At 38.9% G+C, this 144179-nt stretch overlaps 2 protein-coding genes and 1 long non-coding RNA gene across 7 annotated transcripts in view; all 3 read right to left on the reverse strand.

The window, feature by feature from the left end:
- The window catches only part of Faslg (Fas ligand), an 8254-nt gene extending 3578 nt beyond the window's left edge, over positions 1 to 4676 (reverse strand). Inside the window, exons 1-2 of the mRNA XM_021650785.2 lie at positions 3627 to 4676; positions 2783 to 2828 (exon numbers count right to left, since the gene is read on the reverse strand). Coding sequence (XP_021506460.2) covers positions 2783 to 2828; positions 3627 to 4163 — 583 coding nt within the window. The 5' untranslated portion in view covers positions 4164 to 4676. The remainder of the gene's footprint in view (positions 1 to 2782; positions 2829 to 3626) is intronic.
- A 1533-nt stretch (positions 4677 to 6209) lies between these two features.
- On the reverse strand, positions 6210 to 11186 carry LOC132646495 (uncharacterized). Its single transcript, XR_009584791.1, has 4 exons — positions 11078 to 11186; positions 8958 to 9014; positions 7737 to 7923; positions 6210 to 6854 (listed from the first exon to the last, which is right to left on the reverse strand). It is a non-coding gene; the product is annotated as an uncharacterized LOC132646495 (long non-coding RNA).
- A 22831-nt stretch (positions 11187 to 34017) lies between these two features.
- On the reverse strand, positions 34018 to 91648 carry Suco (SUN domain containing ossification factor). Of its 5 annotated transcripts, XR_009584611.1 has the most exons (25): positions 91279 to 91625; positions 79910 to 80021; positions 78201 to 78311; positions 75917 to 76071; positions 74558 to 74695; positions 73942 to 74092; positions 69363 to 69486; positions 68528 to 68652; positions 67990 to 68057; positions 64989 to 65096; positions 63267 to 63372; positions 61563 to 61583; positions 61304 to 61359; positions 60777 to 60868; positions 59823 to 59888; positions 54021 to 54089; positions 52942 to 53032; positions 49218 to 50375; positions 48091 to 48178; positions 45922 to 46026; positions 44813 to 44967; positions 44275 to 44366; positions 43896 to 43991; positions 37186 to 37241; positions 35907 to 35981 (listed from the first exon to the last, which is right to left on the reverse strand). XR_009584611.1 is itself a non-coding variant. In XM_021650779.2 (24 exons), exons 1-24 carry the CDS (start codon positions 91338 to 91340, stop codon positions 35538 to 35540), a joined length of 3753 nt encoding a protein of 1250 aa, XP_021506454.1. In that variant the 5' UTR covers positions 91341 to 91648; the 3' UTR covers positions 34018 to 35537. The 5 variants fall into 5 exon arrangements, 3 of the variants coding, with proteins under 3 accessions (XP_021506454.1, XP_021506453.1, XP_021506456.1); XM_021650779.2 differs by lacking the exon at positions 43896 to 43991 and having other exon boundaries at positions 34018 to 35981; positions 91279 to 91648; XM_021650778.2 differs by lacking the exon at positions 43896 to 43991 and having other exon boundaries at positions 34018 to 35981; positions 37186 to 37238; positions 91279 to 91623.
- Between the last annotated feature and the right edge of the window lie 52531 nt (positions 91649 to 144179).

Genomic DNA, 144179 nt, shown 5'->3' on the forward strand with positions numbered 1-144179 from the left:
AGGAAATGAAGCAGAGAACCACACACTGCTTACCTTTATATTCCTCATACAGTCTAGTGTAACGTTATTCTCATAAAATGTGCTTCTATAAATATGCTGAATAGTTTCTAGAACTATCTAGAAATATGAGGAATGACTTTTTCCTGCCTTGGGCTCTTTGAATGGGCAATGTGGACTGTCCTCCTCAAGAGGGTTCTGATCTATCCCTGTGCAAGAGCAGAAACCACTTTATAAAGGGCTTTCCCAGACCACTCTGCATTGTATCATTCTTAGCACAGTTTGAAACTGTATTGTTGGCTTGTTGGTGTTCATCTTCTCCACTATGTTGTAAGCTCCATGAGAAAAGGCATCTATCTTTATCTCTCATTCTCAATCACCAACCAGCCTTGGCCATAGGAGGTTCTCTAAAAACCTTGTATATAAACAAAATATCCAATTAGCTAACCATGGGGAAGGTAGCAGGATAAGAAGAAATAGGACTGAGTATATGGCTGAGTGAGAAAAGGCACTTTCTGCCAAGTCTGAGGATCTGAGTTTGATCCCCAGAACCCACAGGTAGAAGAAAAGAACCAATTCTCACAAGTTGTTCTCTGACCTATACACACATGCTGTGGCACATACATGTACGTGTGTATGTAAACACACAATAAGATAAATGTTTGAAAAGTATTTTAAATGGAAGAAAAAATCTATAGTATCTCCCCCCCCACACACACAAAATTATTATGTTGGTTTGTTCTTTTCTTAGAAGTTAAAAATATGCATATGTACTTCATAATGAGTATTAAACTAAAAATGGCCTTTGATAACTTATCTGTTTATTTAACAATATAACATACACAATAGTCTTTAAAAGTCCTAGCAGGTGGTTTTAATTGCTGTTCATGATGTTCTTTTACTAATGTGTCACAGTATATGCAACTCATCTCTTTTTCTGAGGATTAGGTTTATTCCAAATTGTTGCTTTATAAGAAAGTGTTGAAATTATATATGTATATGCAATTATATACACATATATTCATATATATGTATATATACAGACATATGTACAGACATGTCTGTATGTATACATATGTATGAATATGTCTGTATATATATTTCCTCCAACTCTTCTACTGAGAGAATCTTCTAGTGATGAGATTGCAAGGTAGACAAATATTTCAAGCCCTTGCTATAAACTTTCCTAGTGTTCTTCATGATGCTTACAGCAATTTCCAAGCATGCTGGATGAAACTTGTGCCAAATATGGTCTTTTTTTTTTCCCTCACATATTGGATAATCTTTGTTTTTTTTTTTTATTTTTGTGAATGTGATAGAAGAAATAAAATGTCCTTTTCTTTAACCCAGCCCCCCTTAACAGTAAGGTTACAAGTTTGACTTTCCTGTGACAATTTATCAATTTCTGGCCATCTTTGTTGAAATAAAGAAGGTAACTACTGGGGTAGGTAGACCTGACTCATCTGTTCATTTGACTTTTATTCACTGAAATGACTCCACAGAGTGGGTGAAGAAGTGTGATAAACATCTGTTTCACAAGCCACACTCCACTGATTTTCAAAGTGATTTAGAAATCCTGAGAGGTTTCGTTTTTCTAACCAGTTATTTCCACTGTCCTTGTGTGATCAGGGCTTCCTGGTACTTAGAGACTTGACTGCAGAGCTGAAAACCAGTGCACACCATGGTGACCCCTGCGAGAGCTTGTACCCTCAGGCCGGAGCTGACTGGTCACTTTCTGAGAGCAGAGCCAGCCCTCCTCTTTATGAATGCCACTGCTGCCTTTAGGCTTCCTTCAGGGTTATTAGGACGAGGCGTCAACTATTGCCTTTGCAAAGGTCACCTGCTTTTCACTCATTTCAGGGCCATTATGTTTCTCAATGAATCAGAAAGCCCTATAGGTAACAAGGCCTCCAGGGGATTGTTCTCCCAGTCCCAGTTTCATACCAGGAGGCTTGGGCATTGAACCTGATTGGTCTAGTATTTTGTATTTCTTCTGAAAAATGGGGTGGATGGACCACAATTTCTACAGGTTCCTTCCCAACTCAAACAAAATCTAAAACCTCATGAACATGACTCCAAGACAAACAAAGCATATCCTGAAATCTCTGTTGAGTCTTCCAAAACACACCCCAAATGTTATGTTCAACATAGTCATCTTCCTCTTATCCTAGATTTTAATATGTGTCTGTGTGGAGAAGGGTGCTGTACCATCAAAAGCATCCTCTGAGGGAAAGGCGTTCAGGTCTGTGAACAAAGGCGAAAGTCCTCCCCAAGCTTCTTATGAACCCAGAAGAAATACATTAATGTAAAAACATTTGTTTACTTCTTCAAATTGTTGTTGTATTTCATAAAATATTTAAAAACTAAAGCTCAATTCTTGAGTAGAAGAGAGGACATCCTCAGAACTATTTGCGTCTGCCTCTACTCCCCTTCTGTTCCAAGAATTCACAGCCACCATAATGTGAGATGGGACCAAGTTACCCAAGGAAGGGGCCAAGAGAAAAGGTCCACGATTATATGTGTGTCTCTTTCCAAAGTCATGACCAAATTCACTTGAGTTATGTGCAGTGTTCATTCAGATACACTGCTGCTGAGCAATAAACCGCACTCAATATTTTCACATTGTTCACAGAACCGGACTGAACAGAGAGTCAAAGTTCTTCCGGACTTCTTGCCTACCAATTTAAGCCCAGGACTGGAACAGAATCCCAGGCATCCTCCTGGGATTGAGGATCACTTAGAGGACTACTTTGGGGAGCTCAAAAGACAACATAAAAGCACTTACCTATTTGCTTTTCGAAAGGTGATACTTTAAGGCTTTGGTTGGTGAACTAGTGAAAGAGAAAAAGAGTCATACAATAAATGGTGACTTCCTTAAGCCAGGAGACAGAAGTCACATCAGTGTGTGCAAAGATTACTCAAGTACTTCAGACCCAGGCCTGACTCAGACTTTGGCCACATAATTGGAGTAGTACTAAGATTTCTAAGTATTTTCAAAGAGATTTAGTTTATACTTTGAAACAAGATTCAAAATTGATTTTCTTCCTCAAATTGCTAAATATGAAACAGTAGGAAGCTCAAACCACACTCTTGACAACAGAGAGTGGAGTAATTATTTGCCTTGCATTCTCTAGAAGATGAAAAATATTCCCTTTGAGCAGTGGTTCTCAACCTTCTTAAAGGCTGTGACCCCTTAAGAGTTCTTCATGTCGCAGTGACCTCCATCTATAGAATTATTTCGTTTTGCTACTTCATAACTGCAACTTTGCTACTGCTACAAATCACAATGTGAATATCTGATGTGCAGGATATTTGACAGGTGACCCCCTGTAAAAAAACCATTTGACACCCCTCCTTCCCACAAGGGGTCGGGACCCACAGGTTGAGAACCACTGCCTTTGAGGGCCTGAGCCTGTGTCTCCAACTGTAAAATAGACTTATAGCAACCCTTTCCCCAAACAGAGGGGATTAAAAGGATTTTTGCCATTAAAAACAAAACAACAACAAAACAGCTCGTTGCAACACAGTGGCCCGCATGGAGCACAGCAGGCCCCGCACCCGTGCAGCGCAGCAGACTCGTGTTGCACGCGGGGACTTGGGGGTTATAAATCCACGTGCCAGGCGCTTACCTCACGGAGTTCTGCCAGCTCCTTCTGCAGATGGAAGAGCTGATACATTCCTAATGCCAATCCAACCAGAGCCACCATAACCATGAAAAAGATCACCGGTAGCCACAGTTCTGTGTTGTGGTTCCTCTTCTTCTGTAGAGGGGTTAGTAGTGGCAGTGGGGGTGGGGGTGGTTGTGATGGAGGTGGTAGTGGTGGCGGAGGTGGTGGTAGTCTCCTTTGGTCTGGCCTTCCAGGCACAGAGGACGGACAGGTTAAAACTGACTCTGGAGGAGCCCAAGGAGAAGTGGCACTGTTGTCCACCCAGTAGATTTGTGGACTTGGGTAATTCACAGGCTGCTGCATGGCGCCCAGCCCCAGGAAAGCCTTTCTGTTTCTCTCAATCCTGTGGAGACTGGAGTGTCGTGTCGAGGACGGGACTCCTGACGCTGACTGCTTCAGAGAAGGCAAGTGGGTCTCTTTTATAAAGTTTCCACAGTCAAGGGAAACACCTCTTTCCTGTGTTCTCTTTCTCTGCTGCTCTGTGAGACACCCACTCATGTTGCATCTGAAGCTGAGAAGCCTCAAAAAGCTCACAGCAGTCCCAGGAAGTTTCCGCCCACAAATTTCTGACGAACGTCTTCGAAGTTCCAATTGGCGTTCCTGTGCTAGGCAACCAGGTTTACCTGCCTGAGGTCTCAGTCACCGAGTTAGCCACTGGATACACCTTGAGGACCTTAGCTATTTTGCAGCTGCAAGGAGCGCCCAGTAGGGTGTGTCCTGCAAGGCCTGTGGGTGCTGAGGCACTGGGAAAGGACCATGGAGTTTGGCTAGGGAACTTACCTCCGAGTCTGAATTTTTGCACGGGGAATCTAATCCCCTGTTGCTGCCCCTTCCTTCTCTACCTACCACAGCCTTGCATATCACCATCATTTCATAACTGAGAGGGTAAATGCCGCCCCACCCATTCCACAGATTAGATCAGAGGTGGCAAATCACGGGCCCTTGTGTCCTGTGGTACCAGAGGATTGTTTTCCTATCAACAATGGCTTTTCTTCCATTAATTGCTCACTTTCAAAACTGAGCTCACACATACTAAAGATACGTCCTTCTTCTATTCGACAACAGAAGATTAGCCATCCCCTGGCCATCTCTGAACTCCAGGCAGCTGCCACCAGGAATGCGCTGCAGGTGTTCCAAGCTGCCTGCCCCCACTGCGCCGTTTTTCCTGAGGAAGAGGCCTTCCTGCTCTATAATCATTTATCTTCGCAATCTCTGTTATGGCCACCAAATGAAACTTGAGGTGCCCAATTCAGAAGAGTTTGAGATGAGCAATTACTATGTTTTTTTTATAGCAAGTGTGCCTTAACCACCACACAGGACACACTAAAACTTTATTCAACATTTGCAGCAGATTTAACTATGTATCTTAGGCCTTTCTAAAACCGGCCACATACACAGCATTTATGTCTAACAACGGCTAAGAATTCATCCTCGGTTCCCATAATTTTCCCATAGAAACCATATAAATTCCAGTCGTTCCTATATTCCACCTGTTTGGCAAACGCTACCTTTTTAAATGTTCTTAGTTTTTATTTCATGCTTTGGGATTTCTAGGATGATCACCCTACCTCTCTCACCTATGGCAAACCAACACCTAAAGTGTTATTTTCCTGCTATTGTCATCCTGCCCCACCCCAGCTGCTAATTCAACCTGTTTCTCCTAACATCACTCTACTGGCATTTTCCTGATCCTCTTTTCTCTTGCCCCCAGTCATCGGGTCTTTTTTTTTTTTCACCTGAGACACATTTCTTATCTTCCCCTTATATTCACTATGACTGCTATCCGTATATCAGATCAGGCTCTCCTTGCTTTTCTACCTCAGACTCCCAGCTTTCTTCAGTAATCACCATTCTGTATTTTCACATCTGTCTTTGCCCTTCTTCTTTTGATTTGTTTTTTGATAGAAGAATTAGAATATCCAACCCCTACTGCCCTCCAATCACACACAGAGAGAGTCTTAGCTGAAAGAGACAAGAGAGAAACTTTCATAACCTGGGTTGGAGTTTGGTAGTGACAACCAGCAGTAATGGCACTATTACTGGAAAGAGTAAGAAAGAATAAACACTCCTATGAACAGTCACAGGGACCCATTGAATTGGTACCAAAACCTTATTAATGAAAAGAAATCATCATTCCAAGCAGAACCTATCTCTGTAGCTACTGAAGGAAAGACTAATGTAAGAGCCGCAGGCTGGTGACTCCCCCATCTTGGAACTTCAAGCTGAGTTCTTTCAACCTCCTACTTCTATGATTCCAGGGAATCAGCAGTAAAGTTGACTCAAGAGACTACAGCCAGAACTCCAGAGGTGACTCAGTGGCTCTAGAGAAGGTGATATATACTTAGCCAAGGAACCTGCTATTTGCCTTAGGGAGCCTAAGGAAGCCCTCTATGGCAAGCTTCAAGCAGACAGATAGATCAGACAGGAAGCTCTCAAACGTGAGCAAAGACCGCAGTACAGGCCAAGTTTGAGTTTCTTTGTTTATTTATAATGAATACTGCTTACTGCAACATAGTAGCTGAATGCTTAGAACTTGCCTGTGCTTTAAACTGGATAGGTTTAGTCTTCAAAAAAGAAAGAGGGTTTGGTAAGTTTTTTTTCCTGATGGGAAGGGGAAATACCAAGCGTAACTTGTTTCTTAACACACCAGACTGAAGGGCGATGTCACCAGGCTGCAGTGACAGCAGCACTGGGTAGAAATTATTCTCCAGCCCTTTATACCACATGCAACTGTATCATTGTGATCTCAGAACTATTTGCTCTCCTTCCACCGCCCATGGATATCAGTCAGGGCTGGTCAGAAAAATGTAAGTAACTAGAAGTATAAGGAGTAATGGAAGACTTAATACAATGAAAGGATTTTTTTTAAGTTACGAAGGCCAATTTTTAAAACATTTAAAGGATAGAACTCTTGTTACAACCAAAAAAAAAAAAAAAAATCCAGTTCCTAACAGCATTGAGACTGGTGATGGTTACGGGGCCCTCAAGACTGTAGGAAAACATCCAAAGGCTTCTGCTGTGCTCACCCGTTGTTCCAGGAGCTTCTGTGAAGAGCAGCTACTTCTCCTTTCCATCTTCTATCCCTTACTCTGGTGGCACTTCCCAGTGAACTCTCAAGAGGATCCTACCCATAATGGAGACTAGGAATAACGGTAATCTCTAGGCTCTGCCTTCCTGGAGGCCGAGGCACTAGAAAGAAGGGGACAGAACTGAGTATTAACAAATTGTGTGTTGTGCTTTGTGTCTACTTATTCATCATTGCTGAATTCATAAGTAGGTCCTGGCTGATGAGTGAAGGCAAGAGAGTCCCAGGTCGGGAACAGGACCTCTCAGTAAGAAATGAGATTCTCCTGCCACCTCAGCTGGGAATGCTATGTGCTCCTCTCGCCAAGGGCACTGCAGATGCTAGGAGCCGGCTAGCAGTCTTACTGTGGGAACATGATTACACTGCATCTCCCTTCCACTAAGGTGGGTCGTGTGAATCTTTATATTGCTAATTTCTGTAAATTTGAATATGGTTTTGTTTCTGCACCATTTCAAAGAGTGTACCAGTGGCTTCCTGTTGGTCTTAGGATAAAATACGAACTCTCTATATTTACTTGAACTTCTTTACTTCCAAGGTCCTGAAGGAACTATGCTGTAGTGACATCACAAGTGGACAGCTGAGCCAAACTTACAGCCTAGAGAGGGTCTAATGTGAGGATGATCATACGAACATTAAGACCAAATCATAAGCAATGAAGAGTCTATAGAGCAGTAAGGAAGAGACCCAGGATGTGAGGCACAGTCACAAATATCTATTAAGGCTGGAAATATGTGGGTCTTGTGGGCACCTGTTTTTGAGACAGTGCCTCATGTACCCCAGGCTGGCCTCAAACTCACTCTGTACATAGACATCAATAACTTGAACTCCCGATGCTCCTACATTCACCTTCCAAGTGTTGGGATGGCTTGCCTGCGCCACCCCACTTGCCTATCTTGAAGGATCGTCTTAGGGGACTCTTCTTGATGTTTGAACTTCTTTGTTACAAAAACACATGCCACGGTGGGTTTGTGGGAAAGCGCACTCACCAAAGGCTGACTTAAATGTCAAGGTCGTTGCTTTTGTCACCCACTGTTTCCTCTGAGTACTTTGCAGATATTGGGTAAGGCATGCAGCTGGATGCTTCGAGAGCTGAGGTGAATCTCACGAGAAGTCACTTTTAAGCACATACTTCCTCAGTCTGTCTCACAGATTTACTTGCTGTCTGTCACAGACCTTGAAAGAAGAGGGACATTCAAGCCTCTTGTAGTAGTTGGTTATTTTATAAATAACTGCATCTCCCATCCAGGAGCCCAATTTGAAAATTATCCCTGCTACTGCTGTGTTAGATATAACAGGGACTTGGTGACTTGAGCAATAGAAACACATTTCCTCCCAGTTGTTCAAGGTCAGAAGTTCAAGACCAGAGTGCCACAGCAGGTGGGTTCTGCATGCTGAGGGCCCTCTTGCCTTGCCCCTTATTTCACAAAGATGGACACTGAGCTTCAGAGACGAGAGGTTTCCCCCCAAGTATCCAAGATCCCACAGGCAGAGAGTGAAAGAACCAGGAAGAGAACATAGCCTGACTCCTGGTGCCTTTCCATCAAGTCAACATGTCTGTAAATGAAAACACATGCATCTGGTCTCTGTTCAAGTCCACCCACATGTGTGTTCTAGTGTATTCAAGACACCACGGAGGGAGCGAGGGCAGGATAGGATAGCCCCAGGGCCTTAAGGAGCTTAGAGTGGCTTGTGATCCTACTGTTATCCTCACTCTCTCTATTTCTGAACATTTGTGGTTTTCATGATCAAATATGAACGCAATGTTCTTAAGGGACAGGTTGAGAAGAAGAGCGGAAAGAAAGAATCATTTATTGTCTACCACATGCCAGGCAGGGTTCTAGGGACAATATTTGACTTTATTTGACTCTTAAGGGGTCTCCTTAGATAAGTATTATTATTCCCCACTCTGAAAACGATTCAGAGAATTTATAGAACACAGGAGGTAGTGGAACTCGGCTTTGAATTCAGATCTTACTAGCAGACCTCTTTGCATCGGTTAGCTTCATTTTCTCCTCATACCCGTCTACTCTCCCCTGCTGATTCTCACACCCTTGGAGGGTGCCTTGTAAAAGTAAGGTTCCCCAAGTGTTGCTTATTCTTCTGAGTGTTACCAGATACTTGACCAGAAGCAATTTAAGGGAAGAAGGATTCCTGTTTTGGTTGGTTGGTTGGTTGGTTGGTTGGTTGGTTGGTTGGTTTGGGCTTACAGTTAGATATAGTCCATCCTGGCAGGTGTGGCACGGCGGCAGTTGGTCATATTACATCTGCAGTCAGAAAAACACAGAATAGACAGAAAGTTGGGCTGGGTTATGAAAGCTCTGCCCCTAGCAAAGCACCCCTTCAACTACCTTTCACTTCAAAATGCACCGCCATGTCATCCATTCAGTAACTGGAAATCTTTCCTATTTTCTAAACCCAAACATCTTCCTGGAGAATGTTTCAAGGTGTGAATTTTAGAATCTGTCATGTCTTAGAGGCTGGTTCATAGGAAATCGTCAACAAGAGTTTACTGAGATCGTTTCTCAGCCTTTGGCCAAGGTCAGACACCTTATCACTCACTGTTGGCATGTACAGACGCCACGAGTAAAGCTAGAACCAGACTGCAAAGGCAGTTCCACTAGACTTGAGAGATGGAAGAAACACAGCTTCTGTCACTGGACACTGTCATAATAATCAAGAAATGACACACGGAGAATGAGCTGCCCTGAGCAGCCCCTTTCCCACACATGCCAAATGCCAGGTAAATTATGGTTTGCCAAGGTCCAGGGCACAGAACTGTACAAAAGGTCTCTGAGATCCCTCCTATCTCCAAAGCCTATGGTTTCAAGTTGAGAGAGAGGTTGAATAAAGGATGAGTAGGAGATGGGATGGGCAGAAGGAAAAGAGGTACAAGAAGGAAAAAAAAATGAGTCCTTGAGGGAAGTTGAAAACTGGAGATTGGAGAGGAGAAAATAGTGGAACAGAAGGCATCACCATCTCCATCCTCCAGATAGGTGCTTACAGGATGTGATTGGTTTCCTGGTCTTTCTAGCCCACAGCACAAAGTCACAGCCGTGAAGCTGGGGTCTGCATGCTGCTGCTACTCCCTGTCAGTCCTAAAGAGATTCACTGCTCACCCCACCCAAACAGAAACCAAAGCCCAGGGAAAATAAGCTACAATGTAGCTCCACAGGAACACCGCCAAATCCCTTCCTAGCCTCCTCCTGTGTGCTGTACCCTGTTCAACCCTAACTGAACCATCCAGAAACATGAAACCTCAGACAACAGAACAACAAGACGGTATAAGCCTCAGTTGTGGTGACCCGCAGGCTGCATACCTATCTCTCTCTCTTCTCAGAACTTACCACAGTGACATTCTGTCACTGTCCTCAGGCACCTCCATGTTGTCTCCTCTGGCTACTGCGGAGGCCAGCATGCTTTGCTTCCTCACCGCCACTGGAAACCCACCTGCACTGTCACTGCAAAGGTGAACCTTGAGACACACCAAGTCTATCCTCCCCATCCGAGCCCTGGTTAACACACACTGAGCCACCTGAATTGAGTCCTCAGGATGACTGACAGCTGGGCGATCTGAAAACACAGGCCATCCCATGCCCGGGGACCAGTCTAAGTCCTCGGCAGGGAAAGAGGAGTCTGCAGAATGATTACCTTTGTTGTTCATCCTGGTCCAGCTTCATCCTCACATGCTTAGTAAGTAGCCACTGATGCCTCCAGGCATGGTGACAAGCTTTTTTTTATTGTTTATTATTATTAGTTACATTTTATTAACTCTGTATCCCAGCTGGATCCCCCTCCCTTATGCCCTCCCAATCCCACCCTCCCTCCCTCAGCTTCTCCCTGCCCCTTTCCAAGTCCACTTTTGTCTGCTAGATACCGAATCCCATCCTTCGTATGGACTATCATGTTAATTTTTTTAAAAAGAATAAACCAGTGCAGTACATACAGCAAATGCCCCACGGGGCAGGTTCCAAACTGCGCAGTAACTTTTACAAAGTTACATAGGCGACTATCAAATGGCCGTGTCTGGACTCAGACCCAGACTGGTGAGCTGACTAAATGGGTAGCGGTCCTTGATGTGGAGTCTGAGAGCCCAGAGTCAATCCCTGGGACCCACATGGTGGAAGGAGAAAACCAACCCCGTCAAGCTGATCTCTGACCTCCGCATGTACACCATGGCTCATGCACCCCTCTCCCTGTACATCCACACAAAATAAAAACGTTTAAATGATTCAATTCCCGGTGTCTTCGTTGGCTTGCTCTTGCTTTAGCTTTAGTAAACACCCTGACCAAAAGCAGAGTGGGGAGGAAAGGGTTTGTTACATCTTACCAGTCAGAGTCCATGGTATAGTGAAGCCAGGGAAGGAGCTCAGGGCAGGAACCTAGAAATACAGACTTGAAGTAGACACCTTGGAGAGGTGCTGCTTACTGGCTTGCTCCATGGCCAGTAAGTTTAGACGGCTTTCTTACGCAACCTATGATCATTTGCCCAGCGATGGCACCACCCACAGTTGGCTGGGCCCTGCTACATCAATCACTAATGAAGAAAATGCCCTACAAACCAATCTGATGGGCGCTTTTTGTTTTTTCAGCTGAGGTTCCCTCTTCTCATGTAACCCTGACTTGTTTCACACTGACAACAACCAGAACACAAAACAAGCTGAATGGCTCCAGTGTCCATACCACTGGCATCCCACTGTTTCTCTGGAGCCTTGTTCACCTGTTCTTTCTTCTGAGACAGAGCCCTACTTCTTCAGTTTTCCAAACACTGGCTGTCCCAGAGTCTCCATCTGTGTCCAGTCTCCACCACCAACCACCTGAGTTTGCTGATGCAACACCCTAAGAGATGCCTCGTCACTGTCTCGAGGCTGTCTTCTGTGGCTGTGTGGAGGTCAGCCTGCTGCACTTTTCTTGCCAGCGTCAGAAACCCACCTGCATTGTCACTACAAGGGTAAACATTTGCAATTTTGTGTCTACATCTGGTCCATCTCTCCTGGATGGAACCTTCTGAAGCATACACTGAGCCACCAGAATTTATTTCCAAGATGCCTGCCAGCAGGATGAGTCAGCCGCCTCATCAAAGATAAACAGCTCTTGAAAACCCACCAACCCAGCAATGCATTTCCTCCTTTGCCCTCGAATTTCTCACATATCAAGGTTATTTGACCATAAAGATGAGGAGACCTCAGCCCTGGACCCCTGCCACTTCTTTGACATATATCTCCCAAGGGATTAGCAGAAAAAGCAACCATGCCAGGGTTTCCTTTTCCTCTGAATTAGCTCCCTTGTAGCACACAACATTCTTCATTCCTACAACACTGTTCTCTGTGTGTGTGTTTCCTTCCTTCTCTCAGTCCTTCTCCCCTCTCTCCTCTCACTCTCCTCTTCTCCCTCCTCTCCATCCTCTCTCTTTCATCTGTTTCCTTGCACACATCCTGAGACCTGCTCTGCTTCAAACTCCTAACCAACACCCGTCACACAGAAGGGCTGGAGAAGAGCAGGAGGCAGAGAATAAAAATATATAAGGAACCAGTTTCACTCCCCCTAACTCTTCCAGATGATTCTCTTTGGGTTCCACCTCCACAGAGTGAAGCAGAGGCAGCCAGCAGTTTGGTGGGTTATTGAGGAAGTGGTCAAAGAGGTGGCAGCAGGCATTTCCTTTGACAGAAGGCTTTGGGGCAGAAGGTATGTGACATTGCCTCTCCATGAAAAATCTCTTCTGCAGTATATTCTTTCCACTTCACAAAATTTGGTCATGTGTTCACTCACTAATTTATTCTTTTACTTATTTGCTATGAGACTAAAATGTGTCGTTGTGCCAAGTGTAGGACCTGCTTCTAGATCTCAACAGTAAGATCACCTACTCTAACTTTCACAGTGTCCAGGAGAAAACCTGAAATGAAGCAACCTTTCTAAACTGTACCCAGCACTATAGCTAGGAGCTTATTGTCCCCAACAGTGAAATGTCTCAGTGCAAACAGGAAAATATTAAACATTAAACATATTAGGGTCTCTGTGTACAGATCTTTCCTTCCCTACTTCCTGATCTCCAAAATGCCAGGATTCAAGAAATAGTGGATTGTTTCTGGTGAGCAGTTGTCTTCATCACTGTTCTGTTGTGAAGAAACAGCATGACCAAGGCAACTCTAAAAGGAGAACATTTAACTGAGGGCTTGCTTACAGTGTCAGAGGCTGAGTCCGTTAGCATCATGGCAGCGGGTATGGCAAAATGCATGGCAGAAATGGTGCTGAGAGCTAGCTACATTCTGATTTGTAGGCAGATGTGGGGTAGCAGCGGGAGACATGCTACTGGGGAGCCAGCCTGAAGCAAGAGTGAGGCCGAGATGTCTAAGCCCCGATAATCTCATCTTGAGATCAGCAGAAATAAGACTGTTCCCTCCCTGCCCTGGGCCTGCATGTTCCAGTAGCTTTACAACCCTCCCTTCTGTGGCCAGGTTTCAGGTTATATTTCCTCTCTCCTTATAAGAGACGTCCAGAAAACATCTGGAATTCCTCTTCACGCAAATAAAGCATTCCCAGCATCTTGACCCCAGCCAATGACGTAGACTCATCCCGAAAACCCCTACTCACTCCCCAAAGTTTCTAGAGCTCTTGTTTCCCCCACTCCCAATAAAGAGATCTGTCTCGCTGAGAACTCTCTCCTGAGGAGGCTGTTTCTCCCACACTCTCGCCAACAGAGATCCTGCTTGCACCCACCTGTCCCAACAAAGCTTGACTTCCTCCAGTCCAGGGCGCTGCACAATGTGCCTGAATACCCTCAGAGAGGACCTCAAGCCTCCAGTCTCCCATCAACGGTCAAGACCGCCTATGGCCCACAGGAATTCCAGGAATCTTGTCTGACTGGAGACAGGCCTCAAACTACATGCAATTTTGCTTTCATTCAGAAAATCTAGGAACTAATTTTGTTCTAATAACTGGCCTTATAAACTCACATACTTTCCTTAGTTAACAAGTAGAGATTACCCTTCGTAATTCTCCAGACTGAAAAGGAATGAAATGGCTTGCCCTACTGGTGATAGCGTCCATCAAGAACATGGCCGTTTTTTTTATTAAACCTGCTACTGTATGGCAAAAGGAAGGGGAAACCCGACTTTAAGAAGCCAGCTTTTAAAGATCAGATGAAGAGAAGTGTTCCCACAGAAACACTGTTAAACTTTACCAAGTGGCTGAATGTGTTCATTGTAATATAAATTTGTCCTGTAACCACAACCCCATTTTTGTCAACAGCCATCCAATTTTCTTTAAAGAACCACTTGTCTTCCCTATCTGTCCTTGTGGTCTGGTTGCTAATGACCTAAGATGGACTCCAGCCTACTCCAGTTGGGGGCACAGGATCCATTGTGTTCCAGTAGCGTCAGGAGCACTAATAATATCAGTCCTTTAAGATGCTCCATTATGGGGCTATTTTGGTAGCTACAGTGAGGATGGACTATCAAACAACATATTTTGCTTCTGAGCTTCTGGGCTTGGACTGATTCTCCTAACCACCTATGTGGGAGAGTCTGAAGCCTGTAGAAGAGAAGACTTGTGGATCTCATCAGGGTATCAGATTCCAGTTTGAGAAGTCTATTCCTCAATTTTATGAATTGTGGAAATCATAAATTTTCTATTTTTTCCCAGCATAATCCAATTTGAGTTGTGTTCCTGTGAGTTTCAAACAAGAAATTCAATACACACCCACAACAAAAACACTGGGGATGCTTGAAAAGATTTCAGTGAAAGGGCAGGGTTGACAATTTTGGCGGGCAGCCAACAGGATAACTGGTAAGTTCCTCAGAAGTTGGCCCCACCCACATAGGGATGTTTGGTTCTAAACAGGAGAGCCCAGTTGCAAAGCAGAGCTCCTCAGGAGATGAGGGCTCCTCTCCACTGACACCCACTTAGTGAATTCCACTGAGTTTTGACGTGATATGAAACTGCTCAATGAGGCTTAGTTTGCCTGACTCCCACAATACTTGCTGGGTCCCAAGAATACAAGTGTTAAGAGGCATTTCAAAAATGCCCAAAGATGTAGTCTATCACCAGGTATATTTTCTGTATCACTGAAACCTCCATTTGTGAGGAAGATCCTGATCTGGAAGTCCTTCTTGTCTTGTGACTGCCTCCCTCCAACTCTCATCTACCCACGAGCAGGGAAGACTCCAGCCCTTCAACAAATGCACAGTATTGGCTCTTTATAACTTATTTTGATGTTATTATTTAATGCTGTGTCCCATCTCCTGGGCGATTTGTGCTAAACATTTAGTCTGCCTCTTCAACCACAGTTGAGGGCTAGAGCTATAACTGATAGACGAGCCTCTGCAGAGTCAAGTTGCTCAACTCAGTCATCTCAGTAACTAGTCCTGAGCACCATGCAGCACTGTGGAAATACAAGGGAATGCAAAACATCCTATCCTTAAGGAATTATCCAGAAAACCATTGCTGAAGTCTCATCTCAAGCTCCTTGACCATATACAGAGTTATAAAGACACCAAGCAGGCAAGACACCACACGTTTCTGAAGTTTGTGTCATACTATGGACTCCATGAAACTGCCTCTGTTTGAAATGTGAAAGGAAGAGCTGCCTGACTTTCCCTTCCCAGCACGTGATGAGCATAGGACACTAGTCCCTGAGGAGGCAAGAAGGTGGCCAGAGGCTGAGTCCCATGGTTCTATCATTGACCATTGAACGCTTCTAAGATAAGCTTTACATTAGCCATGGCCAAATCTTTGGATTCTGGTCCTCCACAGCATTAAATCTGGGAAGTACCCATGTACCAGTAACTTATACTTGTAAAACTAATTGTCAAAAAATACTCTAGGAAACCACCAAGCTAGTATTAGGTTAGAGAGAAAAGAGCATATTTAAACTGAATCCTGGAGGAATGGACAAAGTTGAGAGCTAAGGAGATATTTCATGGAGGAATTCACGTGTGAGATGGTGCTTTAAAAAAAAAAAATCATGATCTCACCAGGCATGGTGGCACATGTGTTTCATTCCAGCGCTTAGAACACAGAGGCAGGATGATCTCTGTGAGTTTGAGGCCAGTCTGGTGTACATAGCAAGTCTCAGGACAGCTAGGATCACAGAGAGAGACCCTGTTTTGTTTTGATTTTTAAAGGAAAATTATAATCTCCATTTAGTTGTTTAAACAACAACAAAATAGTCAATACATTAAAAAGGTTATAGGTAGAAAAAATTAAGGAGAAGTTGTAAATCTGATAAGTAGTTCGAATCCTGACTGCTAAGGTTACTGGGAATATTTGATCATCCCTGCCTGTAATGGAATTTTTGGTTTCTTTGTGAACTCAGTTATGTTGTGTAAATATGATTTTGTTTTAACCCCAAGTATGGGATTTTAGTTGGGCTTTAGTTTGTCCACAGCTGATAATTGCCTCGTGCAGGGCATGGCCTTTGACAGATGGTAATGGCCTGCCTTGTGTGGCGTGAATGGGACGTGGTCTTGGGCTCTGAGGATATAAATATGAGAGCCCATGAAGAAAAAGTGTGGCATCTGCGGTGGTGGCAGGTGGCAGTTTGGAGAGATCGGAGATGATGGTGTGTCAGTTTGGAGCAGACAGACGAGGAGAGAGACCCACAGCAGCTTGGAGGAGACTGCTGCCTGCATTTGCTGTTGACAGAGATTGGGATAGCCCTAAAAGAACCCATCTACTCTAAACATGCAGGAGAATTAAAGGTTTCTGCACCCCCTTCCCCCACCTACCTTCTCTCTCCTACCTAGGGTTGGAGGTTTGGAAGGGAGAGGCTTTAAGAAACTCCAAATAGAATTTAAAAATGAGCGCTACATCTGCCGGCCTGGCTTGGCCCGCTCACTGACTGTCCTGTACTACCTGCAACCCTTCTCTTCCAGGGAAAGGCACCTAAGGACACCTTTCAGCCATCACTTCTTTCTCAGCCACGCTTTCAGGCCACAGACTTCCCAGGCAGCTAGTAGCTTGTGGCCATGAGGTAACTGCTGCCCTTGAACTCTGTTCAACCCTGGCCACTTTCTTTTAGAGAGCTTTAAAGAAGCTTGAAAGTCAAGGTTTCCAGAGGTGAAAGATATCAGAGGCTGATCTGCCCACGGCACTCTGTGGTCTGGTTCAAAAGCGTTCCAGCATACAGTGGAACAAGTGCATACTGCGCAGAACAACAGAAATTTGGCTTCATCTTGTTCCGTGGGGCAGCCACACACAAGGCCACGGAGCCTCAGACCCCAGTCTTCTAGAAAACACAGCTAGTGTCTAAGCATCTCAGATGGTTAGGGAGGCTTCACTAGAGGGAACACAGGCAGCCGGAGTCAGAGCAAACCACAGTGCACAAGCAGACACTGAGCAAAGACAGACCTGTGCTGGGAGAAGGCTTTAGACTTGCCTGCTGTGGTAAAAATGCATCCTGTTTGTCTGAGCCGGTGAGTATATGTGCACATCATGAATTCCCTGTGTTTAGATGTAACATGCTTAACATGCTTTACATGTTGGTGTGCATGGGTACATGGGCATGCATCTGATATCTGACAACCAGGTAATAGGAGCACAGTCTCCATTGATATGTTGGAAATATTTCACTCTCATGAAGAACCTCCCCTAAAATGAGGGGTATACACAATGGCCTTCAAGTTGGTTTTCTAAATTACTAAATAGACAGTTCTGTGTTGAGACAACAGAAGAAAAAATTATCACTTTTTTTGGGGGGGGCTGGAGAAATGAAAGAAGAAAAGAGTTCAACAGAGTTTCTCTCCAAGTAAGCAGCTGCCTCCCTAAACAGCTTCAGAAAGAAGATGTCCTTTAGATGAACAAAAACAGAAAAGGAAATGCAGAAGCCTTCAAATTACACTTGCTTGAATAGGATGTAAGCATTAACTTTAAAAAGTCATGTCCATGGAGAATGAGTAGGAACAGGCACTTGGAAGCAAGAAGAGGGGGTCATCAATTCTGCACTGGCGAGAGGGAGGCAGAAGACAACACATTTCAGTGGAAGGGACAGTCAAGCTAAGGTGCTAAAGAGGAGTAGGAGGCAGCTAAGCCCTAGGGAAAGGAGGGCCACTCAAGGCAAAGAGCATGACAAAGTTGAAAGGAATGTCCTGCTCTTCACCACCCTAGAACCCAGCCAACTTTATTTCTCTCCACAGCACTTGGTTTTATCTGGCACTGTAATTGTGTTTGCTGTCTCCCTAACTAGAATATAAGCTCCCTGAAGGCAGAGACTATTTTATTCTGTGCTGTCTCTACACACCTAGAACGTTGCTTGTCACATAGAAAGCATCGGTAGTCCTTTGCGGAACATGCACACATGGAGAGGACTGAGAAACGAACCTGAATGAGCAGGTGAGATAGCTGCCACAGGTCACGAGGGCTTGTGTTCTGTGCTGAGTGTCAGCATCACCTTGGACATGCAGAGCAGTGTTTCCAAACCGGCAACCCATTGGTCAGTCATGGGAGTGTTTTGCTTGATCAATATCATAATTCCAAACTAGCATATTTTATATAAAAACCTAGATTGATGAATGCTCCTTAAAAAGTTAGAGGATGAGGTACTATGGAGTTGGTAGCCTTGAAGGCAAAGTCCTGTGATGGGTAACAAGCGTCTCTTTAATATGCTCTCCAGGCCACTACAGCCTGCCGTCATCTGGATTCTCTTGCTTCAGGTCCTCCTTACACAAGCACATCACCGTCTCATTCCTGGTGGACATGGAAAGCTTGCAGCTTTGGGTCTGTATTTAGAACCTGAGATTTGAAAATTCCACCATAATTACTAGTCTCTGGAATTATCACCTGCTGAGCCATGCTTCCTGTAAGTGTTTACGGAAGTTGAGGTGTTCCTATGTGACTCAGAGACTGCAAAGAAAGTGCTAAGACCAGCTCATTAGAGTCCAGTCACTGCGGGAGAGTCTTGCTGTGCTGTGGCCTCCACACTGTGAGGAGGCCCGATCAAACATTGAAGAGACCACGCACAAGAAGTCCCTAAGTGTTCTCCTGTTCCACCTGATGAAGCGCGTGTGGGAGTTGTGTTTACACTGGGGTCCATTATTAGTTTCCAAGAGAGCGGCTTTTCCACCTAATTACAATACATAGGAGCATATAAGAACTCTTAGAACTATTTAGCTGTGTCCGTTTGACTTACAGCACCATGATGAATGCTACATCTCCTTGAACCACTTCATTTTGTGTGCCTTGTTACATGGCAATGCACCTACGCTCATATTACCACTCGTTGTTGTATGCCTGTATGTACATTTTTCATACCAACAAGGCTCGATCATAATAGCCCTGACTACAGGGATTAATAAACTTCATATCATATCGTGAATGGAAATATACTTAGCCTTGAAGCTAGACCAAGTAGTGTCAATAAATCATAAGCACGCCATAATTACTATTCTTTTATTTGATTTTCATTATTATGGTTGTTGAAGCTTATCTAGTAGGAAGCATATCTAAATCCAGGATTCAGAAAAGGAAGATAAAGACAGAAGATTCAAGAAGATTGGGATTGGGGAAAGTATTCTTTGCATGGTGTGTACATCTCCATAATTCAAACTCAGGTTCCAGGCAAGCGGATTCTGTACTAAGATGCCCCTACCAAATCATAACTTATTAATCCATAATTTATTTAAAACTGTATGTGAAACACAGATCGACACAGTTTATCATATTCTATGTGCTGGAGATGTAGCAGTAAATAAAGATAGACACCATCTATGAAGCATGCATGAAGTCTAGTGTTAGGAATCAGACAGAAAAGGAAATAAAATGTAGAGTCTGGTCTATGGTGATACATGTGATGGGGTAAAGAAAATAATAGTGGACGTGAGCATGGAGTAGAGGGAACCAGGCTGTCACTGTAAGCAGGTAAGCTGAGGAAGGCTTTCCCTGGTATAATACAAAGAGGAAGGGCACCTGAGTAGACAGAAGACATCAATTATACAAGCTGAAGAACCAAAACGCAAGAAGCTATGTCTTAGATTGTATAATATTATATCATTCACACAATAGGTGTGTTTTCCCCCAATGACTCAGTAAGGCAGTTGTCATTATATATTACCCTTACTCATTTTTATTATTGTCTTTTAAGACCAGGTCTCCCTATGTAACCCAGGCTGGCCTGGATCTTACTGTTGTAACCCAAGATGGCATCAAACTCATGATTCTATGCCCTCCACCTCCCTAGTGCGGGGATAAGAGGTGCAAACACCCTGTCTGGGACCAATTCACTTTTTAGTCCTATTGTTCTATAACTTATCTGAAACATTTTGGGGACAAGGCAAGACAGTATGTTACTAGCGTAAATTAGGTTAAGTGTGAAACAATTGCAAAACCACATTGGCTTACTGCTGTACTTGTGTGCTTTTGTTTCTACAAAGTCTACCGTGTGTAAACGGCAGGGTCTTCCTTAGCGGACCCTGAACAGCTAGTCCCTGCAGAGAGAAGAACAGGTAGAAGCATAGGTTATTGGTTTTTAAGTTCTTCTTCTATGAATCCACGAGGTATCTCTTCTCTTCACGATTCACTAGCGAGAAGGGGTTTACAGGTAAGTGCATGTGTGAGCAACCTATGTGCCTAGAATGAAAATCAAGCAGATGTTGAGAAATGTTTTAACATGTATCATATATTGATAAATAGAGTTGACAGAGAGATGATAATTGACCAAAAAGAGATAGGTAGGTATGTAACTAGGTGGGGGGATGGATGGATGGACAGTTGTACAGATAGACAGATGTATATAGAAAAGAGGGAATTTTAAAAAGCAATTTACCATTCGACTAACCACACCTCAAAAATATTTGAAAACAAAAAATGTCACATGTAGACATTTTTCCTTGACATTTTCCCAAACAATACAGTATAATTCACATGGAACTTACATTGTACTAACATTACAAGTTATCTAGAGGAGACTAAAAGTATGTAGGAGAAAATATAGGTTAAATGAAAATATGCTATTATATACGAGTATGGAGGGTGTAAGGGACCTTGGAACCAAATCTTTTTAGGTATTTAGGGATAATTACTCATATTTACTAGTTTACATATCATAGTGTTATAAAGGATACAGGTTCAGTATCTTTGAAGAGTCCCTAATGAAAAGCCTCTGCTGTAATGGAGGTGAGGACTACCACTTTCAGGGTACCAGTCTAGAGAGTTATGAGTCATACTACTTTGGAATTTTACACAGGTTAACTAATTAGAATGACTGATTATATCATTGCTGAGTGGTGATTAACTCGGTCTGTGAGTCCTACTCTTTCCTTAAGGTCATGTGGTGAAAAAGGTCAGAGGTGAAAATGTAAATGCTCTAACACACCCACTGGTGGCCTTTTTGTTACCAGTTCCCATCCTGAAACTATCTAGGGGTCTCCAGCACCCAGTATCTTTTCCGTATACAAAAGACATGGTTATCCCTCTTCAGGGTCTAAGGATTTGGGGGATTATGTGCCAGAAACCAAGAAAAGATCAAAGATTAATTTTTAATACATCATACTTACCATGCTTAGACTAATTCTAGTCATTAGCGAATTTAGATATCAATACCCAAATAAATTTTAATAGGCAGTATATGAATGGTCTCTATATAATGTTTTATTTGAGTTGTAGAGATCTGTTATATATTTACACACACACATACACACACACCAGACTTTAAATCTGTCTTCCATAAAGTTCAGTGAACTTTTTTCTTCATCACTCATTTGGCAGCAAAACATTATTGAATTCATTTGATACTTAACTTGAGCTTCCAGCAGGTACTGAAACATGAATTATAGAAGCTGCTTTCGCTAAAAAGCACTGGCTTGTCACCCGAGCCCACAGAGTCAACTAAGAACAGAATGAAAGCCTGGCATCTCTGACTTTGTTTTGTACCTGTACTTTGTGTGACAGAACAGAGATAAATTCCTAACTTTAACCTTTCCTCTTGCATCACCTTGGATTCCAATAGGACACTCTTCCAGGAAAGATCATGAGGACAATAGTCACAAAGATGAGGCTGCATAGTCACAACAGATTGATAGCTCAATGATTTATGGACAACTCCACAGGGCAGAGCTGAGTCCACCTTGGGCAGGACCACACCCTGACCAGGATTGCTTATTTAGACATACCTTCCACTCTTTCATCCTCACGCAGTAGCCCCTAAAGACTTGGAGTCATTGGACCCCTTTATTCATTACTCTTTCCAATGTGGCCATATTCAATAAGTCTCCTTTCTTTGCTTTTAACTATTAGTTGTCACTTTAATTGACAGATTGGGAAAGAGCTGCAGACTCTAGCCTGGTGGGGCTGTGGAAGTCCCAGCTTTTATCTTTGAGGCGCTAGTAACAGTGTTTAGAATATTTCACCCACCACTGTAAATATTTATATAATTGTCCAAACTCTGAGAGCACTGATAAAATATTAGTTTGATGAGGTTGAGCTGAACCAGTATATATAAGATATATATTATGTTAGTTATAAGTTAGTTATAAGGAATTGAACGTCTCGGTTTCCTTCGAGATTCCTGATATAAAGCCTATTTAAATCATGAGAGATGCACGCTTGTGAATGGGATCAGACCCTCCTCAGAAGGGGCCCGCTCATTAGCTTGCATTCTACCATGGAAAGACAGTACTCTTATAAACCAAGAATAGTTGGCTGGCAACCCTTATCCCAGATGTTCAGCTAAAACTCTATGAAATATTTTGTTGAAGCCACCTAGTTTATGGCATTTTCTCTTGGTAGTCTTAGCTGAGAAGTCACTGTTGATCAATCTAAACTCAGAAAGTATCAAAGTAAAAAGAACTTTGTTGTAAGTCTTAGTGTCATCAAGATCAAAATTTGGACTCCCCTAAGTTCCCCAGTCCCTGTGATCCCCATCAGAAGAATTCAGCTGAGATACACAAAGTGATGGCATAGAGAACAGCCAATTAAAGTGAATAAATAAATTAAAAAAGAAAATATGCAGAAATTAAATTATAAGTCAGCAGAGCCTATTTTCAAGGGATGGGATAGGCATACAGCCAAAGGGACCACTGTTCTGATCTACATTTTAGGCAAGCTAATTTAGTCTATTTTAAAACTCACTAGAACAAGCAACTTTGCCAAAGGACTTTGTCCTGTCCTGGTGACTGATGGGCCTGTTTGGATTGACTATTACAGAAGGGGGTAATGCTACATATGGATTTATTTCAGAAAGCCTCCTGCTGGACCATTGTCATAGATTTAGGGCTCTTGGAGCTGGGCTTGGTCATCCATTAATGGCCTTCAGGATGTCACATCTTCTCACAGGACCAGAGATATGATCTGGATCCCTTTCCTCAACTAGCAATTAGAACCTTACTCTTACTGTTTGCTTTTCCGGGCTGCAGGCTATGAGGGAAGGATATGGCTACAGTACCAATAAAGTCAGCTCATAACTGATTTATATCACATGAGGATACAGTTCAGAGTATCTTTCAATCACTGTTCCAAAGAAAGGAACTTTTAAAAAACATTGTTTGGATGCTAGAACTTTTAAAAAAGATGTTTTTACTTTCTAAATTAAAATATAATCAGATCATTTTCCCCTTCCCTTTCTTCCAAACCCTTTCATATACCTCACATTCCTCACTCCATTTCAAATTTCTAGTATGTTTTTCTTTGTTGTTGTTACATATATGTATAATTATATATACAAATATTTGAGTCTGTTTAATATTATATATATATATATATATATATATATATATGACTTTAGGGTTGATCAGTTGGAATTGGATAGTCAACCTATAGAAAATGATTTCTTTGTAGGAAACTCTTAATGAAATGTGAACAACAGGGGCAGGAAATTGATAGGTTTAAATCAATGTTATATATACTTGGAAATGTTATAAAACAAGTGTCCAATGACCTCTTGATATAAATCTTGAGCTTCAGGGAAAACTGTAATTGGTTATTCCAGATATCTATGGTCAAAAGTGAAGGCAACCAAAGTTCACATTCCAGGAAGCAGCCGGAGACATGCATAAGGCCTCTCATGGCTCTCTGGTTCCATTTTGAAAAGCTCTTTCAATATTATTTTTATCTCAATTTTTCCCTTTTTATTTTCACAGCCTTTGTAAAAGGAAAACACGAAAGCACATGGGACTGGATGGCATGAGTCAGAAATTGTGACCTAGATCATCATCATCTTTTCCTGCTGACAAATTTTTCCAGATATTTCAGGCACTGAGCCAGCCTGACAGCCATTATCCCACTCCTTGAAATATACTTCTAGAGGAAAGGTTATACCACCACTTCACTAAACCAGCATAATCCCTGACAGCGTTCTAAATTCTTACCTTCATACTCAAAGACAAGGTGGTTCTTATTCTTCATCAAAGAAGTTCCTCTTTGCAGCAGACACAGACAAAAACCTATAACTATTCAACTGCTGAAAAAAAACTGATCTTGGGCCCAAGCTCAGGGAGCACAACAGAAGAGGAGCAGAATGATTATAAGAGCCAGCAGAGCAAAAACTCTACTGTGAGATCATATGTCTTAGAAATGACAGGGGAGCTATACCCATGAGACCCCAACATTACGGCTGTTATTATTGGGGGGGCACCATTAGCCAAAGACCTATAGGCAAGGAATAACTGCTGAGGAAAGGAGAATTAGTTGTGTTCATGGATGAGCCCTTCTGCCCTGCCCCCAATTGACTATCCGATTCCAACTGACCAACCCTAAAGTCATATATATATACAAGTAATATTAAACTGACTCAAAAGTTTGTATTTAGATATTTATACATATCGGTAACAACAACAAAGAAAAACATACTAGAAATCTAAATGGTGTGAGGGGTGTGAGGTATATGAAAGGGTTTGAAGGAAAGGGAAAGGGGAGGTGATCTGACTATATTTTAACTTAGAAAGTAAAAATATATATATATATATTAAAGTTCCACCATCCAAAGAATGTTTTTTAAAAGCTCCTAAGACTCCAGGAAGACTCTTAGGTACAAGTCCTTATGGCATCAAAAAGAACAGTTTGTGTTCCCTAGGTACAAGAGCACAGTACAGATGTCCTTCCCAAAAGGGGAGGAGAATCCATGGAAGGATTAGACCAAAGCAAGATCAAACTCAGCGGTTCATGTCCAGCACTGAAGCACATGTTGATATGCTGTGAACTCTGAAGGGTTCAGACAGCCTCTCTGCTGTGACATTGCCATCTGCAGCCCAAGTGGCCTCTCGCTTATTAGTGCCTACAGTTGTGGGCAGACAGTGCGTGTTCTGGAAGTCCCCATAGGAGACAGGAGCAGGCCCAGACCAAAGCTGGGGAACAGTTAAGTTTCTCTTCTTCTGTGGAACCACCATGAAGGAACATACTATCCAGCATGGCCTGAACCTTCTGGATCCCTTGGCAGGACTCCTCAGAGAGCTGCATTACTGTATTCTGAAGATTAAGCTGACCTATAAGGAAATGTTTTGATGTGGACCAAACAATAAAAGATCTTTCTCTCAAGCTTCTTTTCTGAGCTAATTGATAATTCTTGGCTGTTATTATATACCACAAAGAAATAGCCCCAAGACACATAAAATTGTGGTAAAGGCAGGTTACAAAGTCAAGGAACATTTTCTCACTCAATTACCAGTGGAAATGTGCATGTCTATAACTTGTCTTGAAGTGTATAAAATTATTATACTCCTTAGTGACAATACTAAAGATAATCCATTTCCTCACATTCAATGTAATGGGCTATCTTTTAATTATGCTAACTCCTTTTCCATAAACATTGTAGAACGGTGATGCAGACCCACAGGACTTTTCAAACACAGAATTACTTCTTTTTTAGTGAGAATAGTGTATGAATCAGTTTAAAAGTCACCATATGACCAAATAAAACTGAATGAGCTAGCACCATCTCCACTCCTGGAGAGATCTACTAAATCTTCAGCCAAATAGCAAGAGATGCCTTTAAATTGACGTAGCTCATAAGGAAAAAAGTTAACACTGAAAAGCTCCTAGTTTTCTTTATCTTCTATAACTTCAACTCCCGAGACAACAGTCAGAGCCAGCCTGCCATGGGCAGTACAGCCTTGTAGTTAGCTTGTTCTGATCAGTTGTTCTGGAAAGATATGTGCAGGCCATGTCTGACGAAGCTGGAATGGGGCACATTTGACATGGACTACCAGTGTTCTTGGGTTTTCAGGGGGAGATCAGAGACTTGGAGGGGCTATTGCTATTTAAAGTGGAGCCTCTTTAGATGCATTTTAGGATTTCAGGTTACCTCAAGTCCATATTTTTATGTGGGGACTGAGTTATTTTTGTACTTCATCTTTTTGGTGCTCCATAAACCCCAATAGTAAGAGTCTGATTTCTCACTGTTGACTACATCCACTTCTGGTTACTACCCAATTTCAGAACTTGACAACATGGACTTCCTGGCCTCTTACTGTAAGAGAAATGGTAGTCCCAGCCTTTCAGTTGGGTTCATGAATGTTTTTATCTCATTGAAGAAAAAATGTCTCTTTTAAGGAAGGGCTTATCTCACAATTCAATGTTACAAATTTAATGAACATGCCATTTTCCTCCCTACACAGGATGTTTTAAAGAACACTTTCATGATCCTAATTCACTACACTAAACCAATCTTCACTGTGTGTGAAACAATTATCATTTGTATTTGTACTGCTCATAACCAACTCAAAGAAAAGTATGTTTTTTTCTCCTGAAACTACTGGAAAATGTTTTAAAGCATATTTTTCAGTGCTGTGGGTGGATCTCAGGGAACACACCTCTCAGAAGAATGCTTACCACTGGACTATGCCCCCAAGCCCAGAAATTGATCTGGCTTTTGTTTTTTGTTTTGTTTTTTGAGACAAGTTTGCCTCAAACTCACAATCCTCCTGCCTCCACATCCTAAGTGCTAGGGTTACAGAGCTGAGCCATCATGCCAGGCTATGATCACTGTAGTGTTCACGTTAAGTGCTCCTTGGAGGACAGATAATGTGATTTTCTGTTCTAAGCAGTTATTTGGTATGAAGTTGGTGTATTTCTGAGTGTAAGCCTCATCAGGATATGACTATATATGTATATGATACATACATACATATATATATATATATATATATATATATATATACACACACTAAATGGGGGAAGTTCTGCTGGATTTATGCCAAGGACTGATACTTACAGTGACACCGTCCTTGCCTGGTGAGGAACTCAGTACATCTATCTAAAGTCCTAATACTGCCTAGAACACTAGAGTTTAAAGGCTTGCTGCTAACTATCCTCATAATATGAATGTAAGGTTTGCTACTGTATTGGGCAGCATTCTTAGAGTCTGTGTGCCAAGAATGAACCTTTTCAGGAGAATAAAATGCCAATTCCATGTGAGAGCTTTCCGGTAGCTGAGCTGGACTCTAATTACACTGCCTGAAGGAACAGAGAAAGGCTAGAGGCAGTTGTGTTGGTTGTTTGGCTGCTGACTGGATCTGGCATGACATAAAAGGAAAGCCACTGGGGTTTCCGGATTCCTCATTTCTTGATTAAATTATCTGAAGTAGGAAGACCCACTGTGAATGTGAGTGACACCTTCCAGGGACAAATTAGGTAAGGGAGAGACTGAAGGTTGGACTACCACAGACATCCACCCTTAGGAGTATGCATCCTTGGGTTCTTGGCCTCTCCAGCATTAACTCAGCCATCGATGGACTGCCCAGGCAGTATCCTGTAAGCCAGTCGAACAAATCACATTTTATAGCTGCTCTATTGGTTCTGTTCCCCAAAGGAAGCCTGACTAAAAAGTGATACTAGATCCTTGGAGCTGGACAAGAGTAAGTGGCAGGCACGGTACGTATCATATCTTCCAGAAACAAAGGTGAGAGAAATCTAGCTTGAGCTTCCTCCAAAAACCCAACATGCATGACAACATGCATCTTTAAGTGCATGCCAGACCTAAAAGCCTGTCTTGCCACAGCACCGGGTTAGAAACTTTCTTGTTCTATTTACCTCTTTCCTTCTACTCCAATCTACAGATGTCTGTAACTCAACCAACAAAAAGAGAAAAGGCAAACACATGGTCAAGAGCTGCTTTGAGCCCTGCCACCCGGGTTCTAACCCTTCTCAGCCCTGGCATGGGAAGAGACTAGTTCATTGGGAATAAAATGGTATTTACCTTTTATCTGGGCCTAGAAGATCTACATGGCAGTTTAAGACTGCTTTGGAGCTTGTGGTACCCATAACAACAATGGGTTGTGCTCATACATAATACTGAAACACAGGCAAAACTAGTCCCACCAAGAAGTTAGTGGTTGCATTTCTAGTTCTGCTTGTTAAACATACTACTTAGATCAATAACTTCACAAAAACAACAACAACAACAACAACAACAACAACAACAACAACAAAAACGGCAGTCAAGACCTTTTCTACAGGCCCATACTTGCCTTCAGGTCCTTAAGGAGGTCGGCTCATCATTTCTCCTAGAAAAACTCCAAAACATCCTTTTATGAAAGTTAAGATTTAATTTTTTAAGAGTTATGGAGGTACATGGTTTCCCCAGTGCAGCATTCTCCCATATATCTATAAAACTACAAATATAAAAACTACATATAGATGTATATATATATATATATATATATATATATATATATATATGTATGCACACACACACTATATAAACTACATATACACACATCAAGTTTATATTTGGGTCTAAAATGTCTCCCCCAGACTTATGTGTTTAAAAACCTGGTCTTCAGGTGATGGCACTGTTTAGGAAGCTGTAGAACCCTTATGACATGGATTCTGGCTGATAGAAATGGGTCTCTAGGTGTGGATCTTTGAGGGACATACCCTGCCCAGTTGCTTCCTGTTACCCAGCTGCCATATAAGCAAGCCTCTGCACATGCTCTTCCACAGAACTTCTCTGTGAAACTATAAGCCAAAATAAATTCTTCTTTCCCCAAGTTACCGCTTTGGTCTCATCATTTTATTTTGGTTCATAGCTCAAGGCACAGTCCATCATGGTTGGGAAGTCAAAGCCAACAGGAGCTTAAAGTAGCTGCTCATACTGTATTTACAAGGAGGAAGAGCAGAACAATGGATATCTGATCTCAGCCCTTTCTGGTTCAGGACCCTTGCTAGCAAGCAGGTCTTCCGACCTCATTAACCTAAGATAATCCCCAGAAGGCATTGTTCAGAGTCTCATTTCCCAGGATTCTAGATCTGATTCTAGATCTCATCAACTTGCAAATGGACTTGAAATTAACCTTCATAGTGTGCATATTATATATAAGCCATGATACATATGTAGATATACAGACATGTGTATGCATGCATGTGTACATGTGTAGGTATGTATATATAACTGAGACTTACAAACTGTCAGAATCCAAGGATACACAACACATATATCCACACATATCCATATGTATGTGGAGAGAGAGAGGGGAGGGGAGGAGAGATAGGGTCTTATTGCCATCTAGGTGGATAGGAGCCATGAAACAAGATTATGTAACAGCGAGACAAAGATTAAAATGTGCCTTGTAACTCATACATTATATGCCCCAGGACTCAGATAGAATACTAGTCAGGAGACAGAATAAGCAGGCTGCTTTTTGAGATTTTCAAATATACTTCTATATCCATTAGACAGAGCATATGCCAGGAGATAAGTGGACATGATGTACATGAGATACTACATTCTAGAAAACATAGCTCCTACACAGAGGCCTGCAGCAGTTCCTGAGTAATGGAATTAAAAAAATTACATATTCCATTGGTTCAGAGAAATCAGGTAACATCGGCAGTAAAATAAAGACATGAGTAGTTCGAAGGAAAACACTAGGCAAGAACAGTGGCTAAAGGCCCGAGAGCTAAACTAAGCCAGAATCTTAAGAGAAACAGATCAGAAATGGTAAAGTGAGATGCCAAAGAGATGTAAACAGTCACAAGAACCAGTTCTGAATGCACCTCCTCTACAACACAGAAACAAGAGAAGTGTCCAACAACCCGCAGAGAGGGAAAGAGCACTGTGACGACGCAGCTGCAAGTCATATCTGGGAAAATAATGCCCAGAGCAGTACTCAGCAAATGGTGACACGGGCATCAGCATCAAAGCTTTCTATAGAAATAGGAAGATGAATGTTTGGAAGAATTTCAGAGCCTCCAGCGCAGACAGTTACGGATACCATACTCCCTCCCACTGAATAGAAGAATTCAGTTACATAAACTGTTCAAAATGTTTAAATCAAACCTCTATCTTTACTATTAAAATTAATGATAAACATATTGAGGCGGAGAAAAATAGGAAGATCTCCCAAGTGTGCTTAGTCTAGGGCAATGTCACTTACTTCAACATTGAAGTAAGAATACAAAAAAAACCATTTTATTCCACATTTGAGTTGGTCATTGCTGTCTCTCTGGCCCACTCTTCCCTTTTTGCCTGAGTTTTTGATACTGTGTGTTCTAAACAGTCTTAAGACAACAGAGAAAGGCCATCAGGCTCTATCAGACTTTACATAAGTGACAAATAGATTTCATGTTACATAAGTGACAAATAGATTTCATGTGTTAATTCACTGAGGTTTCAGATTTGATTTGTTATGAAAAATATAGCTTACCCTAGCCAACTAACACTGGACCAATAACAGACTCAAAACCCAAGCCGATTCCTCCAAATAATATGAAGGATAATTTAGTACTGAATAACCTCTCAGTAAATAATTCACTTCACAACAGAGATCACAGGAAAAGTGTTAACTCATTTGTTGCTCAAAATATTTTAATAAAATCCACCGTGCATTCCAAACTAAGAAAAGCTTTAAGCAAAATAGTTAACACGAAGGTTTTTATTGTTTTGCTTTTTGATGGGGGTCTCTCTCTATAGCCCAGACTCACCTCAAACTCACAGAAAATCATCAGCTTATCAAGTGCTACAGTTCTATCATGAGCCACTGGTACCTAACTCACATTATCTAAAACAAATCACTATTATTGTTTATAAATTATTGTAAAATTTCTAATTTCTACAAAGGAAAATGATGCCTGCTAGTACCCCTACTGCTTAGCACTATTTGAGAAGTTCCAGTAAATTCAAAATAAAAGCAAAAATAATAAAGGTATAAAAGATATGAAATGAGATAAATGTGATGTGGGTAGACTGTAAAAGAATCCACTGAGAATAAAAATCAGTGGTATCTAGTAAGGTAAAATGATAAAATGTTTAAATGAAACCTGTTTTTCTTCATATTATCAAAGAGTTATTAGAAAATATATTAGAAGCACCTCATTCATAATAGCAACAATATATAAAAGTATGAGAATTGCAAATTACAGCAACCCTAAGAAGCGAGTTACATAGCTTCAAAAGACAAACATTTTGAAATAAACATCTCTCTATATAGATTTTTATATTTTAATTAAAACAAAAGTTCAAAGGGAAGTCTTAGGAATTTGACAAAGTAGCTCTTACTATAAATGTATTCATTTGGATATACAGACTATCACAAACATTTTTAGTTATACTTATATGTCAGTCATTAAGACAGTGAGCACAGCAGAATTAATTCTGGGTCAGACAGGGACTGGAGAGGTGGCTCAGCAATTAAGAGCATGTGCAGCTCTTCCAAAGTACCCAGGTGTGGTTCTCAGCTCACACACTGCATGGATCACAACTGCTTGAACTAGAGCACCAGAGGATCCAACGCCTCTTTAGCCTCTGCGTCCTTTCACACAATGTGACATTCATACACACACACACCTCATACAATGTGACATAGACACACTCACATACATTCACTCTTACATAATGTGACATTCATTCATACACATCCACACACACACACACATACAAATAAAAGTCTTAAAACCAAAACTAAACCCAATATATCCTATTCCTCCTGATAAAATGATCAAAACAAAACAGAAACCTAGGTGGGATTTTTCTCTGCCAAGAACCCACTTGGTACCTGAACCACACCACACTGGTCACACCAGGCTGTGTCCAGCTGTATCTACTATGTAAGTACATTCATGGATACTATGAAAGCTAGAGAAATGTACTCTAGGCTGTATAAACCAAGAGGTAGAGGAAGGAAGTTACCAACTCCAGCTAAGGCCATATGACCAGATGCAGAAACAAGGCTGACAATTGACATGAGTGTTTGTTATTAAGAATGCATTGCTCTAGATATTTGTGTTTTCTTTCCCATGTGATGTAACATGATTTAAGAGAATACCAATGGTTATCACATTTAAGTTTGAGATACTAAAAAAAAAAAAAAAGCTCCTCAAAAGACACTGCCACCCATTCTAAATTTATAATTCACTTTTACAAGAGAGAGTTCTATCATGTTAGGTAGTTATGACTTGGTTGAATATATAATGCATCTGCGACTGTGCGTGGGATAGTTCTATTATGTTTAACTATAATTATGACCTGGTTATTGTTTTCATTTGGAAATTAATCATGATATAAGGAGGTATGATTATGTGTGAAGTTGACGGTGGGGGGGAGCACGTGAGATATGTTTGGTTGACAACTTGACTACATCTGAAATTAACTAAAATAAAAAAAGAGGGGAACATCTGTGAGGGATTTTTTGCTTAATTTGAAGTAGGAAAATCCACTTCTAATTCAGACTGACTGAGGTAGGAAGACCCACCTTTAATTTGGACCACGCCTTCTCCTGGAAATCTATATGAAGACATGGAAGAAGAAAGCTTTTGCTCTGCCTGTTTGCTTTTGCATGACAAGTCCATTCCTTCACTGGCATTACAGTCTACTTCTTCAGGATTCCAGTGTATACTGAAAATCAGTTGAGAAAGCCATTTTGTGGACTGAACAACTACTGGATTCTTGGACCTTCTGTTCATAGGCAGCCATTGTTAGGATTAGCTGAACCACAGTCTGTAAGTCATGCTAAGAGATTCCTTTTATAGATACTGAGATTCATTGTTAAGTTGTTACTCTAGAGAACTCTAATATAGTCATGTAAAGTTATTATCTTTATTCTAGGAAAATACATAAATTTAAGGTGAAGGGTCATTGTCCCAACATGTTCATCTAACAAATGTGTCTTATGCATACACATACTCGTTGTACCCGCACTATACATTAAATGTATATATGTATACATATGTATATAGCACAGATATAAATAACCATATATAAATAAAGAAAACTATATAACAACTGGTAAATATGGGTAATGGTGCGTGAGTATTCAATTTTTTTCATGGTTTTGAATTTCTCAGATTAGCTGTTGAATAAAACCATGTCAGGGTTTTAATAACTGTTTTTATGAAATATAGAGTTAAAAAACCAGTATTTCTAAGATATCTTATTTAATTTTCTGTGGTTTGGGCTTATTAAGCTAGACAAACAAATACAGGTTTACATATGTTTTATGTCTGTGTTCAAATTGGATACACATCTAAAATAATGTATCAACATAAGGTAGAGGGTAAGCACAGTACTTGAGATACAGAACTGAAAATGGATGCTGCTGGAGAAGAAGATATCCTGTACAGTGAAAGGTAGGTGTGTGTGTGTGTGTGTGTGTGTGCATGAGAATGCTGTATCTGTATACAAGCTCTGTAAAAACTAATTCCTCAAATCATATGCATATATAAACCTCCACTAACACATTAAGAATCCAAAGAACTTGCCTTGCTTGAGTTCAGTGAAGTTTTATTTCATTCTGTTTTACTACCTTACTTAACACGTCACATAAAATGAGGTTAGGTTACCAGGTAATGTTGAAAACCTTTTAGAGTCACATATAGTCAGTTTGAGTATGTCTTATCTGAAACACTTGGGAGAAGTGTCTGAAGAATTTTGGATTGTGTTAATTGGGTAGGCATCCTTAATTCCAAAATCCAAAATCTAAAAATGCTACAAATCTTCCAAAAAAACTGAGCAGTAATTCAAAATTTTAGGAGTTTCACAGTCCATGGATTTTGATTGCTGCTTCTTAACAGACACAAATCTGCTGCTGGCAAGAATCTTCACCCATTAAAGGTTTGGGTTTTTATTGCCCCCCCCCCCCTTTACATGTAGTTATAATCTGAAGGAGAAATAAAACTCAGACTAAAACTTTAATTCTCTAGGTAGATATTCATTTTACTAAATATGAGAACTGTCTTTTTAGTGTTTACTAGAAACCATACTGCTTAGGTAAACGTGTATACTACGGTGCCTGAAATGTGAGCAATGAGCAATGCTAACATATTTAGCCTGAAAGATGGCAAAAACCTTAAATCTATCATCAGAGGTATATAATACATTTGTGCAATCTTTTAAAGTATAGAGGAGCCAGTAAGTAATAAAGACAAGTGTTCAGATTTATTTGGAAATTCACAGTTTCTAATGGTACTACAGCTCTGTAGTTACATATTTAAAACCCTCTTTTCACAACACACAGACAGTGTGACCTCCCACTCTAGCTCTGCTCTCATCTGGACTTCTCAAGGGCCTGCTATACCATCAGGCCCTATTGCTCTGAATGGCTAATTGTGCAGACTGGAAAGAGAAAAAAATTTCATCTCCTAAAACATACTGTTAACCTAAAGCAGCAACTTAAACAAAAAAGACTTTAAATAAATCACATTACAAACAATACCAAGAAAGGTATTAGACAAATTTAAAACAATTATTAACAAAAGTGCTCAATAAGTTATAACTTAAATTTTACAACATAAAATGGTCAATTCTCTCAAAAAACAAGCACATTTCACTTTCACTCATCTCTGTACAATCACACATCATGAAGTCATTTTACTCAGACAGACATTGCCAATTGCTTGGGGGGGGGGGGGAGGATAAATGAAGACAGATGCTGACACCACATACATATACATCTGCACATTATAGCCAACAAAAGCAAACATCAAGGAATCATAATCCTGCTAGACTTAACCAATTAGACTGAATAAGGCCTGACACACTCACTGGCTGGTTCTGTGACTATGTACAAAGGCAGTGACTGGACCATGGGAAACCTGGCCTTGGTGAAGTGAAGATTTGGAGGATTAGTGTTTACTGTGAACATTGAGAATTCAGTGTAAAGAAATCATCACAAATAGTTAAGTGTGTTTAAAGGTGAATTTATAATAAATTTGTTTTCAAATACCTGTCATTTCCAAGAATATATCTTACCATTTCACTGAGTTAGTAACTCAGGAAAAAATAACCCAATCCAACTAAATTAAATGAGACCAAGGTGAAATCATCACCTTTTATCTAAAAGGACTTTAGAAAATTTCAGCAAGTGTTTATTTCCAGTGAGACTGCTGAGCTATTCTAAGTTGGCAAGTCTTTAGGATCATTATGCAACTGACCCACACTGCTGAGCTTCAGGCACAGACCACCTTAAAGCCTTGTAGTGTTCGCAGCTTCAAAACCTAATAAAGTCACAAAACAAATCAAATGACAGGAAAAGCTCTCTCTCCTCTCCCAGTGGCATTATAAATAGACAAAAGGCACATAAATATGGGAAGGTGCAAGAAGTGGGAACCAAGCTGAAGGACGAGGTTTAGGCTTTCATTCCTAGCCACCAAAGAACTGGGCTTCCAAATTAATTTTGTCCCAGTAATTATCTGTGAAAAAGCATCTTTATAAAATATCTATCTTCATCCTTATAGGAAGAGATCAGCCTTGTAAAACTGTAGCTCATCAGCAAAGATTGACACAATCCCGTCTTTTTAAAAAGAAAAAAAAAAAAAGAACAAACCATAATTTCTGAATACTTTCCCCAATATTTTATCCCTCCCCAACCCTTCAAATACCACAGGCTGTTCTTCAAAGAACAAAAAAAATCTTCAGTATAAATGTTCAGTTCCTATTAGATATGTCCCGAGACTGCTGTAACGCCAAATGCTCCCACGGTGATTTCCTTGTTTCCTTTGATTATGTCATGCAGGCTCGGCAATGACCCCGACTTAGTCTGTATAAGAGCTTTTATTAACTTTCCTTGGTCTTGGACTTTAGACCGCCTTCGTTTTAAAGCCCTCTTCTCAGTTTTTGTCTTTTGGGTCTGTCCATTGCACAGACTTGTGCAAGCTGAAATGCCACAAAAATAGGACTCTTCTGACTGTGATGAAGTTTCTGAGCTTCCCTCAGATGGAGGGCCCTTGTAAGAAGAGTGATAAACTTCTCCCACATTAGAAAAATCTCTCTGGTTCGTAAAGGGCTTTCTTCCTTTTATGTCTCCATTGGCTATAGGGTGCAATGGATCTGCAGGCTTTATGGTCTCAATCTTTTCAGTTTTGTACTTGCAACGTTTCTTCTATAACAGAAATAAAAGCATAGAAATTAGCTTCTTATTAGCTATGAGATATAAGAAAAAAAGTAATACTGCTGATGAGAAGTAAAACAGTTACACACACACACACAGTTCTGCTGTGAATAGATAATATCACTGACAACCCACTTTGTAAATGTTCGTCAGCTGAAAGTTTCAATTGCTTATAGCCACTTGGGCCATATATACAGTTTGAAATTCTATCACTACAGATAATAATTGCTAATAAAAATAAATATTAATAATTTGACAGGTAAAAAAGAAAATCAAGACTTTATAGCCAAAAGGGAAAAATCCTAAGAAGGTACTTAGTATTGCCCACTATTTTAATGGGACATGTAAGTAAAGCACAGCCTCTGTTTGTATTCTCATTTTTAAGATAGGGAGATGACCACTGAGAGGTGTGGAGAGGATTATAGATACACTGCTTGCATTGTGCCTGGCACGCAGATGCTCACCAAATTATGACTATCATCCAAGAATCAGCACATTTTTTTTCTTTAAAGGGTTCAATAATAATATTTTAGGCTTTTCAGGCTTCATAAATATCCCTTTAATGTATTCTTGGTTTTTACTTTGTAATCCTTTAAATATGAGAAAATACCTTCTTGGCTCCTATTTCATACAAAATAGCCCACAGTTTGATGACCCCTCTAAACATTTGTACCACTATTACCACTGAAAATGAACATATGGGAACTGGGAATACAATTCAATTAGTAAAGAGCTTTTATAGTAGGCATGAGGCCCCAGGTTTGATCCTGAGTAAAAAACTCCATGTGGTAACACATGCCTGTAATGCTAGCACCTGTACTCAGAAGGTGCAGGATCAAAGTCATTCTCAGGTATGAGGCATACATATGACTTTATCTCAAACAAACAAATATAAACAAGAGGAAAAAAAGAGAAAGAAATTAACATTATGGTTGGGTATGATGGTTCACATCTATTATCCCATCCCTTTAGAGATTTTTGAGTCAGGAGGAATGCAGTGAGTTTGATGCCACTCAGGGCTAGCCTGAGCTACTTTGAGTCTCAAAAGCAAGCAAACAAACAGCAAGGTCAGCAAGGTGGCTTAGCAGGTAAAGGCACTTGGTGACAAGAACTCACATTAACATTTCAATGTTGGTTTTTATTTAGTACCACACAGCTTACAACAGACTGGAAAGACTGGAAAAGAGAGTATTACCTTTTTTTCTGGAGAGAACTTGAGGGGTTCTACGATGTACAAATCATTCGGGTCTACTATAAATAAGCAAAAGGGGTGTAAAATGAAAAAATGGATTATGCTATGACTAGACACCCAAACCAACATTAGTGATTATTTTATTAATAAAATGGATGATAGGTATCGGGATAACCATTCTTTCGACACTGAAAATTAGCAAGCTGGAATGGGCAAGGTGGGCTCTGAATTTGGTCAAAGTTATCTGAAGGTTGGTCACTAACCCCAAAGACAACCGACATTCAAATAAGTACATCATTTCTATTTTACATTGTAAATGAACAGTTACCAATTAATACAGAAAGGATGCTTTTATGGGAACAGACTTATTCTCCACCTGATGAGAAAAATAACATTACTAGGCAACCCAATACCAAGCCTACAGCTAATCCCTAGAAGATGGAGTTAGAAAGGTATATTAATGATGTCTGTTAAGAGCTGGAATCACATATAGATGACAGTTAGAAAAACATAAAGAGAGATATAGGAATGCTTTTTTCTAATCTTTTATAGTTCTGATTAAAACTATTAACTCCAAAATACTGGAACAGTTTGAATATGTAGTACATGTGACCACATACTCATAAAAAAACATTTTGACATGATAAATAAATTAGATCTACAGATTCATTTTTAAGCTGCAAAAATTCTGGTACTCAAATCACATTTGGATGCTTTGACTTTTCCCTCTAATAACAGGCACATATCTCTAAGCAGAGCTATTGAACTTCAGCCCTATGCAACTTGTTAAAACAATTCATAATCTCACACAGACGAATTTATCATAAAACTTACCAGAAACTTATTAATAACATGACCAAATCAATGACAACTTGTATTATTATTCCCAAAAAGCTCTTGAAAAGGTGATTAAATACATACAAGTATACAAAAACATTCTTCTAAATTGGCAGTTCTATCAATCCACTAATTTCCAGATATCTCCACTAATCTAAAGGATTTAATTGCCACTTCTATCAAGCCACTAATTTCTACTAATCTAAAGATTTCATAATGTCTTCTAGCTGCTGTGTTAGTCCACACTGTAGACAAATGTGGCAGAAAAGGAAAAAAGCAAAACTAAAACCACAGAATAGCTGCCAAGGACTCTACAAGCTAACTTTTTAAATCATCCCTACAAATAATTTTCAAAGTGGGAAAGCACACAGAGACATAGCATACCCTGAGCAGGGCACACAGACACAAGTCAATGAACACATTTACTGATACTAAGAATGTTCGCATGATCAAACACAGACTAGCACTGTCTAATGGCTGTACCACTGTGAATGTGCCCGTTCTCAAGCATGAGCAATAAGGACACTATACTTGAGAGTTTAAATACTAAAAAGCTGAAAAATATCAAGAAACACAAACAAAACTTTCAAACAAAATATAAAGATTTCCGAGGAACAGAAAATGTGGTAAAAACATTTAAAACTCAATGGATGAATTTAAGAACAGATTATATATAGCTGTAGACTATGTGGCTTCGAAAAAAACCATCCAACAAAAAATGTATCATAAGGAAGCACCAGGGAACAAGATTAAGAACATATACTGTCCTTGCAGAGGACCTCGGTATCCAGCGCCCATGTCAGGAAGCTCAGAGCTCACGGCTCTGGATGAGCTGGCCTACAAAGGCAGCTCCATTTACATTCACACAGCCACACATACATAATTTTAAAAGAAACATTTTTTTAAGAGACAGAAATTTTAAACAGAGCATACAGAGAAGGATTAATAAATTTATGAAATTTGAGACTTAAGACATTGAGGAATAGGTAATATATCTAGGGGAAAAATCATAGCTTACAACTTTCCATTAATCAAAAGCTATCTATCTAGAAATCTAAAGAGCCTAACATATCTAACACAGGATTAAAGAAAACAAACAACAGTAGTTCAAAAGGCCAGTATGGTACACACACCTCTAATTCCAACAGAGGCAGGTAGATCTCTGTGAATTAGAGACCAGCCCTATCTACACAGTGAGTTCCAGGACAGAAAAAAAAAAAAAAAAAAAGTAATTCAGAAGTTTAGAGATAAAATGACAAATGAAAGTCTTAGAAAAAAGATTTAAGACACACAAAAGAATTCAGTAAATACGAAAGTACATTCAGAGAAACAAATATAAAACGTAACACCTTGAGTTAGAATTAAGCAGAAAAATAGAACTGAGGTAAAACAATATAAAATGAATAGAATATACAAGTAAACGTGGAAAAGTTGTAAATTGAACAGGATAAGCAAGGTTTAATAAGACCATTGTATTGGTTCACAAGGAGGCAAACATGCTTCTTTAGACCAGTAAGTACTTGTATCTTCCTGAAGTGATCAATAAAGACCAATGACTGTATAACTTCTAACCTAAGTATTATATTAGGGAAATAAATATCTAATTCATCCAAATAAAAAGCCTCATATTAAGACAACGAAAGAGAACACACCAGACTGTTATAACATCAAATGCTCAATCTGTAAAAGTTAAGGTGACGGACTAAATATATATTAATACACCCAAGCATTTATGGGAAGATGGGTAGATTCTTGAAATTATAATTTAACATTATCAGAAAACTTCATTCCTACAACTTAAACTAAGGATCCTAAACTACTCTCACAAAGAAAATTCTATACCCATGTAACTTTATTAATTCAAAAGGAAGCCTATGATCCATAACTATGGCATATCTCAACAGGATGAATCATAAACTTAGTAAGAGATTTTTCCTTACACCCATCAGAATGGCTAAGATCAAAAACTCAAGTGACAATACAGGCTAGAGAGGATGTGGAGAAAGGGGAACCCTCCTCCATTGCTGGTGGAAATGTAAATTTGTACAACTACTTTGGAAATCAATCTGGCGCTCTCTCAATTAGGAATACCGCTTCCTCTAGATCCAGTTATACCACTCCTAGCCATATATCCAAAATATGCTCAAGTACACAACAAGGACATTTGTTCAACCATGTTTGTAGCAACTTTATTCGTAATAGCCAGAATCTGGAAACAACCCAGAGGTCCCTCAATGGAGGAACGGATACAGAAATTGTGGTACATTTACACAATGGAATACTACTCAGCAATTAAAAACAAGGAAATCATAATATTTGCAGGCACATGGTGGGATCTAGAAAAGAGCATCCCGAGTGAGATATCCCAGATGCAGAAAGACACACATGGTACATACTTACTTAGAAGTGGATACTAGACCTATAATATAGAATAAACATACTAAACTCTATACACGTTAAGAAGCTAAACAGGAAGGAGGACCCTGGGTAAGATGATCAATCCTCAATTAGAAAGACAAATAGGATGGATACTGGAAGGAGGAGAAAACAAGAAACAGGACAAGAGCCCGACACAGGGGACCTCTGAAAGACTCTACCCAGCAGTGTATCAACGCAGATGCCGAGATTCATAACCCAACTTTGGGCAGAGTGCAGGGAATCATATGAAAGAAGGGGGAGTTAGTAAGACCTGGAGAGGACAGGAGTTCCACAAGGAGAGCAACAGAACCAAAATATCTGGGCACAGGGGTCTTTTCTGGGACTGATACTCCAAGCAAGGTCCATTCATGGATATAACCTAGAACCCCTGCTCAGATATAGCCCATGGCAGCTCAGTATCCAAGTGGGTACCCTAGTAAGGGGAACAAGGACTATCTCTGACATGAACTCAGTGGCTGGCTCTTAGACGCCCCTCCCCCTGAGGGAGGAACAGCCTTGCCAAGGCCACAGAGGAGGACAGTGCAGCCCAGTCCTTATGAGACCTAATAGGCTAGGGTCAGATGGAAGGTGTGGAGGACCTCCCCTATCAGTAGACTTGGAGAGGACCATCGGAGAAAATGAGGGAGGGAAGACTGGGAGGGGACAAGGGAGTGGGCTACTGTTGGGATACAAAACAAATGTAATTAATGTAAAAAATAAAAATTTAATTAGAAAAAGAAGATAAAAGACAAGAAAGAAAAAAACAGAAACAGCATCTGAAACAGTTAAGATGTGAATTTCTTGAAATTCTGGTTTTTGGGGGAGGGAATCAGATGTAATTCTTATCTTGTTTATGAATTCTTCAAAAGAGGAGAAATAAACAAGCAAAACTAGGGAAAATTCTTATCCACAGACCTACCTTGTAAGAAATATTAATAGTTCAGAAAGAAAAAATAAGAAAAGAGAACATAATTGTTTTCTTATCCTTAACTGGTTAACAGGTAATTATGTCCAAATTAATACTAATATGTTTTTATATGTGTGTATAAGCTATACATGTATGTGCATAAGCAGACTGACAGCAATAATTCAAGTGATGGGAGGCAGGATTTAGGATTACTTTGTTGCTGTAACTATACCTATGAAAAGGTATGGCTTTATTTGAAAGTGGAGGTGGGTTAGTTGTCAATGTAGATTGTAAACAAGCAATCATTAGAGTAACTCTATAAAAAAAATTATGTTGGACATGCTAACAAAAAGAATCAGGTAAAATAATCAATTATAACCAAAGAGTAGAAATAAATAATATAGAGGACAAAATGAAAAACAATAATATGGTAATATCTAACTATGTCAAAATCATTTTTAAAATCAGTAGTCTAAATAAATTACTTAAAGGGGACTACCAGTCAATCAGGTAATGAGATCCAACTATACATGAACTAAAAAATCATTTAAATACAAAAGAAAGAGCAGCTATAATCATTTGAGACAAAGCAGACTTTTGACCTAGAAAAAAAATTACATGACTAAGGGGTCAATACTGCAAGAAGACACAATGATCATAAATGCATACACATTTAACAATAGGGCATCACAGTATGCAAGTATTGGTCAAGCAATTTTAGGGTACTTAGACTACTCTCAATGAGAAACGGATAATCTAGCCAACAAACTGTGCAGAGAAAAACAGACCCTTATGTCATATATAAAAATTAACAAGTATAGCAAAGATCTAAACCTATAAAACTAGGGAAATAAAAGTTTTAGGAACCTGGGCTTTACAAAGACTTCCTTCTTAGATAGCACACTAAAAGTACAACAAAAGCAAAATGGATAGTGAAAAAGCTATGTGCAGAAAGGGATAAAATATTTGTAAATCATATATTACATTTATGTTTATTTGCTAGTGTACATGATATGTGTATATATACATATATGAGCATTATATGTATGTGTATATATACACACACACATATATTTACATATATAAATACACAATGAATTAAAGAAATACAAGTAAAAATCACAGTAGGATATCCCACAGATACTAGAATAGCTATTATTAGAAGAAAAAGCAAAATCTAACATGCATTAAGATATGGAAACAATGGAACACTGCTGCTGGAGTTGTAAGGCAGTACAGAAACTATGGAAGATATGGAGATTACTCAAAAAGAAAAACAATACTGTCACACGACCTAGCTACCCCATTTGCAGTTATATACAAGAAGAACCAAAGAATCAAAGATGTGTTTGTATACCTATGTTTACAGCAGCATTACTTAACACAGCAAAGAGGGGACGCTAATTAACTCATCAAAACAGAGGGTTGATAAGATGGCTCCATGGGTAGAGACACCTGAGTTTGATTCCTAGGACCACAGGTCCATGGCAGAAGGAGAGAACTGACTCCCAAAACTGTCCCCTGCCCTCCACATGCAGTTGTTCACATGTGTACACACAAATGAAATAAAACAAAAAGAAAAAAAGTGAAGAAAACATTATGCACAAAAAAAAAAAAAACTATCACTCAACTTTTAAAAGGAAATCTTATGGCCTATTTTAACTTGGATAAACCCCGAAAATATATTATATAAAAGAAACCATGCACCGAAAGACAAAGACTGCACCATTCCATGGATATGGGGTATTTAAAGAAGTTAAATTCAAAGGAACACACAATATACAATAATATTTAGTAGGTGTTAGGTACAAGCCCCAAATTATTAAATGTGAAACAACTGAAAATGCTGGGAGGAAGCTGTCTAAAGCTGATGGGAGGTTATTCACTTCCATTTTTGTTGGCAGATATATGGACATGTTGACTTAAAGATATATAATGGCATCAAAATGAAAATAGTTAAAAGGTAAATGTTAATTTGCAGCATTTGTACAGTATAATACTAACTAGAATTAGAGTAAATGGCATGGTGACATGGTAGCACAATAATTAGGTGTTAAAATACTGGTTACACTGGGAGGGAAAAACATACAAAGTAATTTCTGAGGTGCTAGACTACACTCCAATTTTTAATTAGGATGTGGTCATATCAGCATCTTGATTTTGTAAAAATTTTCTAAGCTTAGTAAAGGCACATGGAGTGAATTAAGTCTACAAAGTTTATACTAATGAAACAGGTATGATTATTTGAAGGATATAACAATGGAAACATTCTACTTAATTACTAAAATCCTAAAGAAAGGCTGAACAGCTAGTTATTTAGAAAGCACCCTTAGATGACTATAAAATTAACTGGTTATTTTACTATTGCTATGAGAATAAATTTCTATGCTTCTTAATAAGCACTAATTACAAAGGAGCTAAAGCAGGAAAATAATCACTCAGTATACATCTGTTTACCCAAATGTTAGCATGTCTTGAATGGAAACAAATTATAAACTCTTGGCTATAAAAGTGCCTCGAAAGTCCTAAACTAGAGACAAAAGGGTCCTACCTGCACAAGGAGGAGGCAGGAAAGCACAGGGTGCTATGGGAGCACAGTGAGCATTCAGGTTCTCCATAGCTGCTCAACTTTCTCAAACAGCCCTTTCTAAAAAGAAATACTTCTAAACAGGAGCATGTGCAAACAAAACTACTCATTGCTAATGAAAACTAAGTCCCCCTCCCAAAACCCTTTGGGCTTTCAAAGGAACAAAGAGGTTTAAAGTATGAAAATGATAAAGTGGCTTTGACTAGCACAAACACAAAGATAACTTCATATTTTGCTTGCAGATAGTCACAAACACAGCATGTACATTATACTTATGTCAGAAGCCAGTTTTCATATATAAAAAATATATGCATATACATTTATTATATGCACAGAAATCTACCTTCTTTGCCAGTAAACTGTAGAGATTTGGATCTGATGAGTGGGAATGATGTTCTTCTTTTCAAATTCATGTCATCATACGAAGAGAAACACCTAATACATTAAGAAAACACCATCGCACACACAATGAGTATATGGTAATCTACTGTATCACCTATGTAAGTGGAGGATATTGAGAACTGCGTAACATGTGGAACAAGCCTAAATTACCAATTACTGCTAACCCAAGTAATAAAACAAATCTTCTCTAAAGATCATATCTTACAATATTGATTCTTTTCCACCTTTGAATGTCAGATTTGAACACCGTTCTCAAACAAAAAAATTCAAAAGGTTTGATGCATGCATTATTAATTTCTCTTGATTATTCAACAGACCTATCTCCATGTATAGTTACCATCCTGCTACCAGAATGTTTTTAATATTTTGATTTCAAGAGGGAAACTACTTAATGTCCCTTTCTCTGCTTTGTACTTCTTTGAGAAAAACAAAACAGTGGTGAAAGAAAGAAGAAAACTGAAATATAATGTTACCCTTACCTTTTAGGGCTTGGATACTGATTACTTTTAGGAAGTTTTGAAATGTAATCTCCATCAAATTGTGAAGCGTTTCGACAACGTTGCATACAGAGCATCAGTCCCAAGACAACACATAAAACCAAAGACATGACAAGGTAACTCTGTCGATCTGAAACCTGAAAAGATAAACAATAACATAAAAACATAAACAATAATTATAAAAATAATGTTAAAGAATATACTAAAATTCAAAGAACAAGTAATTTTAAACAGTCAATGTGCTCTAAAACCACAAAAAGGAGCACACTGCTTGAAAACAAACTACAGACATTTGTTCTTTTACTGTTTTCTCCCCATCTAATTTTCTTGAAAAAAATTTTCAAACCTATGAAATAGGTATAAAAACAGTACAGTAAGCATATTTATGCTTTAGACTTATGCTCATCCCTTAACATTCTGATGACAACTAGTTTGTCTTTCTATCTGCACTATTCCTCAGGGATAAGGTGGTTACACACTACATACAACTGAACCACTACTTAGTTATCAACCCTCCCCCAGACTCGACCTTAATTCCTTATCCTCGCAGACCCGATATTTCATTAAGGCTTATTTTTCTACCTCTTAAATATATACTTACTCAATTAACCTCCTATTATTTTCTACTTCTAAAATCCTAGTTCAAGTTAACTAGTACCAAGTTACTGCAATTGCTTCCTACTAAGTTTCCTTCTTGTTTCTGCTTTTGTCTTTAAAACAGATAATTCTCAGCAGGGCAAAAAATGAGGAACTTCTCAATATGTTAAGCATTATTGAGATGATCCAGGTATTTTCTTTACTTAATAATTTCCAATGATTTTCAATGCTCAGAATAAAAATCACACTAAATTGCTTTTTCTAAAAGGCCTGACAGAATTAACATAATACCTGCCTTATAGGTAAGAGGAAATCATGAAAGCCATACTTTATAAAGACTATCATAACATAGTCCCACACAATGAAATGACACATGTTGATGTTCTGAAATTGTCTGGCTCAAGCTTTGAACCAGCATGTTCATGTTTACAAGCTTGCTCTCATGACACCCTTCCTAGGTATACTGTGTCTTTCACAGGTAGTTGAACAATTACCTCCCGTTTTAATTCTGCTACAGTTGCTGATAAGTTTGAAACAAGATGTGTCATGTTGGTCAGTTGTGCCTGTAGCAAGTGGATAGCTTCAGTTTGCCGCTGATCCTATAACAAAAGATGATCTTTCTTTATATTTAATCTGTACATTAACTACATTATAAATTCAGGTAAAACGTGCATTTTTGCAAAGATGGTAATAGACAAATACAATTCTGATGAAAAGTTTTAAAAAATATAAAACACTTAAGAATCTGGGATTGTGCTCAATACTCCCCTAAAACAGAACTATTCTGTCATTTACTGCAAAATGCCATGTAGTAGGATGCAGAATAACATGTAACAGACGCTAGTGAACTGATAGGCAGGAACTAGTGTATCACCAGCTACATAACTGCTACTTTGACCAAGTGTTTTTTAAAGCAAAGCAGTCAGTAGAAAGACAAGCTGAAATTTTTTTGAAGCTGGTTTCTGGATACAAAGTATTTTTATGTGAAAAAAATGTAATCTTTCTTTTCATAGCAAAATACAACAGAACACAGGATGTCAGATCTACAACTGGTCATCTAGTTGATGCTATACTCCTACCAATGAAAAGAAGGCCAACAAAGTCACCTTTCTGTATTTATTTCAGAAACGTCTATACTTAACATATCTTTATCTAAATTATTATTATAATGCATATTGGGTATCAGGCAAATGCTAGTAAAAATTTGAACCAATTAATAAATCTGGGGAAAAAACAAAAGGCAGGAAGAGTCTAGGAAATTGAAAACACTTAACTTAAGGACCTGATAGAAACTACAAAACCACTTATTTTTCCAGACCTAAGATTTTTTCAAGTTTATATGAAAAACAGTTTTAAGCCTCAACTGTGTTTGAGGGAAGAGGGGTATATAAAACTAACAAAGGGATTTATGACTGTAAACCTTTGGTTGTTTCTAGTATAGTTTACCTTTTAAAAATACTAAGTCAATGATTTATTAAATTATTTCTTTTGAAATCCAACTCACATACCAGACTGATTAGCCTGAGATAGTTAGAAATACCTAAAGACAAGCTTAAACTGGTTAATACTTCTAATCACTACATTTATTAAGATTATAAGAACATGAAAAGCTTTTATAGTGGTGTTTGAAACATAATATACATATACTATATATAAAGCAGGGAAAATAAAGGAGGTATCTGATTAAAGCTCAATATAGTTCTTGATTGTAACAGCACACATATCATATTCTAAAGTATAATACTGAAAATTTTTCCTGTTATTATTATCTACATCTGGCCAAGAGGTAAATAAATAAAAAAGATGGAAGGATCAAAAAGAAAAAATAACTGTAAAACATCATACAGTTTTATTAAATGCAGAAACTATATACACAAAATGTAATATTCAATGTTCAAATTTTTTTCTATATAATGATATCAACAGCTAGATAATTTCTCAATCATGACATCATATCCAAGGTCAATCATTAGCTATCAGAGGAAAATGTAAATAAGCACTACTTTTGCTACTTACATCCTACCAAAGTCAATGGATATTTACATCAAGAGTAATATGTAACCAGAGGAGTCATTATGGAGAACAGTATGAAATTACTCTAATTTCACTGCTGGACATGTAGCCAAAGGAGATAAAAACACTTTCCAGTATTTATGGCAGAATTATTCATAATAAGTAAATTATGTTATCAACTCAGATGCCTTTCAGCGAATGAACAAACAATGAATAGTGACATATTTACACAATGGGATACTATTCACCCATAAAAAAAAGAGTATCATTGCTTATAGCAATGTGGATCAATATGAAGGCTATTACTACAAGTGAAATAACCACACACAGAAAGACATGTCTGATATATTCTCACTCATTTGTGGAAATTATTAAGTCAATCTATGTAGAAGAACACAAGGTGAGGAGATGAAAAATTCAATAAAGAGCACCACAGCAGAGTAAAAGCATTTCTTCTCTAGCATAGTGGAAAACCACTGGCTAAAGTAATTTATGATATATTTGAAACTAGAGAGTACTGACAATGGTTGAAGTGACTTATTACCCTATTACATGCTATACATGCACACTGATTACAATACACACCACAAAAATGTATGAATATCACATTACATTTTTAAAAGTATATATACAATAAAGAAGAAACTAACCTGTTCTTCTGCTATCCTTGAAGTATTTTGAAGCTTTACTATTGTTTTATTAAAAGCCTTTTGCATTTCTTCCATTTGTTTTCGGTACCTACAGAATAAGAACTGCTTTAAATCCACTCTCTGATTCATTAAATACTAGAAAAATAATTCTGATTTTGAGATTGGACAATCAGATTTTCTTAAAATGACCTATTCAGCACCTATCCAATACAATAACACATACAAAAGATATAACCAACAGATCCTGAACATCAAGTCTATTCTTTTCATTGCTCTAAAAAACTTAATGTGATTCCTTTAGGATGGAGTACAGTAGGGAAAGACCAGAAACAAACTCCCTTTCTGATACCTTACTGACATCTCATTAAAAGCATTTCAATTTAAGATGCAGAAGAAAAAGTGTTACATCAAGAACTCTAGACATTTGGGATGGCAAATGTAGGAGGCAAGAAAGTCTAGGATAGATACAGGACATTTATGGAACATGAACAGAGTACAGGTATAAAAACAAGAAGACTGCATGATCATTGCATAAGTGTACTGGCACTCAGTAATAAAAGGATTTAAGTTATGACACAGAACTGAGATCTGTGATCTGTATAAAGGATGCATTGATTATAAACGCTGCACAGCCGTCAAATCTGATTTACTTTAGCCTTTACGTACCTAAGCTCTTAAATACCTGGTCAAGATGCACTACAAGCCTTGAGGTAGTTGCCCCTGTTCTCTCTGGGAATCAGTAAAATTTTAAGAGTCAAGCAATAGAAGGAAAGTGAAGCTGGACATGCTAGCATATGCCTACAATCCCAGTTAATATGCTGATAGGAAGATCACATAAGCACGAGAGTGAATGACTAATCTCAGCAACACAGTAAGAACACAAAAATTATAAAAGGGAAAAGAGACAGAAAATTTCTTAGCCAATAATAATGGCATGTCACTAAGTACTTAGAAAAACAAAAAAAAAATGACAATTCTGGAAAGCTTTGAACACCATCTAAGTGGCTTTCACTTTTTTTTTTTCCAGTTAAAGTCATGCTTACTACATCACCACAATGTCCTTGTAGATCACACTTGGATACTAAACTTATGTACAATGAGTTGTGCAAATGTGTAAAAAAGTTTACCTTTGACTAAGCTCCTCCAGATAGCGACCACTGAGAGACATGTTAACTTCTAAGGCTTTAATACGATTATTTAGTCTCATGAATACTGACTCCTTCTGATTTGATCCATGTACCAGATTTCCATTACCATAGCCCAGATCTGTAGAGTTCTGTAATTCAGCGTAGAAATCTGTAGCTGTCCTCTGTAACCCTCTTAAAAGAGCATCTTCTGGAGATTGTTCATCTTCTTTTACTTCAGGCAATGAAGGATCCATAACTGGAGTCACTATATGCTTTGGCGCATCAGCTATACTCATTTTGGTTTCCCCATCTTCACCCTCTGGCACAGTGGCTGTGTTTGTAGGTGGTGGTACTACTGTTTCAGAGAGCTTGGGGACAACTTCTGTGGAGGATATGTCTTCATTCGCAGTATTGTCCATTACCTCATTAACTTTACTTGTTTCAATAACAGAGGCCTTCTCTACAGAACTAAAGCCCTCAAGCTTTTTTGCCATTTCATCATCAAATTTAACAGAATTCTCTTGGGGCATCACTTGTGATGGTTTATGTCCTCCCTCATATTTAAAAGACTCAGATTCTTCTACTTTAGGCAGTGAATTTATTTCTGGAGTAACATCTAGGAGAAGAGACTGAGAAAGAGTTTGAGGATGGCTTGGTTCAAGTTCAATTGCATCCACTGTGTGATTCATCAAATCGCCCTGCTGCACATTACTTAAGTCATCAAGAACAACAGTTTCAGCTTCCCTTTCCATGTTCTCGGTATCCACATCTCCACTGGGAGGCTGCAGTACTGAAACCTCTACTGATTCTACAGGAAGTAGTAATGATGGCTGAGGTGACACAAAATCTTTTCCTTTACTCATAGCAGTTCTGCTGCGTTGTCGATAAAGAGCAATTCTAACTGAGCACCATTTATATATGTACTCCGAAAAACTAGAAATACAACAAATTGAGGTCAGTTCACTACAAAGTATTTGTGTCTCAGACTCAAACCAGGATGACGACTCATCCTCCTGTTCACCACTTCCCAAAAGGGTGACTGTAGATGGACTCGCTTCCTCTTCTTCCTCCTGAACCAGCTGTACAATTGGGCTCTCTCTCGGAGAATCTGCAGTTGATGGTTCTGTATCATGTGTACGGTCTTCCTTGATTACGTATCTAGAAACATACATACATAATTACAAATCACTTAAATTAGAACCCTACTATTAAAATAAGCTTAGGAAAAAATGTATTAGGCACAACATAAAAGAAGACTGGGATTACAGAAGAAATGATAAATACAAATCTGTACTCAAATATGTTTGATCAGTTTTCTCCATAAAATATTTTCCATTATATTAAAAAATTTATTTAAGTCGGAAATGGCAACACAAAGTTCACTTACCAAGTAACCAAATAGGTAGCTCAGAACACTATTTTAATATCACATTTGCTTCCTTTTAATGTTTTACTCTAAATAAGTGAATATTTCTCTTCCCTGTGTGTACACTGTACCTTTTTTCCATAACATACTAACTCATTAAAAACCTTACCACCATTCTTTACAGATTAGAAATTAAGAAACCCAAGAGCTACAACTAGAACCCAGGATTTCTAATATCATCTGCAGAAGAAGCTGAAGGTCTCAAAGATGGTTCTGTAGATGCTGTGAATAATCCCCACACAGAAGACTATCTGCTTTTAAGGAAATACAATGTCAACACTACCTGTTCTAGTTTTCTTTCTAAAAGACCTGACCACAACTAGTAAAAAATCCTGGCTCATCATAAATCAACAGTGTCATTAAGTCTATCTCACCATTATCTCTAGAGTAGGGCCATGTGGTTGAGCCTAGACTAAAGTGGAATAGTAGAAACTGGGTTATAAATTACAATGCCCACAGTTCTGTCTGAGATAAAGACAATTTCTAAGTACAACCTTAAAGAACAAATGAAAAATCTGAAAAAGTCAGGCAATACAAACACCAAAATTGAATTATCTTTATATTCAAACTTTCAAGTAGAGACTTCCATCACATGACAAAAGCAAAGACAAAGAGCATCTAAGAGGAAGATTTCCATTTTTGCTGAGAGCAAAATAACCAATTAAGATAAAACAATAAGTGATGCTTCTCTTAACAAAAAGTTATCTACAGCCATATAAATCCATTTAGAACCTGAATAGGTTTCCTACGTATTCAAGTGGCACATCACCTATTAGTTATATAACAAACGGTGACAGTAAAAAGGAGCAATGTCTAAAGAAAGGAGAAAATAAAACTCAACTTGGTAAATATTAAGCTACATAATGTTGTACATATTTTAGTCTGTTAAGAGTTAAAATGCACTTAGAAATGAAAGTAACAACTTCCATAAATTTAATAGTAATATTGGGAGTATTTTGTTTTTGTTATCTTACCAAATGACTGCTATATAATCATTTGAAAAGGTTAAGGTACATAAATTAAACTTTAAGTAAAACTTATTCAATGATACATATTAAAAGCCAGTGAGGTGGCATGTGCCTACAAATCCAGTACTTGGAAGAAAGAGACAGGATTACAAGTTTGGAGCCAAGCTGAACTACATGGAGAAATTCTGTCTCAAAGAAGTCCCTATTCGTGTTTGCATGTGTGCAAATCTATGTGTGTATAAATAAAAATAGCTTGCTTAGTTTGTTAAAAAAAAAAAAAAAAAGTATGTTAACTGAAAAAGCCTAGTTATAAAATCAAGAATAGCAATTACACTCCAGACAATTAGGAACACAAAGAATGTCTTTATTACTAATGCATATTTTTAGGTCCTTTTAAGAATCAGTAACATATATGCTATATTTCTCACTTCAACTAGCCAATAAATATCTCCAGTAACTTTCAAAATATAAATATCTTACTACTTTTCAAAGCACAAAATCACTTTTTAATTAGTATGTTATTTGGAAATTACAGTTCAAAATATATTTACTGCAATTGATTTCCTACTATCGTAAAGTGGTTCAAATTCAAATATCCTTTCTACTGGAGTTCCTCAGAGAAAAACATTTTAAAAATCTATATAACAACCATAACCCACTGGCCAAATCACTGAGTTTACTGTCTACTATAGATAATATGTACCTATAATGTAAATGTCTTTGGTAAGAACCTTCACCCCCAAAATGAAGTCATTTTATGTTATGTTACCTATATTCATAACACTGCCCAAAGTTATCAAGAAAAAAAAAAGATATTTGATGTTACAGATATTACACAACACTGCCCAAAGTGCCACTACAAAAAAATCTATACAAATCATTTTGAGAAAGGGAACAAATTACTTTGCTGTATGATGAACAAAATTCAAGAACTACTGCTCTAGATATTTTGGGTAGCCTTTATGGCTTTCTAGGGACATCATATATACATATGCAATGCTTTCAAACTTGAACTTAATAAAAAGCCTTTGAAATTTGTCCTCAAGCCTAGAGTAATACCTTCAGTAAAAAAAATTTTTTTTTCTTAAGATTCAATGTGTGAAAGGAATACATAATACCAAAATGGCAAGTATGTGGTCTGAAATGCAATGTATTTTTAGTACATCTAGACATGAAAAGAAGAAGCAATTGAAAAGTGTTCTAAGCGGCTGCAGGAATGTCCGTCCTACGACTCGGGCTCTCTTATAGATGACTATATATAAACAAGCTCTTTTTGGCATTAATAAACTCAGCTCTGTTTTAATAGAACTAATGTCACAGTATAACTTACTCAGGTGATGGAACAGGAGTTGAAACACGAGTTGATTCAGGCATTTTAGGTGCAGTTGTGGCAGTGGCATTCTCAGATATACTTTTATTTCCTATTTTAAGAAAGATGCCCACATTGAGTTCAATGTTTAAAAGCTGTACCATAAAATATTTTGCTGTAACAAATAAATAGCTTTAGCCTCTCAGGGAAGAATAAAAGGTCAAATATATGAGCTACTTACTGAGGTGTTTTTTTGTTTTTGTTTTTTTTAATCTAAGTTCTCTTAGAAAGACATGACTGAACATGATCACAACTATCAAGAATGAGCATTATTCCTTTACTTAGTTGATATTATAAATTTTGCAGTTTTACATGACCAGAAAGTTATTAGAAAATGAGGAAGTAAAATGGGTAATTTTGAAACTTATACTTGGCTTAGTTGTTTTCAAAAATAAAAGGCAGGTATGTTACTCTCCTAATGACATTATTTGCCATTCTCTAAAGACAAAAAAAAAAAAAAAAAAAAGGCTTACTATATTGATATATTTACTACAAAAAAAGAAAGCTAATATAAAGTACCACTAGTACTTCAAATTCTCAATAATGAGATGAGGGCAGAGAATCATTACAGTCATAGCTAGGAAGAACCAAATAACAATTCAGTTGGGCAGGGCGAGAGGATCCTGGCACCATCCAGATACTAACAAGACTAAAGTAGAAGAAATATTAAGTTCAGGTCAGCCTGGCAACTTCATGAGACCTTGACTCAAAACAAAATAATTTAAAGGCTATGTATAATGCTCAGCTGAAAAGCACTTGTAGAGCAGATGTGATGTCCTGGGTTGAATCAATTCTACCAGGGATCTGCAGGGGCAGGGATCAATTCATGAATTTTATGTAGATGAAGATCTTTCATTTAAAACAAAACAAAACAAAAAACCCTTATGAAATTCAATAAACAATGGCTACTACAAGCTTGCTAAGTTATTTTCAATGGTCTCTCAATTTCTAAATAAAAATTCTGTTATTAATTCCTTTTTCTAACTTAAAGGATCTATGAAGTACCAGCTATTTTAAAGACCCATAAAATGATTAGATACCTTCTGTCAAGTCTTCAGTTTTTGCTCCCAGAATATTAGCAGCAATATTCACCATATTTAGAATGGCATCTAAAACAAAATTCAATCAGAAAATAATACCAATATACCTAAACAGTCTCATTAAAATTTCAAGGTATTAAAAAAAAATAATAAGTCCATAAAGGCCTTTTAGCCTTTTTCTTTTGAAAAGTTACCTTTTATTTTCTATCAAAGTCTAATACAGGACATAGATTTTAGCCAGAGTAAGTTGAAATTTTAATGTTCAGAAGGAATTCTGAATGTAGTTTTCTTTTTAAATAAAAATTTCTCCTATCTTTTACTAAATACTAAATGTGTCTTTAACACATTACAAATTCAATTATAGTTCAACTTATAGCCTGGAATGGAACATGGAGGAAATGAGGTGACCAAAATTCATATTTCAAACTTTTCTTTAAAAAGATTTTATACCTTCAAACAAACAAACAAACAAACAAAAAAACCAACTTATATAGACAAAAATTTCTAAATGAGTAATTATTATCGGTAAAAATAAAATGGGAAGATTATTATCCAAAGAAAAGCAGAAAAATCTATTATTAATTTTATATATTATGATATATCTATTGGGTCACATAAATTGGTAACACACATAATTAAATTTCATTGATGACTTTTAAAACTAATTAGGCAAAACAGTGTTTTGCGGGTTATATATACTGCCCCAAATATCTTTGTGTGGATAAGGCAATTTTTTTTAAAGTCAAAGTTAAAACTAAGATTAATAAAACAGTTTTGCTAAGTTCGTTGTTCTAATTATTATTATTTGCCCCCAGTGAGATATTTAGCGAACAAATAAAAGGTGGTACAAACCTCCATTTCTATATAAAGACCTATATGAATGAATACATGAGAACCGCAGAACGGCAGAAATGCACAAGAAACTGATGATGGGAGTGGCGAGTCTTCTAGTAATACAATTTCATAGAAATGTCCCCATTCTAGCTTGAATTGCCATTTGATGTCAATTTTCAATATCACGCATTTACATTAAAGTACTAAGAGTGGGAAGAAGCTGTACTGTAAGCCTCCCAAGTTATTTCTGTCTTAGTCTCTTCATAGAAGTGATTTAGAATTTGCATTACATTTTCAATGAAAATCAAAAATATGCAAAGAAAATATCTAAGGAAAGGTAAATCAAGAAGGCTGAGAGCCAGCTCCACACAGTCACACAGACCCAGGCCTGTAAACATGTGTGTAGAGTGGGGAAAAGACTTCTGTTTTAAAGGGGAGCCGAAATAGAGTAATTTTGATATGCACATAATTGTGATTTTTATCTGAATATGAAACAAACAGGGTACTTTGTTTATAGTCGTAAGAATACTACAAAGGCTGCCACTTTCAAATGTCATACCCTTAAGATGTAACAAATTCGTCAACGGAGAAGTACAGCCCTGGATTTTTAGTAAATGATGCTTCAGCTGAGGTAATGACTGAGACAGTAACCTCCATTACTTTACAAACCTGCAAGTAGGGAACAGAAACTCCTGCTTCTTTATAAAGCTATTCTGAATGCCAATAATACCACCCTATTGGACATGATACTCTACTTATACTGCCACCTAAAGTTCAGTCAACACTGCCTGCTTTACAAAAATCAAAGTTTTGAATTTATAGTTTATTCTCTTGTATTCGAAGTAAACTTACATCTCAAATTTCCAAATTAGGTCATCATTAAAGAATTCAATGAACAAAAAGCTTTGTTGATTTGTATAAAGAACTGTCTCTTGTGTTATTTTGAATTTAATTACTAGCTCTACAAGAAAAAAAACTCGTCATAGTTTTAGAGGATTGCTTCGTAACAAAAGCAAAATTTGGAAGATTTCTTCTTTCTCAGCTCATCTAACTAAAGGAAACAACTTCATTTTGGTCACAGAACATTCATCCCCCACCACCCTTTGGTCTTTTGAGACAAAGCAACTTTGTGAACAGTTTACTCTGATCATAGGCAAATGTGGGGCAGTTTATTATCATAAGCCACTAAAATTGCTTCATAATGGCTAAAGTAGTAATGTCAAACACAGTCCCACACTGGATTAAATATTCCATTTCTCTCAGTTAGGCCAAGTTATTCATCCCACATTATTCCTTTAGGAATCAAATACTCTTAAGGACCAAACATCTCTACATTATTGCCAAGTCTTCAGTACACCATTGGCACTTTGGCTACAGAAACAAATTCTTGTCTAAGATGCAAAGATGGAGTGAGTAGTTTCTGTTTATGTTTCAATACATCAAGATAAAGCAACCAAAATCCACTATGCACTCAGATCCCTTTGAATAATCATTTCTACTTTCTCTTTATAGGACCAAATATTATATATATATATATATATATATATATATATATATATATATATATATATAATTTTTCTAAGTACATGTTGATTTAAAACTGCATTTTGTCTTAAACATGTTATCTAAGAGAAAAGAGAAAGTTATAAGAATATCAAAGTGGATAACCATCTGGTAAACCCACAAGACAAAGCACAGAGTGAAGCAGAAGAAACATTAGGAAGAATCTGTGTTGATGTAAAAGATGTAAGTGCTTTAGTTCAAAAATGTAAGCAAGAGTCAGAAGACTGTGAACACACACTGCTCTAAGACAGCTATACCTCCCTTTGTAATACTGAAGTTACACAGTAACAAGTATGTCTAGGTATAGAGTGGATATGTATTCTGGTGATGTATATGGCCTGTGAATATTAACTATAGGTTAATGATCCCTATTCCAAATCTCTAAAGCCTGAAAGCCAAAATACTTTAAAATACACTTCTTGAGCACTGACAGTCCCACAAGTAGAAAATTTTAAATATGACCTTATATGATGAATCAAAAGTCAAAATACAAGCACACTACAAATACTTTGTAAAGTTACCTTCAAGCTATGTGCTTAAATATGAAACAAGGAAATTCCAGGTTTAAACTTATATCCCATCCTCAAGATATCTCATTATGCATATCCAAATATTCTGAAAGCCAAACTGGGAAATACTTCTGGCTCCAAGTACCTCAATTAAGGTCCCAATAGGAAAAGTAGTTTCTATTAAGATTAAAGTTACAAAATTCTGGTTTGTAGAGACTACGTACACAATTTTTAAAAGGGAAACCTTTGTGTGTTGGTACAGCTCTAACCCCAACACTTAGGAAGTAGAGGCAGAAGAATGACAAGTCTGAAGCAACCTGTCCTACAAAGATGTTTCCAAAATTCTAAAGAGTGGGAAGAAAACTTAGTAACAGAGTGCTTGCCTAGCATGTGCAAAGCCCTAGGTCTCCTTTCCTGCACCAAAATGCTGCATTCCAAATAAGCCCAATCTCAAACTCATTTACAACTGCTAAACCTGAACATTCTATGGGCAGACATGGGCTCTTTAGATTAATTCTACACGTGCATGTACTCCTTACATTATTAATTATCCTATCTTAGCCAATGTAGCTAAGTCAGGTTCAAAAGCTACCCCTAATTCTTCAGGTCAGATCAATGAATTTCATGACAACAAAGTAATGCTTTGATCTCACCACCTCTCGATTTGAAACTTTAAGATGTATATGTCAAGTAAAAAGCTATTTTCCATACTATAGAGCAAATAACATCTTCTTGTCCCTATCATTTTACTATGCAAATTATTTCAATACCCAGAACACTCAAAGGTAAATGGATTGCCCTTCAAGATCCATAAAAGAAAAAAAGGAAAAAAAAAATGTTACAAGCAACACACTTCTCAAGGCGAAAGAAAAACAAGTTGGACCAAAATAATATTCTATATATAATTAATTAAAATAGTATAGGATTAGAGAAAAGACTACAAGTAGGGAAATCGTTCTATATTTACATATAATTATCTTTTAATGGCATCCACGAACCAACCCCATATGAAGAAAAAAATAAACCCAGAATATTAATAGGGCTTTCCCTTATCTAAACTATAGTAAAAAAAAAAATTACCTCCCTTTTGTTCCCTTTCTTTCTAGTAACCATCAAAAGCTAAAGATTGTTTAGTCTGTATCTAACTCCATGTATAAAAAGAAAAGAAAAAGGTGTTTCCTCAGAATTAGCTCAGTATCATTAAGAATGACCATTACCATAACATATAAGTATACAAGTATACAATAAGAAAATGATAGAAAATTTCAGATATGTAACATATCATCTTATTTTTCACCCCTAAAATTATGCTGTCCCACAGCACTATTTTCATATCAGCAATAAAATAACAACAGATCCTAATTTAGAGTAGCTACTCAAATCTAAAAAACTAAAAACTAAATATTAGCAACAGTGATTAGGTTTGTAGCTGAGTGCTACAGCACTTCCCCAACATATGAAAGAAAACAAAAACAATGAATATAAACAAAGTATAAAGTAGGAGGAGACAAGGAACAGGACAGAAGCTTTCCACAGAGGACCTCTGAAAGACTCTACCCACCAGGGTATCATAGGGGATATTGAAACTCATAGCCAAACTTTGGGCAGAGTACCAGAATCCTTATGGAAGAAGACGGAAGATAGAAAGACCTGGAAGGGACACAAACTCTACAAGAGAACAACAAAGCCAAAATACCTGGGCCTAGGGGAGGCATGCAGAGACCAATACTCCAACTAAGGAGCATGCATGGAAAGGACCCAGACCCCCTGGTTCAATGGAAGTCCAGTGGCTACTCAGTTCCCAAGTGGGTTCCCTAGTAAGGAGTACAGGGGCTGTCTCTGACATCAACTCAGTGGCAGACTCTGATTACCTCCTCCTGAGGGGGTGCACCCTTGCCAGGACATAGAGGAAAATGATGCAGCCAGCCTTGATGATACCTGATAAGCTAGGGTCAGATGATACCTGATAACCTAGTCCTATCAGGGCACTAGGCATGGGGGGTGGGGGACAAGAGGGAGGAAGGGTGGGACTGAGAAGAGACAAGGGAGGGGGCTGCAGTGGGGATACAAAGTGAAAAAAGTGTAATAAGTAAATATATTTTAAAAACAAAGTATAATGAAATAATATGAAATAAACATTACATAAATGGATTCTCCTCTTGCATGTATCTTTAACACTCGTACTCTTATCCCTAGCAGTCTGCTAAAAACTATAATCTTTTATGTAGAAAAAAAAAGAAGGAAAAAAGGGAAGATAAAAAGAAAGAGAAGTGACTTAACTCCATTTTTGGTGACAGAAAATTTATAGTCACACTGGTATGACCTCTAGTTATCTTATTATTAATTACTAAATGCAAAGAAAATGCTTATGTTAAGTTTCATATTACCAGCAAAAATAATCTTTCAGTTGGGCAGAATTTTTCTGTAAGTATCTCTAGGCAGCCAACAACAAACTACACCACCAAGTAGGTATGTTAGGCACTTTTTCACTGACGAGTATATTGTATTATTACTATTAAACTATTACTGCATGCTAGAAATAGCTTTGATATTTTACTGCTAAATAGAAAACTAGGTATATGCACAGATCACCAAGTCTTCATTCACAACAAATTTACTCATGTGCTGCTTCCTTAATAATTTTTCCTCAAGAAACACACAGGCCTGTCTTCACTACAAAGAGATCATACTCCTCAAATCTGATTAAATCCAATGCCTACAATTTCTTCTTTTTTGCCTACAATATTCCATTTCCACATAAATATCTTTCAAAACTAACACAGGTCAATATTGAAAGTAGTAGCATCCTAAACTACACTACAACAAATAACCTGTCAGCAGGAGAGCAAGAAGGGCTCAGACTTTAATGCATAAATAAGGAACCCCAAATACTCACTTGTAGCAGAACCAAGAAGATTTTTTGAAGATTTATCTTCCACAGTATTATAATCCAGGGGATAATCTGTTTTAAGGAAGATAAAAATAATTTTGATTAAAACTAGTTTTAATAACTGTTTAAAAGTTCCTGTATTTTGTAAGTCAACTGACATACAAAAACACTGTATAATAAGTATTAATTATAAACCTAAAACATGTTTACATAAAGAGGTTCAGAAGCCTTTAAAAGGCATAAATCAAGGAAAATGTTAATGCTAACCAAAAATATTAAACGTACCTTTTAGCAAATGCCTTTGTATTTTTTGTAGGAAAATGACAAAATGAAACTTAAATTCTTAAAGTATGGTTTACATCATTTTTATCAAAGCAACCAGAGGATAAAACTTTCCCTTCTGACTCAAAGGGGCTTCTAAAAGACTCAAGACTTCATGGGCTTGCTCCAAGGCTCAAGGCAAGTCAGAGGAATCAACACTTACTTTTTTGGTTTTTATATCTTATGAGTTTAAGAGAGCTCAGGCCCAGAATTGGGATACACTTATAATTTGTAGCACTAGTGTTACAAAAGAGAGCTCCAGTTACAAAGAACTCACAGATGGGTTTGGGAAACAATGTACATTACAAAGTATTCACACAAAAAGATGCATATTTAAGGAAAAGTTTGCTACTAGAGTTAAAAACAATAAAATATAAACTGACCATAATTGTTGATTTAAGCCATCCATGACTCATCCTTTACTCCTAGATTACAAGAAGAAGAAGAAGAAGAAGAAGAAGAAGAAGAAGAAGAAGCAGAAGCAGCAGAAGCAGAAGAAGAAGAAGAAGAAGAAGAAGAAGAAGCAGAAGCAGCAGAAGCAGAAGAAGAAGAAGAAGAAGAAGAAGAAGAAGAAGAAGAAGAAGAAGAAGAAGAAGAAGAAGAAGAAATCCTAAGAGTCACCTGCTTAAAATCACTCACCATAGTCCTCATCAAATAGTTCCTGACGTTCTGACTGATACTGGGAGTCAGCAATTTCTTCATACTCTTCCACCATGCTAGTACCAAAAACCCTAGTGACAATTTCATTACAGGTTTTCATTAAAATAGAAGTTACTAAGGCTCATCTCTTCACAAGAGCAAATCACAAATATTAATTCTGGTATTGTTTTATGATCCACTAGCTTTTGTACTTCAACATAAATATTTTTAACATTTCTTCATCCACTACTTCCATTAAAATATAAAAGTAACTTAAAGCATTTAGAAATATAATGACCGATTTTTCTATCAATCTGTGCTTCTATGTATTATCAATACAATAAAGTAAACCAAAACATTTTAAAAAATGAAGTTTATTTTTCAAACTATCTTGGTATTTTAACACATTCAAATGGAGGCTTAATATCATTAATTTGACATAAGCAAAAATTCTCTCTATACTTTAAAAACATTATGATTTTCTGTATCACTTGTAAAAACACAGAAATTATTTTGTTTTGTATTACCTTATTAGGCTTAAAGGACAGAAGTGCTCTGATCCAAAATGTGACACTAACTCAACCTGAAAAATAAAAGCACATGAACTGGGAAGGCAGCAGGGCACCTGCAAGGTTAATACACTCAGTCTTCTCATTACAGCATTTCTAAAAATACATCCGTTTCTCCCAAAATCAATACTTCTAAAGCTTTGGGATTGGTTTTCTTTGTAATGTATTAATATGCCATGCTCTGTTATTCAATATTGCAAAAGAGAAGGTTGCTAACCTTTATGTACTTGATGAACATCTGAAGCAAGAAAAAGGAAAAGAAAAAGGAATCAGTTGCAAAGTCTGGATCACATGCCACAAGTAACAAGTATCTGCAACCCCCATGTATGAAGTACAGAAGCAACACACAGTGACAGATAACATTGTAGTACTCTTAATTCTTTGCAGAAAAAAAGCCACAATTTCCAGTTTTTACCATAACAACTGAAAAGCACAATCTAAATACTTTTAATGGATTAGCGTTAAGCTAATAACAGTGAAATAATCTTTAAGTTCATTGTTATTGTTTTCTATCTCATAAAAACAGATTCTAAAACCAATGGTTTCTAGAAACCATGTCTTACATTAAATATTACAGCCATGTAAAGTGCATATATCTACAGGTAAATGTATATATTAATAAATTAGTTTACTATTTTGTGGTTGTAAAATATTGGATCCAATGTATTACAGGGAAAGTATAAACTCTGGTATTCTATTATTTCATATAAAACTAACACAACTAAAAGATGTTCCACTTACGAAATGCAAGTTTTAAAAAGTAATTTGCATATTTGTATTTAGTTCCTTTAGGGGAGCAGACATCCAGGTAAGAATTTGTGTGTATATATAGTATTCATCACTGTAAGAATCACAAGCAAATGGCTTTTAGACTTGTCTCTACTAAAAAGGGTTTTTTCAAATAAAGCAATTCATAAACATTCTATAGTTTCTCTCCATTAAACAAATAAGCAGGAAGTTTTACATGGCAATTTTTACACTGAAAATATCAACTGCATTTTCAATATAGAATCTAGCACTTTTGTATTGAAATTAGGAATACTACAAGTTTACCCATCTGTAGAAATCAATTTAATTCATGCTTTAAAAAGAGAGAGTAAAATTCCAGAAGGCAAAATCAAATAGCTGTAAGTTCTTATATTTTAAAGAAGAAAGCACAGAAATTAGAAATTCTGCAATTCCAAAAGGTCTTATTATTAACAGCATGGTACTTTAAGAAATGTCCATTATTTTCTATTAAGGAAAAAAGGGGTCAGGAAAGAGACACAGAAACTTCCATAGATATTTAAATTAAATTCAAGACTGACAGCTGGCAACGTAAAGAATGGGAATATTTAATGTATCTAAATTTTTATCTGAAACTGCTAAATGGGCATAATGTTTCATTTAAATATAAAAGAGGAAGCCATAAACAGATGGATATTAAAATTGAATCAATCATCTAAGACTAAGATTTTAACAAATTAAAAAATAATCAAACCTACTTAAAAGATTCCAATGGCAGCAATATTGTAGGTTTCGAAAAAAACACAATACGGGGTGAATGACAATTTACAGACTCTACAGCATGCTGGGCACAGTGCTGCAGGACTGCACGTCCCACCCAGAGGCGCTGTACCTGGGGAGGTAGGCCAGGGTGGGCCGCATGAGACTCTGCCTTAAAATAAAAAAAAAAAAACCCAAAACAAGACTTGTAACTTGGAATTTTATTAAAGCCATAAATAAATGGTTTAGTCTAGATTACCAAGAATACAAAAATGCCAGAATAATGGTTGTCTATAGAACAAAATAGCCTAGAAAGTATTTCATTAATTAGTATTATGCTATGAATTTCCTCTTAGTTTCCCTAATTTGTAAATGAGCAGGTGAATAACGAGATTATCTTCACTACAGTACACAGTACTATATGTATAAAGATTACCTTCACATATTTTGCATACATCTGTTCATCCAGAGGGAAACTTTGGACGTTCCGCTCATCTCTACCATGGAAAGTACCCAGCTTAATCCATTTATTTGTGGGATATCTAAAAAATATAAAATAATTTTATCATACACTGTTTTTCTTTCCATTTAAACAAAACAGGCCCTTGAGTTCCACTCCACTAGAAAAGATTACTTGGGAAAAAATCACATTAACAAACAGAAGACAAGGAAAGACAAAAGCAGGTGCAAAGCAACTTTGAGGGTATAGGGAACAAAAGTAATCATGAAATACTGGGAGAAAGAAGAAAAAGGCTGTTACATACAAGCAGTGATGGCGGAAGTGATAAGGAAATGCATGAATACAGCACTAGTAGAAAGCAGGCCAGAAAAAATTACTTTATTGTATTTAAACAGACATCTTCATAGCTAATTCCTTTACAAGGAAATCTAGTATTCAAACTCTAATCCTGTTATTGTTTGTAACATTTAAACAGCCCAAATTAATGAGTTCTCTCTTCTCATCTTTAAAAAATGCACACTTTAACTTTCAGAGCCAGATATGACCACCTAAGATACAATACTAGGGGGAGCAATCTGAAAAAAAAAAAAAAAAAAAAAAAGGTTAGTATTCATAATAGCAGGTGGAATTCTCAAGATATTTTGAGAACTGGCTTGAAAAGCTATTACAGATACAGAGATGACTGTGAGGCAGAGGAACACTGGGACTCTGACATCAATGACAGCAGCACAGCCAAGTAACAGTAACTTCTAGGGCAAGATACTGGCATACTAAGCAGCAAAAAAACACCATCATTGTAGGAGAAAATTAAATTCTAATTAAAATTGTAGCCACTCCGGATGTGATCTGGTAGACTAAGATCAGAAAGAAGGAGAGGAGGATCTCCCCTATCAGTGGACTTGGGGAGGGGCATGCATGATGAAGGGGAAGGGAGGGTGGGACTGGGAGGGGAAGAAGGAGGGGCTTATGGAGTGATACAAAGTGAATAAAGTGTAAAAAAAAAATAATAATAAATAAAAAAGAAAAAAATTGCTTTCCTTAAAGGACAAAATATTCTCAGATACAAAAAAATCAAAAGATACTCGTGTTAGTGGAATAAAAAAAAAAAAACTATACATGAAAGGCTAAAAAGAATGTATTAAAATGCTAAAAATGTTAAATTTTGGTTTCCAGGAACAGAAAATAGTTTTCTTCCTAAAAATTTCTTACATTATTACTTCTTCCATAATCATGCAAGTAAAAAGAGTTTTAACAGGTCACCAAAACTGTACCCTGTGATGTAAAATGAAGCACTTATACACGCACACTTTGAGTAAGTTTTAAAGAACTGTCTGAAAGTAGTAAGTGTAATGATTAAAGGAGCTGTGAAGTCACACAGTTCTAGATTGGAATTGTGTTTCTTCCAAATAACAAATCATGGGACTTAAGCAAGCTAATCCCTTATCTATGTCTTCAGTTTATTAGGGAGTAACAGCATAGTTGTGATGTTTAAGCATTTCAAGAGCGAAGTAAAATAACTGATTAACAAGAAACCATAATTAAAATTAAATGTTATCACAATGATAAATGTGATAAATGATAAAATGTTATCACAAACTGATATTCTAAATAAAAACTTAAACAAAGGAAAACAACAAATTGGCTTAATTTTTACTCTGAAATTCTATGGACTCTATAGAAAAAAGTTTAAAAATTTACCTGTCACTGATAGAAACTAGAAAGTCTTTGGGAGTAGAAGAAAATAACTCATAATTTGCAATATCAAACTGTTTCACTTGAATTGGCTCACAAAGTTCAATAACAAACCTTCAGAAAGAAAACAAGACAATTATTTACATAAACCAATAATACCATTCATATTAAACACCTGCAATCAACTGGACATCCACTAGTTACTAAAATGTATCACAGGACTAGGATTAATAACCTAACTTACCCATTGGTGAAAATGTCTTGGTCAGGACAAGCATAATCTAGCGAGAGGGAACATTGATATTCGCTAACTGTCTGTTTTGTTTCACTTGACAGGGTTCCTCTGTGTATGCCTGGCTGTCCTGGACTTGCTTTGTAGAACAGGCTAGCCTCAAACTTAACAGCAGTCCTGCTGTTTTGTTTCTCTGAGGGCTAGGATTAGAGGCACGCAGCACCATGGCCAGCTTGCTATGATATTCTTAAAAGTACCTTCCTTAAAAGAATGATTTTACTACCTTGTTGATTTTTCTCAAAGAACCAGCTCTTGGTGTCATTGATTCTTTACATTGTTTTCTTTATTCTAATTCATTAATTTCAGCTCTGAGTTTGATTATTTCCAATGCACTCCTTTTGGGTGCATCTGCTTCCTTTTTTTTTTTCCTAAGGCTTTTAGGTGTGCAATTAAGTTGCTTGTAGGAGATGTCTCAAGCTTCTTCCTGGAGGCACTTAGTGCTATGAACTTTCCTCTTAGTACTGCTTTCATTGTGTTCCATAAGTTTGGTAAGTTGTGCTATCCTGCCAAAAGCACTCTACAGATTCAAAGCAATTCCCATCAAAATACCAACACAATTCTTTACAGAACTTGAAAGAACAATTCTCAATTTCATATGGAAAAATAAAAAGCCCAGAATGGCTAAAACAATCCTGTAAAACAGTAGATTGTCTGGAGATATCTCCATCCCTGATCTCAAGCTGTATTACAGAACAACAGTAATAAAAACTGCATGGTACTGGCATAGCAACAGGCTGGTGGACCAATGGAGTCGAATAGAAGATCCAGAAATAAACCCACACACCTACAATACTTGATTTTTAACAAAGAAGCCAAAACCATATAAAGGAAGAAAGACAGCATATTCAACAAATGGTGCTGGTCTAACTAGATGTCTACAATAAGGAACATGCAAATACCTCCTATTTTATCACCCTGCACAAAACTAAAGTCCAAGTGGATCAAAGACCTCAAACATAAAACCAGACACACTAAATCTGTTAAAAGAAAAAAGTGGGGAAGAACCTTGAACTCATTGGTATAGGAGACAACTTCCTGAACAGAACACCAACAGCACAGGCTCTAAGAGCAACAATCAATAAATGGGACCTCATGAAACTGAAATCTTCTGTAAAGCAAAGAACACTGTCACCAAAACAACTGCCTATAAACTGGGAAAGGCTCTGCACCAACCCTATATCTGACAGATATCTAATATCCAGTACATATAAAGAACTCAAGAAGTTAAGCAGCAACAAATCAAGTAACCCAATTAAAAAATGGGGTACAGAGCTAAACAGAGAATTCTCAATAGAGGAATATCAAATGGTAAAGAAACAAAGAACTGCTTAACATCCTTAGTCATCAGGTAAATCAAAACAACCCTGAGATTTCACCTTACACCCATCAGAATGGCTAAGATCAAAAACTCAAGTGAAAACACATGCTGGAAAAGGATGTGGGGAAAGGGGAACCCTCCTGTCCTGTTCCCTGTTTTCTCCCTCTTACCCTTTGCCTGAATAGGGATTGAGCATCTTACCCAGAGTCCTCTTTCTTGATTAGCTTCTTTAGGTGTACATATTTTAGTATGCTTATCCTATAATATATGTCTAAAGATCCAGCTATACCACTCCTAGGCATACATCCAAAAGATGTTCAAGTATACAACAATGACATTTGCTCAACCATGTTCATAGCAGCTTTATTTGTGGTAGCCAGAAGCTGGAAACAACCCAGATGCCCCTCAGTTGAAGAATGAATACAGAAATTGTGGTACATTTACACAATGGAATACCACTTAGCAATTAAAAACAAGGAAATCATTTAATCTGCAGGCAAATGGTGGGAACTAGAAAAGAGCATCCTGCGTGAGGTATCCCAGAAGAAAGACATACATGGTATATACTCATAAGTGGATATTACACTTTTTTTTTCAAAGAAAGATATTTTCTTTATTTAAAATAAATGCTAGCCGACCTTTCTTTAAAACAAAGCTTGCTAGGCAAGTTTGAGAATAATTGTTTAGATCCCCAGCACTCAGGTAAAAGTTCAGTGTGAGCAATAGCTTCCAGTAATCCCCCAAAATTTCCCTGGGACCAGGCAGCTAACTAGACTAATGGAATCAGCAAACTTTGGGTTCAACTGAGAGACCCTGCCTCAATATATAAAGTGGAGAGTGATCAAAGAAGACAATTCAGGCCTCCATCCACAAAAGCAAACATGTACACCCACACACAAGCAAATGCGTGTGTGCCTGTGATGAAAGAGATTCATGCACATTGTCAGGCTGAGTACAAACAGCACCAGATGGTTTGATTGTAGCTAGACGAACGCTCTGGCCTCATCATCTCACTATTCTAATTATAACTTTTTGTCACAACTAAATTGCTTCTACATGCCATCCATGCCATATGATCCTTTTAAAGCATAGTGCCTCCATCATCTGCAATTTCATATGTGTCCTTCAAGATTCAGCCCAGAAATTACCTCTTCTATACATTTTTTTCTTTATGTATCTCTTTGTAGAAAACCCCTCCAATATTAGTTTTGACCAGGCCTGTCACTATTAGCATTTCTGTTACCTCCTCAAAAAGAAAAGCATTTTGTTCTCAATTTGGGAGTATTATCAATACTAATCAATCATAACTGTTAATTAAATTACACATATATAATAATCTTACCCCAATAAAGATATACGCACATAAAATATACTTTGTAAAATTTTACATTACTTACCAAATTTTAGTGCTGCATGGATTCAACATATAAAGGTCCATATTTTCTATAAGAATAGCAGATGTGCTCTATTTCAAGAGGCAAAAAAAATAATGAAAAGCAGTTTAATAATATTTCAATTCTAAAATTTTGTGGCATTCCTATAGTTTTAGACTTTTAAAATACACCTCAGATAAAATACTTGTGGAGAAAAATAAACTAAATGGTTAAAATTTACTAGTTAAGCTATCGTATTAAATTAGCCTTGCATCAATCTGTCCTTTTAAAATTTACAATGCTTGTTATATATATTATATATATATAATATAGATATACTTTTCATGAGCTTTTAAAGGCTGCATATAGTTTATTAAATGATTTTTAAAGGTATAATGTTATCAACTAAAAGCTGATACTAAAGTTAAAAGCATAATCTTGTATTAACTGGTAAAGTAAAAAAAAAAAAAAAACTCACATTAAAATAGTTACCATCATACTAATGTTTGCTGTTAACAAAGCCACTAGTTTCTTATATTTTCTTTTAAAACAATTTAAATACCTTGGCTTCTGGATTAGCTGCCAAAATTTTGGCACCACATTCTACTGAGGCATAATTATTTCTATTTTTCTGGACCTTTTTTGTGGCATGTGGACCTCCATTAGAAGATGGATGCAGTGACTGACCTGTAGACAAACATTATTATAAACATATATATGATGATTACGATTGAGAATTCCTGCCACCCCCAGCAACACAATGATCTCAAAAGTAACAGGCTACTTTCCAGAAAGGAACAGGTTTGAACTTTTAAAATTACAGTTTTAACATACATGAGAAATCAAGCAAGGCATAGTGGCCCCTACTTATAATCCCAGTATTTGAAATGCCATGCAAAGAGGAATGCTATGAGTTTGAAGCCAGCCTGTACTCACAGTTAGAATCTATGTAACCTATGTTGGCCTTGAGCTATCTCAAAACTGACAAACTAGAAACAAAGATTTTTTCCATGAGAATACAGCCTTATAGTTTTTATGTTTTATTCTTTCTACTTCTAACTCCAACATCAAATATTCTTAACCCAGAATAATTACACAAAAAGTTTAAAGCTTTCTGACAGAACTTTCCATGTCCAAGATTTTGCTCCATAAATTGGGAATGGTATCATTAGTCTTTCTTATTTTACTATCAGCAGTAAATCTCTAAAAATGAAATTTAAGATTAAAACTATACACTACCAGCAAATGGCAGGTAATCAGCAGTAATGTGGTAAATCTCTCTGATGAAGTTTTTAGAAATTTTATTTTATCATTTAAAAAGAAAAAGCATATTTAAACCACCTCCTCAAATAATTGAAAAAATTTTTAAATTTAATAAAATCTCTATGCTTCCTTACTTTTTTCTTTTTCTACTTCCATAACTTTCTTCTTCCACTCATCAAATGTTGGTATATCTTCTGGATCTTTTGGACCCGTGACAGATGTAGGGTCAGTTTCTCCTGGTTTTGTATAATCAGAACTCTGAAAGATATGCCCCCAAAAAAATTAGACTTTAATCTTTTTAAAAAATTAATAATGAAGGCAAACATAAATATTTCTGTAACACTAAATAAAAGTTTAATTTTAAGATGAAATATTGATTTACTTAAAAATTCAAGCTCACATCAAAGAACTGAAACTTCAAGCACTACAAAATATATTCCTTGACATATTAGTAATATAGATCATCTTATTTTAAAAATAAAACAAGTAGAATACTATATCCTAATCAAATCATTACTCATTCAAAAAGGAAATTATATAATATAGAGAGAACTTGCAATATAACCACCTGAAAATAACTCTAAGATGTACACATCCACTTATCAAAGGAGTAATTTTATATGTACAGTCTTTACAAAATCAGTAACAAGTATCATATGCACAAAAATTTTAAAGTAGATTCTCAAAATGTTCATTTAATATTTCATGCTAGAAAAAGGATTTAACAAAAAAATGGATATATAGAATGCATTTTTGAAACCTTGATATACTGGTATTATAAAAGTTAAAAGCAAAATTAAGACAACAGCTGCATGAAACAAGTTAAGAGTGAAGTATTTACAATACATTCAACCAACGAATGACTGTAAAGAATAATTGAAAATCAATAGGCAGCAGAAGGAATAGAAGCAATAAATTTAACAAAAAGAAGACAGGGAACAGGACAAGAGCCTACCACAGAAGGCCTCTGAAAGACTCTACCCAGCAGGGTATCAAAGTAGATGCTGAGACTCATAGCCAAGCTTTGGGCAGAATGCAGAGAATCTTATGGAAGAAGGGGGAGACAGAAAGACCTGTGGAGGGGACAGGAACTCCACAAGGAGAACAACAGAGCCAAAACACCTGGGCCCAGGGGGGCCTGCAGAAACTGATACTCCAATCAAGGACCATGTATGGAGAGGACCTAGACCCCTGCCCAGATGTAGCCCATAGGAAGCTCAGTGTCCAAGTGGGTTCCCTAGTAAGGGAAACAGGGTCTGTCTCTGACATGAATTCAGTGGCTGGTTCTTTGATCACCTCCCCATGGAAGGGGGGAGGTGCACCCTCACTAGGCCACAGAGGAAGACAATGCAGCCAGTCCTGATGAGACCTGATAGGCTAGAATCAGATGGAAGGGGAAGAGGACCTCCCCTATCAGTGGACTAGGGGAAGAGGATAGGGGTAGAAAAGGGAGGTAGGGTGAAAATAGGAGAAGATGAGAGAAGGACTACAGCTGGGATATAAAGTGAATAAATTGTAATAAATAATAAATTAAAAAAAGAAAATGCAATCATAAAAATAGTCATGAAAAGCGAAGAAAATCAGAGAGACAAATAAACACCAATCTGATGGAGGTTATAGTGTGATATTCTGGGCAAAGGATAGTATATCTAATGTAGCATGGGGAATCTATCAGATTGCTAAGGATAGAATATCTTGCTAAAACACACTATTAGCAAGATGTACATACCCACTAATTTCACACCTATATGCAATGTCAGTAAAAATGCATGTATGTGGTTTTCAAAAATGTGGTTGACGGCATAGTGTGGCACTACTTCCAGTATAAAAAAATCAGAAGCCTGAATACTCAAGTGAATAATTTTAACAGAATAACTATAGCAAGCAATAACAAAGACAAACCTCAACGTCAATACTGAATAAAAGGCTAAATAAAGGCAGAATGTCATTACAGAGTATTTCAAAGTTCTGAAATGAAAATTTTAAAAATCACCAAAAGTACACTAGCACTGTCTGAGAGGAGCTGTATTTGAGAAAGAGCACATTATTTTTTTCTTAAGCATAATAATTTACTTACCTACTCAAATGGTTTAACCATTCGTGCATTACAAAAACAAAACAAAAACTTAATATGTTCATTAATAGTATCTGTTTAGAGAACTGACTCTGGTAAATAGTAATTATAAAAATTCACTTGGCTGAGATAATAAAGACACCCCCCCCCCAAAAAAAAAGATAGTAACATATACACACTCAGAATTCCAGGTAATAAAGTTTCTCTCACCAATTAAGAGCTCTAATAAAAAACAAAATCAAATTGTAATGCACTTTCTACAAATGGAACTACTTTGTAAAGCACTGTGTGTATCATCATGTCAATGTCCTGTAAATCTTTTAAATAACAGATGCTGCAAAGATCTTCTTACAATGGAAAGCAAAGTGGCTTACACGAACTTAACTTGGCAGAATTATTCTGAATTGGATAGTTGTGTTATCTCCAACAACCTTTCTGGGATATTAATTTGTTCAGGAGTTAATTACACATTTAATTAAAATGTCATTCCTTTGACTATTAGCCCAACCTCACAGTCTAAGGCCTTGGGTACTATATTTGGCTAATAGCTGAGAACAAGTAACTTTAGTACAGAACTAGCTGCCACACTTTAATTTCTTATTTTATACTTAAAGAGCGCAAAAGGAGAAATATTTTAATGTTTGCCTACTTTTACTTATGGGTGTGATATTTGACAACCAAACCTTACTCACTCTTGATCTGATTCCATTGCGAAAATTAAAATAAGTTCTTGTAAGATTCCAAACTACGGAACACTGACCTCCTGTGTTTCTAGGAAACACCACAGACAGACATAAGTTGGTCCTACGAATAGTATAAAGCTCTGAAATGTAAGTTAGGAAGTTTAAATGAAAATCTACTAAAAAGAACAGAACATTCCCAAACTAATAGAAATTTTTAAAAATGTGGTTGGTATTTTAAATTGCTCTTTCAATTTATTTCACTTTCACATTGATGAAAGCCATCTTTTTCACTAGTTATTTCTTACCAGAGGGGGAAACCTAAATTGCTGGGTTAACAGTTCCTTAGGAACTTTTTTTACTGGGTTCTTCTATGCAGTTAAAGTAGACTTCAGAAAGAGTAAAGACAGCTGCTTCACTGTGATTAAGTCGTTCTTTATTGTAAGAATAACAGTTTAAGACAGTAGTTTTTTCTTTCTATCTTTTTTAAAATTATTTTTATTTATTAGTTTATTCACTTTGCATTCCCCCCTGCACCTTCCTCCCTCCTCCCCTCCCAATCTCACCCTCCCTCTTCCCTACCTGTGTCCCTCTCCCAGTCCACTGATAAGGGAGGTCCTCCTCCCCTTCCCTTCCATCAGGTCTCATCAGGACTGGCTGCATTGTTTTCCTCTGTGGCCTGGTAAGGTTGCTTCCCCCTCAGGGGGAGGTGATCAAAGAGCAGGCCAATCAGTTCATGTCAGAGACAGTCCCTGTCTCCCTTACTATGGAACCCATTTGGACACTGAACTGCCATGGGCAACCTCTGTGCAGGGGTTCCAGGCCATCTCCATGAGTGGTCCTTGGCTGGAGTATCAGTCTCAGAAAAGATCACTGCCCAGATTTTTTGAATCTGTTCCTTTCCTTGTGGAGCTCCTGTCTCTCCAGGTCTTACTATGTCCCACTTCTTTCATAAGATTTCCTGCATTCTGCCCAAAGTTTGGCTACGAGTCTCAGCATCTGCTTTGATACCCTGCAGGGTAGAGCTTGTCCTGTTGCTTGTTTTCTCTCTTCTCCGATGTCCATCCTCTTTGCCTTTCTGAATGGGGATTGAGTATCTTAACCAGAGTCCTCCTTCCTGATTAGCTTCTCTAGGTGTACAGATTTTAGTATGTTTATATTATATGTCTAATATACACTTATGGGTGAGTATATACTCTATGTATAGTCTTTCTGCTTCTGGGATACCTCACTCAGGATGATCTTTTCTAGTTCCCACCATTTACCTGCAAATATCATGATTTCCTTGTTTTTTATTGCTGAGTAATATTCCACTGTGTAGATGTAGCACAATTTCTGTATCCATTCCTCAATTGAGAGGCATCTGGGCTGTTTCCAGCTTCTGGCTATTACAAATAAAGCTATGGAGAAAGGGAAACCCTCCTCTACTGCTGGTGGGAATGTAAACTTACACAACCACTTTGGAAATCAATCTGGTGCTATCTCAGACTATTAGGAATAGTGCTTCCTCAAGATCCAGCTATACCACTCCTAGGCATATATCCAAAAGACGCTCAAGAATACAACAAGGACATCTGCTCAAGACAGTAGTTTAAAATCTAGTTGTACCTTGAATATAGCTGAGCAGCATATATTTATTCTTATTGAATTAAGTGATATTCTTTAATTTAATGGTTGTGGCAAGGACTTTATTCATATGGCCCCAAATAGCTGATGGTGGGCAGAAAGCCATGTAATTATATATAATACCTAAGAGAACACATAATAGAACACCTTTATATGTGACTACTAGACAGAACATCACAAAGTAACTACTTTGTATATATAGAAACAGCATGTATATCCATTTTATGCATAATATCCCTCATTTTAAAACAAATGTTTAGCAATTTGTTCAAGATTCCACTACTAAAGTACATTACATAACAGAGTGTGAGACAGCCAAAGTTACATACTAACCTCATTTTTTAAAGTATCTGAAACATTCAATGCAGACTTTGGATCATCACCATCTGGTTCACTCACTGAAACTTTTGATTCAAATTCTGAGTTTGTTACTTTTTCTTTGCCATGTGAAGATGATACATTCTCTATATGCTCGCCAACAAGGCTATTTAAAAGCAAAAGATAGATTAAACATTTTACTCAGATGATAAGTTTTATACAAGTTTAACACAAAAATACATGATTACTGCATACAAAGAAAACCTAAAAAGAAGTACAAAGAAATAAAACTCCAGTCATAAAAGTAGAATGAATTTTGTACCAAACACTTTTAAAAATTATGCTGCAGTTATTATAGAATTGTATCACTAATCAGATGTGGGAATGCAGGTCTGTAACCCCAGCATTCCAGCATTTGGAAGGCTGAGGTAGGATCCTGTGTTTGAGGCTGTCCTGGGTTACATATAAAGTTCCAGGCTAGCCCGGGGTGGTCTACACAGAAAGATACCTTGGGTTACATATAAAGTTCCAGGCTAGCCCGGGGTGGTCTACACAGAAAGATACCTTCGTGATTAAAAAAAACAAAATGGTAACAAAAAGATCCACACTAAAAGTAACTGCTCACACCCACCTCTCAGGTGAACTGACAAACGATGGTTGTTCCACTGGAGCACCAGCATCAGAAGCTTCACCAGCATCACAGTCAGCTTCGGGCTGCTCCGTTTCACTTGGCTTGGCTATAGATAAAGTACCAGATTTTTCTATTTCACTAAAAGAGGAAAGGAAAAAAATGATAATCCAGTGATAATTGAACAAACTGACATAAGTTTAAAATGTTAACAGTGACACTGAAACATAACCTAAGCCCCAAACAGAATGCTTGTAGAGCTACAGAATGTTTTCAACAATTATTTTTAAATAGGGCATGCACAGTGGCACATGCTTTTAATCCCAGTACCTAGGAAGCCACACAGTAGGACTGAGAGAGCTAAGCAAGCCTGGGCTATTTATTTTAAATCAAGTACAATCAACTCTTGACTGATCTTGTGAATGTCTCTCCATCTAAAACACTACTTATTTTTAAAACAAAACATTAAACAATTATTAGGTCTGATAAAAATAAGATCTTATTTTTTTCTAAGTGTATATTCTCTAACCTTTGGTTTCTGCTGATGTTGAATATACTAACACAACATGTTACTTACAGCAAAATCCAACAATTATTTCAAGTCATTTCACTGAAGCTTTACCTGCACTTTCACAATTTACTTTTAAAAATGTGCCAATTTCAGTATTTTCCCTGCCTTACTTAAAATTCACCAATCAATAATTTTTAATAGTAGGAAAATAAAAACATACCATTCAGATAAATAGTATTCTGATAAATAGTATTCTGATATTTATAGAACAGGCTGGCCTCAAACTCAAGAGATCCACCTGCCTCTGCCTCCTGAGTGCTGGGACTAAAGGCACGAGAAATCATGGACAGCAATTACTATTAATTCTTAACTAAATACTTAACATAATATTAAGAGAGGGTGTTTGGCATTGCCCTCTGCATTACAACTGAAGGAACTCAGAAGCACAGAACTAATTTGCTAAACTAAGGATAACTTAAGCTTAAATATCCCAAATGTTTTAAGTTACAAAAAGGTAACTATTCACACAAAAACCTTACTATTACTGGAATGCCAGTAACAATGGAAATATATAAACTGACATTTTTTAATAACTACACAGATTATTTTTTTAAAAATAAATAGGCCTTAAGTAGAACCTACACTATGTAGAAATTCATGGCTAGGCTATAATCGATTTTATTAATCTACTCAGGTAAACAAGCTCACTATTACAATTACATTCAACAAACACAAATAAAACACAGATACTATCTAGCCCAAATATCAAACTTGAATATATTAAGGTGTCTTAAGAAATATTTCTAATTTGTTTTGTTTCTACCCCCCCAACGCCATTCACAATGACTTACTCAAGGTTTGAGACTGGAGTGGTTGCTGAGGTAGATGAACTGGAACTATTTTCGATGTTTTCACTGCCCACAACTACATTGGAAGAGCCTTCATGTAAATCAACTGTAGGGAGTGCTTCAACCACAGGTGAACTTAACTTTGCTGTTTCCATATTCTGTTATAAGGATTATATTAAATGTTAAGATTAATAAATCACTTCTTTTGATGGGTAAAAGTTCATAGAAGGCTGAAAAATGACTATATAATGTTCATAATCTAAGGGTACTTAGTCCAAATGGTAACATGCTTAATATACATGAGAATCCTGGGTTTAATTCTCCAGCACTAAAAAACTCTAAAAAATAAAAATAAAAACTTTTTCAGATGCAAAAAAAAAAAACAAATCTTTTTCCAACATTACTACCCCAAGAAATTTATCTCATGTTCTAACACAGAACCTCCACATTTTCACACATTAGCAGATACAGCTTGCTCCATTCTCCTTTCTTACTTCCTATTTTGTATCAGGTATTATAATTCCATTTCTACTCAATTAATGAATTGAGTAGCAACAAAGGAATCTTATGTAAATATATAAAATGGTATGATACAGTTCTTTTATCCTTAAAGAGTTTATGGGAAAATGTGTATCAATAAATAACAATATAATATATGTAACAAGTATTACAAAGCAATAAATAGTTGGCTTTTTTTTAAAGTTCTGAACGTTCTAGGTCATTATCCCCTCCCAAATAGAAATCAACTGAGCACCTACTCATGTCTAAAATCTTTATCAGCTCCCAAAACCAGCTATAATAGAATTAGCCAACTCTCTTCCTTTCTGCTTCCACTATTCCCTATTTAGTCTCATCACAATATCCATAATATCTCAATTGCTATTACTGTCTTCCTTCTCTTTTCAAATACAAGTGTATTAAATAAGGAGAAAGTTCTCTTAATTTTAATATTTTCAATATCTAGCATACAATGTATTAAAAGTTTAACAAAGGATAACATGTAAGAATAATTCACACCAAGTTTAAGGAAACAAAAACTATGAATTACAGACAAGAAGCAGTAGGCCTTGAGAAATAGGTAAGCCAGGTTGGGAGCAAAAAGAAGACACAACACAGTCTTGTGATTCAAAGTGTGATCATTTGGAGAATTAGTAGCAGTGAAATTTCCATAAATAATAATATAGATCATTTTTTAAAGGTAGACAGCCTTTAGGAAAGGACATCATCAAATACTATTATTTCAACATATATCAAAATTTTAAGTGATATTTTACATTCTTTTCTGAACCTAAGTCCTTAAAATTCAACATGTATTTTGTATCTAAGAGTAAATCTCCTTATCAAGAAGTTACATTTCAGATGCTCAATAACCAAAGGATCTAATGACACCTGCAAAATAAAATTTCAAAGCATTTGGAATAAAAGCTTCTAGGCCAGTGGTTCTCAACCTTCCTCCCTTTGGGGATCAAAGCCAAGATTGAGAACTGCTGTTCTAGACTTCAATTACTTGAACTTCAAGATACTCATGTAATTGCAAAGGCAATAGATAACATTTGTTTGTTTTTGTTTTTTGTTGTCTATACATTAATCTTTGGCAAATATTTTCTAAAAACTAATATAATGAACCTCCTTTATTCTGAGATGAACATATTTTTAACCTATGTTTTATTTTTTCTTAATCTTTCTGTCTTCACATCAAATATCCCTAGTTTTTTCAACCACTGTTGGATTAAATGGTTTCCAGATGTATTATTCTAACTAGGCTTACAATATATTTATTCAGGTTTTTAATATCTTCCATAAATTCTGATGCATAAAATAGAAAACAATTCTCAGAATGAAGAAAAAGGGCAAAACATTTTAACCTATTTTTTTCTCTTTTAACTTCATTTCCTAAATAAATTTAAGTATTGATATAAAAAATGCTCTGAGTTTTATATACAACTACTTCTGCTGTTAAAATAAACTGGAAAAACTATGGTACCTAAAAATCAGAAAATATATAATGAGCCAAAAAAATAGAAGTTAGGAAAAAAAACATATTTTCCCTACAATTTTACTTCTAAAAAACAGTCATATTTATTATTAAATCTATAATTTTACATTTTTTTATTATTTTCTCAAAATCAGTACTACTATTAACGGGTGAATAATTTTACATTCTCTTATACGGTATATTACAATGACTAAAATAACATATAACATCTTGACTAAACAAAGACATCCAATCCTGTGCAAAAAGACCATAATGGTATATTTTTAAAAGCAAAGGCAGGATATAGCTTACTTGTACATCCACAGTGTGGTCATCTTTTAATTTATTTTCTTCTGGAGGAATACGTGAATGAAAATTCAATTTTTCTGATAGCTCAGCATTACTAGGTTCCTCTCTTTCACTCTACATTGTGACAAAGAAACAAGTAGTAAAGTTATTTTAAATAAATAAATAAATAAATGAATAAATGCAGTCATCAAAACTATCTCCATCTTTGCTATAAACCAGTCTTATTGCATTTGATGCTCAACTTTATTTACATGCTTATTTTTTATCTTCTTCCATCCCTCTCCTTTCTATCACACTTAAAATATAAAATATGTAAGCTTAAGAATCTCATGTGATTGCTTAATAAACACATCCTATACAAAGCATTATGTAGCATACACAAAGTAAAGCTTCCATAATTACTTAGAATGTATATTTCTGTTTCATCTCTTTTGACACATTTATTAAATTTTTCTGTATCTCTGCCTTTAAATGTGTTTTGTATTATATGTATTTCATAGAAAGGAAAGTTCATATTCACCTTTTTTTAACCTGAGCTTATGTAGCACATACAAAATATTGCTTTTGCTGAAAGAATTTTCTCCCACTTAAAGTTTGCTTAATTCATTTTTATAACATCTGGTATTTAAATATCTCATCAAGGAAGAAGTTAGAGACAAGTTCTATTGACTATGGATAAAAGTCATAAAGTTTTATGTTTTGGTTTTATAGGAACATATAAACAAATGTTTAGAAGTTTACATCTTCCATCGCAGAAAAAAATTCTATAAAACTCAAAAGTTAAATAATCCAGTCCAAATATCATATCCCAAACCTCCAAATATGTAAATAAAACTAAGTCATGGTACAACTATGTTTAACATGTGTATGTAAGTATACATGCACACACAGCTAAACAAAAACACAAAAGTCTACGAAGGGAACAATATGTTCTGCTGTACCTATATAATAAAGTGAAAATGTAGCCATCTCAAGAAACGACCAACACGAAAAGGTCATGTGTACGTATCCTTGGAGAAAGAAGGAAATCACTTTGTGGAACATTTTTTATGTTATTTTAATGGAAATAAAAGTATTAATTTGCGTTCCTATTTTAAGAGTGTGTCTATACCCACAGGAAAACATCTGAACAACTCACAAGAAGCAGTAAGCTATGGTTCCTTTGGAGATGGGAACAGTATATACAAAAATGAGTGTTTATAGTCAGCCAAAGTCACTTCTGTAATTCAAAAATACAGAAAGTTGGAGGCAAAAGATAAATACACATCAACATTTATTTTTATCATTTGAAGCAGTGAAATTATAAATGATTTCAAAACTATCAGGTGTTTTATGTCTATTCACTGTACCTACTTATATCTAAGAAACTACCAAGCCTCCAACTGCAAATTCGCCATGCAATATTAATTGCTGATAGCTTTTAATCTATAAGAGTAGATTTCTTTGCAGCAATAAAAGAGCAATTCTTCTTGAATGTACATCATTTTTATTCGCTACTGTACAACATAGTATGTTACCAAAATTTAAATCACAAGCTGAAAAAACAAAATATCTCTAAGCTATTTTAATGTCAAAATTTCCTCAGTAGCTCCTCATCCTGTAACAATAAAACAGAAATTGCTACCATATTTGTAACCTAGTACTTTTCAAGTTACTTTCATTCTAAATCAAAACAGTCTTAGAAAGCAGACTGTCAATTCCATATAGGGTACCTTTTTCTGGAACTGTGTGTCTTCACTTTCTAATGCACAATTATCATCTTGAGAATAGTATGATGTTGAAGCTGAAGAGCTCTCTTTACAGCATACATGCCAACTGGGAAGCCTGTAGACACCCACCACCATCAGCAACAAACAACAAAGAAGGGACATTAAGTAAACATATACTTTTTTAAGGGCTACAGCCTGAGGCAATAAAAAACAAGTTCTTATACTAATATGCTCAAGAACACAACTTTACTATCAGTATGTTAGGAAGGAAAAAAGTTAATCATTCTATTACTATCAATGCCAAGTAATACATAAATTTCTGGAGAGTACAATAAAAACAACAGAAGCAGTATGTGATAATTATCACAGAAGATATAGAAAGTTGCCAGAGTTAGCCTCCTGAGAAAGTGTCCAGATGCCAATGACATTTACAAATATTTAAAGATAATTCTAAAACCTGCCTAACCTATTTCAAAACATGGAAGTAAAGTTTATAACTATTTATACATAAAGGATAGTGGCAGCCAGAAATAACAGAAAGTGTAAAAGCAAAAATACTACAGGTTGGTAGTACTATGAATTACAATGCAACTCTTCTAAACCAAAAAAAAATTCTCTACAAAATAAGAAAAAATAGAACACCTTATGATTGTTTGATTCAAACAAGCAACAAAAATAAATATACAAATATCTGAGACATCTTAATGTCAAAACTACTTCAGTAGCTCCTCATAATATAATAAAACAATTCTCCACAAATTTGTAGCTTTGTATTTCTCACTTTCACTCTAAATTAAGAGAGTCTTAGAAAGCAGACTGTCAAAACTGGTTTAGATTGAAATATATTTCACTTGTAATGCATACCTAGGATTATTAACATACCCACTAAAAGACTTCTGGATAACCTTACATAGCTATAAAGATTCTACACACACACACTGTGATATGGGGAACATATGCTATATAATCCTAAAAATCTTTTTGCTTTGTTTTTTGTTTGTTTGTTGTTGAGAGAAGAGTTTCTCCTTCTATGTGGCCCTGGATGTCCTGGAACTCACTTTGTAGACCAGCTTAGCTTCAAACTCACAGAGATCCATCTGCCAACTGCCTCCCAAGTGCTGGAATTAAACGTTCTACCACTACCACCCAGTTTAAAAGTCAGTACATTTTAAAAATGAAATGAAAATAATCCATGTAGTTCTGAAACAAGATCAGCATCACTAGTCTGCTGTCACCAGTATCACATGCTATGAGGATTAAAAAAGAAGATCCCTACAACACAACAATGTGCAGAGAGTGGGAGATCTTGGAATACTCAGTCCTAAATGGGATGTCTCCATCAAATCCTTCCCTTCAGAAATCAAGAAACCCTTTGGAAGAGGAGGTGAAAGAATTCTAGGAACCAGAGGAGATTGAAGGACACCAAGGAAACAAAGCATTCTAAACAGCAGCAGGACTGAAGCTCATGTGAACTCAAGAGACTGTGATAGCATGCCCTGGGCCTACATGGGTCTAAGGCAACACGGGTCTAAGGCAACACGGGTGCCAGTACTGAGAGTGGAAGTGAGCACAAGTCCCCATCCCTAACCCAGAAGTTATCTCCAACTGATAACCGCTCGTAAAGGAAAAATTATTTTCTCCAATGGAATCTCACTGGATATACAAACCACATTTAAGGACAGACTCCATGCCCAGCACTAGACAGTCACAACAAAATGACCTCAATGGCATTTCTAGAGGTTTCTCCCTCCCTGTCTTCTGCATATATATTAGTTTCTGATGTTGTATTTTTCAGGTATCTCTCTCTCTCTGTGTACATGTATGTCTCTGCATGTGCTTCTTGTGCTTCTTTTTGACTCTTTTTCTTGTTAATTTGTTTATTTCATCCTATTCTGGTTTCCTTGTTTTTTAATTTTTTCCTAATTATTACTTTTTAGAAACCTATTTGTATTCTAATGAGAAAGAGAAAAAGTATAGATTTGGGTGGGTGGGGAGTTGGAAAGGAGTAGAGGGAAGGTGAAACCATAATTAGAAATAGTGTATGAAAAAATCTATTTTCAATTTTAAAAGGTACCAAAGTGGAAAGTGAAGAATAAAATTATTTTAATTTACAAATAATGGGTTTATCTGTATTACAGATGAGTTTATGTAAGTGTAAAATACAAAGGACTAACTATTATGAATTAGACACAAAAATTACATTCCTAGTTATAAAATGTTATATTAAGTCCTTATTTGCAATAAATAACATGAAAACTATTAAATCAAACTATTTGAGAATGCCAATATTAGACAAGTGCTTTATTTAAAAAAGTCATTTTAACACAATTAAAAATATTGACATGTAAGGAAGATTTGAAAACCACATCCAGAAGCTACAAAAGATGGATTCCTTTCAAAAAATAAAAATAAAAGAACTATAGACTTTTAATTCCAGCAATAGGGAGGCAAGAGTCAGGCAAATCTCTCTGAGCTCAAGGCCAGAGGCGAGCCTGATCTACATACTGAGGTCAGCCAGGGCTACACAGAGAAACCCTGAATGGGGGCGGGGGGGGGGGGGGAAGTAGGCTAGAGACAGCAATGTCTCTATATTCTAATGCATATAGAGACTGATTAGACCTATATAAAGTTACAATTACAGCAGTACTGACATAGGAGGGTCGAAGGGACTCCTTGTCTTGTGTCTAGAAAGAGAATCTTCAAGATGACAGAAACAAGGAACTGACAGGGCAATCATACTAGATGAAGGTTATCAGAAGTCCATGGGCCTGATAGATGTGAAATTTTTAACATAACTGATCAGTCTTTGAAAGTCTGAAGTATATATAACTGGAACAATGTTATGCTTAAAAGAAAACATAAGCGAATTTGTAAAAGCAAGTCAATATTTCTGGGGAAACTAGAGAAAAAGAAACTATTAGATTGTTCAACATCAATCAACTATAAATACTGTTAGCTATAACAAGAGAAGAACTAAATAGCAATCTAAACCAAACTATGACATGACTATATTAGTAGCATGTAAAACAATCTAATCATCTACAGTAAGCAGAAAAATAGGTAGTTAACATTTATATTAAAACTATTTCAGCAATGAAGAATTCCTCTGGTACTAATATATATTAATGCATATCTTAATATATATTCTTATATTACATATTTACATATAATACATTTTATACATGTTTATATATATAGTTTACATATATAAATATATTTCTTAACCTTACAGTTTGGAGCTCTTAAAAGCTGCTTAGCGTCTGCTTGGTCTCTTAGTAGGTAAAAGCAGAATGTATCTTTTCCAGTCTAGTTGAGAAAATTCTGTTCTATTGATTGCTGATAATAGTTCAGATCATTACTAGTCACTCATAGAACTGATCTTGGATTTCTCAGCCATCATTCTCCACATATCAAATTCTATTCAATGACTAATCAATCACAAAGCACTGAGCAATGTAGGCAATGTTTTGCATCTTAATCTACCATTAGTAATTTTGCCAGTAAAATCTGTCCTTAAAGCTGCTAGAAGTAATCATACACTAGTCATACTTAAAATGGCATATTTTAAGAAAGTGTGTAAGATGTATTTTCCTAAAAATCTCAAATCAAAGTGCTTTTTCTATAGTAATTTTCAGTTCAAAATACAAATACAGTTCCCAGATAAATTAGTGCCAGGCTAACAGTACAATCTGGGTCCAACAGAAATCCACATATAAAACAATAAAAAATTTAAGCCTCAGAAGTAGGTTAGGGGCTAAGCCTTCAAATTTTTATCCTTAGGCAAACAAGATCATCTAAAAGAATTTCACTAAGGGGCTGACAGAAATCAAAAGCACAGGGCTGGAGAGCTGGATGGTTAAGGGTACATTCTACTCTTGTAGCACTGGAGTTGGGTAGCTTATGACAGACAGCCTCTAAATCCAAGGGCCCCAACATCCTCTGCTGGCCCCATACACAGCTATGTTCACATGCACATACCCACATACAGGCATGTATAATACACAAAAGTTAAAATAATCATTTTTTAAAAAATTAAAATAAAAAGTTTAAGGCTACTGTGGCCATTAATTTTCTTATTGTAAGTATTCTTTTTCCTCCAGGCTGCCAAACAACCATGCAAACATCTTCTACTTCAACTAGGACATTTTATCAACACTTCCCTCTTAAAAGCATTATTTCTGTTGTCAAACATTTCAACCTTATCAGACTGCTTACATTGCTGACAAAGTAATCTTAAATACCTCTTTCCATCTTTGTTTCCTGTTTCCTCCTTTCTATCTTTTACTGCAGCTCATATAAGTAAGAGTATCCTCTGTGTAGCAGAGGCTGGCCTTGAATTCCTAATCCTCCCCCTCCTTCTGCCAAGTGCTGGGATTACAGGAATGCAGCAGCATACCAGGCCTTCAAAGCTTTCTTTCTTTGTCATCTTTCTTGATTCCTATTATCTGCAGAAACTCAGTGTTGTTTCAAGAGTCAAATATTCTCCTTCAAAAATTATTTCCTTTGTGAAGACAATTCCAGTCTTTTATCTCTCAGGCCTGCATTTTAGTCCTATACAATTCTGAGCTTAGATACTCCATTCCCCTCCAACTAAAAGATCATTTCTCTTTCAATTTTTTATTAACTCTTCCCTTTTTTTGGGTACACTATTAACACACGCTAACACATTTTTCTCTCTTTGAAACTATTTATATACAGGGATTTGTGTTCTCATCCACAGTATCCAAAATAAAGTAGCTTCCTTTGCTTGTTTGGCAGAATCCTACAAGTAATGCAACACATAGCATTAGGTAAAATGAGTAATAAGAGTGTTGAACAAGAGCACATCAGAGACAAATTAAAACAGTTCTTTTGAATCCTAGCCTAATGCTGTATCTTTTGCACTAGAGTTGCACTACAGGGCAAATTCATAATCTATTATAAAACCAAATGTGCATAAAATTTGTGCTCAATGCACTTACTTTATTCTTCATTTCTAAAACCACATTCTTGTGGCAAACTTACTCTGTTTCCATGTATCTGTCCCAGTTAAGTTTCTCATCTCCGAAACACATCTAGCACAACGACGTCAATATAACCTTCTCAGAACAGCTTCCCTTGCTGTATATTTATCACCTAGTTATTGGCTTCACTTATAAAAGTCACCATAATCTCACAAATATATCTGCTACTCTTTCTTACACTTAACTGCTTATTACCACTTCTATCCATTCCTTATTAATTTACTCATACTCTTTCCCCTTGACAATTAAGTGCCATCTGCTCACTACAGGCAGTGAAACACATACATACAGATAAAGCCATCATTCATATTAGCAGCAACAGTGTATCTTATTTCAGCTCATGAAGCACCTGTTCCCACAGCAAAGTTTATGACTGGGCACATACCTTCCTTCAAGCCTTCCTAGCAATTCCAGTCCTATTTTCTTCATTTAATAATTACTACGAAAAAAAAAATAATTACTACGAAACTCAATTTTCTGAATGATTCTTAGTATTGTATTCCTAGAATGTTGGTTGAATAAAATAGTTAAGTTCATAAGTTCACCTAATCCAGTAACACTAAATTGAATACAAAACCAAAAACATCCATAAATATAGTCTCTTCAAGGTAGGAATCTGAGTAAAGTGTACTTTTTAAAAGAGCTTCAGATTGTCAGAGGCAGGAGGATCTCTGTGACTCCAAGACTAGCCTGGTCTACAAAGTGAGTCCAGGACAGCCAAGACTACAGCGAGAAAGCCTGTCTCAAGAAATAATCAATTAATTAATTAAAATAAAAAAATAAAGAGCTTCAGGTTGTTAACTCCTGCTGTTAAATCCTTCCTTGGCTGGTCTAGGGACCACCATTTTCAAAAAAGAAATCTAGCCCAAGGACATCAACTGGCATACAGGCAGAACATAGTGGTTAAGAGAACACAAGCTGCTCACAATTCCAAACTACCTAAGTTATGGATCCATCCCTGTGAGAAAACGTTGCCAACTTGCTTAGTGTCTATGTACCTTCCTTCTTTATCTTTAAATGAAGATGTCTATACTAAAAGGGCTGCATATTTCACAAGTTATAATGATCATAAAAAAGAGTATCGGGCCCTTTCTACTACTCTAATATAGATATATTTCTGTATTATGACAAGCAACTTACACACAAGGCTCAAGTCCCACACTCACGCTCTTTCCCTCTGCACCAAAGCACTGTAGTAACAAAGTAAGATGTGAAGTAAATTTATGAGAAAAATAAAATTTGTAGATTATAAATCCTAATATTATAGCCTTTCCTATTTTACTCAATAAGCTACCAAAGTGAATGAATGAATCAAAACATATATAACAGCATTTAATATATAACATAAAATGAGCTTAGTGCCTAAGAACCATGCCAACACCATAAAACATTGACTAGCAAAGCTAGGTGTCATTTTTACTTTTATGTAAAATACAAAAATCACTCTAACTAGTAATTAATTATAAAAATAAAGTTATGAATCTGAGGTGTAGGTCATGGTAGAGTTACTTGTCTAGCATTTGGGATGCCTTAGGTTCTATATCAACATACAGAAAAGACAAACCTTTCAAAAGTAAGCAAACCTTTAAAAAATTTTTTGAAAAGCACTCCATTTATGAAACAAGTATATCCCAAGGGATTATAGTTTTATTCTGCAAATACTCAAAAGCAATTTTCCATTCCCTTGTGACATGTGGAATTATACTTTGTGAAAACACTCCATAATATGGTCTTGAAAAACAAAACAGATAATGCCGGTAAAAACTGTGTTTGCTCTATGTGTCATATAGCTGGCACTAAAGAAAAATCTGAAATACATAAATCATTGTTTCCTATAGGGTGTTCTATTTATTTCCATATATATACAAACTACAAGGGTATATATAGCATTTATATGTATAATGTTCAGAACAGAAGAGGACCTGAGAGACAAATCAAGTAAATACTTTTCTAAGCTTCTTTCTTTTCATTAAAAGTACAAGAATGTTAGGTATACATGTTTGATTAATTTCTCTGCTGAGATTGAGAAGTGACAGAATAATTAACTGGTCATGAACAACAAAATTATGAGATGATAGTACTCAAAGACAGCCAACTATCAATATCTTTGTTATTTTTTAAATTGTCTTCCAAAGTCTATTTTACTTACATTCTAAAACATCTTCAAATGTTTAATAACCTTAAAGGGCAACATGAGCCACATCTCCCAAAAATAATTCAAAGAATATTATAACGAATCATCTGCCTTTTTTTGGTTTGGACACAGATGCTACAGATTTGCATAACGATGTGCCACCCTTTCACTAATCTCTTTGCACTAGAGCAACCTAAAGCAACCTAGTTCACCCAGTTTGTATGAAGGACTCTAGCACTGTTTATAAGGACCCTACACAAGCAGCAAATGCTATCCTTTGATACACATCTCAGCAAACCTGAGCTTTTCCCAGTCTTTGCATATTAAATTACAACAAAAGTCATCAAATGGTGTGGAGAGGTATTACTTCATTGCTTATTTTGAATATCACTTTATTCAGAAAAATAACCAAAGACTTTTCTTTTAAGTCTCTACAGAAGCAGAAAAAAGTCAAAAAATTTACAGATAAGAGACAGAATAGGAATTTTCAATTTTTCTACAATTAAAAGAAAACAGTTTTTATATAGTTTCTTTTTTATTTTTCTGCTCATATATTAACAAAATAAGAAACAGGAAAAATTATCAGAGGGAAAAAAAAAACAAATAAAGAAATAGAATCATAACCCAAGGGGGAGGACTCTTTCATTCATAAAAACTAGATTGACATATGTCTAAGATCAAAAAAAGTCATCGTGATTTACACAGCTACCAATGCTCTCCTACTGTGTCTCCATTTATGACCTACCACCTCCACAGTCTGTCAGCCAAGCCATTCTATCTTTGATAGTAATCTAGTTAGAGTGTCAATATGGCCTGCCTCTTTTTGTTCTTATTTAACCTATTTCACTTGCTCATCCTGACCTTGTTAAGAGTTCACCGAAGCAATAATCAATTCTCTTAAAACCCTACCTATTCTTTTTAACTCTTCTCCATCCCTACTAAATACTCTAGATAACACCACAAAAATGTTCCCTCTGTTTGTAACATAAGTCTCAAACCTTGAATATCCACCCTGAAAACCTTTAATAGATGAAAAACTGATGTTCACAGAAATAACTAACCCAAAGGCATATGACTGATGATAGAACAGGAAAGATACTCTACAAACTCTTCATCAAACTCTTCATCTGATGCTCCAATGTCCTTTGTACTGTATATCAAATATATCAGTTGTTTAAATGTTAGTCTCTTCTCATTAGTCTAAATATTAGCTCTCCTAAAATCATCCTTTGAGGCACAGAAAGAAGAGATATTAAAAACAAAAAGCCTTTACTAAGATTAATGTTAAGGATTTATGGATCTTAAGAGTTAGCTGGAGACACACCAAAAACTGCAGGAACTATAGCCAGAAATGCAAAGGAAGAGTGGAGGTTTACAAGCAATGGGGTTTACTTCCAGCACACCATGACTCACTATGGTCTACACGTGTGTCCAGCTAAGACTAAGGAACTATTTTGTTGTAACTAAATCCTTACAACATGTATTTTATCAAAAGACAGCCAACAAAGATAAGTTTACAAGCAAAAGACAGTAAGGAATCAGGAAGGCTAAGAAGACTAACCAGAATAAACCAAAATGTAAATCACCTCATTTACATTTGATATAAAATAATCTAGTCAATCATACAGTTCTCACTGGAAATTACTACTATAATGAAAACAAATGGTAATATTAACAAAATGTTTTTATCTTTCTACATTATATGTACTAATATACTGATGTCATATTGGTACATGTATATAAATTACAAATAATTAAGACACATTTTAAAGGCACATGCACAGAGTTTTACAAATTGGGGGCCACATTCGGAATAGCTACTACAGGCCTGGATCATATCTTCCACTTCAGTGTGATGGCCAACTTCCCTTTGCCAATGATGAGAGAGTTCTGTATTTCCAGCATCTGAATATTGTACTTTATATTATAAAAGACCTCAGAAAATTAAGAGTTTTGAGAAATGGAGAGTGACCAAAGGTAAACCCAATATAGTTAAGTCCTTATAGGAGAGAGAGTAAGCCAGGAAGATGAATCATAAGCAGATGTTGACGGCCAAAGAGAGGTTGAAGTGATGTGAGATAGAATCCATCCAACACCTAGAGCTGAAAAAGTCATAGAAACAGTCTTCCCTCAGGGTCTCCAGAATGAGCCAGCCATGCCACCATAACTATTTTGGCCCAGTAAGACTGATTTTGGACTCAAGAGTCACAATGTTCACTATCCAGTGCGCATAAGAAAAACACCTTTGAATGCTTTTGTGATGAAAGCCACAGCATGTTCTTACTGTTTTATGAAGAGTGGCCTATGTGTTACCTCATGATTTCTAATATTGTGATATAAATGGATCAAATTTATCATATTGAGGCTCTAAGGACTAAAGTTCAAAGGAGTTCTACAACCTGACCCAGTGGACATACCTAGTAAGTGATGATACCATTATCTGTCTAATAACATGGGCCTATTTAACCTACAGTCAAAAGACCACTGTAGTGAGGAGCCACTGTTCCAAGCTGCTGAGGTTTGAATCTAAACTCCAGAATGCAGTAGCTGCTTAACCTTAGCCTCTCTACTTGGTCACCTGTAAAACACAGAATGAGGTTAATAATACCTACCTAGGAGGGCCATGCTGACAAAGATGCTAAAATGTACGCATGCCACATGCTTGGCACAGCTGACAATCAATATTAGTTACCACTGCTGTTGTGCAGCTACACTACAATTACACCTAGAATACATTGTACTACTTAACCAAGAATTGTGATTAACAGTGTACAAAAAAAAAAAAAAATAGCAACCAGAATGAATGAGATGGTTAGGATGCATTTTTTTTCTGTTAAGATAAATCCACAGTACCCTAGGCAGAAAAGTCAAGAGCAGAAAGGCTTTATCACAATATATCCAATTACTGCAGTGTAAGACCAAACTAAAATGCCGTAATGTTAGGTACGGTAAGAGGGTAAAAACCATAGAAAGTGATTATAATATGAACAAAGGGCACTCGATCCACAAAACAGGAGTGGGTAACAAAATCTGGAGATAATTTCTGAATGAGAGGATAAAAAAATTGCCAATAAGAGAGGCGCACCAACTCTAAGAAACTGATGTCCAAGTCTGCACTGGTTTCAGATACCCGTTTCTGTTACGGAGTATTTAAAGGGTTCAGAATGACAAACAGAAGACCAAACACTTTGTTCTCCAAGATAGTCCTTCCGGTCAGATTTTCTCAGACAAGTGTTTTCTTTCCCCCTTATCAATACATTATCCTACGTGAGCAACAACGCTACAGCTTCATGGCCTCTGGATTCCATTACATACTCATAAAAACGGAATTACTGTTGGTGTCTTGAAGATAAAACCCAAATACGGAAGTTTGTCCAGATTTAAATACAAGAGAAGAATTCACTTTGTCAGGAAAGCCATCGTTTCAGTCACCATGCCTCTGGATGAGAGAATTACTTCGGAAAGAACAGCCTTTCCAAGCACACCTTTAGCAACCCTTGGCTCACATGCTATTTCTGCTCCTCAAAAACCAAAGACGGGCTGAAAATTAACTTGAACTCCATCAAGTTTCAGAGACAACGAACAGAACAGGTCGCAAAATAGCTTACTCTCACGGTAGCAAAGGACGTGTCCCAAAACTACGACACACACTACATCTGTGATAACTCTCTCCATCAAGCTAACCGAAAAAGGACTTCATAAGGCACGCCCCCCCACCCCCCCACCAAGCCCACACCGCCGTGTTTCAAGAACAGCAGCCCCAAAAGTACTGGTGGTGAAGATTGTGCAAGAGCTGCCCAGAAGAACAACTGTTTATACGTTACTCTTAACCTCATGACGACTCACGTTTTCAAAAATCACAGGTCCGGAACCCATCACACCTGACTCGCCCATGCCCTTACCTCATAAAGAAAGCAAATGACTGACAGTAAAACCGGGTAACTCACTCACCAGCTTTCTGAACACTACACAAACTGCCCCATCTGCGGAGAACGGAGTACCCGAGTACCAAGGCACAACGTGATCCCCAGTATCCCCTTCTCTTCCTGTTGGTCTCTATGCAAAATTCCGAAACACAACTCGAAAATCTCGGGAGGAAGAGCTGTGCCGTGCCCCTTGCTCGGAGGCAACCTTAACAGCCGAAATGACTTGGGGGTGTGACCCGACCGGCTCCCTCTCTCCCTCCACCGCCTCCGACCCCCACGCAAAGTCCCCCCAGGCCACCTCCTACTCACCAGACCAGAGAGCAGAGGGAGAGGCAAGAGACCAGGGCCAAGGCCCGCCGGTACTTCTTCATCTTCTCCTCCTTCTTCCCCCTGCCAGGAGGCGGCACATCCTCCCCGTAGCAGCCACAGCCGAGGCCAAGATGGAGGAGCCGGAGCAGGAGCGCGAGGATGGGATCGAGAGTCCGTAGGGCTGTGGCGCTGGGGAAGCGGTTCGGCAGCGGCTCGGGGCCCGGCCGGCCTCCCCGAGAGTCCCAGGGCAGCGGGAGCAGGGACGCCTCACAGGGGCGCTCCGGGGACCGCCGCCGCCGCTGTGTCCGCCCGCTCGCCCGCGCCCGCCTCCTCCGGCCGTCGCCGCCACTGCCTCCCCATCCCCGCCCCGCCCGCCCGGGCCCTCGCTCCGTGCTGCCAGCGACCAACGGCCGCCGCGTACTCGCCTCTCGGTAGCCAATCGCCGGCCGGGCCCCGACACCTCACCCTCCGCTGAGCTGGAAGGAGACGCGTCACCCACGTCCCTCTCGGCTCGCACTCTACCACTATCAGCGCGGGCCACGCCCCCTCCGCTGACAAAGCTTCAAAACGCCACAACCGCCGCCCGGCCTTCGCAGGTCCCGCCCCCCGGCTGGCGCCGAACAGGAAGTCCTGTGACCCTCGGCCTTCCGCCTTTGAATAGACCGCCCCCTCGGGCTGCGCGCGCCGCCGGCGCGCACGGCCACCTGGGGGTTGTAGTCCTTCTGCACTAAGCTGCTTTTCTTTCTCCTTAAAATCTGCGGGTTTGATTCTAGAATTTTAGAGTTTCGCTTCTCATCTCCAGACCTACTAGCTTTGTCATTGTTACGTCCAGCTTTCTACCTTTGAGCATATTCGTGGAACAGCCTAGAATGACTGGAGAGGGTCAGAAGAAAGCCATACTAATGTAATTTAAAAGTCGGTTTGCCGGTGGTAGTGGGTCGGGCTTATTGAGGTAGATGCTGATTGGAAGGTAGAACGAGGCGTGTCGATGTTTCCTCTCATATGATTGGCTGGCGCTGAGCGACTGAGCTTTTCTTTCACCTAAGTGAGAATTTCTATCTGCCCACCAGGTTCTTGAGATAGAGCTTTGGCGTTTAATTTTGTTCTCAGGCTTTGGGTTCGCTGCTGCGAGGCAGAAAGAACACTGCACACCCTCCGCGTCCTATGGTGCCCCGAAAGCAGGGAAAACGACCTCCTAACACACACTTGCTGTGGACGGGGCGGGGAGAAGAGACTCAGTATCATAGATCCACAGCGTGGAAACCCCAAATCTGTGCAAAGCTGAGGCCCAAGATCCTAATTTAGGGTGCGTTGACGTGCAACTTCAGAATGCTTTGTGGCTACTGCTAGACATCTCCTTCTGATCCTGAAGAGCAGCTGTTTGAAGAGACAGGAAATTTTGGCCTCTTAGTATAATTCTTCATTCGTCCGGTATCTAGTGGCACATTTCTCACAGACTCTGACACAGAAACCAGTCGTTACTGGTGGATATTTCTCTTATTGGATAAAAAATATAAAAGTGCAACTCAGTTGTATTGTTTTTATGGCCTTTTCCTATCGGGAGACTGGAAATAACTTTCTCAAGAACGTTGTTCAATGGGGAGAAAGGGAACGCAAAAGTTACTGTCATTTATCTGTACACAGGACATGACAGTTTTGTGTTTGGGGTCGGGGGAAGAGTAACGTGGCAATACTTATTCATGCCATTGTAGGAAATAAAAGCAAGGAAAATGCCTACTAAATAATGGATTTGAGACGTTGTGTTTTCCTCAAGAACCTAAATGGAATGAGTCGTTACGTTTCCAGGGAACGAAATAACCTACCGAGTAATTCTTGAAAATGATACAATCAAATCTTAGGAACTTAAGGAAGATGCCACTGTTGTCCTCAGAAGAGTTCTCCTTAAACTTTTATCTTCAATTAAGTAGTTAAGCATTCAAATCATCTCATGTCATTCTTTTTTACTTATATGACAATTAAAACCTGTTATCTGTTCCCTACAGCAGACTAGAATTTATTTACTTGAAGAATAGAACCAAATGATTAGTATGCAAGTATTTTTTATGCTTTGGTTTGAGACATGATGTTTGTTATGATGTAGTGCAAGTTGGCCTTGAACTCTATTTTCATCCTGCCTTACCCTGCTGAGTGCTGGGATCCCAGACACGTGCCACCACTTGCTCCTTAGTTTTCTTAATCAAGGAGCTTTGATAGTTAGGATAGGGAATAGGTATGCCTCTGCTAATCCTCAAAAGATTGTTGCCAAAGAGGTTCCTTACTATGTATGATTTCAAGCCTTGGAAAATAACAATTTTACTGCCCTAGCTTCTATCCCTCTCATCCCCAAACAGCAGCAAGTCAGCCCATTTTAAAAATACTTGTATTTGGCACAGAGTAATTATGCATATTTACAGGGTACACTATGATATTTCAATACAACTATAGAATACATAATTATCAGATAGGGTAACTAACATACCTATTACCTAAAAATATATCATTTCTTTGTGTTGAGTAAATTCAAAATCCTCTCTACTTGAAAAAAAATTCAAGTATTTGAAAAAGTCTGGTGCTGGAGAAATGGTTTGGCAGTTAAGAGTGCTTAACTGCTCATCCAGAAGACAAGGGTTCAGTTCCCAGCACCTATGTGGGGCTCACAACAGTCTGTAACTCCAGTTCCAAGGGACCCCACACCCTCATCTGACCTCTGCAAACACTAGGCACATACATGGTGCACATGTTCAAACAAAACACTCATACACATGAAATAAATTTTAAAAAATAAATAAAAGCCAATGGATTGTTGTCAGCTATATTTGTCCATAAATAGAGGTAGTTCCTTTTAGATCTCAAACCTAGAACAAACGACAACTGAGGTGCCTATTTTTTTTTCACTTTTTATTTTTTAAATAAATTTTTTAATTTATTGCAATTTATTCACTTTGTATCCCAGCTGTGGCCCCCTCCCTTATCCCCTCCAAATCCCACTCTCCCTCCCTCCCTCATCATCTCCCATGCCCCTAAATCCACTGATAGGGGAGGTCCTCCTGAGGTGCCTATTTAACATATCAAGAAGAGCTGGCTGCCAGGTTCTCCCAGCATCCCTCAATCCCTAACTTGTTACAGAGTCCTTCTGGCTGGCAAACTTCTCTCCCTACCCTCAATTTCTTCAACCCAAGGGCTAGTCTACCCTCCTGCCAGTTACCCTTCTCTGTATAATCCAGTGATTTTGGTTATCTAAACATTTTGGTCTACCGTTTACCCTCCTGGCCTCTTGATCTGCTGGTCTCCCGCTCTCCCCTCTCCACACCCTGCTGTCCTCATATGGCCCAGCTTAGGGTCATGTTCACTCTGGACTATTCCAGATGTCCCTCCCTCTGGCTATGTTCTCCCTTTTGTCTAAAATAAACCTTGTCTCCATGTCTCCCCCATACTAGGAGCAGTCATGCCTTTCCCTTTTTTTCTTTCTTTTTTTATTCAGTTCCTCGCATCCATCTGTACCCCTGTACCCATTAACCATTCTTTCTCCATTCCTCCCACCCTCAACTCCTGGGATCTGTAAACACTATTTAGTTCTCTGTTTTGAAATTGTCTTAACTTTCATATAGAAGTGAGAATACACAATATTTGTATTTCTGTGCCTGATTTATTTACATAACATTCTTTAATTCCATCTGTGTTGCAACTAATGACTTCATTTGTTTTATGGTTGAATGATATTCTATTGTGTAACTATACTATATTTTCTTTCTTATCAATGGCTGCCTAGGCTGATTCCATATTTTGGCTATCGTGAACACTGCTGCAATAAGCATAGAAATAGTTTTATCTTTCTGACACTCTGATTTCAATTCCTCTTAACATTTACCCAGGCAGTGGGATTGCTAAAGTGTTTGACAATTCTTGTTTTGTTTTGTTTTGTTTGAGAGAACTTCATTCTGTTTTCCATACACCTTAGGTAGAGTTTCTATTGCTATAATAATAAAACACCACAAACAACAGCAATTTGGTGAGGAAACAGTTTATTTGACTTACAAGTCAGTCCGTCATGGAAAGAAGTCAGGGCAGGAGCATCAGCCCTGGAACCCGGAGACACAAGCTGAAGCAGATACTGTGGAAGGACACTGCTTTCTCCCTATAGCTTTCTCGGCTAATTTCTTGTCTAGATGTATCTCTTTTTGCATTTTGTAGGTATGAGTGTTTCCCCTGCATGTATGTCTGTGTGCCAACATGTGTGCCCGGTACTCAGGGAGGTGGTAAACCACACTATCTGGGTGTTGGGAATTGAACCCAAGTTCTTTGCAAGAAGAGCAAATTCTCTTCACCACTGAGACAGTCCTCCAGTCCGTAAGCCAGCTTTCCTACACAAATCAGGACTACCTGCCCAGTAGTTGGACCCCATACAGTGAGCTGAAAACTCCCACATCAATCATAGTTAAGAAAATGCTCTACAGACTTACTTCCAGGCAATCCGATGGGGGTGTTTTCTCCACTGAGCTTCCTCTTCCTAGAAAACTTTAGCTTATGTCAGGCTAACAAAAACAAAAACAACAAAACAAACCTAATCAACCAGGACAATTGATTTCTTGTCAATTTGACACACAAACACATCACTATTAAACTGTAACTTTTCTTGTTTATCCTCAAGATCTCATTTTAAGACCAATATAGCAATATAAAACATTCCAGCTCTCAACAGTTCTGCAGTCTGTCTGTATTAACTTAGATATCCATAAAGAGTATGTGAGTTCCCATTTTTCTCTATACCCTAGGCAGATTATTTGTTGCTGTTGTTTTTATGTCTAACTGGAGTAAGAGTTTGTAATGTTATTTTCTTAATCTGCATTTCCCTAAGAAAGAGTGATGGCAATTCTTCATATAGTTACTGTGTATCTTCTTTTGAGAAATGTCTGTTAGGTCTTCAACTTTCTTTTAATTAGTTTCTTTTTGTTTGTTTGGGTTTGTTTGTTGGTTTTTGAAAGAGAATCTACTATAACAAAATCTCTCAATTCAATAAAGTCTCGACTCCCTAACTACACACCTACACATGGAAAGTGATGCTCTCGGCAAGTCCTTGGGTTATTCTGGAAGTTACAAAGAGCTGTCACACACAGGGAACAAAAGCTCAGCCATTCCTAAAAGGTTAACTACACAGGGACAGCATAGAGCTTGGGCCCCAGCCCTGATAAAGATCAGAAAGTCTTTACTGCTGCTAAGAAAGAGCAGGCAGGTCTCAGAAAGGGAGCCAACACCTTCTGGCCATCTCTTTTGTCCTTTATCTCACATATAAATGATACCTAACAAAACTGTTTGTCTAATTTAAGGAGGTGTTCTTTGATCAGCAAGCTTTGACGTATTTTGATTTACTGGAAATTTTATCTGCTTTTATTGTTAACAAAATGTTCAGAAAGTATATCAACAAGTACAACTAAATTTATTGTTAGTCCCGCTTAATTTTCTTCCTTGTGTGCTTTTTTATTTAGTTACTCTTTTTTATGTAAAAAAAATAAATAAATTACTTTGCCAATATACCTTAGTACCATGTATAATGTGGCTATTTGTGGAGGAAGAGGTAGAATTCAGAAGGGGATAAGACAAGGAATTCTATTTCTAGCCAGCTGGGAACTCATTTCATTTTTCATTAAGTGGGGAAATACCGTCTTGAAGAGTCCTATTTATATCCCAAATAACAAAAGCACTTCTAAATTGAAAAAAAAAATGATCTTGCAATTGTGATTCCTGTCTATAAATTCAGAAACCCAGGAAACTGAGGCAGGAGAATTATGTGTATGCAATCAGCCTGAACCACATAGCAAAACCTTTCCTCAAACATATACTTTTGTTTTACAATGTCAAATTCAGACTTCTATCACAAGTTTAACATGGGAGTGTCTTTTAGATGTCTGGCTTTCATAAGCTCATGGTGGAAACAACCAGAAGACATGTGGGTGATGAAGAAGGAGAAATCAACACCCAACTTCTAGAGGAATGTGGATCATTATATGAATGCCAAAGTCAGACCAGGCTGTCTGCATTAATTTTGTGCTTCTCTAACAGAGTGCTTTAGACCTCAACATATATATACAATATATATATATACATTGTACATATATATGTATATATATACACACACATATATAACAAATCTCTTCAACATATATTCACATATATGTACATGTATATATATGTTGAAGAAATTTGTTTTTTATAGCTCTGGAAGCTGAAAAGTCCAAGATCAATGTATCACTCTAGGGAGGACCCAAGGAGGACTTCCATGCTATGTGATAGCCTGACAGAGAAGGAAGGAGGGAGAAAGGAAAAGGAAGAGGCAGAAAAATGAATCGATTGGGGAGGTAATGGGGTGGAGAGGATGAGAAAAGAGGGACAGGAGGGAGGAAGGGATGGGAGGAGGAGGCAAGTGGATTCACACACACACACACACATACACACACACACACACACACACACACACACGCACACGCATGCACGCGCGCACGTGCACAGAGTCCCTTTATTAGGAACCTGATTTTGCAGTAATGACATGAAACCACTAGTGTGCAAGATCCTCCAGAAAATCGTTGTCGTCTGTTTGCTTATTTGTTTGTTTGTTTGTACGTTGGTTTGGTTTCGGGAGCACCGTGTTAGGTTGAAGGCTCTGGTGGAAATATCTAGCAACAACTTTGAAGGACAAGATTAGGAGTAAGTGGAAGAAAGTAGCAAGTGATAATACCTTGTGTCTGTCCTGTACAACACTGTCAGGTGATTGCTTCCTAAACGTTGCCTCCATCCTGCCCTTGCCTTGATTCCAAAACTCTCCGGTTGGCCTTCACTGCTTCTCTAATAAAGGCCTGCTTCCTTGGCCTGACACTCAAAGCTTTCTATATATAACTCTGCATATCTGATAGTTCAAGACTTATCTCCCATTTCTTTCCTTTCGTGTCTCAATTTTCTCACCAAAGCAAACTGCTTTTCTGAAATACTTGCTCTTATAAGACCATTTTATTTATCGTTCATTTGTTTGTGTTCTGTCTTCACAAACAGTGCATAAATCTTTTATGAGATCATGCATTTTATAATACAATAACTTTTTAAACAAGGGTACAAGAAACTTTTTTGCTTAACTATTCCATTGACCTAATCACACTGAATTATATAAATTCTCTGCTACTGACATTCTTGGAACTAGTAAGATGTTCCTAATCTTCAGAGGCCTTACCTAGGTAACTAGCACTTCTCCTAATGACCATATGAGGCTTTATTTGTATAATATTATTTGATTTGTGTCTGGCTGGATTGCTCTGAGTTCCCATTGCTCTTGTATAACATGGAAAAGATGTTTAAGAAGTATTTATTGATCCTTTCTTATGTAAAAGATACTGAGACACATAGCCACTTATAGAGACGGAGTCTTAACATAGTTCTGGAGAGTAGTCTGGTGACATTGAATCTCAGAAAGTTTGTAAAAACATTAAATGTATAGCTTGACAGAGAAGCCAATTGTGGAATATAATAATCAAATATGAATCCATAATATACTAGTTATGCTTTTAGATAAATGCATAGATAACCGTGTCTATCGGCAGTGTATTTCAGGGTATCTATAATAGTTAATGTGGTGTGAAATTTTCTACTGTTTTTATTGGTGACAAAGTTTTATATCCTGCTAGAATTATCACAGCTTGTCACCTACATTCATGTAATAGAATGAAATTGTAAATTTTAGTAGAGAGTTAGTGAAACTAAAAGTGTATTGTGTTTTAATCCCAGTTTCTAGACTATTAAATGATGTTTGCGTGTGTCCAATTAAGAAGCTTTACAGTAGAGCAATAGGCTGGGTCACAATTCATTCGAAGGTCAAGAGGTCAATTTTGAGGGAGTCTAGCAGCACTTGGCACTTTTTAGAATGTGAAAGATGCCAGGCATGGTGGCATATGTCACAACATGCACTTCCAAAAACGAGGCAGAAGGATCACCCAAGAGTCTGAGGCCACTTAACCTCCATAATGAAGCCTGGCCTAGCTGGAATTACAGAACAAGACGTTTTCTCAAAACACAAACAATAAAAGTTAAAAAAAAAAAAAAAAAAAAACCAAAACAATCATTGGTTCTTCTCTGGTCTGGAGGCTGGGTGCCTCACTCTGGGCTGGAAGCTTTCCTGAATCTGAGAGTCCAACCAAGTACCATGCATGGAGATAACCTAGAACCCCTGCACAGATGTAGCCCATGGCAGTTCAGTGCCCAAGTGGGTTCCATAGTAATGGGAACAGGGACTGCTTCTGACATGAACTGATTGGCCTGCTCTTTGATCACCTCCCCCTAAGGGAGGAGCAGCCTTACCAGGCCACAGAGGAAGACAATGCAGCCACTCCTGATGAGACCTAAAAGACTAGGATCAGAAGGAAGAAAAAGAAACCCTCCCCTACCAGTGGACTTGGGGAAGGGCATACGTGGAGAAGGGGAAGGAAGGGAGAGATTGGGAGGGGAGGAGGGAGGGAACTAGAGTGGGGATACAAAGTAAATAAAGTGTAATTAAAAATAAAAAACAACAAAAAACAAACAAAGAAATAAACAAAAGATAATGCAACTTAAAAAAAACAAAAACAAAATAAAAAAATCATTTGAAAAATATCAGAGTATGTGTCAATAATGGAGATGATTTTTCTTGGTATTCCTATTTCAGTTGTGTGTGTGTGCATGTGTTCTGATATATATATATATATTCATGAAACTGGGTTGCAATGCAAAATGTTTCTAAATATGGGTTGCACTCAAAATAATGTGAAAGTATCTTTAGGAGAAATAAGATGCATAAGACATGTTGAATAAAAGCCAAATGATATTAATAGTGGGTGCCACAAGATTAAGGGGAAAATGAAGTCATTTTCTATTTGAGAGAAAGAGTAGATATATATTTGAGATAGTCCTTAAGAGGTAGGATAAGGCTAGAGACACAGGGAAGTCAGTAAAGTTCTTACCTTCAAGCATGGAGATGAACTTGGCCCCCAAAACCTATGTAAAAGAAAAATAAGAAAGAAATAAAGAAAAAAAGAAAGAAAGAAAGAAAGAAAGAAGAAAGAAAGAAAGAGGAGAGAAGGAAGGAAGGAAGGGAGAGAGAGAGAGAGAGAAAGAAAGAAAGAAACAGAAAGAAAGGGAGGAAGGAAGAAAGGAAGGAAGGAAGGAAGGAAGGAAGGAAGGAAGGAAGGAAGGAAGGAAGGAAGGAAGGAAAGAAGAAAGAAAGAAAGAAAGAAAGAAAGAAAGAAAGAAAGAAAGAAAGAAAAAGAAAGAAAGAAAGAAAGAAAGAAAGAAGAGAGAAGGAAGGAAGAGAGAGAGAGAAAGAAAAGAAAGAGAGAAAGAAAAGAAGGGAGGGAGGAAGGAAGGAAGGAAGGAAGGAAGAAAGAAGGAAAGAAAGAAAGAAAGAAAGAAAGAAAGAAAGAAAGAAAGAAAAAAAGAAAGAAAGAAAGGAACTAGTTGTAAGGGAGGCTTGTGGCTTGTCATCCAGCACTGTGAAAGCAGAGCCAGGTATGTTACTGCAGGCCACTAGCTAGCCAGCCTAGCATACTTTAGAAATTCTATTTATAAACGGGGAGGGGGTGACACCTAATGAAGTATACCACACACTTTGGCATGAATACACACACACACACTCACACACACACAGTGGAAAGGGAGAGGAGGATTTTCAGAGAGATAAGGACACTGTGTCTTTGATACGGGGAACAGTAAACCCTAGAACCTAATACAAAGAAACTTTAATAATCTGTATCACAAGACTTCATTTACTCTCTCTCGTACTTTATGTTTGGGAAAAAAAAGTAGTGCTGGTGAACTGTAATTTATTTATTTATTGTGCACCTTGCATAAAATGTTTTGGGTCACGGGAAGACTTAAAAGATACCATCTTCTATTAGACTAGACAAGAATATTTAAATTAAAAAAATGTGGCCGTTACAAAGAAATCAAAAGTAAATTAAAGGTAATTATGCTTGGAAAAAGAATGCATTGATTTTACTCACAAGCCCCAGAAAATTACAGGAGATGGTTTTAGCTTTTTAATACATGAAGTTTCAAGGCTAGAAGATCAGGTGAGGGAACCATAAGAATAAAACTTTGAAGTGGGAAGGCAACTAGGGAATGAAGTGACCATCTGCTGTCTGCCAAGCCTGCTTTACTCTATTAATAATTCTGGCATATTAAAATAGTGCCGATTTTTTTGTCAGATATGCTCTGGCTTGCACCATAACTAATACAGTCATCTTCAACACAGCAGGCACCAGAAAGCAGAACTCCAAGTTAGCAATAGTACATAATAAAATTTGATCCAATATGTGCCATGAAATATTCACAAAACCAGTTCAGGAAATAGCAAGACTAAATTCAGCACACGGGAAATTAAAGGGTGGGTGTGTGTTGTACATGTTTCATACTAATAACAATGGGAGGGGACCTTAAATTAGTGAAGGGCCTGGGAGATGACTGAGCAGGTAAAGGTATTAGCTATGCAAGCCAGAGGACCTGAGTTTGACCTCCAGAGCCCATAGAAAGGTATAAGGAGAAAAGCTGTCCTCTGACCTCTACATGTTCATCGTGTTCATGGAGACCTCCCTCCATTTTTCATCAGTAGCCAGCCTCATCGCCTATGTTGAGATTTGGAAGAGTCTTATCTGAGAAAGTACGATCAGTTGTTCTGGGGGAAAGGGGGAACGAGAAGAGGGGGCTGGGAGAGGAGAGGTAGAGGGAGTGGGAGAGGACAAAGAGGAAGAAGAACAAGAAGACAATGAAGACCTGGAGATCTGATGTTTTTCAGTCAGTTCGCTCTCCAGGGGAGGTCATAGTCAATTATCACACATTTACTCACAGTGATATCCAGTGAGCATTTTTAGTGGTTCTTAGGTGCACTCGGGCTCTCCCTTCTCAAGCAAATAGAAGCAGGAAGGACTACTGGGAGACACCTTGGACAGCCCAGCTAGCTGCTCACAAGACTTCCAGACAAGCTGAGCTGCCACCAAGAGTCTCAGGCCAGTAGAACTGCTTAGAAAGGACCCTTTCCAGCTGTTGTACTGCCCGCAAATTATGCATCTCTCTCCAAGTTTCTGGGTTTCATAAGCTATTAGCCATGTTGCGATGGACTTCCTGTGACGAAGTTGTCATTAAGTCATTTCTGCTCCTTTAAGTAAGTCCTCACTCCTCCCCTTCTGTAAGTAACCCCAACGAAACTCATTCGTTAAACAAGCTTTACTTTGGTTATAACTTTACTTAGTCATGTCACTGGTTTCTTTATTGGGGTGAAGAGATCTTTGCTCACATCTTCCCTCGAACATTGGCGGCACAACATCATGAAAAGAGATTTATTTTTTTTTTGCCCCAAGGAAACAAACAGACCTAATCACCTTCTAATGAACTGTCTACAAACGCTATTATCTTAAAGACTAGGCTTTCAATATGTAAACACGGGGTGGAAAACAAAACATTCAGACCACCGAAGCAGCTATCTTTGCCTGTGAAAAGCGGTGACATATTCATCACATTACAAATGCTGAAAATTCATCAAAAGTGAGATATAATCACACCAAGAAGGTAGGAAATGGAGAAGAATGTCGGTTACGTGGGATTTATAAGTCCACGAAGGAAAAAGCAAGTCCCGGGCCTCCATTGAGGAGAGTCAGTAGTGCCTACAATTTAAGACAGTAACAGGAAATAGTAAGCATGCTGTTTAAGACATGGAGGAAACAAACAGCAGAGAATTGTTGGCTGTAAGAGATGGAAGCAGTTGAAGAGAGAAGTGGGGGAGAGGAGGGGACTTATTTTTCATAATCTTACTGAAAAGATTTGATTCCTGTGTGTACATATAACTGAATATAGGAAAACGAATACTATCGTAGTCATTGGGTACTTGCTTTTTATGGCAAAATAAGTTCAGACTTTAACATTTTTTTCTCTATCTCTGTATCTCTTCATAGGGAACACATCAGACAAACCACACTATCTGCTAGAGTGTATAGATTTTGCAGTTCTTTTCTTCAGTCAGTAGACCTCAAAATCTGATGAGGATGTAAGAATTATATATATATATATATATATATATATATATATATATATATATATTTTTTTTTTTTTAAAGATAAGTGAAGTACCTGGAGAACATTTCCCTAAGGATTGTTTTGTAGTTTAGGACATAATGGTGGTAGAATTCTCTCTGCTGTGTGTACTTTCAGAACTTTAAAAATGTAACTTTTGCTGACTGCCTTAAGTTTCTTTTCTTGCCTGTTGTCTAACCATAGCAGATAGTCTTTCGAACACTTAAGTATTTAGCTAGCGATGGAGGAAAACTCACTCGCTTTAGTAATTTAGTCATTATCACAGTTTGAGGCCTGCGTTGTGAATATCTTTATATGGATCGAGTCTTTCATCTCTTCTTCTTCCACAGAAAAGATAACGTAGTATTCAAGCATGCCCTCTGTAAATCGTTGAAGTGTCTTGTGAAAGGATATTCAAGGTCAACTGGTATTGAGTTACTTTGCAATTTCCCTCTGCTATACAACCCTCATTTACTTACACATAAATGACTCAAACAACTTAACTGAATCCATTGGGTAGGTCTGTTCCATAGGAAAGTATTAAACATTAATTATCTCTCATTGCTGAATAATTGATGAAGAGGAACAGGGACGCTCCCAAGGAAGGTTAGCAGCTGTTAATAATACAGCATTTTTATAGGATGTATTTGCAAGCCAGCTTGAAGGCCACTTTCTCCAGAAGGTCTCGCCCTCTTGGCAGAGCTCTGCCTTACAATCCCTCTGCTTTGGGAGCTTCCAAAGCATGAGTCATCACATTCTTACACGCTGGTCAGTGTGGCCTCAACTAGACAGACAGGGATTGTACAGCCACTGCTACATCCCCCACAGTGCTTTGCATTATCCCTGGCACAAAGGGGCATTTGATCAAGCCGATCAGGAGCATGCTAAGGATAGCAGTCAAGGAAGTGGAATGTTTCTGTGTCTTAAGCGCACACTATGTAGAGTTAGAGCTTTGCATACACTTAAAACTGAAAGTGAAATACCACAGCTAAGCAATATAATCATTATATTGTTTGTAAGCTGGAACATTAAGATCAGACTTTTCAGAAACATTTGGCTTTTATTCTAATGGCCAGTACTCAGTTTCATCTTCCAAGATAATACTGAAAAGCAAATTACATTCTTAGAAGTGTTAAAGTTCCAAGTACTAAGGAGATGGAGGCAGGAAGATGGCCACAAGTTCCAGCTACATTGTGAGTTCTAGACCAGTGTAAGCAAGAGGGTGAGACTTAACTGTCCAAAAAAAAAAAAAAAAAAAAAAAAAAAGGAAGAAAGAAAAAAAATTGAGAGATTAAATGTTTACTACTGAAGTATAGGAATGAGACTTAATAACACTAACTGAACTTAAAATTTAATTAAATATGTTTAATTACCATACACTGCTAGGTTTCACTGTGACACACTTCCAAGCAAAATTTGCTTTTGTTGCATCTCCTCCATCCCCTCATCTCTTCTTGTTTCCTTCCCCTTCACCTCTTCCTTTCCACTTTCACATCCCTTATGTCCACTCCAACAGCGCCCTGTCTTCCTCAGCACCCTGTCTGTCTTCCCCTTTCATGGTAGTTTCCTTTCTAATCAGAATTTAAAGACTTCTTTTAGTTACATGTATGTATGTGTGTGTCTGTGCGTGTACGTGCCACATGAGTGAGGGGTCTCACAGAAGCCAGAAGAGGGTATCAGATCCTCCTGGAACTGGTTGCACACCCCTCCAGCCATGTGGATGCTTGGAAATAAACTCAGGATCTCTGGAAGCAGAACGGCTCTCAGCCATCTCCAGCCCTCTCTAGTCAGAATTTTATTTTTAGTTATTTTAATTTTATTTACTTCTAGATCATGTTAGTTAATTTTAAACTTTGTGGGTGTTTAATTTCACCACTTTCTGGGACTACTTATATACTGAGAAATTAAATATGATGTATGTATTTGCGTAACTGTAATTCACCGTGTCTGCTTTTAAATCAAACACAGCGGGCTGGAACTATTTTCCCAAACGGGCAGGATACTTGAGGTATTTTAAAATTACGCTTCTCTGCGATGTTGCCAACATAGAGTGAATTGGGAAAGGGACACCAAGCATCTCATCGTCTTTCTCCTCTACACATACCGCTCTCTGTACTTTCCCCTCCCAGTGATCACAAGGCACTTCACCTACATCGACCTTCCCAAAATTTCCCTCAAGATCAAATCCGCCTTCACAGGCAGCTTCTTACTATAACCACAAATGAAAGAGTTCTAAGAGCTGTACCTTATGATAGCTTTTACTGTTGGATATGTTTAGAAAGTGTTTTAGGACATTCTTCCCCAAGTTTTTGATGCATTATTTTTACAAGACTAAATAAAATATTTCTGTTGCACCAATTCAAGATGTGGCTATAAGAAACTTGGTAGAAAAATATTTATATTCTAAATCTAGTTAGTGTTTAAGCTCTGTCACCATCAGATGGACCACTCATATTTCCATTGTAGTGTGGAAAGGTGGAACACAGTATACGTCACTGGGGAGTTATAACATCTGATGTGACCGCAATAATACCTAACATCACGTATACATTCCATATAATTATATATCAGATGCTGTCGTATTATAACATTCATATCATCTAGCTTTCTACTGGGTCACTTTCACCCATCAATCACAGTCCCCTTCCAGATTCTCACTTTCTAGCCCACTTGTGCTTCTCACGGGTGCATAATGCATGTAAACTGCCTGATATTGAGGTTAAACAAATCAAAGTCAAATCAAAGTGTAAATCGCGTAAGCAAGAAGCTAAGGGCTGTGTTGGTATCAACGCCCTTAGCTTCTTGGGTATCGTTCTGTCTTCAGTCTACCAAGATCCATCGCTCATGTTTCTCACTTAGCAGAGGTCAATGGAAGATACCAGGAAACTCTTCCCACCAAGCCTCTCTCCCTATGGACTCACATGTCTTCTTTCTCTGCTCTTATCCTAAGCGCTCTCTCTCCTCTCTCTCTCTCTCTCTCTCTCTCTCTCTCTCTCTCTCTCTCTCTCTCTCTCCTGTCCCTGGTTTGTGTTTCCAACGTTTTGTATGCAAAAGCTTTCTATCTGTGTTTATAATATACAACCTAGAATGTAAACTTCAATGAGGCAGAGAGTCCTGGCACAGCTTTCTGATGCTGGCCAAATGTTAATAAAATAAATAGCAGTCCCTAGGCTATAAACCGATCTATTTCAAAAATAAAGCTGGGACTTCTCTTTAGTAGGAAAGCCATGTATAACACAAACAGCATCACTGAACCTAGGTGCCTTTTTGTGCACCATGAAACAGCTCTGGGACTGAAGATCTGTGGACCACCAGATACTACACAATCAAATACACATGTGCATATACATTATGATTTTTACATGATATTTGTTGAAAGACAAACCAAGGAAGAAAGAAAAAAGTAAGAAGGGAGCAATGAACAGAAGGAAGAAAGGAAAGGAGGGAAGGAAGGAAGGAGGGAAGGAAGGAAGGAAGGAAGGAAGGAAGGAAGGAAGGAAGACTTAACTGCCAATACTTTTTAGGTTTATTCCAAAGTTCTATCACCTAAAACCCACAAGTTATTGGTTGTCATAAGTCTGATGTGTGTCTAGCCACACATTACAAATGTACAAAAATATAAAAGTATAAATATCTTAAGGGTTTTGCTGGAAAGGGTATTGAAAGGCCTACTTTTTGTGATCACAAATATTTCTACTAGAGAAGAAAACTTGAATATTCAAACCTGTGTTTTAGACTCACATTTCATTTATAGGTTGTATTAATACTCTGCTATGAGAAAAAATATATATATATACATGACAAGAAAACAAAGGTTAAATAAGAAATAAGTATATTTGGGGTTTGGTTGGCATTTATGTTGCAATCCACAGAAGTAAATGGGGCTTTCTTGGGTCAGAGATTAGAAAATACTTTCAGGAAAAGACATAAAGAAGAAAAGAAAAGAATAGTCAATAAATGGGACCTCACGACGCTGAGAAGCTTCTGTAAATCAAAGGACACTGTTGTCAGAACAAAACAACAGCCTACATATTGGGTAAGGATCTTCACCAACTCTGTATCTGACAGAGGGCTAATATCCAGAATATGTAAAGAACTTAAGAAGCTAAACATAAAAGTCTGTTTTTTGTTTGGTGTGGTTGAGCCCTATCACACACCTTTAATCCAGGAACTTTTTATTGCAAACAGGTGATTATGGTGTGGTTCACCGGGCCCTAGCACACACTTTTAATCAAAGAGCTTTCTGTACACATGATTTAATAAAGTTAACCCTAGGTCACGAGGTGAAGCAAGAAACTAGCTGACAGGAATTAAAGAGTAGGAGGGACTTTGAGTTGCTGGGTATTTATGACAGCGTGGAGAAGAAGAAAGAACTTTTAGCTTAAGCTCTGGCTTTAGCTTAGGCTTCAGCTCCCAGGCTTTGAGCTAGCAAGCCTTTGGCCTTGAGTGTTTTGGCCTTTTCCTCCTGGGCTGTCAGTTGCGCTAGTAAGCCTTTCATGTTTTTTTCATCTAGCTAAGAAGGAAGGTCAGCTGGGTACTTTCTCTGCCTCCCTGAGTTAGCAGGTTTTTACCCCAGCATCTGGCTCCTGAGTCTTTATTGGCAAAGTTGGGATTTTCATTTAAAACAAAACACTATTCTCTCTGTTTGTCACCTCTTCTCAAGACCTTTTCTGACATCCTGACCATCCATTTCCTGCTTCTTGACCAAGACACATACATGTACTCAAAGACTACTCTTCCAAGCCTGGAGAATTTTATCTTCTGCATCACCTCTGTTTTCACTATGGGGGTTAACTCTTGTCTGGCAGTGTATGTGCTACAAGTTCATAAGAGAAAGAAGGGGATGAAGCAAACTGAACTCAACGGAAAAGGCAGGCCTATAACTGAGTTCTTCCCTCCTTTTATTAAAAACATACTTTTTTTCTCACATAATCTATCCTGATTACAGTTTGCCCTCCCTCTATTCCTCCCAGGTCCTCCCCACTTCTGCTCTCTTCAAGATCTACCCCATTTCTGTCTTTGATACATAGTCTTAATGACTAGGTGCATTTCCCTAACAGAGACAGCATGTGTGTGCATAATAAGTTTAGAAGGACACACGAGCTGAGACTTTAGGACAAAACCCCATTTACTAAAGCGAAAGAAGGAAAATCAATTTACCTTGAGCTATGAATTTGAGAAAAGATTACTCATACGCCAGAGTGTTGTAGAGGGCATGTCTAAGAAAACTATTTGGGGTTATTTTACAAAAGGCCCTCAAAACCAGGCCAGTCTCTTTCCACATCACCACCCTCACTAATTCTGCTCTCCAACTTAATGATGCCCCTGTACTCTAGCAAGGAACCAACTTTAATCTTGCAAAGTATACCTACAACCACCTCCTGACGTCTGATGAATGCTCACTGTGGTAGAGAAGAGCCAGCTTGCCTGACAGATGAACACTTCACTTTGCAGAAGAAACAAATCATCAAAAACCCCAAAGGCATCCTTCTCAGAGGATTGTCAGAATGCTTAGATGTTGTTTCTTAATATTCTTACAACATCAGAAATCTGATGATATGGAAGGATGCAAAGAGAGAGAAGAGAGAAAATATAAACAGGAGATAGAGGAAGACAAGATATGGTGGAGCTGGGAAAATGACTGTGACAAGCCTAGAGGTCTGTGTTCAACAGGGACCCAGGAGCCATTTCTCTCTCCTTTTACATGTACTCAGATGAATGGTCTTTGAAGAAAAGCAGAAGGAAGCTTAATGAACAGTAGAATAGTTACCTATCTTTTTCAGTCGCCATCAATTTGGCAGGCAGTAGTCAATGCACAGTTGTTTATTTTTAAAAGAAGAGTGCTCTGGGAGGAATTGGGGGAGGAAAAACTGTAATTGGAATATATCGTATGAAAAAATCTATTTTCCTGAATAAGATAGAAGCTGAATTGTGAACAGAATAATGAGCAGATAAAAAAACCAAGCAACACATCCTAGGAAATAAAGCCTGGTCTCAGGCCTTCCTATTAGAGTTGCTTGAGAAACTGAAAACACACAGTCAGGAAGCAGATCCTGCCTTCTTCCTTTTGTGCCCAAACTGACTGGGCAGAGCCAGGGCTGGAGGGAAGTGTTTCTTCTGTAGCATGTTTGCCACGTTCTAAGTATGTTTGTTTGAATATTCAAACACTTTTGGGGCTGCATAACAAAATCATGCTACTGAGTGCCACTGTCCTAAAAATGAAGTGGGAGGCCAGGCAGTCCAATCCTTATTATCACTTATACGAAGAGACTTAAATGAGGAACTTCAGGCACTGATGTCCCTGGGAAGGGAATACACAGGAGTGAAACTAGCTTTATTATTAAAGCAATGTGTTCAGGTATAGTTCATTTGTTCTCTTTCACAACCCATATTTATTTTAATTTTGAGTTAACATTCTCATTGTTTTTACGCTTCTTTCAAATGACTTTTGTGTTTGCCAAAAGGGTATTTCCCATGAAGTTAGCAAAAGGCTCTTGGTTTCACCAGCTTTGCAGAGGAATGTTTATCTTTAAGTCCCACATGGATACACGACGGTCTGACGTCACTGGTGTGAGTGCTTCTTCTAAGATAAACCTGCTTTCAGACACATGCCTCATAAGGCTTTTCGTGAGTAAATAAAGTTCCAAGGGCAGGGCGCTAATCTGCCCCTGAACATCCTGCATTTCAAACTGGTGTGTTTTACTGTTCTTGCTTTTCTGCAATGCAATGCAGTGAGCTTGCTTACACTACTAAACACACACACACACACACACACACACACACACTCATACGTCAGAGGGTACAGATGGTTTTATGTCTTGTACATGGCAACTTCAATTATGGATTCCTTATTCTCTGTTATTTCTAGGCACAGCATATAATTTTCCTGTTCATAAAATCAAAACCCTGAAAGAATACTATCCTCTTCACTTTATTGCATTTATTACTACATGCTGGTACAGCTCTTTGAATGACAAGTGGAGAGAGCAGGGTTTGTGGAAGGAACACTGATCATGCTATCAGAAAAGAAAGATGGCCTGCGGGCTGGTGAGATGACTTAGCCAAGAAAAGTACTTGCTAAAAAAGCCTGACAACTGGAGTTTGGTAACCAGACCCACAGAGGAAGCAAAGAACTGACTTCCACAGGTTTTTCTCTAACCTCTGAACACGTGACATGCATGTACACACACACACACACACACACACACACACACATTGAACACATACATTCATGCAATAATAGTAACAACAACAACATTTTAAAATAACAAACTAGAATTTCCAGAACCCTGGCTGGATACTCACCTTTTATGTGACCTGAGGAAAAGTGCTTAGATTCTCTGTAATTCTCTGTAGCCTGTAAAATGAGACTAGTGAGACTTCCTTGGAGTTGAGGCAAGAATGAAGTGAGGGGACAGCAGTATCTAGCAAACAGCACAGCACAGAGCAGACCAATGAACAGAGGCTTATTCTGAATCCATGACAGGAAAAGAACAAAACCACTTGAAAAATGAGCACAAGACTAGTTTTCTCAGTTCTCCTCAATGGAGGGAATGCCTGGTATTCTGGGCCCATTACTCTGGAGTCCAATAGTAAGTTCTCATTTGTTTTTTCTCAACCAGAAATCCTTTCATTATCTTAGGCTAAGATCTGCATACAATTAATTAAACATGTATTATTTTTTATATTTCTTTTCTTCCATCCATACACATACCCAAGACCACCATTTATGATGAAATCCATAATTTTGCTTTATATCTAAGCATTCAGTAATTACTTTTTCAAATTCCATTAACAAAGAGAAAAATGAGCTTAAATTATGGCAACTAGGTGAATATGCTTAGTCTGGTTTTGCTTTGTTATTTTTGAGACACACTCTCACTCTGCAGTCCAGGATGGACTGGAGCCTCAGCCTCCTAGGGATTGGGTTTCCAGATGTCGGCCAACATGCCGTCAGCAAAGCCTTTACAATATTTAAAGCTCAGAGATACAGAGCAAAAGTGAGAAGTCTTTATTTTGAGAGTATCTAGATGTCTGTATTCTTCCTCGGGGCTACAGAGGAAGCAGGCCCTTTGTTTAATCAAGCATGGAAGAGGAAATGATAGAGCAGAGGGTTGTGTCAGCAAATTCCTCCTCTGCTCTCTCATTATGACACTGTAGGTGGGGTGCTCACTGAGATCACCGTGAAGAACCTGTGGCAAGCAGAGTCTTGCTCACCCAAGGTGAATGTGCTATGAGTTTTTCCTATTGCTTTACGTGAGAAGAGGGAAGCTGGCTCTTAAATACATACCCAGAGCTGCCCAGAGGTTTTCTTGAGGATATAATCAGCAATGAACTTGTAATCAGACACCTCTGTTTACAAAGAAGCCAAACTGGAAACCAGTAACTATTACACAGAATCTGTTTTTAATATAGCACCAAGAACAATTTAGGCCTGAAGTTGAAAAAAATAATCCGAGTCTATTGTCAGTTCTGACTCAAAGATTCTTTGAGGTAATTTTCTCTTAAAAAGAGAAAGTCTTTATAGTTATTGATTGCGTGTGTCCGTGTCTGTGTGAACACGTGCAATGACGTGCATCTGAAGGCCAGAGGACAATTTATGAGCATTGGTTCCCACCTTGTGGGTTCTAGAAAGTGGACTGAGGTCATCAGGGTGGGTGGCGAGTGCCTTTACCCCATGGGGCCATCCCACCAGCTTCACGAGTTAATTTTCTAACATCTCTGCGCTTCACTTTCCCCATCTGCAAAACACGTCACTACACTTCTGCAGTAGGTGTCTAGTGTTTGTTTTACCAGTTCTCCCAAGACTACCTACTCCAATCCTGGGCTACTGCCGTGTGTCCCCTTTTGCCTGAGCTAGCTCAGGTTCATATTCTGACCCTTAAACTATTCAGAGATGATCAGTTCCTCATAAAAAAAGAGCACAATGCTCTTTCCCCCTATAACAGAGGCACATAGTCTTTCATTGTTAAATCAGTTTCCATAGGATAATCAGAAGAGACAAGTGGATGCTGCTGACTCTACCTGACAGGGCAAGTAAGTAACTCATGAGAAGAACAATGGAGCATTTGCTAACAACTCACTTCCTTTTCAAACAATATTATGTCTCAACCATCAAGTCCTGTGACCGCTTTCTTCCTCCTCTTGCATTACACTAACGTAATTACACTTACCATGGCGGCAACTGAAGCCCTTTCTGTTCCTTGGGAAATTTTATCTCACCAATCACACGTTTCCATCAACACAGAACTGATCTTTGCGTATCTTCAACCTCCATCGCCACCACTGCTTTCTCCTCCGCTCTCATGTATCCTCTTATCTCCTTTGTATTAATAGAAAAGAAACTTCCTCTAACAACATTCTCCTTATGAAATGAAGATAAAACTATTTCTTTCCTGCTACCCAGATAAGCCTCTTTCAAAAGAATAAGTAATCTAGTGAGGCAGTGAACAGCTCCAACGCTGAATATGAACCTTATCAATCCTAGTTTGCAATGTAGTAAATTAGCTTTTGTAAATTACTGGCTCATCTGTATTGAAATTTGCAAATCTATAAAATAATAATTACCATTACAAAATAGATTATTATTAAATATAAATTGTTATTGTATGTACTTAATAGGGTCCTTATAAAAGAATATGCATGTCAGTGTGTAATGGAATATTCAACAAACTATTCTCAATAAATACCCTCAACCATCATTGTTACTATAATTCTATCTTCACTCTTGGACTGTTTTTTTCTTTCACATGCTATCCTAGCTCTTTTCCTACTCCATTCTTCCCAGATCTCCGATTTTGTCATTAAACCCAATTCTTCTGAGCTATTCAAGTGCAATTGTCATCATCTGGCCTGTAACTCAGAATCAGCTCTATGAATGTCACCATTCCTTTGGCTTCCCTTCTTCTCTTCCTGTCTCTATTGCTCTCTATCTCTTGTCTAGCTCTGCTCTGTCTATTCCTCTGGGAGCACTTGGGTGCCACTGACTCAGTAGAGAGTAGGGCGTGGAAGCAGTTCTATCCAGAGCCCAAGTGAGGATGACAGGAATTGGGCAGGGCCAGTTTGGACCACAGCACCCTCATCAAGGAAGCCAGCTTTTCTTGGTTGCTCAAGGACACATAGAACAAAGACCTAAAAGAAGTTTTTACAAGGACAAGGACAAGTCTTAAATGGATAAGTCTTTATCCATTTAACATTCGATATTATTAGATTTAGTCTAATAATTATAATATAATCTATTTAATTATAATTAGATACTACAAATGAAGATTCACATTTGATAATACATTTACCAGAATTTGACCCACATCTCAATGTTAGCTTTTTACAAGTGTTTGTTAAGGTCACTTTCATATTCTAGTAACTGGTTCTCTTTTTCCACCATATGGATTCCAGGGTTTGGCCTCAGGTCAACAGGCTGGGAGGCAAGTGCCTGTACCATGCAATCAGAGAGGAGCAGTTCCTCATTAAAAAAAAGTACCATAAGCTTTCTATACTAGAGGTAGACAGCTTTTGCAGGAAAGTGAGTTCACAGCTTATTTCTTAGTTTATATGGTGACCCATGATGCCTCTTTGATTATAAACTCTCCTGCGATTTCCCATTTATGTGTTTTTGTTTTTTCTAGTTCTCACTACAATCTCATTTTTATTTATAGCTCACCGTAATTTTGATTATCCACACTTTAAAACTTGAAGTCACAACAAAACCCTCACATCTGAGAAAATTTGGCTCTCTACCACACTGGGTGGTATGTTTTTTTCCATCTCTAGGAAATGCCACTTGATATCTCTTGCTGGGCGTTAGGGTTAGTCTTGGTATCACACATGACTTCTAATGTTCTTGAATTATCTGGTCCTGATACAAGTAACCAATAAAGCTCCCTTTTATCTCATGGTCTGTCTATTCCTTCCTGAAACATCTTACAAAAAGATGCCTTTTTATCTCTGGAGCCCAGCATCTTTCATGAGGCAGACAATGAATGTTTGATATTCTAGGTCAAAGAGGGGAAATGTGCTTTAGAGATTCTGAACAAAACCTGGTCCTGCTCTAACAAGGGTGAGAGAGCCACACAGATTCAGAGGGACTCTAAGCTGATGAATGCAGAGTCAGCTTCCTCTCTCCCTTTCTTCACAGTAGTTCTCCTGAGCAAACAGCCAGCTTCTCGTCACTTCACGCTCTCTGAACATGTGCTCTGTGGAAAGGGATCCTGGTCACGGACCAGTCATGTTGGGGTAGGAGGAAAAGAGTGACTATTTTCAATTCTTGTGATCTCATTTGATGTGTTATACCAGGGCTTCGTAAACTTTGCCCACATGTGACCCCTGAGTCTATGCATGGTTACCTGTACACGGGTATGCGTGCCAATTCACACCAGCATGAGCACAGCAGTGAGAACAACCCTGAGCGTCATTCCTCAAGCACCATCCACCTTGTTTGGAGACTGCTCTGGAGCTTACCAAAAATTCCAGGCCAGCTCCAACACGCCCCCAAAGACCCACTTGTCTCTTCCTCCCAGGTGCTGGGATTAGAAGCATGTGACGGTATACGTGGCTTTTTCTTTAAAATGCGGGTTCTAGCAATGATTATGTCCTTGTTCTGGCAAAGCAAACATTTTATCAATTAAATTATCTCCCCAGCCTTGTAACCTCTTTAGCCCAATGATTTTTTTATACAGTACCAAGTATACAATATAGGTACACAAATAAAAAAATTTCTGAAACTAGATCACAAACAAATTTATTTTAAAATAATTCTTTGGAATACATCTCATTATACAGTCTATTAAAGATGAAAGCAAATCTGTACAGCAATAACATAGAAGTACTTGTTTATTTTTATATGAAGAATTAAATCTTGACTGGATATAGGACACTCTAGAGAACAGCAGTTTTTGGAGTTGATGGATATTTTGATTTTAGAATCAACACCTAGAATGCTATTTTACATAAATGCATGGCAAAAACTTGCAGAGATGATTTTAGGGCTACTTCAGAAATTCTTGGGAATCATATATTAATTTCTATCCAAATTTTACTTATTTTTAATTAAACGTTTCAATAACTCCAACAGAAAATTTAAAAACCTGTACACACAGGACAGCCCAAAGCTTCTGATACTTATATACTGAGAAATAACAGAAATAGTACGTCATGTTTTGTCATTAATAACTTTTATTGGAACTTATATACAATAAAAACATTGTGATTCATAACTATCAGTCCTAAATCTGAGCCAGGACGGCCTAGCTATTATGTAGCAAGACAGCAGCCCAGTGAACAATGCTCATGGTGTGTGTTTGGCACTGAGGCTGGAATGACGTCACTGAAGCAACAGAGGTGAGCGCCGCCAAAGGCACCGAACGTCCGTTACATGTTTGACTTAGTTTTTGGTTTTCTCAGCTTCAGAGGCCTTTTGCTGTTGCCAGATTCTTTGTGATCCCCACCACCTGTCACTTAGCATGTTAAGAGGGTGGGTGTTAGACCACGGGGGGCGGGGGGGTAAGAGGATTAGGTACATCGAAAGAGTGGCTGAAAAAGCAATCAGGGTTCCTGGCACATATTCCGTTACGGATATTTGGAGTTGTCACCATCGTAGTTTTTAGGGTTCTCTTTAAGTCCATGTGTGACAATGGGCGTAAAGGAACTTTCTCATCCACTGTCTCCCTTCAGCACAGAAATGAATCAGCAGGACACCAGCTCTGCCAGTCAGCAATTTTCCGGTAAACTGATATGCTTACCTGACAATATTCACTTTACATCTCAGTAATTGCTGTATAATTTCCTGAAAACCTTAAGTGGGGGTTGGCTTATTAATTTGAAATTCTGTCCAAACCCCACAGCAGCAATTTGATCCCACAGGTAGGCAGCCTCTGTGGTTAGACACTTTCTGATTTAGAATCCCCATTTCAAAACTAAAACTTCTCAGATAGACTGTTACCTTCCTCCTGCTGGACACAGAGACATGCCTTTGGTATCTGTCCTTAGTTCTCCTAAACTCGGCCTAGTCCGTCCTGCAGAGTCAATAAATGCTGAGCGAAAAAGTCAGTGATGTAAGTGTACTACAGACACCTGCTTTCCACAGAGCCAACAGCTACTTTAGTAATGTCAAGCCCAGTGTTACCATTGCCTGTGATCCTGGAGCCCATAGAGAAGACTATTGTAATTTAATGCAGAAAAGCTGAGAGATCCAAGGTCAGGCTTGGCAGTACTGGGTTAGAACACCAAGAAGGGTAAATCTGCAACAAAGATGATGGCTACAAGCACCTCTAGGCCCATTTCTGAAAAGAAAACATGTGAAGTGAGCTGTAGAGAGCCCAGGGAGGTGCATACTGAGAGAGAACAGAAAGAGGATAGACTCTATGGCAGCTGGAGAGCTATGAGCTTAGTGTGTGCTTTTTGCCCTAGAGGAGTGTGCCAATTCTAGCCAGTCACATTCCCTCCTGCTTTTGCAGGGGAGTGGGAAGGGAATGACAATTTCATGAGTTTCACTTGATGTTTATAAAAGTTGGTGTTGAAAATGAGACCCAGGCCTCAGCCATGCAATATAAATTTCATGCAAATCAACATAAGTGTATTTTTTTTTGTAAGAGAAAATTTCCCAAGGAGCAAAAAGAAACATCTCTTATTTGACTTCTCATGAAAGAAGCACAGAGAAGACTCTAGTCCTCATAGTCTGCTCTGTACATTTGAGGAGCTGGCTGATTCTAGCACAGAATGTGCCTTTTTGAGCCTATGGTCCAGGGATGGGTTAACAACGTCTCCCTGGCCTTATCTTTGCCATCAAAAGCAGTCTGTTCTTTCCTCCTACCTCAACAGAGAAACTGTTTCCAGCTTGTCCTGAGTCCAGACCTGCTTCCCAAGCAATACCTACCTGGCAAGGAAGTTCAGCTCACACTGGAATCATTTCTTTACTTTGTAAACAGGTCAACCTATTTGTCTAAACAGACCTCGGTGGAATATTAAACTCCTGTTCAGGCCTTAGTGGGAGTTCCTGGGAGGAAAAACAATTTGTCTAAGTCTATTTTTTTCAGTGGATGCTTGACCTGCTTTTGAACAGCTGTTCTTTGAACAGTGCAGTCATTTAGCCCAATCTAATCATGCATGCTATAGTCACAGTCAAGTTACAGACTATTCTCTTGCTGGCATCTTTGAATTATCTTCCCATGTCAGGATTAATCAGTCCTCGCAAATAGACACCAAATATGCAGTGAGATTCTCATGACCAAGTGAGAATTCATTAGCATTACCTCTTAAGAATAATAATTATTTCAGATGTATTTATTTTACATGTATGAGTGTTTTGCCTGAATATATGCAGAGTACCACATGTGTGCCTGATGCTTCATGAAGGACTTCAGAAGAGAATGTCAGAACCATGGAACTGGAATTATAGATGGTTATGAGATACCATGTGAATGTTGAAATGGAACTCAGGACATTTACAAGAGTAGCAATTGCTTTTAAGCCTGAGGTATCTCTCCAGCTCCATTTATTTACTTCTCATCCCCAAACATAGTGTTGAGTACCTCCTCGAAGCCCATACAGTCCAGTAGTAAAAGGTATCATTCCCATCTTGAGCTGCACACACAGCATAACTGGAGGAAAGTGGAGTTCTATAACAAATCAGCAAGAACCACAGATTTAGAGTCAGATCTGAATGCTAAATTTTGAACCTGATTTTTATTAATTGTAAGCCTAATAGACAAATCCTACCTAAGCTTTGTTCTTCATGTATAAAAAGTGGGAATAATAGTCCTTCTTTACAGGTTGATATGAGAACTAATGTTCTAAGTATCCTACCTGGAATATGGTAAGGATGCATCATCACTGTCATCGTCTGCCATAAGCTGAATGAACTGACTCACAATATAATATGTTGTGTCTGAGGATGGAGAGCGACCTTAAAAGAATATAGTCTGTGATGTTGAAGAGGAAGACAACTTACACAAGAAGAAAATTAATACCCAGCGGAGACCAGCAGGGTAGATAGAAGGAACAGCAAAGGCATTCCAGAAAGATAGAATAACAGCATGTACAGAAGAAATAATGAGCATGCTGAGGGCATTGTGAAGACATCAGCCTGTCTGGATCTTGGGACAGATGTAGGGAAGAGTTGGGAGAAGACAGAGGAATGTGAGTGGTGCTGTGTGGTCATCCTTGCGGTGGTCACAGAGCCCGCCTCACTGTATTTCTACCATGTCCTCTCTTTCTAAGTAACCAGGTGGTCCATGGCCCTTAGAGACCATCTCATCCATTTTCCATTTTTTTCTCATACTGCTGTAGCTATGAAGAGAATAGTACTCTGACAGACAAGTTCAGCATTTCTCCTGAGAAATGTTGCCTAACCTCTACTAGCACACAAGGCTGTAAGATCATTCAGCTTCAGGGAGGAGCCCACAAGGCAAAAAGAGGCTCTTGTGTTTAGGAGGAGCTGAAGGAAGAAAGGGATTAGCCATTAGTAGTCACTAGTAATTATTTTCTGTGGCCAGTGTCTCTTTTTAATAGTCTTGACATAGCTATAGTTTGAAAAAGAAGCATTGAACACACCAATGTGTTCATGAACTCAAAGTTTGTAGGGACTGATTGAACATGTTTTTGTTTTTGTTTTTCTGTTAACAATGAGGAACTCAGATCCAGAACCTATGTTCTTTGTGATACATTATGATGATTATACAACACTAAACGTGGAAAGCTTTGCTCAGAGGTGGTGAGGAATACCACAGCCAGTCATGTCATCACACATTTTGTTGCCTTAATGTGAATGAGCTGGACACAGAAGAGGTCTTTATCCAGTCAACTACAGTAATATTCATTAGCTTTGTGCAGGGTGAAGGTGTGGAGTATGACCAGCTTAGCTGTTCCTCAAGAGGTCAGCAGCTGGTCTGCCCTTCAATAAATGTTCTGGCATGTCAGGAGAAACCAGGACTGAGCCTCGACTCTGTTCTTAGACTAAGCACAGTGGAAGGAGGTCCAGTCTGCCAAGACAGGCTGTGAACTAAAGTCAATAGCTGAGGTGTCCTGTGAGATGTTCAGTTCCCTTCACCAGATTCAAGCAAATGAACAGTGTGTGGAGGTTGGAGGACCACTCTGTGAAATTCTCTCCTTCTACCTTTCCCTGGGTTCCAAGGATTAAACACGGGTTGTGAAGCTTGCAGAGCAAGCACCTTTAATCCCTGAGCCATCTTCCCCAGCTACCTCCATCAGAAGATAATTAGTGTATTCAAAGTCAGAAGACTTCAGTAGGCTAACTGGACCTATAATGTGCATAGAAATCAATTTTACTATTTAGGTAGCATTTGGTTCTCTCTTAGTTCTTAAACATGATGATTTAATTTAGGCACCATGAGAAACACTCGAGACACTAACAAAGAACATATAATCAGTCTGTCTTCCTAAGGGATGAGATAACGATGTGACTTTGACTCTATCACAATTAATTGCCTGGAAGAGATAAACACTTGGAGGTCAACAGGACGCCTCAATGTGCATCTGCCACTAATCTTGGTGATATGAAATCAGTCCCCAGTTCGTCACATGTTGGAAGAGGAGAAGTTGACTCCCACAGTTATCTTCTGACTGCCACACATGAACAATGTCACGTGAGCTATCTTCACATTCAGTAATACTGAATAAGAATTGGAACCCTCTGTCCAAGAATAATGGACTCCAGAAAAGGAAGCCTAAATAGAGCAACTGCATTTCAGACCACGTGCACACGTTGGCTCAATCATGGATATAGAATTAAGAAACTTCTATTAAGAATTAAGAAACTGCCTTCTATTAGGTGAAGATGCTGCTGCCTCTCTGACCCTGTTTCACAGAATGTCTAAGATGAAGAGTATATGACAAAAATATGAGTTAAGGGCCAGGAGAGATGGCTCAGCAGTTAAGGGTACTAGCTGCTCTTGTAGAAGACCAAGGTTCAGTGCCCAGGATGCATACAGTGGTTCATAACTCTCAATAACTCCAGTTCAATAGGATCAAACATCCTCCTTTGAGTTCCAAAGACACAACATGCATGTGGTGAACTTACAAACATGAAGGCAAAATGCTCATACACATAATTTTTTTTTTAAATCTTAAAAAAGAAATGTGGGTTTGAGACTTTTAAAATAAATGAAACAGCTCAGTATCCAAGTGGGTTCCCCAGTAAGGGGAACAGGGTCTGTCTCTGACGTGAACTCAGTGCCTGGCTCTTTGATCACCTCCCGCTGAGGGGAGCGGGCGGGCAGTCTTACCAGGCCACAGAGGAAGATAATGCAGACAGTCCTGATGAGACCTGATAGACTAGGGTCAGTTGGAAGGGAGGAGGACCTCCCCTATCAGTGGACTAGGGAAGAGGGACATGGGAGAAGAGGGAGGAAGGGTGGGATTAGGAAGGGGGCTACAGCTGGGATACAAAGTGAATAAATTGTAATAAATTTTTAAAAATAGAAAAGTAAATGAAACACCCCCTACTATGTAAATATATTATTTTGACATTATTACTTGATAACCTTATCACAGAAAAAAATCATGCTTGGAGAAGCTTGCTGGTTATTTTGACATTAACTTCTGGCCAACATCTCCTTCCTTAATTTCTCTCTGTACTAACAGATTAGGTAATCTAGAGATCCACCAGCTCCATGGAACCTCCAGTTCTGGTCTAAGACCAGAGTACCCTGACCTTTGATTCTGTGGTTATGTCATAGCCCCGGCATGCGCTTCCTCTTTCTCTTCCTCCACTTTTCTAAATGGAATCCTATTCTTAAAGAGAGAGATGACTTTTTCTTTCCTTATTCACCAAACATCATCAACAAATCAATGTTGTGAACCTACATCTAATCAGACACTGCTGGGCTATAGCTCTGCAAAAGAGTACTGCCCATGCTTTTGTTGTTGTTTATTTTGTTTTTTGAGACAAGGTTGTTATAGAAGTTTTGCTTTACAATATGTAAGCATGGTTTTGTTTTAATCCCAGGTATGGGGTATGGGACTGATTCAGATTGTCCACAGCAGCAAACTATTTGCCTCATGTGGGCTCTGAGAGGGGCTCTTTGCCAGCCGCAGATAGTTTAATTCTGGGGACTCTGAGAGGGAATAAAGGCCAGAACCCAGAGAGAGAAGGGGGCTTTAGGAAGGGAGAAAGCTGCTGATGCTTCCCCCTGCTGCTCCTGGCTGCTGTTTGATGCAGTGTGAGGAGAAGCCGGAGATATCCTGAAACAAGGACTGGACTTGCCTCAAAGAACCCAAGAACTCTGAACAGGAGGAAGTAGCTAAAGAAAACTCCGCCCCTGCCCCCACTAACCGTCTTTCTCTTACCTGGCGAGTTGGAAGGAATTGGGGTGGAGAAGGAAGAGGCATAAGAAGCTAGAATAAAATAGAGTTAAAAAGCACACCAACATAGGGTTTCTCTGTGTAGCCCTGGCTGTCCTGGACTCACTTTGTAGACCAGGCTGGCTTCAAACTCACAGAGATCCACCTGCCTCTGCCTCCCCGAGTGCTGGGCTAACAAGGCCTGCGGCACCATGCCCGGCTACTGCCTATGCTTTTAAGAAGTACATGGGCTAATTCTTAATTCTTAAACTTTTGATGGTGGCATAACAAGTACATCTTTACAATATAATGCATTGTCTACACATAACTGCGTGAATGTTTGAAAATATGTACATATAAAAGTTTCATATTACGTACGATACCTTCTGTCTTCTTTTATTTTAAATGAGGCTGTGTGTGACTCACTATTATCGTTTCACAGTCAAATAATGTGCCTTGACTGACAGTTTAAAAAAAAATTGGTCTTGTGGAGATACAAGCAGTCATGTAAATTAGTAATGACATGACACTTTTAGAAGCTTTCTATTGTACTTTCCATTGTTCGCCCCTATATCTGTGGGACTCACATTACCTAGTCAGCCCGAGGCTTTCTGGTGGCAGAAACCACGATCTGTGTTTCTTATTCTTTCTCTCCTCTACCCTCATCCCCAGTGCAGTATCTTGTATAGAAATGTATCATTAGTCCATTATTGTTGATGGTAACCATATATAGTTGTGGTTGAGTATGCAAATCCAGGTGTCTGAGAAGTCCATCTTAGGGTTAGTGTATAAAAGATTTCTTGGACCAGTGAGAGATACAGAGGGATGGAACACAGGAGAAGGTAGAAAGAACATGCAGACTATGATTGCGGGCTTAACAACTGAGAAAGGGCAGAGGAGATAAAGCAGTTAGAATGATCATTGAACTGGACCACAGTTCCTGCAAAGCTTCGGTCTAACTGACAGGCTGCTCTCAAGCCAAACTCACCAAATGGGACGTTTCCTTACATCTTTCTCGGAATGTGTCTGTCTTATTGGTTCCTGCATGGCTCCTCAGTGCCCAGGGGCCACCTGCAGGAAGCATGGCCCCAGCATGTGCACGCTAGGGGATCCCGAGAATAGCAGCCGAGTTACTACCTCTGCAGAGGCCTAAGCGGTGCATGTTGAAGGCCATCACAGCATAGTAGTGATCTTCTCACAGGCTCGGCTTTCTTTCAAGGTTAGAGCAAGTGGTTTAAAGATAAATAAATAAGAAGACATGTAAATACCATGTTCTTGGTTAACCTTGCTCTGGGTTTCCCAAGAGCCCTCTTAGGCTATCGGAATTAAGTCCTCTCAGGCTGTCGTTCTTACGCCTCTAGGTCTCCTGTCCCACGAGGATCTCTAGGATGCTGTGGTTCTGGCTAGTGTCCCTTAGGGATGAGATAAGGGTGGGTGCTCTAGAAAACAGCTAAAGGGTGACCCAGGAGAAGAGCTGCAGACACTGGTGAGTCTCCGTGGAGAATACCGGAGCTTGTGTCTAGAATGCCCACGAAGGCTTGTGTGCTGAAGGTCTGCTTTCCAGAGTGGTAGCAGCTGTGAGACACTGAAACGTGGGGTCTCCTTAGAGGCCTTTAGGTCACTGGGGAATGCGCCCCTGGGCGGGATAAAGGACTCCTGCTTTTTTGCTCTTTTGTATTTGCTTCCCGGCAATGAGGAGAACACTTTTGCTCCAATGTGTGTTCTACTAGCATATCCAATGCTGCTTCACCAGAGGGCCAAGAGCAACGGGGGCCAAGGACCACCAAGATAATTTTCCACAATGATGATTTCAAGCATCTGTTACAGTAGTAAAAACTTGACTGGTATAAGAGTTCAAATCTTAACACTCTGCTACCCAGAGGCTTACAATAAGTGATTCCCTGTTAGTTAGCTCTTTCCTTGCCCTTCTCCACTTTTTAAATTCACTGAAGCCCACAAGGCAGACACTGGCACTTATGAGCCTCAACTCATCCTTTAATCTAAATGCTATAATCAATGAAATAGAAAAGTCCTTATTGTTAACAGTCTGTAAAGTTAATGAAATAAACTGGGGTCTTAGTTATTCCTTGTGATCTTTTTGTCTAATGTCTAAGGGCAGAACTGCCCATTGAGTCATTGCTGGAACATTCTGTGATGGGCGCTCAGGTAGAGAAGGGAGCATCCCAAGACGTCTCCATGAGATCACTGCAGGTGTGCCTGGCTAACTGTAACTGGACGGAGCTATGGCTGTGGATGTGTTTCAGCTGGAGGAGCCACGTTGCCTTTTGTGGGTAGATAGTTCATAGCCCTATCTGTTTCAAGCCTACCTCTCTTCCCCATTCACAGGGAACTGTTAGAAGGACTGTCCATCAGGCTGATGACTACATTCTGTTTGTTCAGCATTTTACTTAGCAGGAACTCAAATCCTACTCAAGCATACCATCAGGGCTCTCGCAGCGGGCATTTGAAAGACTTGCCGGATACATGTTTTGCTGCAGTGGAGGAAGATGTCTGTGGCCGCCAGCTTTCTGTGACTAAATACCCAAGAAACACCTGCTTTAGTATGGGGATACTTCATTTTGGCTCGTGATTTCAGGGTTTTTCAGCCCACAATGACTTGGCCCAGAAGCTCTAAAGTGTCTAAAGTGAAGCAGGCTGCCTTTGCAGAAGCACATAGCAAAGGAAACTTCTCACCTCTACTGGCCAGGAAGTAACGATTTAGACAGGAAGGAGCCAGAGATAAAATGTATCCTTCAATGGCCTACTTCCTCTAAGTGACCCACACCTTCTCTGGTTTCTACCACCTCCTAATTTCCCACAAGTTAAGAATCTATAAATGAATCAAACCATTAATGAGGTCATGATCTAGTTACCTCCCAAAGGCCCCACCGCTGAACACTGCTGTGTTGGGGACCAAGCCTTCAATACATGAGTTGTAGGAGTCACTTACAGTCTCACAACAGCATTACAAATCAGGAACAACTCACACAGTCAGGACGTTTGCCTGTGTTTCAGAGACTGTTCCTACCTCTCCAGTTCCCTAAATGGCAGCAGTCTTTGCTACATTCTCTCCACCCCCAGGAAGGTTGGCCGCTGCCAGCTTTGCCTCAAGTCATCTTGAAGCTTCCAACCCCAAACAGAAGCCAGACTTCCGGTTGATTTTGATAGAGAATGACTAACACTCCCTTGCTACCACAGTTCAAGAGTCAGAACTGAAAGGCGGCAAACCACACACATGCATGACTGACTGCTCTTGCAATGCGGTGGCTTTGTGGACTTCAGAAGGGTTGCTGAGCTTTGGTGTGGAGGTACAGCTCCTTCAGACTGGAAAGATGATCTGATATTAACCCCCCCCCTCTTGAAGTCAGACAGGACCCTGTTACATAGTAACCCAGGAAATCTATAAGGCCTAATCCAACTAAATCTCCCCTAAGATTTATGGAAAATAAAATGAAAGTGATAGTATGTTAAAGGCCTCTATTCTGTGTTCTCTCTCCTAAAGTTAACTTTTCAAGTACTAGCCATTAAATCCTCCCTAAATGTCCCCAGATTTCCACGAGACCCTTTCCATGCCACAGAGATAGAGTCTGCAACAGTTTGCTCCAAAGGTTTTACTTGTGCTCTTTTTCATCACACCATTCTGTGAAGAATTTGTTTTTGGTCTGGTTTCAAGATTTAGGGACACTCTCACTTTTGCAGTCTCTTCTCCTACCTTCTTGCTCATGACTTGGCCTTTACTATCCACATGGAGGGTAATGTGATTTGAGTTTTCTTAGAGAGGATGTATGGTTTTCTTCTTCCTCAGTAAGAAGGGCTATTTTGCTTAGTGCCCAGGGTCTACCTGAGTGTTTCTAGATTCTTGGCATCTTGTTCGAGTATTAAATAAGGACACGTGTGCATAGCAAAGTAACAGGGAAACTTTATTTAGAATGGAATAATAGTACAAATTAGATTGACAGCAGGCTATGTAAGTGAAGGTACTATGATTATAGGTTGGGATTTCCTTTTATGGGGTTCAAGAGAAAGAAGAGTTTGGTTGCAAGAGGTGAGGCAAAGAGTGGGCAGCTCACTATTTTGTTTGGCAGATTGTTACATAATATTTTTACTGTGCGTGTTCCTTTGCATAATTCATGTAATGTTGATCACACGAATGCCCAATTGTGCATAGGGATAATAAGGTAAATGGGGATTTCCCCTAAAATTTTACTATGGGGTCATACTTTGCCTTATTGTGCATAATCTCAAAAGCAGTTTATGGGATGGAGAGATAGCTCCGTGGTTAAGAATACTAACTGCTTTTTCAGAAGACCTGAGTTTGATTCCAACACCCACATGGTAGCTCATGGCCACTGATGGTCATGGTAGCTCATGACCATCGGTAACTAGAGGACCCATTGTCCTCTTCTGGCCTCTGTGAGTACTGTATACATGTGGTACACAGACATACATGTAGGCAAAATACCTATACACATTAAGCAAAAATAAACAGATCTCAAAAAACCAACCAACCAAACAAACAAACAAACACAAAACCACGGTTCAGGCCATTTGGCCTTCCTACTCCCTTACCTTGACATGAATGCAGTATGAATAGACTCTAAGTCTGATGGTTATTAAGAGGAAGAAGAACTTACTCTATTGTTCAGAGTAAGATGTTCATACAGCTGGTACAGGAAGGGGTTTTAGGTTGCTAACAGGTAACTACATTGCTTGGAGTGAGACATATGCACATAGTACATGCAGAAAAGGATCTTGGGCTTCTATGTACATTAAAAGAAGATGGATGCGTGCACAGTTTACTTTGTATCAAGAACACATACAAGTATTACTGTACCACAGAGCATCAAGATGTTGGTAGGGCCTTTTGGGGCCCTATCTTCACTGGTTTTTCTTCTGGCAACTAAGAAATTTCCTTAGAACAAAACCCAGGTACTTGGAAAGATAGATAAATTATTGACCTTATGGAAACAAAATACAGAAGTTTAAGTTTTCTGAAACACTAAGTCAAAGATGGAGAACACAGATTAATTTGGCAACTGGGTTTTGCGAATGCTGATTAAGTCCCCCCGATATACACTGAAAGTACAGTTCAAAGGTCAAAGAAGCTAATTTTTAAAAATCACCAAATGGATCTGGCCCTTAGAAGTGTAACTGTAGGAGGGAGTTGGGCAGTGGCATAGACAAGGCCACTGAAGCTCACCCACTGGGTAGGTAAGGTGGCTGCCATGTTAGAAAACAATTCTGAGATCTCATAAAGATATTTGCCAAAGTGACATAATCTCTTTAAGATGAGAGAAGGAAAAGTTGAGCCATAGATGGGAGTAGGAACCAGAAAAAATAGCTTGCTTCAGCACCTCCCTATTCCATGATGTTTCTTCCTCTTCAGTCTGTGACATCAACCTTCCAGGACTCTTAAGACTGTCATTAGTACTCCTGCATATCTGCCACGCTCCTCCTCCATGCACCATCCCTTTGCCTTAATTAACTGGTTCAATCCCCATAGATTATTTGCATCCATTAAAGATGGATCTAGGGGAACTGAGTCACTGAGAAGTTCAAAGACAAAGTTTTTCCAGAGGATCAAATGCTCTCAAGTGTTGGGGCTGGTTGATGTCCAGGGAAAAGAGTGAGTGGCTGGGAAGAAATGATCAGTAACACAAGGTGATCCTTCATTCATGACCAGACACTTGGCTCCACTGACTCAGCCAAACACTGCCACATCGGTGTTCTGGGTGGAGTTTAGCACCTACTGCTTTCCCATCCGTCAGGTGACAGTGACCCATGCAGTCCTCTGCAAGCGAACATGCAGAGGCAGGTGGCAAAGTCCAGTCTCCTAGCACTGTTATGCCAACCCAGACAGACACCTAAGTGCTCAGGACAGACCTAATAGACTCAGCTATTAATAACAAAAAAAGAAAGAAAAAGAAGAAGAAAGAAAAGGAAAGAGAAAAAAATAAGCTTGAAGCTAGGAGGGAGATGGGGTAAAGCACGAGGAGGATTTGGTGGTAGGGGACAGATACGATTAACGTGCATTATAGGCATGTACAGATTCAGTATTCTTTTTAAAGGCTGTATCCTGTCATTGCAGAGCCTCACTGGTCCTGGGGAGTTGACTCAGGCTCTGGCTGCCTTCCGTCTCAAGAGGAAATGGGCACCAAATGTGACATTCTGGCTTCAGGGTGGGATATTCCATTTTCTGGCTGACATTTCATCAGTGGAGGCTGGGTAGGCAGGTATAACCTGCTCCACCCTTTCCTGGCCTGCCACCAGCAGCTACCCACCAACTCTTTCCTTCTGGGCATTTTACAAAGGGTGGGATGGTTCTGGTTTTTCCTGAGAGAAGGTGTATCCGAGCCATTATGTTTCTCCCTGGGAGACTTGAAGGCAAATGTCAAAGTTCCCAGAAAGCTGCCAGCTCACCTCCCCTGACAAGGGGGAGTACTACTGATTAGAGGCAAATTGCCTAAGAGCAAATTGTTCTTAGGTGACATCAGATCTCCTTGCTTCAGCAGGACCGTGAGTATGAAGAGCAAGCAACAACCCTAATGCCCATTTTACAGAATAAGAGCTTTGCATCGGCCCTTTCCAGAGGGGCTGACTAGTCATATGACCTTGATCTCAGGGTACCTCCTCCTGCAGCAAGGATCCATGACCCATGATCATTCTGGTTGCTTTCTGAATTGTGGAAATACCAATTATGGGTCACTTGTATCACTGGACAACACAATTCCCCCTTATCTCGCAGGACTTAGCCATATTTACAACTAAATATGTGAAGGAAAAAGACATATTTCCCTGTTTGATAGCCTAATAAAACTGGTAGGGATACAAAGGGCTCTTGTAACCTGGATCAATGTCTGAAGATAAGAGCTCCTTACTCAGGATTCAAGTAACTGGTTCCTTTTACCAGGCTGGACACATCCCTGGGAGGAGGTCTTTGGGAAAAAGTTAATAAAAACTGAGTGTTCCTAAGAGCCAATGGCCAGTGGGGCCTCTCAAAGCAAGACTCAGGGCAGTAGAAGTCAGCCTTATAGTCAGTCCTTTTGATACTTTTACCAATACAAAGGAAGGGTATCCAGTAATAAATCAGTGGGAGAAACAAAAACAAGCAAACAAACAAACAAACAAAAAATGGAGAGCCCCATTCACAGTAGGCATGAGGGTATAGAGAGCTGTAACCCTGGCCAGGGCTTCTGGCAATTACTGTTCCCCAGCCAGGCCTGGTGGCTTGCTAATCCAGGGTAGACTTAAACATGGCAGAACCTGGGTGGGGTCCAGGCACAAACATTTCTAATGAGCCCCTGGGATGTTGGGAGAACCGCTGAGCCAGGGGGATTCACGAGCTCGAGGGATTCCCCAGCATCCCTCTAGCAACCCCAACTCATTGGTTCATTGTTCCTGTTTGGTTTCTCTTGTAGAGCAATGCAGGTGTGCATGGGAAGGCTGCTACTAGGAGAGCCTAGATTCTGAGATACCAAACACCTAAGTTCAAACTTGGCCTCGTTTTCCCTGCTCTCCGATCTGGCCAAATTTCTCTCTGTCTCTCCCTCTCTCTCCTCTTTCTTCTTTCTTCTTTCTTTCTTTTGTTTTGTGAGATAGGTTTTCTTTGTGTATTCTGGAACTCAATCTGATTTGTAGACCAGGCTAGCCTTGAACTCAGAGAATTGCCTGCCTGCGCCTCCAGAATGCTGGGATTAAAGGCATGTGCCACCACTGCCTGCTAATTTTTTGTTGTTGTTTTTGCTGTTTGTTTTGTTTTGCTGGCAAAATATCTTAAGCTTTGTGTGGTTCACAGTTTGGGGTAAAAAATTGTAACCTATTCTCACAGCTTAATATGGGCGAGTCATAGTACCTGTGTTTCTTATTTATTTCTTGGTCCCTACATGACTGTTATGTGTTACTATTCCCAATTTATAGAGGACATTTAGAGAGAGAGAGAGAGAGAGAGAGAGAGAGAGAGAGAGAGAGAGAGGAAGAATAACACTATAAGATTATTATGGATTAGATGTTATTATCCATGCTAAATGTTAACTTAAACTTCTAAGAATGTCATTTACTTTCTATGGGCCCAAGGATCTGAAAGACTCCTCTCTTAACATTGTAATTTCCAAGAAATTGCCTAAAATGATGAACTTTTTCCTCCTAAAGCTTATAGGAAAAAGAAATCTACCAGCCCCACTCCCACCCCTACCCCATAGATAGACTCCCTTCTGGCAGACTTTCTGTCTCCAAATTGCTGCACAGCTCTAAGGGCCTCAGGGCATCATGGGTGGGGCGGGGAGAATGTACTGGGGAGGCAGATATGTGAAAGCAGTGGTGTGCTTGCGCTTGGTTAAGCTGGGAATCTGGTATGAGACCTGACATCTCAAGAGAAAGCAGGCAGTGTGCAAATTCACCAGAGCAAAAGAGAAGAGAGCTGGGAGAATGCCCAGCCCAAGAGCTGCCCCAGCACATTCTTTCTGATGGCCACTTGCTGGTGGCCTTTGTTTTTCACCCGAGCTGGAGAGCAGGGGGTTGAGCCTTGGCCTGTACTTTTTCTGACCTTGATACTTTTGAAGCTTTCTTTACATAGACCAGGACAGAGGGCTACTGGTAAACTTCCCTTAAACTAATTGATATTTAGTCACCACCAATAAGTGTGCTGAAAAGCTGATGATTTGACCTTCAGAGCTTTCTGTCTAAAAGTAAAATATTCGATGCAGGAATCATTAATTCCCACTCATTTTTCTCCCTCCCAGCCCTTTTACTTTGGCAGCTGAACCTCCTGCAGGTCCCCATCACTGTGTCTTTGTTTTGGATTGGTAAGCACCTGCCAAGCCCTTGGTATGTTATAGCCCCTAGATAGTACCTAGCTTCCTTTACCTAACCCCATCCCCAGCTAGGATGGATTAGAGGCCCTGAGATTGCTTTCCCAGCCCCCACTTACTCCCACTATTTCCTGGTTGTTTGTTTAGCTGTTTCCCTTCTTCCCCTCAGGAAGAAGCGACATTTATATTCTTTCCTGATTTCCCAGTGTCAACCATAGTGCCTCACTGACAAGCCATCACTAAATCTGATTGGTATTTCATGCACGCCCAACCTGCCTTGGCTATTCTGTTGATTGCTTATGGGTCTTTGCATGTGGAAGAACAGATTTCTGTGACAAAAGAAGACAGGAGACACTGGACCAGTCGGCTTAGTTATGGTAAACACTGGAGTAAGAATATGTTTGACATACTCCCACCTAAACTCAATCTTTATTTCTGGCTGTGTCTTTCCTTCTCTAGATTTCTTTCTTTCTTTCTTTCTTTCTTTCTTTCTTTCTTTCTTTCTTTCTTTCTTTCTTTCTTCTTTCTTTCTTTCTTTCTTTCTTTCTTTCTCTTTCTTTCTTTTTCTTTTTTCTTTTTCTTTCTTTCTTTCCTTAACTTTTTAAATTTAAATTTAAATTTATTTTTTACAATTTATTCACTTTACATCCCGATTGTAGTCCTCTCCTTTGTCTCCTCCCAGTCCCACCCTCACTCCCTCTTCTCCACATCCCCCTTCCCTAGTTCTTAGAAAGGAGGAGACCTCCTCCCTTACCATCTGACCACATCCTATCAAGTCTCATTAGGACCCCCTGCTCAGAGGTAGCAGATAGACAGCTCAGCCTCCGTGTGGACATCCTAGTAAGGGGAGCAGGGGCTGTCTCTGTTGTGGACTTTATGACCTGCTCTTTGATCCCTTCTCCCTGGTGGGGTGGCCTTATTGCCAGGCCACAGAGGAAGCAGATGCAGGCAGTTCTCTAGATTTCTTAAATGCTTCTGAAGCTCATTTTCAGAGAGCCTAAAGCAGAGCCTAAGGCTCGGCTTTGTCTTCTGGTAGATAGGGCAACACATGACTGCATAAGTGGGATATCTATCGTTCCTGGTATCTTGAAAAATTCAAAGTCATTTTTGACCTTGAAGGTAAGCCTAAACCTTTGATCTTGACAAATGTGTTTATCTGCATTCTTAAGAGACATCTAGATGTGAAAAGTCTGGGTGGCTGCCACATTATTTAGGAGTTTGGCTATTTATCTAGCATGCATGGAGAGAAATGAGAAATACGGGGTATTCAAGGATTTCAGACTGATTTTCTATTATAAGATGGGCAAGAGACCACCTTGCCAATCTCTGGATTAGTTCCTTAGAGGGAAAATAAACAGTAAAGCAATTTTATTAACATCGTAATTTTCTATGGCCATTATTTATTTTTAAAGGCCACGCAACTGATAACTAGCAAATATAAATAGAAAAGATGCATATTTCCTATACATAACTTCATGTCACCAATAATAACAAAACATAGTAAGCAGAATTTAAAAAGGCATTGGTGCCAGGCATTGGTGGGGCATGCCTGGAACACTAGCACTGCAGAGACTGAGGCAGGAGGATCATGAATTCCAGATGAGCTGAGACTACATAGAAATAGCCTGTCTCAATCAAGAAAAGAAAACAATCATCAAGGCTTTTCTTAACTAAGTCAAACTTTAGAATATCTCAGGGAACAGGGAAAATTCTTTACTAGTTCTGTTTGCTAGGAAGCAGGTTTAACAACATTTTCTACAGTATCTTGTTATACATTCATGCTTTATTAAGGGACCTTGACTATGGGAGATACAGATAGGCTGGGGCTAGAGTTGTAGGCATCATCCAAGTTCCTATAGATAAACTTGTGCCATGGAGACTCCACTTCTACTGATACCAAAAATAATACCAATGGCAAAAGTGGCATTATAGAAAGTGAAGAGATTAAAGTGCCTATCACAGAGACATTGGCTAAGAATCTGGGAAATGTGTTGTTGTATTCAAATCCTTGCAGGCTAGGCACTCAAAGCAACCCCATTTAGTAGATGCAGAAGGTGAGGCTTAGAGAGGTCGTCGATTTCTTAATGTCATATAGCCAGCAGCAGACGGAATCAAGGCACAAAGGTAAACCATCTGATTTACCAGATGCTGTTGTCAACAGTTACCTTTAACTATGTGAAGCCAATCCAAGGCAGAGAGGGAACCCAGGCAGGGTTGGGAGACTCCAAAGAAGTTTAGAAAATATATAGAGGGGAACCATTAGCAAAGGGAACATTAAGAGAACCAAGGATCAAGGCCCTGTGAAAAGCAGAGTGAGTGGCACAGAACTAAACGTATAAGCAGAAGACTGGGCTTAGACCTGCCTTTCACCACATTCCTGTTGGTGCAGTTGTGTAGGTACTGGCCTAATTACTATCTCCTCCCCCTAGCTCCTCCCTGAGCAAAAGTTCTACCTTTCAGAGATGGAAAGAAGGGAAGGAAGGAAGCATACATGCTTAAGGTGGAATCTGGGCCCAGTGCAGTCTTCTGGTCTGCAAGCCAGCACCCAGCACCCAAGGCAGTCAGGCTCTGGGTATATCCAGGATGTACTGGCAGAAAGGAATCACATTATGCTAAAAGGCGTATCCCAAGAGAACACAGAATGCATTCTTCCTAGACATCCCAGAGCAGGAACCTGATTCCTTTAGCAGCATGATAAACGGATAAGCCTTTGGTTTTGGTTGTTTGTTTTTGTTTTAAACTAATAGATACAAACTGTGGGAGAGTGAAAATAATGATCTTATTATATTAATTGTCCCTACCTCGGCTAAAAAAAGAGATTTGGGCACGGTACAAATAAGTGTTCAGAAAATATAACCCTCTTCATTTTCATGTATCTAGGCACCAGTCTGTGAGTGAGTGCATCTCTCTGTGGGTTCTCATGTGTGTACAAAGGCTAGAAGCTGACACAGTGTTATTATCGTACAGGCCATTCTGCTTGTCTGCCCTTAGGAACCTAGCAATGGCTTGCATCATTACCTGCCATTGCCTGGTGCGTCAGCTGCGTCCTGGATATTAAGAACCCCACCACCCCGCCTTCTCTCTGCTCCCTCTGTCCCAGCTCCCCCACTCTCTGTGTTCTAGGCATCCCCTTTCTCTCCCTCTCTGTCCTCATGGCTCTCTCAATGCTTCTACCCCTTCTCCAGGTCCTCCTTTCCCTTCCCCCAATAAACTTCCTTCTACCAGATCTGTTGCATGGCGTAATTTCTCAGAGGGTCCACCTTGGCCTGGGTCCACCATGGTACACCACCACCGCATCATTATAGATCATAGGAAATGCGTCTTCTCATATCTTTCTCCATTTTTTTTTTTTTTTTTGAAACACAGTTTCTAACTGAATGTGTTGGCTAGGCTGCCTGACCTGCAATTTCCAATGGTTCTATCCACTTGTCTCTACAACCCCAGCCCTAGGACTGCAGGTATATACTTCCTGGCTTTTTATGTGGTTACAGGGATCCAAACTCAGGTCCTTGTGCTTGTGGAGCAGCAGCTGAGTGGCTGAGACACCCTCCTAACACCTCTTTAGAATGTTTTTCTTCCTCTTTTTCTCCAATATTAATTCTGAACTTTTGGAGGGGCTTTCAAATGCCAAAGAAAGAAACAGGGGGATTCCCTTGGGTAACTTGGGGCATCTGTTTGTGCTAAGCGATTGGCACCTTGTAGGAACAGGTTCACAAAGAAGAAGGCCACTCATGACTTGTTCCTTGTAAAATCTTACTCAGATATGTGATTTCTGTCTTTAGCTGGCCTATTGATCCACTTTAATTTTCATCTTGTGATCAGAATGAAAAATACCAAAAAAGCAAAGAAGAAAAGAAGAGAGAAGAGGAGGAGGAGGAGGAAGAGAAAAGAGGAGGAGGAAGAGAGGAGGCAGCAGCAGCGACAGCTCGATAGTGTTCTGTGACCGCAGCATCCCTGTAGGCTGGAGCTTTTGCCTTCCTGCTTCTGCCCCTGAGGTGCAGGCTGACCTTGAACTATCATCTTTCTAATCAGTGTGATGCCTATTGACTGGTGTTTCCATCCATGGAGGTATTTAAAGGCTTACCTGGGGCCCTGTGGGATACTTGGGATGGGAAGACAATGGATATAGTAATCCAGGGCTGCTAGTCTGACAGATAGGCTCTTTATTGTTTCCATGGTGAAAACCCTGGGATCACTTACCTTCAAGAATCCTAAGCCACTTAAAACAGGAAATCTTGTCTACTCAGAATTTCCTGTTGAGAATCAGCTTCAGCCCTGTGAGTGCTCACAGGAAATACAGTGGGATCAGGTAACAGCCTGAAAACCTAGGTCACTGCAGGAAAGCAGTAGACAGGGAGTGCGTCCTTGACCCTCACAATAGGGCTTGGAAGAGCATTCAGGTGTGATGGAAACCCATATTCTTTTTATTTGGGCTTCAGTTGTTTTTTTTTTGTTTGTTTGTTTTTTGTTTTTTTGTTTGTTTTTACTTTAACTGATCCTTATAGAATACTTCATTTTTCAAAAAATTTCTTTTCTTCTTTCTTTTCTCTTTCTTTCTTTTTCTTTCTTCTTTCTTTCTTTCCATCCAGATTGTAGTTTTTTCCCTCCTCTCCTCTCACTCCCATCCTTCCTCCACCCTCTCTTCTCCCCTATTTCTCAGAAAAGGGGAGCCCCCCTACCCACCCACCCCAGCTCATCAAGTCACATGAGAACTGAGTTCATCCACTTCCCCTGTGGCCTGGTAAGGCAGTACCAACAGGGGGAGGTGATCAAAAAGTGGGCAACAGAGTCCATGTCAGAGACAGCCCTGTTTCCCTTACTAGTGAATCCACATGAAGCCTAAGCTGCCCATCAGCTACATATATGTACAAAAGTGGTATGTACTCACCCAAAAGCAGAAATTAGCCATAGAGTACAGGATAAACATATTACAATGCACAGACCTCAAAAAGATAAGTAACAAGGAGGAACCAAGAGAGGATGCTTACCTCCACTCAGAAGGGGAAACAATAGACAGAGGTAGTGGTTGAAGAGAGAGAACAAGGGAGGAGGGGTGCAGGGAGAAATAAGGGTGGAGATCAGATGTGGGGAGAGTAGGGGCAGGCGGATAGAAGGCCTGCAGAGAAAAGCAAAACTGAATGAGGGCATCTCTGTGACAAGCTGGAGACCTAAGTCAGAACAGGCCTTTGGGAGTATATGAGGGGACTCTAGCTGGGGCCATGGAGACGATGAGGACAGCCTCTAAATAGGTAAGACTCCTAGTGGAGGGAGACGAACACCAATCCACCCACAAAACCTTTGATCCAAAACTTACCCTGCCTACAAGACCTACAGCGACAAAGACAGAACAGAGAGAGCGAAGATTGAGAGAATGTCCAACCAATGCCTGGCCCAACCCAAGACCCACCCCCTGAAGAGAGCCAACCCCTGACACTGTTAATGATACTCTGCTATGCTTGAAGACAGGAGCCTATCAGAGTTGTCCTCTGAGAGGATCCACCCAGAAGTGGTTTGAAACAGGTGCTGAGACTCACAGTGAGACATTAGGCAAAGCATAGGGAGTCTGGTGGAAAATTGGGGGGAAGGACAAAAGGACCTAGAGGTGACAAGAGCTCCATACGAAGACCAACAGGACCAACAATCCAGGGTACAGAGGGGCCTGTGGAGTCTGAAGTATGAACCAAGAGCCATGCATGAACTGGACCTAGGATACTTCATTTTTAAGACCCTTTAGTTTGAAATATTATTGTTAAATTTGTGTGTGTGTATGTGGCTTGCATGTGTGCTTATGAGTGCAGGTACGTATGTAGATGACAGAGTTTGTGCTACGTGTGTGCCCATAGGTGTGGAGGCCTGAGATCAACATCCAGCATCTTTGTTGATAGCTCTCTACTTTCTTTACTGAGTCATAGTCTCTCGGTTGAACCCAGAGTTCAGCAACAAGCTGGCCTAGCTAGCCAGCTTGCGTTGGGGACTTCCCCGAGTCCCTTCTCCTGAATGTTGGGCTGCCATGCCTATACAGCTTTTATGTGGGGATCTGAACTTTGATCTTCATGCTTTCCAGGCAAAGGCTTTATCCACTGTTATGAAATATATAACATAGTGAGAGGGTACCATGGCAGGCCCATGCCAACGTGTGTCCCTGAGAAATTACACCATGCAACAGATCTGGTATAAGGAGGTTTATTGGGGGAAGGGAGAGGAGGACCTGGAGAAGGGGTGGAGGCAGACAAGTGGACATGGAGACCGGAAGATGGACAGGAGCAGAGCCATGAAGGCAGAGAAGGGAGGTGGGGGAGCAGAGAAGGACAGAAAGGGTGAGAGAGAGAGTTCCCTGGGAAGGAAGAGAGAGCTGGGGTTGTGGGTGGCCCTTTTACACACCACACACACCAGGCACACACGCCAGGTACATACACCAGATGCACCTGGCAGTGAGACAGGGGCAGGTGATGACTTAAGCCATTGCTTGGTCCCTGAGAGGAGGTCAGTGGAATTGCCTGTACACTGATATCCACTAAGCCATCTCTCCAGCCCCTGACCCCTCATTTTAAAGCCTCCTCATTTTTAAGCCTTCATCTTAGAAGTTTCTAAAAGTCAAGTGTAATTAATAAAGAATTAAAAAAAAAGTTTCTAAAAGTTGAAGTTTTCCTTGTGGAGTTCCTGTCCTCTCCAGCTCTTACTATTTCCCATTTCTTACATAAAATTCCATTCACTCTGCCCGACAGTTGAGGAGAGCAACAGAACAAGAAAATTTGAACACAGGGAACTTCCCAGAGACTCATACTCCAACCAAGGACTATTCATGGAGATAACCTAGAGCCCTGACAATGCAGCCACTTCTGATGAGAACTGATAGACTAAGATCAGAAAGAAGGAGAGGAGGACCTCCCCTATCAGTGGACTTGGGGAGGGGCATGCATGCAGAAAGAGGGGTGAGGGGGGCTGGGAGGGAAGGAGGGAGGGGCTTATGGGGGATACAAAATGAATAAAGTGTAATTAATAAAAGTTAAATAAAAAATTAAAAAAAAAAGTCGAAGTTTTGCAGCACCTCACTTGATACTGAAGATGTATTGAAGAAAAAAAAATGCCCTGGGGGGGGCGGAGAGAAGGAAACCATGTTGGCAGAGTTACATAACGGACACAGTGCAAGGGACATAGCAAATAAGAGCCTATGGGAGGGGTCCCTAAGTCAAGCTGGTCATGTTAGGGGAGACTTTGGGGAGAGATGACATCCGAGCTAATCCATGGACAAGAAGCTCTTGCGCAGGTCAGTGGAAAAAGGATATTTTCCACAGAAGAGGATGTGTACAGTGATGGAAGGGAAGGCACCTCAAAGAGGGTGAGGTGAAGCTGTGGGAGTTTGATCAGTGACAGGGTGAGCAGAGGCCAGCCTGGAATCCCCCTGCATGCTGCGCTTAACTTGAATTTCCTGGGGCTGTAAGTGTAAATGAGGAACTACTGAAGTATTTTAAGCAAATATCAGCCTTGTTAGAACTTGAGAACATTTCAAAATAGCAGTAATTCTAACTTAATTTGGTATTTATTTGGCACTTCTTATTCACCAAGCAATGTTTTAAGCACTTTTAGGAGGCATGTTGGTGTCACAGAATCCTCGCCCTTAACCACATAGTAGTACAGGGTCAAGGTACAGGGTCAAGGTACAAACCACCAACCTTGCTCTCAACCACTAAGCTATAAACATACCCCCACATCTACCTGCATGTCTTCCATTGTTGTTTCTCAGGAACATATGCTAGTTCCCAGCACCTATCTCTTCCTCTTTCAGTTTTCAGCGAGTGTGTTCCAAAGTTCTCATGCCTAAACCAGAGCTGTGACTTTCCAATCCCCTCCTCCCCCAGGCTTCAACTCTGTGAGGTCTGGAGGGCACAGAAAAATCCCATATGAGCTGGATTTCAGTTTCTGCCCTTCAGGGACAGTTGTGTGGTCCCTTGAGGAGGCTAACTCTGCAAGGTGCTTTCCTTTGTTTCACTACTGACCTTTGCTGGAATCTGCCATTGTCCCTAGTTAGGCTCAGTCCCCAGATCTCAGAATAAAACCCTTCTTCCTCTAGAGGTCAAAGAAATGGGAAAATAATTTTATCTCACCTGGAGCTAGTTGTTTTGAAGTAAATTTTCAGTTAATATGGAGCACAACTCAGAAAAATCAAATCAAGGTTAAATGAGAGCTCATTAAAAAGTAAAAAAAGATTTTATTCCTGGAGGGCAAATTCCATGCCATTAGGAAGCACAAAGATATCCTCAGCACCTGGGGTATATTCATGAATTTAAAATATTTTTATTTAATTGCTCAACGATAATTTGCCGAACACCTGCTATATGCCAGGTGCCATACTAGTTAGAGACAGAGGCATGATTAAGTCTTAGGGACTCGCCTTCAGCCAAATGGTGCTTTCATCTCTCAGAACATTTCCATTTTCTCCCAGTTGCCAACCTGCAGGTAATTTTTTGAATAACATTTCATTTAGTGTGTGTGTGTTCGTGCACCCATGCCCGTGAGTGATGTGTGAGTTGGGAGTAGGGCTGTTGGCAGCCACACACGTGGAGAGTACAGGGCAGATTTCAGGAATCTTTCCTTCCACCACGAGGCTCCCAAAGACTGAACTCGGGTCATCAGGCTGAGAGGCAAGCGCCTTTACCAGCTAGGCCATTTTGCCAGTCCAACTTGCAGGTAGGGAATCTAAGAACACCTCTTTTCTTGATTCTCCAGTGTGAGAGACCCAGTCACTTTCATGCAGGGGAAAGAGACGTTCTCAACTTGAGCCACATGGCCAAGGCAATTTGTCACCAGTTTATCACTTCCTCCTACTCCCTTTTTGACTAACAAATGACTAGGCTTTCTCTGGCCCACATTGTTACAGGTCTATCTGGGAATTATTGAACTGTGGTAATTTCATAAGCAAACAGGGAGCATTTTTGCTTCTAATGATCCCCAAAGAATCATTTTACTTAAAGAACCAGGAACAGAAATATTTCTTTAAGAAAAAAAAGTTAGTTTTGTTAGAGAATCTCTGAAAAGTCTAACAGTTTCTCTTGAGACAGTATACATTAAGAGTTCAGAGGAATGTCTGAGGATGAGCTATTGTGGAAATAAAGCTAGGGTTTAAGATGCTCATTCAGTCTGATACCCCTTTCTAATCAGGCTGATATATATATAAAGACTACACTACCAAAATAACGTCTGTAGGAGAGAAAATGAGTGGACGCTGCCAGAGGGAATGGAATAAGCTGTGACCAGTGTCCTAGACCAACGGGTTTTGTTCTTTCTGAATTCCAGAACCTTTCCTTCGCATTCCTAGGTGAGGCAGGATGTGGAGAGCTACAAGGAAGTGGGGTTGGCAGTTAATTGCACATGCACTCCTTTGACTACGTTCTCTGGTCCCTGGTTCCTTTCCTCCTCTTCTTCTGCCTGCTTATGCACTCATCCTGCTTCCTACTTCATTCTGCTCACCTGCAACAGTGTGATACTGACCTCTTTCCACACCCCCAAGAGTTGATAAACCGGTTTCTTGACTCTCACCAGCACCACAGTCATCACTAATACCCCCCACCCCCACCCCCACTCCCCCGACCCGCCAGTGACAGGCCAACCTGAACTGGAAAGACAGGATGTACCTTTTACAAAGAAAAAACGAGGGCAGCCTTTTCAAAGGGAGATGCCAATCTCAGTAGCTCTTCAACTAGCCTCATTCAGAATTTCTGAAGATGCCGTTTATAACATTTTTGCACAGGACAGCAGTGATGACGCCTTTGTTTTACAGGACAAAGCTTTTGTCATCTTTGCCTCATCAGTTTCCAACACAGTGCCAGGCCATAATAAGCACTGTAGTATTGACTGCTCAGCCATGCAAAGTAACATCCAAAACTGTATGTCCCCCTGCCCACTACTTCACTCCTCAGAACTTTGGCCAGGCCATAATAAACACTGTAGTATTGACTGCTCAGACATGCACAGTTACATCCAAAACTGTATGTCTCCCTGCCCACTACTTCACCCCTCAGAGCTTTGGAAGGTTATAGCTGATCACTTGGTGATAGGTACATTTTCATGTCATAGCAGGTGTCTTCTGGTGTTTAAGGTTTGGTACCACAAGTGTCCCCAGACTTAGAGTGTACCCATAGTCAGATCCTCCACCATATGGTAATAAGCACAGTTCTTACTTTAAAAATACTGTCTTAAATCTTTAATCTCTTTCTGCTTCTCACCCTTTCTCTTTATTTTTTGATTAATAATCACATAAGGTCTCCTAGTGGTAGCACGTTACTTTTCCCAGAGTGGAATTTTATAAAGGGACATATAAAGTACAGTCATGAAGCAAATATTTACTAAGAGCTGTGTATATGGTAGGAAGAAGGCTAAGAGCTGTGACAGTAGAGCATTTTTGCCTACCCCTTAGGAAAAAGAATTACCCAAGAAAGCATGGTATAAACTTTGTATTGCCAGATTTAATTTTTCTGAAATTAAAATAATTAAGGTTTTATTCTTATGTTATTTGTTGGTTCATTCAACAAATATTTGTGGGTCGGGTACTGTTTTGACTAGTTTTATAGACCTGAACAAGGTTCCTGTCTTCTAGCAGGATAAAAGAGAGAAGCAGGTTATTAACTGATGACTTCAGGCAGCTTTGGTGATAAATGCTATGACTGTGAGAAGCAGAAAAATGGATGAAGCATCCAAGGTGGGTGGGCTACTATAAACCAATTTGACAAGCGGCATCTCTGAGGAGATGTAGCTGGTACCTGAGTTGTGCAAGAGGGTGAGACATATTAGCATCTAAAGAGCTCATCGAGAGTCCTTCCAGACAGTCTCTGGGAATTTCACTGGATAGTCCCTGGGCTTCCTACACAGAAAAATTTAGAATTTTTCACTTTCCAGCTATTCTCTTTTTATCATAATCTCCTATAGCATTTAATTTGTCACATTTAATTTGTCTCCTATAGCATTTAATTTTAATTTTTTAATTTTTTTCACATTTATTTATTCTTGAGACAGGGTCTCACTGTGTAGCTGTGGCTGCCCTGAAACTCCCTATATAGACAAAGCAGGTCAGTTTCAAACCTGCAGAGATCTTCCTGCCTTTGCCTCCTGAGCGTATTAAAGATGTGCACCCCCACATCTGACCAGCACTTTTAATTTCCAGTTACAAAGCCCTGAATTAGCCTAGGAGCTCTCAGAAGGTTCTGCCTGTATTCAAGGCTCCTCTCTCCAGCAGCGTGTGCCCATATCGTAGATTGCATTAGTGAAGGTGACCATCCAGGAAGGGTGAGCATAAGCTGCCAGACAAAGAGTTCTGAACTGTCAGGGAATTAGAGATGGCTCCGGGAGGGGGGGGGGAGGGTGGAAGGGGGAGCTCTGAATCAGCACCCCAGTGTTGTGGTTGATTTGTTGATGTGGAAGCCTCCATTCTTTGATCTAGAGCTTTGGAATGGTCATCATAGACAACACATTGTTCTCGTAATTTAAACACACAAAAGAAAGATTATAGTCCAAACCTCTCTACAATGGAGTCTCACGGATGGCTGGTGTCTTTGGCTGTGTTAGAGATGAAAGGCTTTGGCTGCAGCTAGCGGAAGGAGTTTATTGGTTTGGCTAATGGAAACCTTTGTTTTGAGGACTTGCCTTTGCCCCTCTTGTCATTCAGAGACCACTTCAAATTAAATTGAAGATGTTTGGCCTAGACTAACTATAAACTTTGCTACTCACATGAATGTCTGGCTGTTTTCTCTTGGTTTTGGTAGGCTAGTGGTCAGACCTTGAACCTGCTAGGTAGGCATTCCACCAATGAGCTTCATCCTGAGTGACAGCTTGTAATTTAAATTCTCAGATGAGGTGTTTTGTTTTGTTTTTTTCCTCTTTCTCCTACTGCCAAGATGGAGACCTATAACATGTCCTTTTCTGTTCCCTGGTGAGTTTCTCTTTTATATTATGTACATATGTATCTATATATTATGGATATGGACTTCTGAATTTTTTGTTGTTGTTGTTTTTGGTTTTTCTGTGTAGCCTTGGCTGTCCTGGACTCAGTTTGTACACCAGGCAGGCCTCAAACTCACAGAGACTCATCTGCCTCTGTCTCCCTGAGTGCTGGGATTACAGGCATGCACCACTATGCCCAGCTTAGACTTCTGATTTTTTTTTCTTTTTAGCTTTACTTAAAATCTCTTGTTAATCTTGGAAATTTTTCTTCATTAGCATATAAAATAATGTTTTTATTTTAATTGATGGCATGCTAGATTGAGCAATACACAGTAATTATTTGGAAAGCATGGCATTTTATGTATGAAAAGCAAGATAGATATGTGGAAAGAGAATGTCACAGCAAGGGAAAAAGTTAGTGAAAGGAAAAACATGGAAGACCATCTTAGAAAGGAATGAGAATCTGATTTGACTGATACTCACGACAGTTATTACTGATTTATAGCCTGAATGGGGAATAGTCTCCGGAGATACTAAAAACTGGAGCCAAGTCATCACTGATGCCAAGTGGGGCAGGAAGCAGGGAGCGGGAGAGGAGAGGAATGTAGAAGGATGCCTAGAGCTAAAAGGGCAGGCTCTGCTTCATTCCTTCTTGGTTCCTGTGACCTATCTACGGGCCTGCTGAAGGCAAGGGAGAGGCGCCTGCATGCAGAGAACACAGAGGTTTTCAAGTTAACGCTGGAAGATGAGGAAGATTCAAACATGAGGAAGATTCTCAAATCATAAGAAAAGTCTGTGCAAAACTAAATCGAAGCAGTTTGTGCTTTTTCCCTGTTCTCAATGAGAACTTTGGGTCTTTATGTAAACAGCTTCCTATTTCTGGAATTTTCCCACTCCACTGGTGATGGCTTGGGCATTTTTTCCCCTAAGGCCTAGCTAGAAGGTTACCTTAATGAAAGCCTTGCTAGTTACACATCAGTGTTACTCATATCTGGGAGGGTTCCCAAAGTATGTGTACAATGATACGGGGTATGTGTTGTAATGTATCATGTCTCTCACTAGGCTGTCAGCTGCGAGGGAAAAACATTATGTAATAATCACCTTTGTAGGCCTATCATGAAGCATAGAATCTGGTATATATGAGGAGTTCAAATGCTGATTGAATGAGTCAATGAATGAATGATAGCACAGACTACAAGGTCCTTATTGCCCTGTACTGCCTTTTTCACAGCACTTATTATGGATATCTGTGGACCTACAGTGGTTCATTTAGAGCACAACTTCTGAAAGACTGGAACACAGTTTTCTTTATTGTACAATATCAGCGGCGTCCAGTGCAATGCCTTTTTCTTACTAGGTTTTTGATGAATGCTAGAAGTTCAATATGGCTGGGATAACTTCTTTGTTACACACACACACACACACACACACACACACAAACAAACAAACTTAAACTTGTAGCTAGGCATTAGTGGTTCATGTTCATAATCCTAGCCTTTTGGGGACTGAGAAAGGATTGTCATGAGTTTGAGGTTAGCCTGGACTACATAGTAAATTCCAGGCTAGCCTAGGCTATACATAGTGAGACTCTATATCAAAAAATGTCTACACAGGTTCAAGCAAGATGGGGTTGCAGAATTTGAGAGAGGGGGGTTGACACAGGGTCTCACTCCTAATCAAGAAGCTATCTGCAACTGATTCCTACTGCCAAAGGAGGGGGGGAGTTTTCTCCAACTGAGTCTCATTTGGTGTACCAACCACACCTCAGGGTAGGCCCCATGCCCATGAATAG

This window comes from Meriones unguiculatus, chromosome 11, assembly GCF_030254825.1.
Source record: "Meriones unguiculatus strain TT.TT164.6M chromosome 11, Bangor_MerUng_6.1, whole genome shotgun sequence".
Classification (NCBI taxonomy): domain Eukaryota; kingdom Metazoa; phylum Chordata; class Mammalia; order Rodentia; family Muridae; genus Meriones; species Meriones unguiculatus.

What these genes read in the sequence shown, in the direction of transcription:
- Suco (XM_021650779.2), bottom strand. Translation starts at nt 91,340, where the DNA reads ATGAAGAAGTACCGGCGGGCCTTGGCCCTGGTCTCTTGCCTCTCCCTC. An exon ending in GGAAGTAGAAAAAGAAAAAA is followed by an intron (nt 68,653 to 69,362) that starts GTAAGGAAGCAT and finishes GTTTGTCTACAG; the next exon opens with GTCAGTCACTGCATCCATCT. An exon ending in CTGGAGGAGCTTAGTCAAAG is followed by an intron (nt 48,179 to 49,217) that starts GTAAACTTTTTT and finishes CTTATTCTGTAG; the next exon opens with GTACCGAAAACAAATGGAAG.